Source organism: Dromiciops gliroides, chromosome 5, assembly GCF_019393635.1.
Source record: "Dromiciops gliroides isolate mDroGli1 chromosome 5, mDroGli1.pri, whole genome shotgun sequence".
In the NCBI taxonomy this organism is placed as follows: domain Eukaryota; kingdom Metazoa; phylum Chordata; class Mammalia; order Microbiotheria; family Microbiotheriidae; genus Dromiciops; species Dromiciops gliroides.
Genome location: NC_057865.1, coordinates 41,526,630 through 41,670,808, shown reverse-complemented (window position 1 = coordinate 41,670,808; position 144,179 = coordinate 41,526,630). Strand labels below are relative to the sequence as shown.

General features: G+C 39.7%; 4 protein-coding genes and 1 non-coding gene across 8 annotated transcripts in view; 4 read left to right on the top strand and 1 right to left on the bottom strand.

Annotated features, from left to right (window-relative positions):
• Nucleotides 1-18,114: 18,114 nt before the first annotated feature.
• Nucleotides 18,115-18,223, bottom strand: LOC122730301. The gene has a single exon (XR_006353486.1). It is a non-coding gene; the product is annotated as a U6 spliceosomal RNA (small nuclear RNA).
• A 19,955-nt stretch (nucleotides 18,224-38,178) lies between these two features.
• LOC122729186 (C-C chemokine receptor type 3-like) lies at nucleotides 38,179-39,435 on the top strand. Its single transcript, XM_043967905.1, has one exon. The coding sequence runs from the start codon at nucleotides 38,182-38,184 to the stop codon at nucleotides 39,244-39,246; it is 1,065 nt and encodes a 354-aa protein (XP_043823840.1). The 5' UTR covers nucleotides 38,179-38,181; the 3' UTR covers nucleotides 39,247-39,435.
• A 10,820-nt stretch (nucleotides 39,436-50,255) lies between these two features.
• On the top strand, nucleotides 50,256-104,395 carry LOC122729965 (C-C chemokine receptor type 5-like). 2 transcript variants are annotated; one of them, XM_043969126.1, is made up of 5 exons: nucleotides 50,256-50,366; nucleotides 98,078-98,185; nucleotides 98,885-98,970; nucleotides 100,589-100,714; nucleotides 102,138-104,395. In XM_043969126.1, exon 5 carries the CDS (start codon nucleotides 102,149-102,151, stop codon nucleotides 103,196-103,198), a length of 1,050 nt encoding a protein of 349 aa, XP_043825061.1. In that variant the 5' UTR covers nucleotides 50,256-50,366; nucleotides 98,078-98,185; nucleotides 98,885-98,970; nucleotides 100,589-100,714; nucleotides 102,138-102,148; the 3' UTR covers nucleotides 103,199-104,395. The 2 variants fall into 2 exon arrangements, 1 of the variants encoding a protein (XP_043825061.1); XR_006353368.1 differs by lacking the exons at nucleotides 50,256-50,366; nucleotides 102,138-104,395 and adding an exon at nucleotides 101,858-101,981 and having other exon boundaries at nucleotides 98,102-98,185.
• A 16,026-nt stretch (nucleotides 104,396-120,421) lies between these two features.
• On the top strand, nucleotides 120,422-123,934 carry CCR5 (C-C motif chemokine receptor 5). Its single transcript, XM_043964883.1, has 2 exons — nucleotides 120,422-120,444; nucleotides 122,819-123,934. Exon 2 carries the CDS (start codon nucleotides 122,829-122,831, stop codon nucleotides 123,885-123,887), a length of 1,059 nt encoding a protein of 352 aa, XP_043820818.1. The 5' UTR covers nucleotides 120,422-120,444; nucleotides 122,819-122,828; the 3' UTR covers nucleotides 123,888-123,934.
• Nucleotides 123,935-141,972: 18,038 nt separating this feature from the next.
• Nucleotides 141,973-144,179, top strand: part of CCRL2 (C-C motif chemokine receptor like 2) — a 10,231-nt gene continuing 8,024 nt past the window's right edge. For all 3 annotated transcript variants that reach the window (XM_043968181.1, XM_043968180.1, XM_043968177.1), the window contains exon 1: nucleotides 141,973-142,201. The gene's annotated coding sequence lies outside the window, so the exon portion shown is untranslated. The remainder of the gene's footprint in view (nucleotides 142,202-144,179) is intronic.

Sequence of the window (144,179 nt, the reverse complement as noted above, 5' to 3'; positions counted from 1 at the left end):
CACCACAAAGCTGGGACAAAGTCAAGAACTGGGCTGGGCTCCAAGCAGGACAGCTCTTCCCCTTGATTCCGTCTGTAGTTTCCATAGATCCCAGCAGGTGGCATTAGGTTTGCTTCCCACCATGGCTCCTGTGGGTCTTGGCAGCTCTCTGCAATGGCCATCCAATGTTGCATGCTTCTGACTGCTCTCTGGGGCAGTTTTCTAACCTGTTTATGCAGTGAATATAATTTGATTTCTCTTTGCCAGAGAAAGCCACTTTTCTAGTATCAAATATAACCTTTAAAGCAAGCTCCTTATAATCTGACACCCTTTATTTCCATTCTTTTTACACATTTTTCTTATCTTTGCATTCATGGTCCAGCCATACTGGAGAGGAAATTGTGGCTGATAAAGATTAATCGACTTGCCTAGAGTCATATATCCTTCCTAATTTCAATTATGCCTCTCTATCCACTATGCCATGCTGCTGCAATCAAGACAAGTTTGCCAGCATACATTCTTGCAAATGGCATCTCTCTCTGTCTCTGTTTCTGCTTCTCTCCTCCTCTCCTCCTCCTTCCTCCTTTGTTCTTCCTTCTCTCTCTGTCTCTGTTTCTGCTTCTCTCCTCCTCCTCCTCCCCTCTTCTTCCTCTTCCTCCTCTTCTCCTCTTCTCCTCCTCCCCTCCTCTTCCTTCTCTCTCTGTCTCTGTTTCTAAAATAGGAACATTTGCTGTTGTTCTCTAATTCTGTGGAAACTTTCTTCAAATTGCTTGAGGCAGCTTCCCACCACATCTAAGGCAAAAGGCAATAGGCAGAGGAAGCTAACCATCCTGGGAAGGTGGAAGGAAGAAGCAAAATAAACAATCCCTGCTGTGCTAATTTTGGCTTGGTGAGGCTTTAATATATGCTGCAGACAGGAGCCAAGAGGTGGCTTTTGAGCAACAAAGGTCTTCTGTTGGTGTCTTCACACCTCTACCACAGTCACCACCACCATGACACTCCCCAGACTCATCTGATAATGACTTTCTTATTTACATGTGTCCCTATCCCCCGAAGAAACGTAATCTTCGAGGAAAGCTAGGTGGGACAGTGGTTAAAGCACTGGCCCTGGATTCAGGAGGACCTGAGTTCAGATCCGGCCTCAGACACTTGACACTTAATAGCTGTGTGACCCTGGGCAAGTCATTTAACCCTCATTGCCCCACCAAAAAAGAAAGAAAGAAAGAAAGAAAGAAAGAAAGAAAGAAAGAAAGAAAGAAAGAAAGAAAGAAAGAAAGAAAGAAAGAAAGAAAGAAAGAAAGAAAGAAACCTAATCTGCAGGCTCATCCCTGCTGCTCCACAGTCTGAGGTCCGACTGGCTAAATCCAGAGAATTATGAGGAACCTTGATCTGGCTGATTAGATTAATCAACATTAGAATGATTAGATTCTTCTTCTTCTTCTTCTTCTTCTTCTTCTTCTTCTTCTTCTTCTTCTTCTTCGCCTTCGCCTTCGCCTTAAAGTTGGTCTAACACTGTCTGACTTGGTAATTGATTTTAGGATTCTTGCTTTGTTTCTTGTAAACAAACCCCTACATTGTTGCTTAATTCCAATAGCTGGGTCCTTCATTGTTACCCTCTTTAAAAAAATTTCGGATGTTCTTCTTCACAGTTATTTCCAGATATACCCCTCTTCCCATCTTCTCCACAGTGTATTCACTTTTAAAAAAGAAAAAGAAAGCATTAAGCAAAACCAATCCATACATCAAGCAAGTCTGATAGCATCTTCCAACATTTTGTGCCCTTGGTCTCCCATCTCTCCAATAAAAGGTGGGAGACATATTTCCTCATCTCTTCTTGAAGCTAAGATTGGTCATTATAACTATGGGAGCACTTGGCTTCATTTTTGTGTTCTTTCTATTTATATTATTGTGGTCATTGTGCATATGTTTGATGCTGGTTCCACTCACTTCACTCTGCTTCAGTCCATGCAAGTCTTATCATATTTCAACAAATATATTGTTTCCTATGCCTCAATAATAATCCATTGCATTCATGTGTTACAATCTATCCCTCAATTCTCCAATCAATGACATAGTTTTATTTTTATTCTTTGTTACCACAAAGAATGATATAAATATTTTATGATATATTGAACCTTTCTTTCTACCTTTTATTTCCCTGGCATACAGGCCCAGAAAGGGCATCTCTAGATCTATATTCAACTACAATAGCCAACTCTTAGTAAGCTAGGGTCACTTCCATGACACATGAGGCCTTGGAATAGATCCTTAGAGGAGAAATATTTCTTGTTATATTTTTATGTCTTTAAAATGGCTGCTTAAGGCAGATTTCAGAAAAACCTGGAAAGACTTACATGAACTGATTGATATTGAGTGAGGTGAGCAGAACCAGGAGAACATTGTACACAGTAACAGCAACATTGTGCAATGGTCAACTATGAATGACTTAGTTTCTCTCAGCAATACAATGCCAAAAAATTCATGATGGAAAATGCTATCCACAACCAGAGAGAAAACTATGGAGTCTGAAGGCAGTTCAAAGCATACTATTTTTCCTTTTTTTTTTTTTTTTGGAGGCTTTTCCCTTTTATTCTGTTTCTTCTTTCACAACATGACCAGTGTGGAAATATGTTTATATGATTACATATGTATAACTTATATCAGATTGCTTGCCATTTTGGGGAGAAGGGATGGGAGGGAAGGAGAAAAAAATTAGAATTTGAAATCTTATAAAAATGAATGTTGAAAACTATCTTTACATATCATTGGAAAAAATAAAATACTATTCATGAAATTTAAAAAAGAAAATAATAAACAGGAATTTTTTAAAAAATGGTTACTAATATGCTGTAAAAATTACATAGATTAAGATTAGGAAGAAAAATTCTTTGGAAGTTAGCTATTAAAATAGCAACATGACAAAATTCATCTGGAAAAACAAAAAATCAAGAATATCCAGGGAAATAATGAAAAAAAATTCACAGGAAGGTGGGTTAGCGGTACCAAACCTGGAGCTTTACTATAAAGCGGCAGTCATCAAAACTATCTGGTACTGGCTAAAAAATAGAGTGGTAGATCAATGGAATAGGCTAGGCTCAGGAAATGCAGTAGTAAATGACACTAGTAACGTAGTGTTTGACAAACCCAAAGACTCCAGCTTCTGGGATAGGAACTCAGTATTTGACAAAAACTGCTGGGAAAACTGGAAGATAGTATGGCAGAAATTAGGCTTAGACCAACATCTTACACCTTATACTAAAATAAGGTCAAAATGGATACATGATTTAGACATAAGAGGTGATACCATAGGTAAATTAGGAGAGAAAGGAATAGTGTACCTATCAGATCTTTGGAAAGGAGAACAGTTTTTGACCAAACATGAGATAGAGTATATTATAAAATGCAAAGTGGATGATTTTGATTATATTAAATTAAAAAATTTTTGTACAAACAGAAGCAATGCATCCAAAATTGGAAGGGAGGCAGAAAGCTGGGAAACAATTTTTGAGGCCAGTGCTTCTGATAAAGGCCTCATCTCTAAAATATATAGGGAATTAAATCAAATTTATAAGAATCCAAGTCATTCCCCAATTGAGAAATGGTCAAAGGATATGAACAGGCAGTTTTCTGATGAAGAAACCAAAGCTATCTATTCCCATATGAAAAAATGCTCTAAATCTCTAATGATTAGAGAGATGCAAATTAAAACAACTCTGAGGTACCACCTGACACCTATCAGATTGGCTAAAATGACAAAAAAGGAAGATAATAAATGTTGGAGAAGCTGTGGGAAAATTGGAACACTAATGCATTGTTGGTGGAGCTGTGAACTGATCCAACCATTCTGGAGAGCAATTTGGAATTATGCCCAAAGGGCGATAAAGCTGTGCATACCCTTTGACCCAGCAATCCCACTTTTAGGTCTTTTGCCCAAAGAAATCATGGAAGGGGGAAAGGGACCCACATGTACAAAAATATTTATAGCTGCTCTTTACGTGGTAGCAAGGAATTGGAAGTTGAGAGGGTGCCCATCAATTGGGGAATGGCTGGACAAGTTGTGGTATATGAATACAATGGAATACTATTGTGCTGTAAGAAATGATGAGCAGGAAGAGTTCAGAGAAACCTGGAGGGTCTTATGTGAGCTGATGATGAGTGAGATGAGCAGAACCAGAAGAACATTGTACACAGTATCATCAACATTGAGTGTTGACCTACTGTGATGGACTATATTCTTCTCACCAATGCAATGGTACAGAAGAGTTCCAGGGAACTCATGATAGAAGAGGATCTCCAAATCCAAGAAAAAAAAAAGAAAGAAAGAACTGTGGAGTATAGATGCTGATTGAACCATATTATTTCTTTTGTTTTGGGTGCTGTTGTTTTTTTTTCTATTTTGAGGTTTTGCATCACTGCTCTGATTCTTTCTCTTGTAACAGGATTAATGCAGAAATAGGATTAATGTTATTATGTGTATATATATGTGTGTGTATATATATATATATCTATATGTATATGTATAGAGATATATAGATATAACCTATATCAGATTACCTGCTGTCTAGGGGAGGGGGGAGGGAGGGGAGGGAGGGAGAAAAATCTGAAATTGTAAAGCATGTATAAACAAAAGTTGAGAACTATCTTTACATGTAACGGAAAAAATAAAATATCTCATAAAAAAAAATAGCAACATGTTAACTGCTAAAATAATCAGCTTTGACTTCCTGGGTTGTAATGAGTTTCCTCATGTATATATTTTTGTGAGATTTTTGTGTCCTAAGACATGATGAATTTTTATAAAGGTGCCAGATACAGTGATTAAATATGTATGCTCTTTTCTATTTCCATTCGACAATTGCCAGAGGCCTCTCATATCTAATTTTTCTAAAATTTCATCACAGGAAGGAGAGTTCTACAGATGAAGAATGCTAAATTCACTTGCAGATAAGGTCACTTATCTATTGTTCAGTCATTTTCAGTTGTGTTTGACTCTCCATGACCCCATTTGGGGTTTCATTGGCAAAGATACAGGAATGGTTTGCTATTTCCTTCTGCAGCTCATTTTCCAGATGAGGAAACTGAGGCAAACAGGGTGAAGTGACTTGATCAGGTCACACAGCTAGTAAGTGTCTGAGGCTGGATTTGAACTCAGGTCTTCTAGACTTCAGGTCAGCACTCTATCTAGGGCCCCACCTGACTGCCACTATGTTGCTAGTTTTGCTTAATCGTTTTTCTTTGTTATAAGAGAGCTCTCACAGAGTAGGAGTAATTCGGAAATGTTTGTAATGGAAGAACAAATCCAGCAAATAAAACTTTTAAAAATAAATCTCCAGTTACAATTCATATCTCTTCAAGATAATTGATTGGGCAGCTGCAAAGCATTCACCCCACCCAATAGTCCCTGGACCAGTCACTCTGGCCTGCAGGACAGCTACTTCAGCTACTGCTGGGCTGGCTTCTATGAATCATTCCTTGATGCTACACTCTTCACCAGGCTCGGTTGCTGGCAAATTCTGGTATGGATTCCAGTTCTTGGACTTCTAGTGATTCACTCTTCTGATCTTTCAAAACTTTCAAGGTCACAGCCATCTCCAATATGCCTTACTCACTTAAGAGAAGAAAAGAATACACAGTCAAAATAGCTGCAAATGGTTTCCTGACAATTAGATAAGAGAGGATCTGAGGTCCCTCTCCCTCTTGGGAGCCTACAGCAGTTTATACCCCTCACTCAAAGGTAGCTTAGCAGGAGAGAGGGATTGCTTTGGCTGGCTGGGCCTTTTTGGATACACATCCAGTCTCACTCAGTAGCCAAGGAAGAGGGCTTTTTTTGAACTCATAGTAAATGGAAAATAGAATGCCTTTACATGCTCTGGAGCAGAGAACAGGGCTCTTCATGCATAGAAAGAGATTCATCAAAGATCCACTGTATTTACATCGGGCATTGGCTACTACTACTACTACTACTACTACTACTACTACTACTACTACTACTACTACTACTGTTTTATGCACGCGCACACACACACATACACACACACACCAGCACCTTCTTTGGAATATCAGGGGTGTGACTTGCCCAGGCTCACACAGCTAGTAAGTGTCAAGTGTCTGAGGTCATATTTGAACTCAGGTTCTCCTGAATCCAGGGTCGGTGCTCTATCTACTGTGCCACCTAGCTGCCCCTCCTGTAATATATTCTTAATGAGTTCTTTTACAACACTGTGAGGTTAAGTGCCCAGCGTCATGCAGACCTTATGCATCAGAGGCAGGAGTCAAACCTAGGTCTTCTTCATCTGTAAAATGGGGACAACAGCAGCACCTGTCTCTCAGGGTCTCTGTGAGGGTCAAATGAGATAGTATTTGTAAAGCACTGAAGGCAGTGCCTGGCTTGTAGTAAGCACCATATAAATGTTAGCTTTGGTGTTATCACTATTATTCCTGACTCCAGGGCCAACTCTCCAATCCCTAGGCACACTGCTAGTCTACTCTGTTATACATTGTAGCCATATTGTCATTAAATGCCATTTTCAGTATTTGCTGAACAAAAGTTGGGCTTTAAATTGTAATCTACAGCATCACCATAGCAATGATGGAGGAGCAGAACGCTTTTTTTTTCTCTCTGTGGCTTGGATGCCTTCACCCTTTCTCCTCTCTCTGTCTCTCTGTCTCTGTCTCTGTCAACTTCTTCTGTGTGTGTGTGTGTGTGTGTGTGTCTCCTATTGAAAAGGGCATTTTAAAAATGAAAACAGTCCAAGGCAGGTCCGTTCTCAGAACTTTCTTTGTAGCTTGTCATCTACAGAATGAAGAGCGTGGGTAGCATGGCCTTTGGACTCTAAATCTCCACGAGGTATCAAGCTGCAATATTTTCCCCTCTTTCCCACCTTCTCCTTTGTTTGTCACATGTGCTACCACATCTCAATGACTAGTAAGCCTTATGACTTACAAATGTTCCTAACCTAAAAATGGATTTGTACAATTCACAGGATCTTCTTTATGTTCTGTTTCTTATTTTATATATTTGTATATTTATGCATATATATTATATGTACATTTGTTTTTGTTGTTTAGTCATTTCAGTCATGTCCAACTCTTCATGATCCCATAGACCACACTGTTCGTGGGGTTTTCTTGGCAAAGATACTGAAGTGGTTTGCCATTTCCTTCTCTAATGGATTAAGGGAAACAGAGGTTAAGTGACTTGCCCAAGGGTCACATAGCTAAAGTGTCTGAGGTCAGATTTAAATTCAGGTCTTCCTGACTCCAGGTCCAGCACTCTATTGACCGAGCCTCTTAGTCAAACAAAGTTTCAGTGACTTGTCTAGGGTCACACAGCTAGTAAGTATCTGAGGCAGAATTTGAACTCAGGTCTTCCTGACTCCAGACCCACCACTCTATTCACTGTCAACAGGCAATCACAACTTCACAAAACTTATGTGAAAACTAGGTTAATTACAAGAGAAATGAGCATGCACGTGGAACCCTAAGAGTTTATAATCCATACAGAAGTTTGCATTTTTATAAGGACAAAGGAAGGAGGAGACACCAGAAAGGTCCACTTGAAAAGGAATGGCATGGGAGGGGAAAGGTGTAGTAAAGGTAGGAAAAGGACAAAACCCCTCCCAAAGGGGAGGAACAAGGGAGTGGCAAAATCTGCATTCTTTTCCCTTGGGAACTGCTCAACTATGAAGATTACTTACCTACCTGGGTCCCAGATGCACAGTTTCTCAGCCTAGCATGGACTGACTGGTGCCTGTCTTGATTCCCAAGGATACACAGGGAGTCCAGCTTGGGATGCAAACAACATATTATGTCAGCTGGGGTGGGAATGGGGGGCTTTGTCCTTGACACATTCAGAGCCTCTTGAGTGCTCTGGGTCAAGTTTCTATGGAAAACAAGGCAACTCAAAAAAACAAGTTCAGGGAACCCCTTAACAACAGTCCTTAATACCACTAAGTCACCTAGTTGCCTCTTAGTAAAAACAAACAAACAAATGAACGAATGAATGAACAGATAAATGAATGAATGAATAAATAAATAAATAAAGATGTTAAGTGACTTGTCTAAGGTCACACAAGTGTCTGAGGTCACATTTGAACTCAGGCCTTCCTGACTCCAGGCCTAGCACAATATTCACTGAACCACCTAGTTAGTTGCCTTTTAATCAAACGGAAGATAAGTGATTTGTCCAAGGTCCCACAGCCAGTAAGAGTCTGAGACGAAACTTGAACTCAGGTCTCCCTGAGACTAGGCCCAACACTCTATTCAGTGAGGCACCTACCTGTCAACAACAACAAGCAACAACAAGAATTGCTGGTTTCGAGAGACAGAATTATATAAGGGAGGGAGGGAGGGAAGGAGAGAGAGAGAGAGTCACAGAGTCAGGAAAACCTGGGTTCAAGTCCTACCCTGACACAAACTGACTGTGTTACCCTCAGCAAGTCATTTAATCTCTAGATGCCCCTGGCAGTTCTCTAAAACTATAAGTTGTAGGTCAAGTCAACAGCGACAGTCGAGGGGATTCCTCATTGGGAGTTCAGCTTCTAAAGCCCTTCACAACCTGGCCAATTCCTACCTTTCAAATCTTCTTGCGCTCTGCTCCCTTCTACACCCTCTGAGATCCAGTGACACCAGCCTCTTTGCTATTCCTTGAACAAAACATCTTCAAGCACCAAATATTTTCATTGACTGTGACCTATGCCTGGAATGATCCCCTTTCTCATCTACTTCCTGGCTTTTCCAGCTTCCTTCAAGTCTCAGCTAAAAGCCCACCTTCTGTGGGAAACCTTTCAGGGTCCCCTTAATGCTTGTGCCTTCCCTTTGAGATGACCTCCAAGTTATCCCATATATATCAAACTCCCACAGGCCACATCTTGATTTAGAAAACCACATGTTAACACTATTGTATTATTGTTGTTGTTGTTATTGTTATTATTATTCATTTTGCTAAATTTTTCCAAATTAGATTTTAATCTGGTCCAAGTGCTGCAATGTGGCAACAGGTTTGTATATGACACCTTTGCCCTAGGCCACAACATTGGAGTATTTCTTTTTCTTTTCTTTTTTTTTTTTGCAGGGCAATGGGGGTTAAGTGACTTGCCCAGGGTCACACAGCTAGTAAGTGTCAAGTGTCTGAGGCCAGATTTGAACTCAGGTACTCCTGAATCCAGGGCCGGTGCTTTATCCACTGCGCCACCTAGCCGCCCCTTGGAGTATTTCTTATTGCTGAAATAAATTTCTTTCTAATTTTCTCCTATAACTCCCTGCCTACCTACTCTTTCTGATTTCCATCCACCCTCCCTTATCTCCTCGAGTCTTCTTGCTTAATCAACTAATCAATAAAGCTGCTGATTGGTCAATGAGGACTTTCCAGGGTCCCTGAGTTTTTTTCCTAAAGAGACAACTACTATTGGGTATAATAGAAGAGAACAAACTGGTTGGGCTATTGGTTTATGCTAAAACATACAGTCATACGGACTCCTGGCATAATTTATTCTCAGATAATTGGTTGTCAAGTGACTTCTCAGCCCTTCTAAGAGGCCCTGCGCCCTTATGGCTCCAATATATGCTGCAGAAATGTCATCTATATCTGATCATCTTTAAGGCTGTGGATTAAAAGGATATAACTATGCTGGCACTCAGTTCTAATATGGGGATGGCATTCAGCTTATACTACTTTCCAGGCATTTTCTCTCAACAGACCAGGGAGGAACCACAAATTTTTGAAATAGCAAAGTATTTGGGGGGTGGAGGAAGGCAAAATAAGCAACAGGAGAAAATTAAGCAATTGAATCATTCTCTACAAATGAGTGCTATCTCCCGCCAGTTCACAAAACAATTGGGAAGCAAACAACTTCCTAGAATATTGATGCTCCAAGTAGAAGGGTTTGGGCCTTGGATCATGACTGGGAAACTCCTCCCACTTAAGTCTGAATTCTTAGATGTCCCCCACCCAGGTCTACCTTGTTCCTGGTTTTTGCCACAATGACCTGGAAGGGTGCTATTTCCCCAATATGGTGTCTCAAGTTGATCAACACCATCTCGAGCTCATTCAGGTCTCCTATCAAATTGCCCCATAGCCTCCACCCAGTGGAACACAAAAAGCCACATTGAGATTTCTCGGACTTTCACTTTCTACAAGACATACACCACCCCTTAGTCCTTGCTATGATCTAAGTTAGGGAGAATGAATTCCTTTTGCCTCTTCCCTGCCTCAGACTGCAGTCCACCTGCCCACAGCAGAGTCAGCACCTTCCATTTAATCTTCCCTAGGCTGGGGATAAATACAGATAGCCCCTTTCTTTTGTCCCTGCAATTATCATCATGTCTCTGGCAACCAGTGCTCAGACATTCAAGGCCCCAAAGTTCCAGGGAGCCTCAAAATATACCAGAAACACTGGAAGAGGGAAGAACAGAGTCAGAAGACTTGGCTGTCCTTCCTGCTGATCACCCTTCTGATATTTTACCTCTTTGCCAGTCTTTGCTAAACTCTGTTGGCATAGCTGCCATTGGCTGAAGCCCCCTTCTCTGCTCCTCCCAATTAACTGCCAATTGACTACTGCCCTTTGGTTGCTGAATTTGTGATCATGGGACCTGAGTTGGAATTCTGGTCCTGCCACTTCTGAGACCTTAGACAAGTCATTGAAATTTTGTGGGCCCCTGACACAATTTCCTCATCTGTAAAATAAGGGGGTTGGCTTTACATAACCTCTAAGGTCCTTCCCATTTCTCAATTTTATGATGACTAAGGCAGGTTTTGTCTAAGGCTGGCTTTTACTTTAAATCTGGGTCCTTCCCACAGGGAAAGAATTGTCAAGGACCTTGCATGGACCCAATTCTCTGAATCGAGGGCCAAAGCCCTGATTTTTAGGGGAAAAAAATCTAAATAAATTTTTATTGATTTATGGAATTTTTCTGTTATCAAAACTTATTTCAGTATTTATGCCCTTACCCCTCCCATATTACAAATAATACTTTTAAAGAAAGAGGGAAAAAAAGCAGCAAAATCAATAAAAATCTTGAACTAGTTTGAAAATCCATGTAATATGCCACACCCCGGGACCTCCTACTTCTGCATAGGAGGGAAGTATCACTCAGACTCTGAAAATAGCATTTCTTTTTTATATATAATTCAATTTAATTTTCAGATCTGAATTCTTTCTCTTCCACCTTTCACTACCTGAATTGAGAAAGCAAACTACACAAACATGCATAGTCAAGAAAAACAAATTGCGCAATTAGCCACAAACCAAAAATGCACATGCCTCAATCTGCATTGAGTCCATTGCCTTTCTATCTGGACGTGCCAAGACCTTGATTTTCTATGTGAGCCATGCAGATGCAAGGCACAAAGGTTTTCTTAGGGCCAGATAATCTCAGTTCCTCTTTATACATTTGAGGAACTCATCCCCCTTGACAAGCATCTAGGATGAGGTCTGGCCCCATGTATACAAACAGAAGCTCTAACCACATGTTTGTCTTTGGCTGAAATATTCTTGTATCCAATTCATACTTCTCTTTTTGGACCCTTCTAGTCTCACTACTTTCTTTGCTTTCCCATTGCCCCTCCTGTTTTTGTTTTGCTTTGTTTTCTACCATTCTCCAGGTATGCATGCTTCAATACCTTCTATTACTTAAAAGGAAATGTCTAAACCCTTCATCTGATCATAGTAGTTGTTTTCAACTTCAGACAGGGTGAAAGGGAGAGGGGAATGAAGGGTAATCGGCTGATTTCCAGTAGTACACCAACTTGAATAACCCCCATGGGCTTAATCGACTGAGAAATACTTGCCAAATCAATGAATTCAATTGTACAAAACTCATTTTTGTTTATCTGTCACTAAATTATTGGCCATACTTGATATTCCCTTTTTGAACCCATTGTTTCAATGTCATGTATCACAGGATGGGGAGACTGAGGCCCACCAAAAAGTTGGGGTTCAAACACAGATTCTTTCACTTCAGATCCTGTGCTGTTTCAACTACACCAGAGGCAGAATCTTCCATTTCAAAGGTCCAAGTAGAACTATTCTGTTGTCCCTGATTTCTGTTCTTTTTATGTTCATGAGGTCTTCTTTTCTGACCAGCAGCATGCAAATACACTGAGATACAGACTAGACAGACCCAGCTGTGCCTACCCCTAGAGGGAGACAGGGGAAGATGTAAACAGAAACAGCCAGAATGATGGATGAATCCATGGATGCAACCTCTAACACAAAAAGAATTCTAGGAACCTGTGTGTTTATTTCTACCTGCTTCCCTAATGACTGGCATATTCAATCCCTGACATCAAAGGAATTCTACCAACCTTTATGTTTATCCCTATCTGACTTCCTAATGACTGGTGTATTCAAAGAGATGTAAGTCTTCTTAACTGAGATGGGTGCATTTTCAAGACTTCAGCTCACTTTACCTACCTCAGTATAAAAAGAGCACACAAATACTAAAATCCTAGAGCCATCCAGAATCAGCCTAAGATTAGATAGAGCCAATTTCCTGGGAGCGGTTTATATAGGCAAGTTCATTTCCCCAAACCAGGGGGCTGGGACAGGAGAGAAGAATGAATCAGAGGCATATGATTCTTTGTATCCTTCTCGTATGGGTGTGTATTCTGCATGGTCAATAAGCCCTGTAATAACTTTGTGTGAGCATTACTGTGTCTCTATTCTTTGAGATCTTTTGTCTTATTGGAGGCACACACACTTATGCATGGGTATGTGGGTCAGAATTCAGTAAATGTTTATGGAATATCTATTTGATGCCTAGTACTATCTAGGTACTAGGGAGGTCAGGTATAATGGCCCATGTCTTAAACTGTAATACAGATGATAAGGGTATATCTTAATTGTGTGTATACACACCCCCAAGATATATACATATATACACACACACATATATATGTATGTATGTATGTATAGATGTGTATATGTGTATGTGTGTATGTTAAGGAATCCTAGAACATCATAGTTTAAAAAAAATTTTTTTGATAGCTGTATTTCAATAGAATTGGTTTCCTTTGTAATTCTGTGTTTTATTTTCTACATATAAAAACATTATTCTAAAAAGTTCATTGGTTTCACCACACTGCCAAAGGGACCTATGACAAAAAACATAAGGTTAAGAACTTCCTGTTCTAGTTTTAAGTTGGGGCTCTTAGGAGCCAGTGTGAAGGGTCAAGGAAGTGACAGAATTGAGAATTAAACTACAGGGCAGGCCAAAAGTCATGATGCTTTAATAACTTTTTGAGAATTCTTTTTCTTTATTTTTTGCCGTTTATGAGATTTGATTTTTCATACAATATAAATTCATTTCCTATATGTGCTGTATGTGATGCTATAGTATTGTAACTTAAAAACAAAAAATAAAGGAGTTATTAAATACTGAAACCCCTTCGTGATTTCTGATGTACTTTGTATATTGACACTACTCAGCAGGTGCCCAGGGAAGCTGAATGGCCTCTTCAGTACAGTGCCATCTCAGGGTAACTACAGTCCTGCTCAGATGGGGTTAGTCATCCACCCCTTAGCCACAGAGAGGATAAGAGGCTTCCTCTGTTCCCTCTCTCATAGTCAACAACACCTGGTAAATGGTGGGAAGGGGAAAAAGGAAATAGCATTTATTATGTTTGCACTGTGCTACCCACTGTGCTAAGCTCCTTCTGGAAATATCAGGAGTCAACATCTTCCTCCCTTTTCCCTCTATCTCTTGTTTGAGTATCTGGTGATTTCCTATCCTGAAGTAATTTCCTATCCTGAAATGGGCTTAGAGGTGGGTAGGGCTGATGGGGAGGAAAAGAAGCAAAGGAAAAGGGGAGGTAGCATCCAGATAGAAGAAGAGAACTGTGGAAGTCATGTCCTCCATGGAAGATCAGACAACCCTGGAGACTTATCCTTGACTTGTCCAAAAATCTATGTGTTCTACTCATTTCCCCTCTAACCCATCCCAACTTCCAACCTATAGAGTGCAATATGGCAGAAATAGGACTTGTAGAAGGGGTTGTGAGAGGATCACTCCTAATTAAGTCCATAAGTGATGCTGGGCTTTACAAGCATCTTTGAAATTGGTTGGGCAGCTAGGTGGCACAGGGGATAGAGTGCCAGACCTGGAGTTAGGAAGACCCCTTTTCCCAAGTTCAAATCCAGCCAAAGATACTTACAAGCTGGGCAAACCACTTAACCATGTTAGCCTCAGTTTCCTCATCAATGAAATGAGCTGGAGAAGGAAATGGCAGACCTTGCCAGAATCTTGCCAAGAAACCTCACAAAAAAGAAGTCACAAAGACTTGGACATAACTGAAAAATGACTCAACAACAGCAACAACAACAACAACAGTTGGGGCTAGTTGTTACTCTCTTTTGTCTTCCACCCTTTAAAGCAATTTTTCCCATAATATTATGAACTGACTAATTTGCTAAAGGGGAATCAGTCTAAGTTGTGAGTGTAATATGTAAGTGTACTTGTGTGTGTGTGTGTGTGTGTGTTTGTAGGGAGGGCATGCAGAGTGACTACTTTTTTCCAGTTGTCTTGGAAAGAGAGGATACATACAAAATCCATTATTTCAATGGCTTAGGGAACTTCTGAATTCTCCAGCAACATAAGTTGACATCTTTGCTACTTACAGATTTAGAGAGTGGCCTAGGACACTGAGTTCAGTGACCTTTCCAGTCATCGAATATGTACAGCATATGTCAGTATATGTCAGAGGTAGGCTCTGAACCCAGGTCTTCTTGCTTCAAGGATGGCTCCCTAGCTGCTACACCATGCATAAGAGAAGTAAAAAAAATCCCCCCAAAGTATACTTGGGCCTTTGGGGTCTCTGGCCAAAGGGTCACATGGGTGCTCTTACCACTTGCTTTCCCAAATGGCCATATTCACTCTCTTACTGAGGATCTAAGAGGATCAGAAACAAGACTGTTACAAAGGGGTTAATTCTGCTGTAGGGAGACTAGTGCCATTCGTTCATTAGTTTATCTATTCAACAGGTATTTAAAGGCAAATATTTATCTGTTCAAGGCACTGTACTAGATGCTGTTGGGGGATAAAAAATGAACAAAGTAAGGTCTTTGTCCTTAAGGGGCTTACTGTCTGTAACCACGAATAAGTGACTCAGCCTCACTTATTAAGTTTCACTTTCTTCATCTGTGAAATGGGAATAATAATAATTCTAATACCTATAATTCCTGTCTCATAGAGGAGTTGTAAGGCTCAAATGTGATGCTTTGTAAGTTTTTAGTACAATATAAATGTTGGCTATTGTTATTATGATTATTATCATTGTTATTGTTATAACTGTTATCCAGTAGTGGGAGGTATATGGGGAGTTCAGGAGGACTAGCCCCTCTGGTAAGAGGGCTGTTCATCTACCTTTGGTGTCCACCTGTCACCTTACTCTCACCTGTGCCTCCAAGAAGCTGTATATATTTCCTCTACTTTATGTGTATATACATATGTGTGTGTATATCCTGCCTACCTCATTTTATGAAGATTAATGGAGATTACATAATAAAGTGCTATATAAATACCAGAGTTCTATGTATTTGGGGCCCCAACCTATGCTTTAATTGGAGTGGAAATTCCTCCATGATCTAGCTCAACAATTCCTCTTAGCCTCAAGTTTTAGAGGGTTTTAGAGGGTGTTAGAGGGTTGCCTGAAGCACTGAGAAATTCAGTGATTGATTTGCTCAGGATTGCTCAGCCAGTGTGAGTAAGAAGCAGGACCTGAATCCAGGTCTTTCCGATTTCAGAGATATTTCCCTATCTACCACATCAGGGCTTCTCAAACTTTTTCCATTCATGACCCCTTTTGGCCCTAGAAATTTTTATGAGACCCTGGGCATATGGGTATATAAAATAGGTATACATAACCTTTGACTGTTGCCAAATTTTTTGTGACCCCCACGCTGAGTTATGTGACCCCATATGGGGTTACAACCCACAGTTTAAGAAGCTTTATAATACACCACCTTTGCTCTTGTTTGTGACTTTTATTTGTAATAAAACATGTGGTCAGACGAAAGGCTGTGTTTCTGTTACTCCAGATCCTAAACTGGTCTGGCACAGAACCACTGGCCAGATGACATCTAAGGTTACCTTTCAGTTCTAGGTCAAGGTCACACAGAGTTAGGGGCAGAGCCTGAATTCAGGTTTCTTGGTTCTTAATTCATCGTTCTTTCCACCTCAGAGATCCCTGATGTCTTCAGGCTACATTTATGGAGGATTTAAATATTTGTGTGTGTATGTGTATGTATATGTGTATTTATAAATTTGTCCATTTTATTTTGAGCATTTTTACTCGGTTTTCAACTCACTAAATCAATATGGTAATGGAAAAGAAGTATGGTCCTAATGAATGTTGGTTTAGAAATGGTATGAAGCATCTAAGAGCTTTAGTAGGGGATATAGGAAGCTCACTTCTTGCACCCTGAGAACGTAGATGCGTAGAGCTCATATCTCAGCATAAACAGGAACAGACTTGCATAATGCTATCACCGATGATCTCTGTGCGTACATCTTTTGAGTATTGTAAACAAAGTCTAACATGGTATCACTTTATACCATAAAAAGGGCATTTTGGAAAACTAACCAATGAGGGTAGGGTGGGCTAGTAAGTGTTTAACGACTGACTCTGTGAGGGGAAAAAAAGTATGCCAGACACACTTAGAAGTTTAATCTTCATTATTATCATTTTCTCCATCACTTTCTTAAGTCTAGAAAATCAATAAAATCAATCAAGACTTGATTTGTAGTTAGTTAATTTTCAAGATGTAAATTTCATACTGAAAATTTAACAATCAGCTCTCCTTAGAAGTTGACTTAAAAAAAAAAAAGGAGTTGACTCTAGCACACTCCTGAATGAAGGTAACAAATAACACCTGGCTTCTTCACTAATCACTGCCTGGAAAGTGAGAGAAACTGGTTAAACATCACTGGCACACATCAGAGATATCCTTTCATATATTCAAATATATACACCTACATTTTTGTATATATAAACACATACATATATGTGTGTGAGTCATTATTTCTACTTCCCCCCCATCCCCATCCCAAGCTAATCTAAAATTGCAGGTGATCAGCCAACTATTGAAGACCCAACTCAAAAAACAGAAGCAAGAACTTCTAGACCGAGACTTTGATCACTTTTTTTGGGGGGGGGGGTGAGTGAGGCAATTGGGGTTAAGTGACTTGTCTAGGGTCACACAGCTAGTAAGTGTCAAGTGTCAGAGGCCAGATTTTAACTCAGGTCCTCCTGAATCCAGGACCAGTGCTCTATCCACTTCGCCACCTAGCTGTCCCCAGACCTTGATCACTTTTAGAGAATATTGTTAATAAATCTCATGTGGATACATACATTTTGCATGTGAGCTGGTTCCCTTTTTTCCTTTCCTAGCATGGATGTTGTTTTTAACCACAAAAATCACTTGTTTAAGGAGGCATTTGCTACTAAATGTAGGAAGCAAAATGGGTATGACTTGATTAATTCTCCTTTCCATTCTAAGACAAATCCTAAGGATCAAGAAAATCTCACTTATTCAAGTTCCCTAATCCATGAGATCACATATCCATTGAAAAGATAACAATAAATGTTGCCACAATAGTGATCTTCCTCTGTCCTATTATCTCCATAAACCACAAATGTCTGACTCACTCCCTCTCCTATAGAATAATCCCCTATCTGAGAGATTAGAAGAGATGCCTTCATTACTACATATTTCTGAGGGATACATAAGGACCCCTTCATGGCTTAAGAGTGAAGTCCAGAAACAGATATTTTCACAGCCACTCTGCCCTGAGTACAGGCCTGGTTACTTGCTACCAACACCCCTTGGGGTGATGTTCACTAAAGTTCCTCCCAGTTCAGACCAAACGCATGCTATCAGAGCAGATGGTTTCATTTGCTCAAGAACTTCCCCATGCCCTGCTGGTGATCTTTGTGAAAAGGACGCAATGGGGGAGTGTTGCACATCTGTCCTTTCCTTTCCTGCAGCTGTGTCCTCCGTCTGACCTGTTGTTTCTTTTACTTGGTACCGTCCATTGATTTCTGAATTCTTCATTTTCTCCCCACAGCTCTACTCCCCATGATGATCCATGGTCTTCTCTGGCTCAGAGGTTTCTCTGATTTGTTTTTGTTTTTTTTTTTTAAATATGGAACGCTTCACGAATTTGCGTGTCATCCTTGCGCAGGGGCCATGCTAATCTTCTCTGTATTGTTCCAATTTTTTAGTATATGTGCTGCCAAAGTGAGCACTCTCTGATTTGTTTTAAGGTGAAAGTGGGATGTTCTGGTGTTAAAGGGGCTGTTGGTGGTGGGGTTTTGCCCCCAAAGCTTTTCCTTGACCCAAAGCTTGGGGCCAGGGGGCAAGAAGCAGAACAGTAAAGGGGCCCTGCCTGCCCAGCCCTTGGCCAGAAACTAGTGTGGCAAAGCAGAGAAGCTCTGGCTGTGTTGCTGGAGGACCTGGGTTCTAGTCCTGGGTCTGCTACCTGTGTGACTTTAGGCAAGTTGATAAACCTCTCTGAGTCTCAGTTTCTTCAGCTGTAAACTGAGGAGGTTGGACTTCAATGGCATCCAAGTTTCCCTCCTGCATGGTAGGGGTAGCTAGGTGGCACAGTGGATGAAGCACTGGCTCTGGATTCAGGAGGACCTGAGTTAAAATCTGGCCTCTGACACTTGACACTTACTAGCTGTGTGACCCTAGGCAAGTCACTTAACCCTCATTGCCCCACCATAAATAAATAAATAAATAAATAAATAAATAAATAAATAAATAAATAAATAAATAAATAAATAAATAAATAAATAAATGGACAAACAAACAAACAAATGAATAAATAAATGAGTAGGGAGTTGCCTCCAAACACAGCCATGTCTTCCTCCAGTCATCATTCCTTGATACCTCAGCTTTTGTTCACTTGCAGTCATTTGAAAAAAAAAAAAAGTGTTCATGCCTGTGGTGAAAATGAATTTCAATTGCACTGGACCAACTTTAAATGTCAGGATTAAGGGTATGGTACAGGGTGCCTTTTTAATGATAATTATTTTATCCTTGTGAATTTCATGATACTTGGCTGCTGCTCACTCTCACTCAAACATTTTCAGTGGATCCCCAGTGCCTGCCGAATTACACTTACACTCCTCAATGGAATCCAAGGCTCTTTCTAAGAGGGCAGCAAGCTAACTTCTTAGCCCTATTTCCTTATCATGAACTCACTCAATTAATCCACAAGCAGTTATTATGCTTGTTATTATGTTCCAAGATCCTCAAGAGGAAGAGTGCTGAGCTTTGCATTTGGCATCCCTCAATAGTTTAATGAATCTGTGACTTGTCTCCTCTCCAGGTTCTTATCAAGTCTGATCCTTGTCAACATTCTCCATGAATTCTCTAGGAAAGATCAAACTAAAGTAGGTGTTGGAGGCCTTTCTCTGGGTCTTTCAATAATCTGTGGGTGACGGGGCAGCCAGGTGGTGCAGAGGATATAGCACTGGTCCTGGATTCAGGAAGACCTGAGTTCAAATCCAGCCTCAGACACTTGACACTTACTAGTTGTATGATCTTGGGCAAGTCACTTAATCCTCATTGCCCCAGAAAAAAAATCTGTGGGTGGCACATGGGATTATTGTTATATAACCAGCCCATCTCCCTTTCCAATCTTACATTTCCTGGGTGGTGTCTTTTCTACCATCCCTAGTCAAACGTTTCATACTACTTACACCCACCATGTATCTCTCCTTTACTATTTGGGTCACCCACAACTTTGATTCTTCAGAGATTGTGGTGTACTATGATTCATAGGCATTACCAGAGAAATCACTGGAAGAATTTCAGTGAAAAAAAACCCACTTCCTCAAATTTCTGTATAGGGAAGCATCTGGGGACCAGTAGAAGTATTGAACAATTTCCCAAATGCATTCTACTCCCTTTCTACCTCTTACTGATCATAGGGCTTATCTCATAGTCTATTTCATGTCCCTCATTTAGCTGCATGGTACAGCCTGGGAAATTCTCATCTGGTTAATTCTCCCTTTATTTGTTGTTAGGCTTATTTCTTTGGAGTGGTCAGGAACCTTGTGCAGGAGACCTTGTCATATTTTCTGAGGCTTGATACGATCAATACAATATTGTCTGTGAGTAGGAACAATGGGACAATTTCACCATATGGGAAATCCCTTTCAGTTTGGGCTCTGCTCAGGATATATTTGTTCTGCTTGGCTCCAGAGGAAAGAAAGAAGTGGCAAGGAGACAAATTTAAGTTGCATATCAGAAATACCATTTCTTGCTAGTAAGGGCTATCCAAAAGTGGGGGCAGCTAGATGGTGCAGTGGATAGAATACGGAGACTGGAGTCAAGAAGATCTAAGTTCAAATCTGGCCTCAGAAAGTTACTGACTGCTGACCCTGGGAAAATCACATCACCCTTTTTGCCTCAGTTTCCTCATCTGTAAAATGAACTGGAGAAGGAAATTGCAAACTACTCTAGTATCTTTGCCAAGAACACCCCAGATGGGGTCATGAAGAGTCAGACACAAGTGAAACGACTCAATAACAACAAAAGTAGAATGGGCCACCTCAAGACGTGGTGGATTGCTCTTTCCTCTCCATAAAGGTCTTCAGTCACACTTAAAGAGGGGTGCCTTTTGAGCATGGGTTGGACCAGATGGCCAATGAGGACTCTTCCAATATACATCTGCTGTGACTATGCTTCTGCGATCCTTTACCTAGTCACGTGTAAACAAACACATACCTCCCAACCTGAGAGGGAAGGAAAGGATGTATGGTCATCAATGCTTCATGATAGAAGCAAGGACAAAGGAAAGGGGTAGAGACTCCATCTGTAATTTCATTAGTACAGGAAACTCCCAGATAAGGAAATTTCTTCTACTAATGCAGGTCAGCATCTTCTCTACTATTTACAATCTTAAAGAGTTGCCTAGATCAATGACTTGGCCAAGATCACATAGTTCTACATTGTCAGGACTTAATAGATTTTTATTGAATTGCAGCGATGGAGGAATATGAATATGAACCCTGTCATAGAAGGTTGCTATGCTGGGGTTTTTTGTTTGTTATAAGGAAAACTAAGGGAGAGAGGGGAGGACTATAACAGGGGAAATGGCTGAAGAAAGTATGAATCTAATGGAATATTATTATGCTACGAGAAATGATGGGAAGAACCAGGAAAGCAATTTGTACAATAACATTGTTAAGGAAAAACAAAACTTTGAAAGGCTGACCAATTCAATGACCAATGACAATGATTCAGGATGGAAAAAGAGCCAACGCAAGATTTTGCTTTGCTTGACTGTTTTTGTTATAAGGGTTTTGTTTTTCTTTGCTTTTTTCCCAGAGAGGGAAGAGAAAATAAAAGTTTTTAATTGATTTTTCCCCAAAATCTACTAGCCTGGGTGAAAATACTTTACTAGCACGCTGATACTTAATAACTTAGTTATCAGTGAAGTGTCTGATGTGAGTGCATGATGTCCTGAAGAAGCATAGTCATTGATTAAACTATGGGCTGTAGTTTTTATTTCAGGTCAAATTTTCATTTGCTCTCTAATTTCTTACTGGCCCATGTTCATTTCTTGTGAGTCAATGATTTGGTTCTACAATGACCATAGCTCAAGGGACTCTGGTGAATAAGAAGAGAGGCATCTACCCAAAGAGACTCAAGTGTCTGCACAGGATGAATGTGTCTTCTTAAGGAATGAAAGTCAAGTTTCCAATCTTAGTGAAAAGGGGTAATGTTTAAGTGACTTTCATTATCACCTCACCATACCTCCTAAAGTTAAAAAAAGTGTAGAAAGGTACTTTTTGACTTGAAAAACTGTTAGCTCCCTTATTTTTTTTTTGTTTTTTGTTTTTTGTTTTTGTTTTTTGTTTTTGGCAGGGCAATGGGGGTTAAGTGACTTGCCCAGGGTCACACAGCTAGTAAGTGTCAAGTGTCTGAGGCTGGATTTGAACTCAGGTACTCCTGAATCCAGGGCCAGTGCTTTAACCACTGCGCCATCTAGCTGCCCCTAGCTCCCTTATTAATATCTCCCCTATGGTGACTTTCTAGATTCATAGCACTGACAACTCTGAAACTGTGACCCTTATGACTTCCTGTGAGGGAAATGCTGTCCAATAGGAAGTTGGAGCAAACCGGGGATAACGATGGTAGGAAGATGGACTGCAATGCTGACTGAGAACATGGCCACATGCATCCTTGATGCCTTCCAAGTCGAAAGAACATAAATGACAGGCAGAATGAGAACCAAGAAGCACAAAGAAGGGCTAATAAAACCCACCAGGGATTGATGAGAATCCATCAGACAGTGGAGGGGAGCCACCAATGATGAAGAAGAGGCAGAAAGGTAAAGAACTAGTGTGGAAAAGAGGTCAGAAAAGAAGTCACAGGGCGGCTAGGTGGCACAGTGGATAAAGCACCGGCCCTGGATGCAGGAGTACCTGAGTTCAAATCCAGCCTCAGACACTTGACACTTACTAGCTGTGTGACCCTGGGCAAATCACTTAACCCCCATTGCCCTGCAAAAAAAAAAAAGAAAAAGAAAAGAAGTCACTCCCAGGGAGCAGTGACCAAAGGAAATATCTTCAAAAGAGGCACAAAGAAAGACCTGCCATGAAGAGAACACCTAATCCTCCCCCTTTAATAGGACTGAAATCAGATCAGTACAACATACAAGAAAGGATGGTGGAGGTTCCTAGGAGGAGGTTAACTGGATGGCTACTTGTCTCTTTCACTTTTGCCTCTCTAAGGGCTCACTGGCTAACTCATTGTACCTGCTGGGATCACACTCAGTACTGTAAGTCAGAAGGATTTAACAAGTCCATGGGGAGAAGCAATGAACTACTGGACAAGGACTAGGATTTATGCACTTACTGTGGATTCATTTCTGAGAACTTTCTGGTCCCATGTTGTGTGAATAAACCTATTGCATGCCTTGTGACCCTGAATGTTTATAAGGGGAAGTGATAGCCATCTTTGGAAAAGAAAATATGATGAAGTTCCTGGCTTCCACATATATGAGGCCAAATGTATTATGGAGGAGTCTAGACTACCAACTACCCTTGGGGAAAGTGCCAAAGAAAGATATTCCTAGATGCTACCTGGATGGGGGCAAATGAGTCAGATAAATATAAATTACGTTCCCCTAGAGTCCCTGGGCTTTTCATGTTGGTTAAGGGTCAAGGTTTACATGTAGACATTCAGCAGAGTTAAGCCCAGCTTCCTGATCTCTGAGATAAGGGGTGAGCTACATTGGCATCACCCAAGCATATGTAGGAGCCCTGTACCAAGTCAACATTGTTTCCTTTCATGCCCCACCCTCTAATTGTATCACTGAAGTATGAGGTGTTTACAAGAGCAGTATCAGCTAGTCCTGACTACTTGTCACAATGGTCTTTGATAGGTCATTCTCCAAGAAGCCCCTAACCTAGTCTTAAGTGAGCTATGTTAGGCTTATATTCAGCACATGCAATGATCCCTAGACCAGTGAGGAGAAGTGTACTCCTATGCCTTTGTCCTGAGCAGCCCAAAGGGTCAATGTGTCAACAAGTATAATGTGAGATAAGAAGGAGAAACAATGCCTTTGACCCAAATGGGAGCTCACTGGCCATTCCAAGATCGAGCATGGAAGCCAATAACTCTGCCCCCAACCTGAGTTAAGTGATTTCTTCCGAAGAGAGTTTTTATGAGTATTTCTAAGAAGGAGTGATGAAACAGGAGGATCAGGTGCTAGAGAGTGGTATCCTCCTGTCTTAACTCAAAAGATGATAGCCTGGCAACTAGACAACAACCAATCCTAGCTCAAGCATCCAATCCTAGCTCAAGACCCAAAGCATGTGCTTAGCACCTGGAAGGTAAACAGCAGCCCAGGACTTGGGTCTTGGGAGCTGATTCACGGGTTAAGAATGGACCTTTTGTCCTCTACCTCTGACTAGACCCTGGTGGTTCTAAACCTTTTTTTCTGCATTGTGGACCCCTTTGAAGCAATTTGGAGAAGCCCATGGATCCCTTCTCAGAATAGTATTTTTAGATACATAAAATAAAATACTTAGGATTACAAAGGAAACCAATTCTATTGAAGTACAGTTAGCTGGGGGAAAAATTCAGTTTGTGGACTCCAGGTTAAGAATTCTTGGTCAGGTATCCTTGGTGCTTCTCTTCTAAAATCTCTTCCACACAAGAGAGATGAACATCAATGGGGGCCTACAAAGGCTGCAAAGTGGTGAGAAGGGTGCTGATCTCTTATCTACTTTATCTGGTAGATTGCCCCATCAAGAGAAGAGTGTCCTCAAATATCAGAAAAGAAGAACTGCACCATGGTTCTTGTCTCTCTCAAAGTTTGCAAAATAATCTTAAACGAATCACCTTTAAAACAGGAAGCTAAGTGTTTCCTACTTTGCTAATGCCTCTGAATCAAAAGTTGTCTTCTCTTCACTAGTGACCAGGTCCAAGATATCATTGGGACGCATAAAGGACTTTCTCACAGTGTCAGGTATTGGCTCTTCTCATTCTTTTCATCTTGTTTTGGGCCAGGACAAAATCAACAGGGGACATTTATGTGGGAGTGTCCTTTCTAGGTTATTGTGCATCCTTAGTGTAGGGAATGGGAAGGGACTGGCAGAGACAGTATCTCAGGTGGTTGGGGATGGGGGGTAGGAAAATGTCTATGGATTATGATAAAGAGGCCTTGGTGCCTAGGAATCTCTGGGTCAGGGAATATGTAGCTAGAAATACCCTTCCCCCTATCTCTTACTTCTTTTGCCATTAATTTTACTCATTCTTCCAATTCCACCCATCAAATTATCAAAAGAGTTAATATTTGTAAAGCACTAGCTGCCTATCGCCTGTAGGGTTCTAAAGATAACCACATATATTCCTCAGCAGGAGAGTCTTTAATGAATTCCTTGATGACCAATTCAATTAATTTTTCTCTTTTATTCCCCAATGGATTGTCTAAAATGATTGGTTGTTTTGACTGCAACTGAGGCATCTGGAAATGTATTGGGGAGTTCTTTGAAATAAGCTTCAGGTAAAAATGGTGAGAATAGATCGTTGTTTTTGTAGCTTACAGGCTCTAAAGCATTCTACAACTCAATGTTGACTATGATGTTATTTCCTGCACCTAGTGCCTAGACTGACTTTTTATACATCTACCAGGGGATGGAGTCTTTTTTTTTAAAGTGAGGCAATTGGGGTTAAGTGACTTGCCCAGGGTCACACAGCTAGTAAATGTTAAGTGTCTGAGGCCATATTTGAACTCAGATCCTCCTGACTCTAAGGCCAGTGCTCTATCCACTGTGCCACCTAGCTGCCCCGAGTCCTTTTTTAAGAGACAGAAAAAATGAGTTCTTAGAGATCTCACTTAGAATTCATGATTTAACATTCCCTACCCCAGGAATGCTCAGGCCATGGTACAGAACAGCAGATGGGGAGCATGCACAATTGACAGGAAACTGTAATTCCACTAATTTGGAAATCCAGGAACATCACCTCCCTCAGTAGGGAATGATCTAGAATGACAGGACCTGAGTTTGGCTGCTGGCCCCTGAATGATCCTGAGACCTGTGGGACTTTGGGTAAAGTAACTTCATCTGTAAAATGAGGGGGCCAGTGTAGATGACCACTAGTTCCCTGTCTAGCTTGAAATCTATAATCCTTTGGCTCAGATAGAATGAATGTGATTCCACAAATGATCCTCTTGGGTTGTACTGTGCCACAATGGATTTGTTTCATCTCAGAAGTCATTGCTACTATAACAACAGCTACCCCTTTGTTGCTAAAAATCATCCTCTCTCTAACATCTGCCACTGAAGAACTGAAAATTGATTTTCATTGGCAACACCTGCAGTTGGATCCATATCCAATCTTTGAATTTCCTGTCATAAGTGTTTTAAAATATCAACAACTTTTTAGCAGGTAGATGAAACTGGCTAATTCAAAGTGGATCATGTGCTAAGCTGTTGCTCAGGGTAGGACAAACTATAAGAAAATAAGGTAAAGTCTCTTATTTCACTATGTAGTATTAATGCTTGAGAACAGTGGAAACCCAATAAAGACTACCCAAAGTCACCCTAAGGACCAAATGCTAGCTGATGCTGACAACTAGCAAAAAAAAAAAAAAAGTTAATGCAGCCATTGATTAGAATTGTAGAGCTATAAGGGTCATCCATTCTAACCTTCCATCCCATGCAGGAATCTCCTCTGAAGGCAGATATTCATTGAGCCTCTGTTCCAAAGCTTTGAGAGAGAGAGAGAGAGAGAGAGAGAGAGAGAGAGAGAGAGAGAGAGAGAGAGAGAGCGCGAGCACATTATTTTACAAAACAGCCCTTTCTATCATTGATCAACTTGGAATGTTAGAAAGTTTTTCCTTACATAAAGCCCAAATTTGCATTCCAATAATACATTTCCTGGCCTCTGGAGCCAGCATTCTTAACCTGAGTTCCATGAACTTAAAAAATATATATATTTTAATAACTATATTCCAATATAATTTGTTTCCTTTGTAATCCTATATATTTTATATTTCTTTTAAAATGGTATTCTGAGAAGGGGATACTGGGTTTCACTAGATTGCCAAAGGAATCCATGACACCAGAAAAAGGTATTTGTAAGTCTATTTTCTTTAGCACATATCCCTTGGAACTTTAAAAACTATCATTTTGGCCCCAGTCACCTTTCCAGGTTGAACATCTCTAGTTCAGAACATTCATCATCCTTCTCTGAACATGCCGCAGTTTGTCCATGTCTCTTTTAAAATGTGGCAATCAATCAATAAACCCTTATCGATCACCTTTTATATACCAGGCACTGTGGTAAATGCCCTCAAAGAACTTACAGTCTAACAGGGGCATCCTCAAGCAAACTCAATATTCCAGCTGTGTTAAACCCAATAGAAGGTAAGTGGAAGTGGGGAGGAAATGGGGAGAATTATCACCTCACAGCTCTGTACATTTTTCTTTTCAGTTCTGCCACAAGCTAGTCTCATGAACTGAGGCAAGAAATCACCTAACCTCTCTGAATCTCAAGAACCCAATCTATAAAATGTGGGTGACAAGAACACTTGCCCTTACTGAACTCATTGGGTTATTGTGAGAATCAAATGAGAGCAAGGTTGAGTCAGAGCTTTGTACACTCTAAAGTCTTATACCATACAACGAACATTTATTAAGCACCTACTATGCAATATTTTATGTTAATTCTCATTCATTTCATCTTGTTGGCTTCAGCTCATGGTTGCTGTACATTAAAAATAGTTTTGAATCTGGATTCTGTCATCTAGCATGGGAACTGGCCCTCTGATCTCTTTGGTCACCTGGAAGGCCTGAGAAGGATGCCTTCTTAGCCACTCAAAAACATATTCATGAGAAGTTGACTTAGTTTCATTGTTGTTGAGTCATTTCAGTTGTGTACAACTTATGACCCCATTTGGGGGCTTCTTGGCCAAATTACTGGAGTAGCTTGCCATTTCCTTTTCCAGATCATCTCACAAATGAGGAAACTGAGACAAACAGGTTTAAGTCACACAGCTAGTTAGTATCTAAGGCCTGATTTGAACTCAGGTCCTCCTAACTCAAGTCTCGGCTCTCTATCCACTGTGCTATTTAGCTGCCACACATACCAAAAATAGGTGTGTGAGGAACTAGCTCATACTGCCTTCCAGGGCTAATTGTTAAATTTTCAGCGTGATCATTTACACTTCAGAAAATGCTACAAATCAGGACTTGAGTTATTGTTTTATTAATTGTCTAGACTTAAGTGATGGAGAAAATGTTAATAATGCAAATTAAAAGTGTGTCATGGATGCATTTTCTTTAAAGAGCCTCTTATTAAATATTTACGAGCATACCCCCATGCTTATCTATTAGAAAAGAGACAAGTTCTGGGAGCATTGGCAAACCACTAAAGACTTCCCTCCAGGTTGATAGTGTTTGGAAGCAGATTAACTGTGGGCAGGAGGACATGAGCTGTTTCCAGTGATGACCCAGATCTATTTGAGAGCATCATGAAGCTCAGATCTACTGTGACACAGTCACATAGGGTCACACAGGTAATATGCAGGAAAACCACATTTTGAACCCACGTCCTCTAATTCTAAATTTAGGGTTTGTTTGGTTTTTTACCATATATAATCCTAGTAGTCTCTGCATGGAAAAAAATGAGAATACAAAGAGAGACTGAAGGTATGCCAGAGCTCAGGGGGTGACACTGACATGCATCTAGAAATCACTAATACTCACCTCTCTCCTTTTCTCCTAGAACAGGATAGCCTGTCATTGAATTTTTTGTAAAATCAGTTTTAGAATCTTACTATCTGAGCAGGAATTCTTAATTTCATTTATTTATTTGGTTGGTTGGTTTTGTCTTATGGTACCCTTTGGCCTCTTCATAGTAGAAGTAAATGGATGGATGGATGGATGGATAGTTTTATATCTAGCTATCAAAACAAGGTCATGGACCCCAGAATTAAGAGCTCCTGTTACTGCATCTTCTGAAAGAAGCCTTTCCTAGTCCTCCATAATTGTAGGGCCTTTTCTCTGAGATTATCTCCAATTTACCCTCCATATATCTTGTTCGTGAGCTCCTTGAGGGCAGGGACTATCTTTTGCCTTTTCCTGTATCCCTGGTGTTTAGCACAATGCCTGGCACATAGTAGGAGCTTAATAAATACTAGTTAACCTTTTTTTAGTCTTTAAACATAGGTTCATACCAACATGATTCAGGTAATTTAACGTTTTTTGCTATCCCCAAGTTTGAGGCAAGCATGTGGCTATGTTTAGAATTCTCATTCTTGGCTATTACAAATTCTAGGGCATGTCTCCTTTCTTGCAACACTCATGAAGTCCCTACCCTGTGCAGAGTAGAGAGAGATGCAGACCAAAGCCCTCTGTGGGAACAGCACAAGAGGAATTTGGGGCAACCCACTGGGCCCCATCTGTTTTTTTTTTTTCTTGGTTGGCCAGAACTAAGTTGTGACAGTCAAAGCCATGAGCACTAAAGCTATTGCCCACCCAGAGAAAAGGTCGAGGGGCATGGCCAGCACACTTCCTCTGATTTAAGTAGATATGACTCTCAGACATCCCCCTGGTAGCTTCCTGACCCACCCCTTTTAGTTCCGTAAAAGAGGGACTCTGCCCATATTTATACAGCATATAGAGAAGCACTGATTGCTCCGCTCTAACCCCACCTCTCTGACCCCACGATGGACTAAGCTTTTGGTGTTGAATGATACATCTTCCTACTTGAAGTACTAGTCTATCTGCCATGCGGGCCCACACAGGTGCAAACAGATCCTGTGTTTCAGCTTGGCCTGAGGGGGCAGTACTATAGGGATTGGTCTAATCAAATCATTTATGTTTATGATTTTTTTAAAAAAAGAAAGATGATCTTTTACTTACTTAGGTAAGCATCTATACCTTCATCATAGGTGTCAGTAAACTGAGAGGTCATACTGTATGTGGGATGAAGTGTTGGACTTGAAGACATGAGTTTGAAACATGACTCAGACCCTTCCTAGCTGTGTGGCCCAGCAAGTAATTTAATCCCTTTTGTGCCCCAGTTTCTTTATTTGTGATATTGGAAGGTTGGATTCTGATCCCATCCAGCAATAATATGTCTATGAGCCTATCATTTTATCTGTGAAATGCAAGATGTGTCAACTTCAAATATATTTCTGAATTTTCAAATACGTTACAAATATATAATAAATATATTAGTAAATACAATTTACTAATAGCCACTTGCATGAAGCAGAAATCATGGACGATGTTAGTTAAATTATTAAATAACAATAAAAATGTAAACAAGACCCTGATTAATCACTCACGTCATCATTCTTCCCTAAGATGAATAGAATTTCCATCAATTGTTAGCCTCCTAAGGGCAGACTCATTTTTTTTCTAAAGTTAGTACATCACAATATCCTTGTAAACAGTAGGTCCTTAATAAATGCTTGTTGGATTGAATTGACTAAAGACTTATAAGATGTTCAACTTAAACCCCTAGTTAGACATATAAAGCAACTCAGGACCAAAGAGGGTCAGTGACTTGCCCAGAGTCACATAAGTTAGTGGCACTCTGGTCTCCAGCCTCCATGCTTAGTGTTCTGTTCAATGTGCAACATTGTGGCTTATTGGTTGGTGCTCGGTCCTCACTACAATATGTATATGTCTATTGGCTCAACCAACAATCATACCATTTGCATTTAGTTGAGAGTAGAGAAATTCATCACACTTAATCTATTTCTCTGCCCTCTACACAAAGCTTAGGAGTACAATCAATCAATAGCATCTTGTTTTAGCCACCTGGCAAGAGCTCATGAATATTTTAACCCCCAAGAGAACCATTGAGAGAAGGATGAGTAATACAGATTGTTGAAAATTACTCAAGGTGCCACTTGAATGTTTTGCCCACTTCCTAACCTGGTTATATATGGGAACCTTCTTATATATGGGAAGCCACAAGTTTCAAGTATGTTGTTATTAGAAATCATGATTCATTGGTAAAATGTAAATCCCCAAGGGATAATGCTGGAGGTGTAGAAGATACTTCCTGTAACATAAAAAGGGTCACAAGACTGTGGATTTTTCGAGCTTAGAAGTCAAGAAGTCAACTAAACAAGCATTTGCAAAGGGATTACTATGTGCTAGGCATTGTGTTAAGCTCTGGGGATACAAAGAAAGGTACAATCAGTCCCTGACCTCAAGAAGCTCCCAGTCTAATGAGGAAGACAACATTCAAACAGCTATTTATACTATATATACAGGATAAACTGAATACCACTTAGGAGGGATGTCAGACATATTAAAGAGGACCAAGAAAGGCTTCTTGCCTTCAGCTGGAAGGGATTTTAGACACCACCTAGAACAGCCTTCTTATTTAACAGATGAGGAAATGAAGAATACAGTAACTCATCTAAGGTCATTGAGGTAGTAGATGCCAGATTCTAGACAAGGTCCTCTGACTTCTCTGGTCCTAATGTTCTTACCATTTGCCCATGCTACTTCTCTGCCTCAAGAGTAAGTCAGAGCTTATAGGGGTGTAATTGTTGTATAGGCTTCCCCAAGAGACAGGATGGAGGAGTGGGTAGAGTGGAGTTCAAATCCTGCCTCTGACCCTTACCTGCAATGAGACCCTGGGAAAATAAGCCTAAGACTCAGTTTCTTTATCTATAAAATGGAGAAAATATCTGTTGTTTTTTTAGTCATTTTCAGTCATGTCCAACTCTTCATGACCCCATTTAGGGTTTGTTTTTTTGACAGAGATACTAGAGTGGTTTGCCATTTCCTTCTCCAGCTCTTCTTACAGATAAGGAACTGAGGCAAACTGGGCTGACTTTCCCAGGGTCACACAGCTAGTAAGTGTCTGAGGCTGGATTTGAACTTAGGTTTTCGATACTCTATCTACTCTGCTGCCTACCTTACAGGGCTATTGTGAGGCTCAAATTAAGGAATGTGTATAAAGCACCTTGAGACCTTATATACATAAATGACAGTTATTATTATTACAGCATGAAACTTAACTCCACAATGAATAATACGGTGCTGAAATCCTAGTAGGTATTTTCTGTAATATAGAGAAGACTCACAAGATCATAGATTTAAATCCCATCTCTGACAGATTTTTTGTCTGTTTGTGGCTCAGCACTCTTCCCCAGTATCAACAAGTACCTTACTATTAAGTGCCTTTGTATTGGACCCTTCCAAGCACATTGGCTACAATGATCAGAAACAGCCAGATTTCCACAAACAAAGATAGGAAAACAAAGAATAGCTTCCCAAGTGGTTTGAAATGACTGCTAAATTCACTCGATCCTCCAGGAATCAGAACATCAGTACCCATAGCCTCAGCTGAGGACCTTGCTCAGGTCACAGCCCCTTTTGGTGCCCAATGGAGTGCCCCAGACTCCCCGTGTGCTGTTCCCACACAGTGCCTTGGTCTCCATCTTTCTCTACTCTGCACAAGGTACGGACTTCATGAGTGTTGTTGGAGTGAATTAAATTGAGCTTCTATGATCTCTGGCCCAGCTTCTGTCCTTTCTGGCAATTGCTGAGCTCTCTGGTAATCCCCTCTCTCATCTAAGGGAAATCCCCTGCTCTGTGGGTTTTCTTTCCCTTCTAAATCCTTCTTCTGGGCCTTGTTGGGTTTTTGAGTTCTCTTTGACACTCTGCTTTGAAAACTGGAGTTGCCTTTCTTGAAGACAGCATAGGATACTGGCTCCATACGGAGCCCAAAGAGCTGGAATCGAGTCTTAGCCAGACATGGGCTTTGCAGAGGGCACATCTGGGAGGAGAAGGAAAAGGACTAAAGCTAAAGGAAGATAAAGAATTGAAATGGAGGAGAAGTTGTAAGACTAAAGCAGAAACAAAAGGAGAAGAACACGAAGAGAAGGAAGTTCGTAAGTCAAGGGAAAGGAAACTGGGCATGGCTCTCAAGGTGCTAAGAAGCTGAGAAGACAACAGAGGTAAGGAGAGTGACGCCTTCAGAGTTAAACACCCCACCCAAATTGTTTCCCACAGGAGGGAAGCTACTAGCAAAAAAAAAAAAAAAAAAAAAAGCCTGAAGATCTCACTTCTAGAAAAAATGGAGATCAGGGAGACATTTGCAGGGACCTGCATAGAGTGCCATATTTGACCTTGGCTGTGACCAAGTAACTGCTCTTTGTGCTCACTGTGCAGGCTGGCTTGCTCCATAGAATAGCAGATAAGGAGGCTCAAAGACCATGTCTCCACTCTCTGGGTTACTGGGGAGAATAAGGTGTCCTTTTTAAACAAAAGGAAGGGCCCCAACTTTAAAAAAGGCTCTAAAGAGACATGTTAGAATCCTGACCTCTGGACATTGGAGAGGCAAAGAACATAGCACAGAGGAATGGAAGAAGAAGAAGGACCCCATGGTTCTAAGCAATAGACTTGAGGCTTTTCTAGTAGAGGAGACAGATGGACCCTCTGAAGAGAAAACAGCTGATTGTCCTCTAAGGAATGATGATGTGAATGCCACGGTAGTGTAATCTATGAGATCATTCAGAAAGGGGTCCAAGGAAGGAAATGAGTGGCTGGCTTTGGTTTCAAATCTCACCTCAGACACTTAGCAGCTGTATGGCCCTGAGCAAGTAACTTAATTTCTCAGGACTTCAATTTCCTCATTTGTAAAAAGGGTTGGCCTTTCTGTCCCCCAGTTCTAAAACTATGATCCTAGAATTTACCTCTGTATTCCTATAGGTCTGTGTTTTCTCCAGGGTATGAGTACAGAACATGAAGGAGAACTTCCCAAGCCTTGTCAAATCTGACAACTACTACCTGTGGGAGCACAGGTGATACTTCCCAAAGGATTCCAGAAAGTGTTGCAAAGAATTGTGCCTTGGGCAAGAAATACAACCATAGCAACTTGGGTGGTGCACAAAACATTGATGCCTATTAAAAGGCATCAAAAGGAATCTCAGATTTAGGAAGTGAGAAGCTGGTTGAGAAGATGATGTCTGAGAACCAAAATGGGATTTCTATATCAAGGCTTAAAATAGAGGCATGACGGATTCTTGGCCAGGGATTGGGTGCATCCCAACACTAGACAATCACTGCCTTCTCCAAGCTTACCAACAATCTCATAATTGCTAAACTTAATGTTCTTTTTCTCAGTCTTTATCCTGACCTGAATATACCTTCAGAAGAATGTTTTCAGTAAGTTTTTTGTTGTTGTTGTTGTTATTGTTTAGTCATTTCAGTTGTGTCTGACTCTCTGTGACCCCATTTTGGGGTTTTCTTGGAAAAAATACGGAGTGGTTTGCCATTTCTTCCTCCAGCTCATTTTTACAGATGAGAAAACTGAGGCAAACGGGATTAAGTGATTTGCCTGGAGTCACACAGCTAGGAAGTATCTGAGGTCAAATTCGAAATCAAGTCCACAGCTGGTGTTCTATCCACTGTGCCACCTAGCTTCCCCAAACTTCCCAATGTCTTTTTTTTTTTTTTTTAGTGAGGCAGTTGGGGCCAAGTGACCTGTCCAGGGTCACACAGCTAGCAAGTGTTAAGTGTCTGAGGCCAGATCTGAACTCAGGTACTCCCGACTCCAGGACCGGTGCTCCATCTACTGCGCCACCCAGCTGCCCCCCCACAATGTCTTTTGAAAGTACCATCATCCTTTCACTCACCAGGTTCACAATTTTAATGTCATTCTTAACTCTTCACTTTCCCTCAACACCAATATCTAATGAATTGCCAAGGCTTGTCCATTCTACCTATACAACAGGGGTTCTTACCTCCAAGAACTCATTTAAAAAATTTTGTTGATAACTGTATTTCATATAATTGATTTGTGTTGTAATCCTATGTGTCCTACTGATACATTTAAAACCATATTCTGAGGTGTTCTTAGGTTTTGTCAGACTGTCAGCCGGTCCCACAACACAAAAAAAAGAACCCTGTTTAAGAATCATGTTCTAAGAAGAAACAGTGCTCGAGCAGGTGAGGTTCAAGGCCCTTGTAAACTTAAGTGACTTGTGCAAGCTTCAGGCTAGCCATACTTGATTAGACACTTGGGTAAGGGAACACAGCATGTAAATATATTCTACTTTGGAACACAGAATTAGTTCAAAGACTTTAATCTCATCAGAGTGGGCTCATGGAGGGAATAAGGTTTACACCCAATTGGGAGGAGTAATCTATTTAACCCTACAGGAAAGTAGGAGGGGAAGAGGATAAGGAAGGAAGGGTGAAAAAAAAGAGTGCAGAGTCGGGGAAGGGAAAGTCAGAATTAAAACACTTTTGAGGAGGAATAGGTAAAAAGAAGATAGAAAATAGAGTAAACATCATGGGAAGGGAATAGGATGGAGGGAAATAGTTATGATGATTGATTATAATGGCAAAACATATGGTACCTACTTTGCTGGGCTATTATGAAGAAAATTCTCTGTCAAGTTTAAGGTACTATATACAGGTTATGATGAACAGGATACTATCAGAAAAACCTGGAAAGAACTACATGAACTGAAGCAGAGTAAAACGTACTGTATACAAAATAACAGCAATAGTGTAAGATGATCTACTAGGAAGCATATGGTTATTTTCAGCAATGCAATGATCCAATATAACCCTTAGTATCTGAAAACAGATGGAAATACATTTTTTTACTCTTTGACAATTCCTTAATCTGAAGTTTTGGGTTTTTTTTTTTACTGTTTTCTCTCACAACCTAGCTAATGTGGGAATGTTTTCCATGACTATTCACGTATAACTTATTTTGGATTGCTTGAGTTCTTGTGGGTGTGTGTGTGGGGGGTGGGAATGGAGGGAGGAAGAGAAGCTGGAACACAAAGTTTTAAAAAATTGATGTTAAAATTTGTTTTTACATATATTTTGGAAAATAAAATTCTATTCAATACAAAACAAACAAACAAAAAAAGAAATATATTCTACTACTTCAGGGAATGGGGCAGTTCGGGTTCTTACAAACCTACTGATTTAAATGGGGGCATACTGACTATTTATAGGGGCAGCTAGTTGGTAGAGTCAATAGAGCACTGCTCTTGGAATGCAGAGAGACATTTTCATGAGTTCAAATCTGGTCACAGACACTTCCTAGCTGTACCACCCTGGGCAAGTTCACCTCAGTTTCCTCATCTGTCAAATGAGCTGGAGAAGGAAATGACAAACCACTTCAATATCTTTGACAAGAAACCCCCAAATGGGGTCAAAGCAAGTCAGACATAACTCAACAAAAACAACAACAACAACAAATCTACCGAAAGTATCCTTCAGCAATGGTGGAAATCATCCCCTACTCCTTTCCTCTACTATATCCAACCACTTTGTATAGCACCAGTATTCAGGCTTAGTCTAGACCACCTAACTTCAGAAGCATCATAGATGCAGAGCTAGAAGAGAACTCAGAGGCCACCTGATTCAACATTCTATAAGCCGAGAAGGCTGGGAGGACCAAGGCAGTTAAGTTATTTACCCAAGGTCAGATATGTAGTAAACACCAAAGTTGGGTTTGAATCCAGGTCCTCTGACTCCAGAACCATTGTTTTTCACCATATCATCCTGTAGAAAACAAATTCAGGGGCTGTGGCAATTCTGTACCAAAAGGCATCCTCATCGAAAATGTATTGAGATGGTTCCTGGAGGAAGGAAGCAGGTGATCTTATTCTATATAATCACTAACCTATTCACCATGGTATTATGCCCTCTGGAGGTACTGCACTTCACCCTAGCTTGTTGGTGACTGCCTGAAGTTGCCCTACAGGGATCACAACTTCAAAAAAGTAGCCAAGCCCCTAGCAGAGGTAGACCAGAAGCCCAGTTGGAGTAGTTCCTCTAGAAAGATGTCACGGGTCTATTTTCTGTTGCAGTCTGGATGAGTTCCCTGTAGCCCTCTCCTAAGATTGAAATGGAGAGCCAAGGCAATGGCAACTCATATATCTGAATCTCTTTTCTTTTAATTTTAAAGTGTGACTTCCTTTTCAGGTTTATCAGATCAAATTTCAACTTGTGGTTTGAAGTTCTGAAGGGTGTGCTCTCCCTGTTGGTTTTTGTATTTCTTTTATAATTAACTTGATTTTTCAAAGAGGCCTAATGGCACCTCTTCTGGCAACTAACCAGGGGGAATCACCAAACTTTTGATTGAAGACTTCCCATAACTGGGATCCTGCCACATCCCAAGGCAGCTCGTATGACTTTTGTACAGCTCTCATTGCTTGGAAGTTTTTCTTGAAATCAAGCCTAAATCTACCTCTTTACAGGCTTTCCCCCAGGTTTTCTATGAGATCACCATTGAGTTTTGATCAGTGTAGTTTGGCTATTAACCCTCCTTTCTGTTTCTTACCTCTCCACCCCCTTTCAGGTATTTTCAAAATCATTATTCCGATAGATCTGTACTTCCCCAGCTTCCAACTCTCATTGCTGTCTGTGCTGAATTTCAGCATCTCTAGTCGCACCCTCCCTCCCCTCACAGAACCATTGAGCCTTCTTTGAGATCTACAGGAATGTTTTACTTTTAAGAAGTATAAAGCCTATTTGCCAATGGTGCTTCTATTGGGATATAAAATAGTGCCAGAAATCCATTTTATTCAAACTACTACTCATTTAAACAAAGAAATCTCTCTCTCCCCCACCCTCTCCTTCGCTCTCGCTCTTGCTCTCCCTCCATCCCTTCCCCTCCCTCCCTCTCTCTCTCTCTCTCCCTCCATCCCCCTTTCCCTCACACCCTTTCTCTACTACTCTTCTCTCTCTCTCTCTCTCTCTCTCTCTCTCTCTCTCTCTCTCTCTCCCCCCTCTCTCTCTTTCTCCCCCCTCTCTCTCCCCCCTCTCTCTTTCTCCCCGCCCCCCTCACTCACTCTCTCTTTCTCCCCCCCTCTCTCCCTCTCTCTCTCTCTCCCCCTCTCTCTCTCCTCTTCCTCTCTCCCTCCCTCCCTCTCTCTCTCTCCCTCTCTCTCCTCTTCCTCTCTTCCTCTCTCTCTCCCTCTCTCTCTCTCTTTCTCCCCCTCTCTCTCTTTCTCCCCTCCTCTCTTTCTCCCTCTCTCTCTCACCCCCTCTCTCCCTCTCTCTCTCTCTCTCTCTCCCTCTCTCCTCTTCCTCTCTCTCTCCCTCTCTCTCTTTCTCCCCCCTCTCTCTCTTTCTCCCCCCCTCTCTTTTTCTCCCCGCCCCCCTCACTCACTCTCTCTTTCTCCCCCCCCTCTCTCCCTCTCTCTCTCCCCCTCTCTCTCTCCTCTTCCTCTCTCCCTCTCTCTCTCCCTCTCTCTCTCTTTCTCCCCCTCTCTCTCTTTCTCCCCTCCTCTCTTTCTCCCTCTCTCTCTCTCCCCCTCTCTCCCTCTCTCTCTCCCTCTCCTCTTCCTCTCTCTCTCCCTCTCTCTCTTTCTCCCCCCTCTCTCTCTTTCTCCCCCCCTCTCTCCCCCCCTTTCTCCCCGCCCCCCTCACTCTCTCTTTCTCCCCCCCCTCTCTCTCCCTCTCTCTCTCTCTCCCCCTCTCTCTCTCCTCTTCCTCTCTCCCTCCCTCCCTCTCTCTCCCTCCCTCTCTCTCCTCTTCCTCTCTTCCTCTCTCTCTCCCTCTCTCTCTCTCTTTCTCCCCCTCTCTCTCTTTCTCCCCCTCTCTCTCTCCCTCTCTCTCTCTCCCCCCTCTCTCTTTCTCCCCGCCCCCCTCTCTCTCTCACTCATTCTCTCTTTCTCCCCCCCCCTCTCTCCCCCTCCCTCCCTGCCTCTCTCTCCCCAGAGCACAGCAACATGACAACATCCTTCATGGACACCAGTGAAGAAGCAACCACATTTGACTACGATTCTGCGATGCCGTGCCAAAAGACAAACATCAAGGCCCTAGGAGCCAAGTTCCTGCCTCCTCTGTACTCCTTTGTGCTCATTGTGGGCCTATTGGGCAACGTCATGGTGGTGCTGATACTTACCAAGTACAAGAGATTCAAGAGTATGACCAGCATCTACCTCCTCAACTTGGCCATTTCAGATCTGCTTTTCCTGTTCACGCTACCCTTCTGGATTCATTATGCTAGGCAAAACGACTGGGTTTTTGGGCACACCATGTGTAAGATCCTCTCTGGCCTTTATTACCTGGGCTTATACAGTGAAATTTTTTTCATCGTCTTGTTGACCATTGACAGGTACCTAGCTGTGGTCTATGCCGTGTTTGCTCTGAAAGCCAGGACAGTCACCTTTGGCATCTTTACCAGCATTATCACATGGTGCTTGTCGGCCTTGGCAGCTCTTCCTGAATTCATCTTTCATGAATCCCAGGAGGACTTGGAGAATCATATATGCGGCCCCCATTATCCTGAGAACAATGAAGACAAATGGAAACGTTTCCAGGCTCTGAGAATGAACATCTTGGGACTTGCTATTCCATTGGCCATCATGATCATTTGCTACACAGGAATCATCAAAAAACTGCTCAGATGTCGGAATGAAAAGAAGTATAAGGCAGTCAGGCTCATCTTTGTCATCATGATTGTTTTCTTTCTTTTCTGGACGCCTTATAACCTCACTCTTCTTCTCTCTGCTTTTCAAGCCTCTTTTTTTAAGGGAGACTGCGAGAGGAGCAAACAACTGGATGTGGCAATGCAAGTGACAGAAGTGATTGCCTTCACTCATTGTTGTGTCAACCCTGTGATTTATGCCTTTGTTGGGGAACGATTTCGGAAGTACCTCTGTCACTTTATCCGCAGACACATTGTTGTACATCTATGCAACTACATTCCATTCCTGCCAGGTGAGAAACTGGAGAGAGTCAGCTCTATTTCTCCATCCACAGGAGAGCAGGAGCTCTCTGCTGCATTTTAGGTCAGGCTTATATAAACCTTCTCCAAAAGAGAAACGTGGTGGAAACCACAGCTATCTTGGACACTTTGCTGTCCAGACCAAACTTCCAGACTCCAGGCAAGAAATCTTGACATCTGGGGCAGCTAGGTGGTGCAGTGGGTAAAGCATCAGCCCTGGATTCAGGAGGACCTGAGTTCAAATCTGGTTCAGACACTTGACACTTACTAGCTGTGTGACCCTGGGCAAGTCACTTAACCCTCACTGCCCTGAAAAAAGAAAGAAAGAAAGAAAGAAAGAAAGAAAGAAAGAAAGAAAGAAAGAAAGAAAGAAAGAAAGAAAGAAAGAAAGAAAGAAAGAAAGAAAGGGGGCAGCTAGGTGGCGCAGTGGATAGAGCACCAGCCCTGGAGTCAGGAGTACCTGAGTTCAAATCTGGCCTCAGACACTTAACACTTATTAGCTGTGTGACCCTGGGCAAGTCACTTAACCCCAATTGCCTCACTAAAAAAAAAAATAAAAAAAGAAAGAAAGAAAGAAATCTTGACATCTTGGTTCTGGGTCCAGGTCAAATACACAAGTAGAAGTTGGAACTCTCAAACAAGAAATGTGCTTACCAATGATCCACTAATCAAAAACTAATCCTGGAAAGCAAATGAAAACAAGTTTTTGGATTTTTTAAATACCATTTTCCTATAAATCACCCCTCCACTTCAGAATGGTCCCCCTCTTTGGACAAAGAAAAAGAATTAAGCATATTAGCTGGTAATGACCACATCTGGTAGGGTGTACAATATTTAGTCCTAGGATTCTTCCATCTTTGTGTTATAAAGGGAAAGGTAGGTTTCATCATATGTTCTACAGGACCTTTTTCAATTTTCAATTATTCAAGGCTCGACTTCATTTTAGGAATATTTTTTCATTTACGTTGTTGTAGACACTGTGGATCCTTTACTCTTGGTTCTGCTAATTTTACTCTGTACTCATTTGTAAAAGTCTTTCCATATTTCTCTGAATTCCTCATCTGTCCTTAAATACACCATTATATTCCTAAATTGAAGTTTTTCCAGTTATTCCTCAATCAATGAATACCCCCCTACTTTGCAGAAAGTAGACTTTAAATCAATTTTTACATAGTATTGTGAAATTTAATGTAGTTTGTTGCTTAATAATTGTCAATCGTAATTTTGTAAACATGCAAAAAGAAAGAACTCTATTTTTCAATATTGTTTTTTTCAATAAAAAATTTTCAATATACTACATTCACAATACATTTAGGTTAAATGAAATTAATCTATGCTGGTTCCTCAATTATTTTATTTCAAACATGCATCTCTCTTCCTCTGAAGAACCAATGTTTAATATTTTGCCTTTCCTGTTATTGAGCTATATAACAACCTACCATAACCATTGTGGTATTAATAGCATTCTTAACAGTTAACTGATCTGATGCATATATAGGCAAGGATAATTCGTGGAGGACTTGATTTCCCACAATATCAGGGGGTGAGAGAGCCTTGTTCCTTATGAGAAAATTCATAGTATTATATCTCCCAGAAAGCTCTATGTCACTCCATGCTAAGAGACAATGCTATCTATCCTTGTGTATAGTTTTCTGGTAAATGTGGTCCTGAGACTTTCCCCCTAAATGGCAAAGGCCACAAATGTTACTTGAGTGTTTGTGGAAAACAAAGCACCCCCTTGGACCATCCATCCTACACACACAATGAATGACAAGTCATTCTCCTGGTTGAAGTTACAGGAAATGAATAGCAAATTGGTGGTCTTGGCATGAGAAATCCTTTTCTTGGACCTATACACCTTATACATAGACCCTAGGCCTAACCTCAACACAGGATAGGCTAAAGCCAGATTGTGTCTCAGTTGGGCTAAGATCCTAATTATAAAAGGGGACCAGATAGGTATGGATAAAGGTCATTAGACTTATAGACATTCTCAATATTTCTGGCCGAAACATTCAGAGAAACATGCGGGTATCTTTGAAACTAAAAGCCATTTGCATTTCCCAAGAGAAAGTCAACAAAATCTTCTCATCCTGCTTTATATTAAAGAGAAGAACAGAAAAGTTTGGGTTGTGACTCTACGAGGCCAAACAGTAAATTTGGGGTCAGGGGAAAAACAAGATCAATCTTACCAGTTTCAAGATTGATTTGACCTGACAATTAAGTCCGGATTGTTGAAATGGCCATATGTTTCAACAATTCTAAGCTTTTTGTGATTTCCAAGATTTGCTCTGTCTATGTAGTGTTCTAGAAAAAATGCCTGGAGCTCACAAAAAGGAAAGACCCGAGAACAGGACAGCCGAAGAGGCTATGCCATTGAGAAACTCAAGGGAGACTTTAAGGAAGAAGAAATTGAGGAGGTCACTATTTTCTGCCATGATACAAGGCTAAGATTCTGAAGCTTTCATACCCGGGTTCTTTTACAGTTGAAGAACTTGGGTTGTTATTTACAAAACATCAGGGAATAGACTCTCTTGAATAAAAACTCCTGAGAAATAAGATAGCAATAGATAGATTCAGAGCCATACCTTGTACCATATGCCACAACTAACTCTAACTGGATTGTTATTAAAAAAAAAAAACACCACACACTGAAAGACAAAGGAATAACATTTTCATTAACCTTGGAGAGAAGCAGCATTTTTATTTGTGATACTTCTGAACTGTGTATGACTTTTTGTATGTATACCATGAGATTCCTGGGGCCCTGCAGCAACAATAGTCCAGGTAACTCAAGTGCTATGTTCTGTAAGCTTTCCAAAATGCAGGCCAAGTAACATCATGAATAGAATGTTGGATTTGTAGTCAAGAAGACAAGAATTCAAATCCTATCTCAGACATTTTATTGGCTATGTGATCCTGGGTAAGTAATTTGACCTCTTTGTGCCTCAGTTTCCTCATTTGTAAAGTAAGGATAACAATAACACCTACCTCACAAGGTTGTCGTGAGGGTCAAGTGAAATAATATAAAGTATTTTGTAAATCATAAAATGCTATATAAATACTATCTATCATTAACAATTATTATTATGAAATACTGATCAAATATTAAAAATAAGAAATCTAAGACAAATAGATAAAATCAATAGGTTTGATTAAGTAAAGATAAAAGGATTTTTTACAATAAAAACAATATTTCTAAAATTAAAAAAAAAGATACATGTTGGGTGAAATAGTTGAAGTAAATAGATCAGATAAAAATCTGACATCTAGAATTTACAAAGAATTGAGAAATACCTATAAGATTAACAATACTTGTCAGTATAACAATGGTCAAAGAAAACTTACAAAAACTATAAATGATTGCATAAGATAGTCACATTTCCTAATTTCAGAGATCAATTATACAATCTTTAAGCTACTTCATTGGCAAAAATAGCCAAACTGATGATAAAATCTAATAGTGGGGAAACAAACACTCTGATACATTATTAGTGGGACTGCAAGCTGGGGCAAACAATTTAAGAGCATGGCAATATATAAAGAGATGCATAAAACGGATCATGTGTCTTGATCTAGCAATTGAATTGCTAGGACTTTATCCTAAAGACATGATAAAAAGGAAAATCAGACCAGTCTGAACAAAAATATCTGTAATTGCTTTATTTCTACTAGTAAAAAAATAAACTACAGGGGGCAGTTAGGTGGCACAGTGGATAAAGCACCAGCCCTGGATTCAGGAGGACCTGAGTTCAAATCCAGCCTCAGACACTTGACACTTACTAGCTGTATGACCCTGGGCAAGTCACTTAATTCTCACTGCTTCACGAAAAAATAAATAAATAAACCGCAAATAAGTCATATACCTAATAACTTGAGAATATCTGAATAAACCATGGTATATCATATTAATATATGTGATATTATGATGCTATAAGAACAAATATGACCCAGCAATACCTTCCTTCATTTAATTCTATTGTTAAGTGCTAAAGATTTAATGTATGATTTTACCACTTATTTGATTATTCATTTTTGTTAAAAATTATTAAATTATAGGGGAAAGGAGGGGAAATAACTTAGGTTATAGGTATAATAAGGATAATCTGCACCTGTCATCTATAAGCAAATACAAATATTAGAGCATAAGACAGCCACATCACACAATTGTGCTTAGCATGTTCATTTCTACAACTAAGAATGGCTCCTGTAGATGGGAAAGCCGACTGAATCCTATGGCTAGGAGACTTGAAATCCACATCAGCTGTGAGAAGGAAATTTACCCTCTTATTACCAGGGATATTTCAGGTATTTTTTCTATACTACCTTGGACCTAAGTTATTGGGATCAACAAACATTATTTAAAAACTGTTTATTTTTGTTGGGAAGAAAACAAATTACCCCATTCTCCCCTAGGCCTCTTGGGCTTGTTTTCCTAGTCTTCCAATCAAGTCTGCTATAAAAATGGGCATTTCACTATAATTTGTTTCCCACATAATCTGGAAAGGAAACGACCATCTTTCAAATCTATGACAAGCATTTAATAAGAACCTACTAAGACAGGGTCACCATGCCTCTTGCTGCTCGGTTGTCTTGTGTTTGAGGGGATAATTTTAGAAGCTGAAAAGCTGATTAGTCTCTTCTGCTATTTTCCAATATTTAAATCACTTTTAAAATAGAGTTACATGGTGTCACCACCAAACCACTAACAAATGAGAGAAGAGCCTTCCCCTCACCCCTATCTGTACTCCCCTGGGCACTGAAAAGCATGGAGCAGACCAAGATGTAGGAGTCCTACCCCTTTCCCCCTACTCAGATTCCATCAAGAAGATTAAGCCATGGGAGCTTTTACCCCTACCCTACCTTACCCATCCCTAAATCTCACCAGAATCTCCCTTTCCAACCTCCAACCTTCCTGTCCCTGCCACTTTTTCCTTTCCTCTTCCCCTTGGATGCCAACTCCGATCCTTATCCTTGGGAAGGGAGCCTAGAGCACTTGCTCTATCATGACACTTGGACCCATTTCCCCTTCCCCAACAAGTCATGGGTCTGGGTCCCTCTATCTCCCTAATTTTAGGGGGGACATTGCTGCTTATACAACTTTGATGAACAGCGAGTCGCCACCTACAATCCTTCCTGGAAGATAGCAGACCACTAGACCTTACCATCTGCCCTGACACTGAACCCTCAGGACAAGAGGTGTGAACCACGGCACCCTCAGGCATCTTCATGCAGCCACATTACTCCCAAGTGCATCTGAACCAGATTAAAATGTAATTGGCATATATTTAGCAAAGTTTAAAAAAATACAATATAATACAACAAGTACAGCGTTAATTTTTGGTTTTCTAAGTCAACATGCAGGAACAAGGATCTCTTTCTACTTGAGTTTGACACCACTGCTCTGACCACTGGGACACCAAGACTTACTGTCTACACTGTCGCTCAGCCCTAAACACCTTTTGGTCTTTTCTGCAGTCCTGCAGCTGAACCCTCCTAAATGAGCTGCCCTTCCCAACCAGAATATGAGCTCCCTCAGAGCAAAGCTTATCTCACTTTTGCATTTGGATCCCTGATGCATAGCACAGTACTTAGCATATAATAAGAAGCTTTTTACTTCATTCTTTCACCCATCCATCCAATGAGTTTATTGAAGGGCATAGTACACCCGTCTGGGTCCCAAGATGATGGAGAAAGTTGTTAGCATGAACCGCTTTCAGGAAGGAATCTTCATGTCTCTTAAATCTAAGGCAAATGATAAAGGCTGGAGAGGACTTTTCAACAGCAAGATAGCTTTGTCAGAGTATTTTTTGAGCTAAGGTTTAAATAGGGGCGGGGCGGGGGGGGGGAGTCTCACTTCTTTTGTCGCTTAGCAAATTCTTGCTTTCCTTGATCTGGCCTTGAAGATTTGGGGAGCTCTGAGTAGCCAATATATACATGGCTGAGCTCATAGTCTTTTCTGAATATATAATTAGTGGCTGTTAGTTAGATAGGAGGCCTGTGTTAGGCAGTTTCTCTTAATTAGGCTAAGATGGCACACATGCAAAAATTTTTAGGCATGAATGTTATCTGAGGGTGGGAAGATGCTGTCCCAGAATGACCTAGAAGAGGACACTTCTTGAAACAGCTATCTTAGGCGGTAGGTGTGTAAGGGGTGGGGAAGGGAGGGCGTGCAAAGCCCAGTTTGACTTCCTGAAAGTTTCAAAAAGGAAAAGAACTGTTGAGCCTTTAATATGCCAGCTAAGAGGTTACGACCTATTTCAAAGAAAACTCTTAATTAATATGTAAGAATAAAGGATTTCAATCTTTCTCCCATCCTATAAGGGTGTTTTGTTCCTGAAAAAAACCCTCATAGGGTAAATTTTCATAAGTCAGTCATGTAATTACTATTAATTTCTGTAGAAATTTTTCATGCATTCTTGAGTCCCCTCCAAATTTATGCTCATTTTTGCTAAAAACAAACAAACAAAACCCACTACCAAAAACTATTTAAATGAACACCAATAAACATGGGACTCAGGCCTTTGAATTTACCCTGCCTCCTCATTCCACTTGGAATGAGTTGGTTTCTATCTCCATTCAACTTTACCTTGATTTTTTCTTTCTTGGGGTCTGTCTCAATTAGATTCTCCTCACCCATTGGGAGTCTGGATCTTGAAGCAATCCACCAAAATCCCAGTACCTTGAGGGGTTCCCTTTGCTGGGATCCAGAAGTCAGCCTCCAAGTTGACCCTCTGAACTAAATGGAGGGGTTGTTGTTGTTGAGTTATTTCAGTCCTGTCTAACTATTTGTGACCTGGCACAGACACTCGAGTGGAGCAAGTAGTTAAAGCCCTGTTCCCAGGGCTGTTGTTGAAATCCCAGAATAAACTCCTCCAGACTTAATGCTTATGCTTCTCCTGATCTTCTGCCTGACCCTGGAAGGTCACAGGGAAGAGTGGGGAGAAAAGGGACAGAGCACATCACAGCTCGGATTCCTCAATCCTCAAACAATGATAAAGCTTTGTTTGTGTGTTGTTATGAGAAGAAACCCAAGTCATATGGCCAACTATACAACTGCAAAAACTATGTGATGGAGCAATGTTGTGGCACTTCACTCCTCAGGAGGCACACAAAATCCAAATTGGTCCTTATAAATTCAAAGAAATGCCTTGCAAGCCAAGGCAGGGGCATTACATGAAGCTCCTTATAAAGGTGAATTCTTGCAACCCAAACGGGCATATCTTGGGGCATGACTATAATTAGCTTCATAGAAGTGGTTTTTCCACTTAATAAGGGACTTTCCGGGGGCAGCTACGTGGTGCAGTGGATAAAGCACTGAACTGTGCTCTATTTTGCTCACTCTGTGGGGATCGTACTTGTCATTTCATCGATGTGGGGAGCTCTGAGTGAGGAACTCCCTCTGCCAATGCACACAAGTTCCTCTTCTGTAAGTTATAGTCTCAGAAATCAAGTGGCTTGCCCAGGTTCACACAACTAGCACATGTCAGAGGCTATACTTAAAGCCAGGCCTTCCTGACTCTGAGGCCAGCACTCTCACCATTATACTGTGCAGCTCCTTAACATGTCGAATCTACCCTTACTCTTTCTTCTCCTTATATCTTAGCCCATCCCTCAGAGACCCCTACCTGTACCAATTCTGTTCTTCCTTTACACATAGTCCCTTTAGAAAGACTTTGTTATTGTTGTTGTTGTTTGTCCTTCATTCTCAAACAGGACCATGACATTGGGGTGATGTCATAACTTGCACTGAATTGGATTTAAGTGAGGGAGGGCTGTGCAAAGTCACCAAACTCACTCTCTTCTCCAGAGCCATCTGGGTCCAAAGGCAAGATATACATAAGAACAACTGGAGATGGCCCTGGATATTTTGAGGCAATCAGGGTTAAGTGACTTGCCCAGGGTCACAGCCTAGTAAATGTCTGAGGTGAGATTTGAACTCAGGTCCTCCCAACTTCAAGGCCAGTGCTCTATCCACTGTACCACCTAAGTGCCCTCAGAGATACTTCAAAATGCTGCTGAATGAGGTCTCCAATCAATCCATCTATCAACACATCTTTAGGGTAAACTTCTGATGAGCAAGGCTGAGGAAAATGCAGAGAAGTATCATATACAATCTGTGGTCTCAAGTAGCTTACCATCTGTTAAGAAGTTCAAATTTCATTCATTAGGCTAATGGTTTTAGAAGAAAGGATCACAATGAAAGTGGCATTTTCATATTTATCTGACTACTAAGTAGTAAGATGCAATTTAATCACTACTCTATCAATAATTGTGCAGCCGAGATTATAAATCTTTCTGTGGGGCATGGAGAGTGTCAAGAATAATGTACAACTCCTGCCTGTTCTCTCTTTCTTGCTGGTTCAGGAAATAGCCTCAAGCTATTTGAATAACTCTTCCTAGGTACCCAGAGGTAAGTGGAAGGGATGGAAAGATGACTAGGAAAAGAATGTATTGCTCTTCCTGAGTTTCTAGACTTTCTAGTGAAAATAAGTGTCAACTCCTTTCCCCAGGTGCTTGAGTAAATAAGATACAAATTCTATATAATAAGCTACCATGAGCTTACATGGAGTTAAGGAAAAGGGCCCACTTGTAAGGTGGAAGATCATGTGAAACTTGTGGTATATAAGAGATTAATAAAGAAAAAGTAGGTATTCAGTTCTGAAGGAGTTTGGGGGAATTGGGGACCTCTGCACACATCTGTCCCCAGATTGCTCTTCCTATGTGGGTTCGTTGATATAGATCTGGTCCCATAGGAAAGGGGAAAAGTACCATCTGCTGGAGGCTAAGGAGCATGGCAGGAGGAACTTCAAAACAGTGGAGGACTGGGAAGGAGGGATAGAATATAATGAATGAGGACTGGGTACTGAGAACTGATAAAAAAACAAAAACGGAGGGTAGCAAAGGCGATACCCTTATTGAAGAGCAATCCCCAATTACTGCCTCCTAGAACCAAGAGCAGTGAGGTTGCACAGTGAATGAGCACCTAGCTCCTGGAGTCAGGAAGACCATCTGGATGCATATACTTACTAGCTATGTGACCCTGGGCATGTCACTTAACCTTGTTGGCCTCAGTTTCCTTATCTGTAAAATGAGCAGAAGAAGGAGATGGCAAACCATTCCAATAAGTTTGCCAAGAAAATCCCAAATCGGGTCGTGGAGAATTGGATATAACTGAACACAGTCCTGGTGGATGGGGCAGAGTGGATGGTTGGTTACTCATGATTACTGGTACCTCTCTATAAATCTTGTTCACCGACTTGTAAAACAAATCTGTTTTGAGTTCTGTGCGGCTGTGAGTTTATAAGGGTAGATGGAGACTGGTGATTCCTCCCTGGGTAGGGTTCCTGATATTGAAATTCTCAGGTAGTCTTGGTGAGGGCAACAATCCAGAGAAGTGAGAACTCTCCCCAGATATACTAAGTATTCCCAATGCCTTTGTATCACCAAGGAACCCAGGAAACAAGGTTAAAGTAATAATAGGCAACTCAAACTAATGGCTCATTAATTAATCTACAATGAATTGTAACTTGTCCTGAAGTCAGGAAAAGCACCTTGAATTGAAATCCTGCCTCAGATGCTTACTGTGTGATCCTGGTTAGGTCACTTTACCTATGCCTCAGCACCTGCTTCAGGGGGTTGCTGTGAGGATCAAATAAGATATCTGTAAAGTGTTTAGCACAGTGTCTAGCATATAGTGATCTCTATATAAACGTTTATCCCCTTCTCCCCACCCCTGTTTCCACTGAAGGAACACATGACCTTAATGGAACAATTGATTAGCCATGAGAATAAATAAAAATCCAATTTAATTATTTTTATATAAAGAAAACCAGAAGAGCTTCATGAATGTGGTTTTCATGTTTGTTGTTTCATAGGTACTATCTGTAAAAAAAAAAAATCACCTGATTTTCAGGAAACAGATAAAGGTCTAAGGGCTGCCCTCTATCAATTTAGCAATGAAAAGGACTGAGTTCTGAAACAAACAGCCAGCTCCTCAGCCTCTTGCATTCGGGGCTGTGTCCCTGACAACAGGTGATTTTGAGAGACAGACGGAACGCACTATAAAAGCTGGGTTGTGGAACTCTTAGCTGAAGAAGAACGTAGAACAACCAAAGAAATGGAAGCCTAACCAGATCCAGATAATGTCTAACACGCTGACAGTGGGCCCCCACACCAAGAAAGGAGATAGAAATGTCAAAGAAGAGGAGGCGGATTGCACCAGACTTGTGCAATCTCTGTTGTGACATTTCATATTAAAATATCCAAGCTGATGGTCTTACTGGCACTAGGTCTGAGTCAAGAGGGGTTGTGGTAGATCTGGCCCTGGGGGCGGGGACCATGTGCAGCTGCCCTCAGAGGCCAAAGCTTGGAAAGCCATGCTGTGTCAGACAACTTGTCCACTTCCCCACACTTCTCATAGCTTGCTTCCTTATCCACTTTTTTTAAATTGTTTTTTTGCAGGGCAATGAGGGTTAAGTGACTTGCCCAGGGTCACACAACTAGTAAGTGTCAAGTGCCTGAAGCCAGATTTGAACTGAGGTATTCCTGAATCCAGGGATGAAGCTTTATCCACTGCACCACCTAGCTGCCCCTTCCTTATCCACTTCTAACCTCTTGGCCTGAATTTCAGCTCCTGAAATGAATGTCCTACTTCTAGGACATTCCTTTAAATTCTGGTCCTAAGAAACCCTGCCTCTGACCTAGATAGACCTCTTAGTTTATGCTGAATTGGACGAAAATTCAGGCCCTAGCTTACTTCCCCCAGAGAGGATCGTCCCTCCCCTGACTTCGTGCTTGCCCCAGTGACCAGAACATATGGAATGAGATGGTATTTTCTGACTTCATAAGCAGGAAGAGATGATGCCTGTATCACAACACCTAGAAGGGGGTCTCCGAGATCACAGGGATGCAGCAGCAAACAGCATAGATCTCTGGGAAATTGTCAGGACTGAAAGGCATATTGGTTATTCCATGGAAAGCCATCTGCTAATCAGAAAATCTTTTTTTTTTAAGAGCTCATGCTCCAATCTGCAGTTTTGGACATTCGACTATTCCCTTGTATTGGATGCTCTCCTGTTCATTGGCTTTAAAGAACCTATACTCTCGTGGTTTTCCTCCCACCTCTCCCATCACTCTTCTGTCTCATCTGCTGCTTCTTCATTCACATCACCACGCCTGGAAGTGAGTACACCCCTAGAACATGTTCCTGACTCTCTTCTCTTTTTTTTCTCTTACTCTCTCCCTTGCCAATCGCATGGTTTCCTGTGGTTTTAACTACCACTTGTATGTAGGCAACTCTCAAAACTACAGGGCTGGCCTCTTCTGATTTCCAGACCCACACCTTCAACTGCTTAGATAGTTACAGAGATAGATACATCTCTGCCAGGATACCTTACCACTTCTAACTAAGAATATCCAAGGCAGAGTTCATTATCTTTCCCAGAAAAACCCCTCCTCCTCCTGACTTCTCTCTTTATCTATAGTGCCACCATTCACCTAGTATCCCATGTTCATAACCGGAGAGTTGACTTTAACCCTCCTCTTCCCTTATAACTCACATCTAGTCACTTATCAATTTGGGGTAACAGCCCAACTCCACAGCATACTCACCTATTCCAATTGTCCCTCCCAGAACCACAAGCTGATCCAAGTCATCCTCTAGCACTGACAGAAGTGCCTGCTATTTGCCAAATAGGGGAAGGGAATATTTGAAGAGGAGGTGGAGTTTCTGGAGTACAAATGAAGGGGTCTTTATAGATCCACACAAGGTGGAGGTACACTGGATCCCTTCTAGAAATGATCTATAGTGATTTTTCTACTTCATAAGGCAATCTTGCCCATTTATTTAGAAGCTCTCCATCTCGATGCTCTCTTTGTATTTGCATACCCAGTACCTACCATAGTGGCTGGCACATAGTAGGCACTCAGCTAAATGTTTTTTGATTGGTTTATTGATGGAAGTAGGAAATCAATTGTAGGGCTTCAAGATAGGGTTTGGTGTCTCTGGGTGAATTTGCCAATGTAATAACTACTATACATAATGTGCATACAAATGGAGGAGTGTATAAACAAATGAGTGTCTGTGTTCGGATGCCTCTACTTTTACTTTGTTATTAAATCTTTGAAAAGCAAAATTCCAGGGCAATTAGTGATTTGTCCTAATTTGGTCTTATATACTTAGCTGCATTGCCCAATTTCTGTCTTTGTTGATTTAACTTTCACGTATAGAATGAATCGTAGAAGGAAAATATCAGATGGCAGTAAGATTAGCATGAGGCTATTTTAATAGGCCACACACAAAATGATAAGAGCATGAACTTAAGTATCACCATTTTAAGTATTTTGCTCCAAAGTGAATGGACAACCCCTTATGATTTTCAAGTAGCATTATATGACCATATCTAAGTATGGGAACTGCATCTATGCTTCTATTGTTGGAGGGAACTCTTTTTTTTGTTTGTTTTTTGGGGTGTTTTTGCTGGGCAATGGGGGTTAAGTGACTTGCCCATCGTCACACAGCTAGTAAGTGTCAAGTGTCTGAGGCCAGATTTGAACTCAGGTCCTCCTGAATCCAGGGCTGGTGCTTTATCCACTGTGCCATCTAGCTGCCCCCGTGGAGGGAACTCTTAAGTAGGGAAACTGTCTCTACGAGTTCAGGTACCACAACTTAGAGATGTCTTACAAATGCTGCAAACGTTTCTGGAATTTGTAGTCTTAGAGAGTGGAGTAGAACAGTGAGAGGTTAAATGATATTGCACTTAGTCATGTCAGAGGCATTAGGTGAATCCAGGTCTTCTTGGGTCCAAGGATAAGAAAGAAAGAGAGAGAAAGAGACAGACAGAGAGAAAGACAGAGAAAGAGAGACTGAGAAAGACAGAGAGAGAAGTTGTTGTTGTTGTTGTTTGTCCTTCATTCTCAAACAGGACCATGACATCAGGTGATATCATGACTCACTTGGATTTAAGTGAGGCAGGGCTGTGCAAGGTCACCAACCTGACTCTCTCCTCCAGAGCCATCTGGGTCCAGTGACAAGATATATATCAGGCTAACTAGAGATGGCCCCAGATGTTTTGAGACAATCAGAGTTAAGTGACTTGCCCAGGGTCACACAGCTAGTAAGTGTCTGAGGTGAGATTTGAAGTCAGGTCCTCCTCACACCAGTTCTCTATCCACTGCACCACCTAGCTGCCCTAACATAGAGACACACACAGAATAGGAGATAGATAGATGATAGATAGATAGATAGATAGATAGATAGATAGATAGATAGATAGATAGATAGATAGATAGATAGATAGATAGATATGTAGGTAGGGAGAGAGAGAGAGATTTGTGGGAAATTAGTCTGGAAATAGTAGGATGGATGAAATGGAGAGAGTACATGGAGAAAGTAGAAAGGCCTGTTAGAAAGCTATTGTATTCATTCAAAAGGGTAAAAATGGTGAGTTGTATAAGGGCAGTAACAATGTAGCATGGGCTTGACAGGACTTGGCAACTGACTGGAAGTTAGGGAGACAAAAATGTCACAGAGAATACCAAGGTCATGAACATAAGAGATGGGATACTAGAAAAAAGTCATCTGAATTTGATAAGTAGAAGTTCATCAGTAACATCAAGAGAGCACTTTCAGTAAATTGGTGGGTAGAGAGCAAGAGATTCCTAAACTGAGGTCCACAGACTCTAGAGGGATCTGAGACCCTTCCTCTATCTGTGGCATCATACTGCCTTTCAAATAGAGTAAAATACTCTCATTTATGTAACCTTTGAAGGTTTTCCAAAGACTTTCCTCATATTAGTCCTGAGAGGTAAATCAGGTAAATAATGCTCTCTGTTACTATGGCATTCCCCAATTGAGAAATGGCCAAAGGATATGAACAGGCAGTTTTCTGATGAAGAAATCAAAGCTATCTATTGCCATGTGAAAAAATGCTCTAAATCATTATTAATTAGAGAAATGCAAATTAACACAACTCTGAGGTACCACCTCACACCGATAAGATTGGCTAATATGACAAAAAAAGGAAAATAATAAATGTTGGAGAAGCTGTGGAAAAATTGGAACAATAATGCATTGTTGGTGGAGCTATGAACTGATCCAACCATTCTGGAAAGCAATTTGGAACTATACCCAAAGGGCCATGGGACTGTTTATACCCTTTGACCCAGTGGTACCACTGCTAGGTCTGTATCCCAAGAGATCATAGAGGAGGGAAAAGGACCCACATGTACAAAAATATTTATAGCAGCTCTCTTTGTGGTAGCAAAGAATTGGAAATTGAAGGAGTGACCATCAATTGGGGAATGGCTAAACAACTTGTGGTATATGAATGTAATGGAATTTTATTGTGCTGTAAGAAACAATGAGCAGGAGGAGTTCAGAGAAACCTGGAAGGACTTACATGAACTGATGCTAACTGAGAGGAGTAGAACCAGGGGAACATTGTACACAGTAACAGCAACATTGTGTGATGAACAATGGTGATAGACTTGGCTCTTCTCAGCAGTGCAATGATCCAGAACAATTTCAAAGAACTCATGATAGAAAATGTTCTCAACATCCAGAAAAAAGAACTGTGGATTCTGAATGCAGATTGAACCATACTGTTTCTATTTTGGGGCTGTTTTTTTCCTTCTTTTTTGAGGTTTTTCCCTTGTGCTCTGATTCTTCTTTCACAACATGACTAATGCAGAAATATGTTTAATGTGATTGTACATATATAACCTATATAAGACAGCTTTCCATCTTGGGGATGAGGGAGAGAAGGGAGGGTGGGAGAAAAATTTGGAACTAAGAATCCTATGAAAACAAATGTTGAAAATTATCCTTACATGTAACTAGAAAATAATAAAATACTTTTATTAAAAAATAATTCTCTTTATTTTACAAATAAGAAACTTAGGCTTTGAACAGTCATAATCACAAAGCTAGTAAATGTCTGAGATGAAATATACAGCCAGGTCCTCTGTTCCAGGTCCAACCCTCTATCTACCTCTATAAATACACACAATTTATGCTAGATTCAACAATAATGACAGAATATGTCAGTACCCACATGAATCAGCTTTTAGGCATCTGTCAAAACCCTGGGTTGATTAAGGATTGTATTCCTTCTCCTGGGTGAAAAGCATAGGTCCCAATCTATTTTATCTCCATGCGAGAAAATAATTATTAATAATGGATTAATAATGGAAACTTAGTTTAGTTGCTCTCTTTCCCCCTCACCCCAGAAAGTTCAGTGCCTGGGATGAGCCCAGAGGAACAAAGGGAATGCAGACTGATTCTTTTGTTTGGCTAGGGAAAGAAGCACACCTAGACTTCAGAATTTGTCCTCTTTGTATACTCTCTAGACCACCCTCAAGTCATGTCAATCAGTGGAACCAAATGATGCTATAACCAATTAGCTTAGATCAATGTATGGTGACCCGCCTCTACCAAAAGAGGATAAAAAGCGTTGACCACAAGAACTTCTCTCTCTCTCTCTCTCTCTCTCTCTCTCTCTCTCTCTGTCCTCACCTTCTGGGCTCAAAATGCTGTCTCTTAGGGTTATATAATTATTTTAGGCCTGTAGGCTAGTGGTGAAGCTAGGGAGACATGTGGTCAATACTTTGCTAATATGTAATATTAATTAATAATAAATACTAACAAAACAGGTGCAATAGCCATTAATATATAAATAAAAATAATTTTAGAAAGTACAGCTTAGCAACAATAATTTAGAAAACACAATTTGGCAACCACCATGTGTATTTTGAGTCCAGAAACTTCTGATCTTGATCTCCAAATCATCTGGGTGAGAAATTCTGTGTTTGTCTACCTCCATTTTGTTATATGACTGTCTCTTAAGTTTTCATATGCCTCTTTATGCCTGTTTCTGTCTAAGTGTTTGGGGAATTTCACTCTCAAACTGTCTGATTTAACTTTCTAAGTGCAGATAGGGAGATAAGGAAAAAGAAAAAAAAAGAAAAAAGCCTTTTGACCAGCTATACCTGGATACCAAGAAACAGTCCCCCTTCCCCTTATTTTTTTTTTTGAACAGGGTTTAAGACGCTGAGCTCTTAGAATCTGAAGGTCACACCTTGATGAGATAAGGAAATGAGAACTAAACCACTTCAGTGTTGATCATTAGTTGAAAAGGATAATTTTTCACACAAAGCTAGATCAACAATGAGATTAAAGTTTTGTTTTCACAAGAATTCCCACACCCCAATATTATTTATGGTTGTTGGTGATCTTGGCCCTTTTGGGGGGGGGGCGAAGAAGAAATCTAGTTGTAAATGTTTTCAAGAGCTGACCAAGGGATTCCTAACCCATTTGGGAATTTAGTTATAGGCTCATTAGAGCTTCAGCTGGTGCTGAAAAGCCACTAGAACAATCTGATCATTTTACAGATGAGGAAACTGAGGCACAGGGAGGCTAAATGAGTTACTCAAGTTCTCACACGTAATAAGCACTCATGTATTCTATCTCAAGGGACAACACAAACTTTTCCATACAAAAAATAATTTAGGTTAATTTTTATTTACAGAAATAAATACATGCCATGCAACATTTGGGTGGCTGTCAGGAATTCTAGGGTGTAGGTAAGAGAGTATATGAAATCAAACAATAATAATACTATTATTATTAATCAAATAATAAATAGTAGTAACTCAAAAAACGTGGGGATCCTCAGTCATTTTGCAAAGTTGTGTTGTGGGTAGATAGTTGAAGAGCCTGATAGAGTTTGGAATTTGGTGTTGTGGTGTTGCTCAAACTTGGTTAAGTGTATCTTTCTATGTCACAGGTCTGAACAATGTCAATAATAACTGGCATTTATATAACACTTTATATATGTACAGAACACATCTCTATTGGTTCCTTTATGCAGTCATTCAGTATAGAAAGAGGGAATCATGAAGAGTTGACAAACTCAAGTGAGGGTAAGTATGTCAGGACTTACTCTAGTACTGGGCAATTTCTTGATGTCCTACTTCATAAATTTGTAATATATTCTTAGTTCTGGGGCATGTGGTGGATGGTGCTCACAAGAAATAGAAACTCCTTGATGTGTTAGAGGACCTTAATATTCAGGAGAATAATAAGACCCTACAGTTTGCTAATTAGTCAGAGCTCTAGTGAGGCATCTAGGTGATGCTGTAGTGCACAGAGTACTGAACCTGGAGTCAGGAAGACTCCAGGAGTCCAAATCCAGCCTCAGACATTGACTAGCTGTGTGACTGTGGACAAGTCACTTAATCTGTCTGCCTCAGTTTCTTCATCTGTAAAATGGTGATAATAATAGCATCTACCTCTGAAAGTTATTGCGAAGAATAAATGAGATAATAATAGAGTACTAAGAACAGTACCTGACACATAGTAAGAGCTATATAAGATTAGCTATTATTGTTGTTGTTGTCGTCATTGTCATCATCGTTATTAAGTGATGAGTTTGGCATCACAAAAACCTGAATTTAAATTCAGTATCAGATACTGTCTAGTTGTATGACCCTGGACAGATTACTTAACCTTTGTCTCTCAGTTTCCTGATGAGAATAGCACCCACCTTATAGGGCTGTAAGGATCAACAGTGCCTGGCACTTTTATTTCTCAAATATATAAAAAACTGGGCCAAATTTATAAAAATAAGAGCCATTCCCCAGTGAATAAATGGTCAAAGGGTAAGAACAGGAAGTTTTCAGAAGAAGTCACATAAAAATGCTCAAAATCATTATTGATTAGAGAATTGAAAATTAAAACAACTCTGAGGTACTGCCTCATACCAATCAGATTAGCTAACATAATTTTAAAAAAGGAAAGAAAGAAAATGATGAATGCCAGTAAAGACGTAGAAAAATAAGGATGCTAATGCACTGCTGGTGGAGTTGTGAACTGGTCTGACCATTCTGGAGAAGCATTTGGAACCATGCCCAAAGGGCAGGGTCACACAGTTGCTAAAGTGTCTGAGATCAGATTTGGACTCAGGTCTTCCTGACTCCAGGACCAACACTCTATCTAATGCACCACCTAGCTGCCTATAACATAGAAACTCTAATAAGCATATAAAAGGAATAGGCTTTAAATTGTAAGTTGTGGCAAATTTTTTATCTTATATCCCCATCCTATGCTCTTCCTCGTGTTTTTTTTTTTTAAGTGAGGCAATTGGGGTTAAGTGACTTGTCCAGGGTCACACAGTAAGGGTCAAATGTCTGAGGCCAGATTTGAAATCAGGTCCTCCTGACTCCAGGGCCAGTGCTCTATCCACTGCGCCACCTAGCTGCCCCTCTTCCTCCTGTTTTTGATAGGGTAATAGGAAGAAAGTTGTTAATTAGGAAATTCTCCCATTAAGGAAGTAAATCCCAGGAGGGTTCCAACTAATCCCAAACATATCACTACAATATACCTGCTACCCCTATGCTTTCAGATTTCAGCAGTGACTGGCCGGCCTCTGGTCCACTGACAGTCACTGCCTTGGATCTTCCCTACTCTCTTTAGATGCAGTGTCTTCTGCCCCTAGCTACTCGTTGAGTGATAACAATCTGTCAACCCTCTGTTCCCTAGTTGGTCAGGCAAAATGGTGCCCAATTCAGCATGATCACAGTGGTTTCTATGGAGAACAGTGGTATCAAACTCAAATAGAAACAGGGACCACTAAACCATATATAAGGATCCTCTCAGGCAGTACATTGACTTAGAAAGCCACACATTAACATTATGCTCTTTTGTATTTTTATTTATTTTCTTAAGTATTTCCCAATTATATTTTAATCTGAAGGCTGATCTCAGGAATGTTCAACACTTCTGACTTAGAAAAACCACACATTTATAGATTTCTTTTTTAAAATAAATGTTTGCTGTTGTTCAGTTCTTTTTGTGACCCTATTTGGAGTTCTCTTGGCAAAAATACCAGAGTGGTTTGCCATTTTCTTCTTCAGCTCATTTTACAGATGAGGAAACTGAGGCAAACAGGGTGAAGTGACTTGCCCAGGGTCACATAGCTAGAAAGTATTTAATGCATCAACACATTAAAATCAGATAGAGGGGGCAGCTAGGTGGCGAAGTAGATAGAACACTGGCTCTGGATTCAAGAGTACCTGAGTTCAAATCTGGCCTCAGACCCTTGATAATTACTAGCTGTGTGATCCTGTGCAAGTCACTTAACCCTCATTGCCCCGCCAAAAAAAAATCAGATAGAAAGTACATTTGCTTACATTGTGAATACTGTGGACCACATGCTAGATTGTGTATATGTGTGTGTGTGTGTGTATTTGTATGAGTGTATGTATGTATGCCATGTTTGATACCTCTGATATAGAAGACCTTCACTCTTTGGAGACACCAAGAACTGCAATCAATTAGAGCTGAGGGTGCACACACTCTCCAGCCTTTGGTACCCAAGAATAAGCACAAGCAATAGCTGTAAACTTCAGTAGTCCTGACAACTCATTGGCCCCTGGAAAGGGCATTACAGATGATTGGGCCTATGAGTGGCTACTGCATTTGCAGCTTAGGATAGACAATCAGTCAAAAGAAGAAAGGAAGGAAGGAAGGGATGAAGGAAGGGAGGGAGGAAAAGAAAGAGGGAGAGAGAAGGAATAAGAGAGAGAGAGAGAGAGAGAGAGAGAGAGAGAGAGAGAGAGAGAGAGAGAGAGAGAGAGAGAACAAATGAATTCAGGTCCAGATAGGCAATGAAGTTTGCCAATACTCCAGAGTTAAGGTTACATCAGGCTAAAATGGGAACTGGCAATCAGAATGGGAGTAAAATTTCAGAAACCATACTGAAGAAAACCTACAATGAGGGAATTAGCAAAAACAAAGACTGTTACTTTCAGTTCATTAGGGGCAAAAAAGACACAGGAACTGAAACTGCAAAGAACTGCCAGGGCATAGAGGACTGATTTGAGGGCTCCTCATCCCTCTCTGCTTTCCTTTCTCACCCCTTCAGGGCCCTTCTGCCTCATTTCTAACCTAGAATCCCAACTGCTATAGAATAAATGCTCACTGTTTTGGTCCAAGCCAAGAGGGTACAAAGCAATCAAATTGTGTGGTTTTTCTTGTTTCAGTTCCTTGTTTCATCCTAAGCCAACATGGAAAATAGACCCCAGATGTGGTGCCAAGCAACATGATGCAATGGAGAAAGCACCAGGTTTCAAGCCAGAAGACCTGCCTTGGAATCTTGGTTCTCTACTGCTTTCTCCCTGTGTGACCTTGGAGGAGAACTCATCATACCCCTCTGGGTTTCAGTTTGCTCATCTATAAAATGAGGAGACGGGGCCTAGATGACCTCAAAGAGCTTTTTCTAGTTGATTAGTAAATATTTTTGGAGCACGTAAGTGCCCAGGACTGTGCTTTGGGCTCTATGAATTAGAAGGGAAATATAAGACCCAATTACTGCCTTCAAGGAACTGGAAGAGGAGCATAGAGTAAAAGAGTGGACTTGGAATGAAGAAGACTTGCATTCAAATCTGACCTCTGAAATTACGAGCCATGGGACCAGGGGCAAGTCATCCCTTCTATGAAACTCACTTTCTTCACCTCTAAAAAGGCAATCGAAAACACCTGTAGCCCCTACCTCACCTCACAGGGTTGTTATATAGACAGCACAAAGCATGTGTGTGTACTTGTTGGTATCCTAGGTGATACTGAGGTGCTATATTAGCCACTCACACCAACTTGTGTCCTGCCTTCCTTAAACCCACAGGAAGACAGGGTGTCACTTAAAAAAAATTTGTTTATTCACTTTAAACTTAAATACAAAACAACAAAAGGAAAAAAAAAGACATTTCCATGTACACAGAAGAACATAAGAGAGAATTCAATATAAAACATTAAATTTCTATTTGAAACTGTTTACATTTTTTGGAAAACCTACGTAAGAAATACTAAACATTGTCTTCAAAGCTACCTAGCTTCTCTATGCTTCCTTCTAAGTTTTCTTTTGTCCTCTGCTGTGCTTATTTTATTTTTTTCTCCCTCCCCACCACACCCTAGAGAAAGTTACAATTAAACACACACAATTAAACACACACACGTAAACTTCATTTATATGTATATATACATATCTATATACATGTGTATGTATGTAGGTGTGTATATATACATATAAAAGACCATATATCCACATTTCTATTTTGTCGGTTCTTTCTCTGGAGGTAAATAGCATCTTCCTTCACAGGCCCAGGTCTTTCCATGCATTTCTAAAATCAACCAGCTCATTATTTCTTTTATTACCGTAGTATTATTCCATCACAATTATATATGATAACTTGTTTGGCCATTCCCTAATTAAAGAACAGCTATCATTTTAGCCAATCTGATATGTATAAAATTATATCTCAAAGTTGTTTTAATTTGCATTTCTCTAATCAATAATGATTTAGAGGGTTGTTGGTTTTTTTTTCCTTTGACTATATGTAGCTTTGATTTCTTTTTGACCATGTAGCAACTGCGGCATGACTTGTATTCTTATAAATCTGACAAAGTTCTTTATATAGTTGAGAAATGAGACCTTTATTCGAGAGATTGTCTATGAAAATTTTTTTCCTCAATTTTCTGCTTCCCTTCTAATCTTGGCTACATTGTTTTTATTTGTACAAGAACCTTTTAATTTAATGTAATCAAAATTAGCCATTTTATACCTTGCAATCTCTTGTTTCTTCATATATTATTCCCCTCCTTATGAGTCTGATAAGTAATATGTTCCATGTTCTTCTGATTTTCTTGTGATATCTCCCTTTATATTTAGGTCATATATCCATTTTGACCTTATCTTGGTATATGGTTTAATTCTTTTTTTTTTTTTTTTTGCGGGGCAATGAGGGTTAAGTGACTTGCCCAGGGTCACACAGCTAGTAAGTGTCAAGTGTCTGAGGCCGGATTTGAACTCAGGTACTCCTGAATCCAGGGCCGGTGCTTTATCCATTGCGCCACCTATCCACCCCCACATGGTTTAATTCTATACCCAATTTCTACCAGACTGCTTCCAAGTTTTCCCAACAATTTTGACCAAATAATGAATTCTTTATATTTGTCAAACACAAGGTTACAATAGTCCTTGACCACTGTGTGTGTAGTATGTCTACTCTATTCCACTGATATAACTTTGTATTTCTTAGCCAGTACCATATAGTTTTCCTATTTATTGCTTTATAATATAGTTTAAGGTCTTAACTGCTGAATCTCCATCCTTTACATTTTTTTTCATTAGTTTCTTTGAAATTTTTGCCCTTTTGTTCTTCCAAATGAATTCTGTCATCATTCTTTCTAGGTAAAATAACTTTTTAGTAATTTAAATTGGGATAGCATTAAATAAATAGATTAGTTAGGTAAAATTATCATTTTTATTATATTGGCTTCATCTACCCATGAACAATTATTTCTCCGATTACTTAAGTCTGACTTTATTTGTATAAAGTGTTTTATATTTACATTCATGAAGTTAGAGTGTTACTTTATAATGTCAACAACCAAATAATGTTTAGAATTTTCCTACTGGGTGGCACTATATTTGTCCCACCAGCATTGTGGTCTCATTAAGGTGTCTTTGATGAATACACAAGAGTCTAGCGGGTCTCATATATAAAAGCTCAGTTTGGCCAGGGGAATGACCTCAAAAAAGCAAGAGAAGGAACCCTCATTTATTAGGTACTGAATTACAACATTGAGATGATATAAAATTATGTGGCACAGTGAATAGAGTGCTGGGCCTGGAGTTAGGAAGACCCGAGTTCAAATCCAACCTCAGACTAGCTGTGTGACCCTGGGCAAGTCATTTCACCCTGTTTGCCTCAGTTTCCTCATCTGTAAAGTGAGGTGGAGAAGGAAATGGCAAACCACTCCAGTATCTCTGGCAAGAAAACACAGTTCAGGAAGAGTTAGACACAGCTAAAAGGACTGAACAACAAGAAGTAGTAGGCCAGGTCTAAAATAGGCTAGTCTGATACCTCAGGTTTGAGACTGAAATGGAATGAGACATTTGTATAACATCTTGTAGTTAACAGAGGGGTGTTGACATCACCATAGCAAAGGTATTTAAAACAGGGAAAGAATATATCATTCATTCAGTTAAGTTTAATTGTCCTGTGCTGGTGTTGGTCAGGCTGGTGGTCTGCTGGCTCCTGAAGGGGGAGCTAAGTGAGGACCCTGCCCATAGCTTTTGCATCAAGAAGTCATGCCGACAGGCCATACCTTTAATCCCCTGAGCCAATCAAGTTGTGATAATAATTTCAATACCTTGTAGGATAAAACTAGCCTAGCCTGCAGAGGGCAGGACCTTGGGCTAGTGTTCCCACCACACTTAGAATGATAAAAACATACAAGAATATACAACTCTAGAAGCCCCATCCCCTCACTTGAAAGTTTCCTGGCTCATCACAGAGACAAGCAGCTTTTCTTGATCTTTTTTTGCTTCTTACGTCACCATGTATCCCTCCCCCTCTCCCTCCCTGAAAGTCATCCTATGTGACAAATAGTATTTTTTTTAGAGAGAAAAAAGTCAATACAAGTGATTGATACATTGAAAAAGTATGAAAGCACATGCAATATGTAAGACCTGTTGACCTCCTGCCTCCAGAAAGGGGTACATAGGGAGCAGAAACAACGAAATAATATTTTTAAAGTGCTTAGCAGGGCAGGTAGGTGGTGCAGTGGATAGAGCACCGGCCCTGGAGTCAGGAGGACCTGATTTCAAATCTGGCCTCAGACATTTGACCCTTACTGTGTGACCCTGGACAAGTCACTTAACCCCAATTGCCTCTCAAAAAAAAAAAAGGGAAAGAAAAGTGCTTAGCACAGTGCCCAGTTTTTATCAGTTCCCCAGCATTGTAGGCAACGCAAAGGAAGCATCTCTTTCACCTGTGTGTCAGTAGTGCTATATAAATGCTTATTCCCTCCCTCACCCCACCCTGTTATGAAATATCGTAGAGGGGACTCTTGTTTAGCTGTTGAAACGTCTCCTACCTTTGAAATTCTGTGATTCGGTGAAGAGGCTTTGGGGGCCAAGAATGACAAACAGACTCAAGTTGCTCCTTTCTTTGATTTAGCCTACGGATTATGGTATGTGAAGGAAAGTGACATGCTATGCCTCATAAGATAACAATATTATGTTTATGGGTTAGAAAGGAAACTGAATGAAAATGGAGCCACAGGAGATAATGGAGAGCTACCGTGACCCAGTCTTCAATCAGAGTGGTGATTTAATCTTAGCTGATGTTATTGATAACTAGCTAGAAGCAAAGCAGAGGAAATCAGACGCGAAAGTAATGGAGATCGAGGCAGAAGTTCCAGGTACAGGGAAGGAGATCTCAAAGTGGGAGCAGAATAGACCTTAACACCTTGGTGATAGAATTTTAGTGGCAAATTAAGGCATCTCGGGCTCCAAAAGATCTCCCCTCTCGGCCTGCACTAATAAGGGACTTATGTCTTCAAATAGTTTTCTAAGAAAGTAAAAATAGAAGGATGGAGATTCAGTAAATCGAATTATTCCCGTTCCATTTAGACTAACAATAATACACTTTGATTTAACCAAGTGAGAACATTTCTCAATTAAATGAACCACAGGCTTAGACTAAACATGAAAAAGGTTTGACCAGTTGAGACGTCCGCGAAAGCCACTGGATAATCTGGAGTGACATTGCCCTTTGCACAGGAAATGTGTTCAGATTGATGGAGTAAACTTGGTCCCATATTAGGAGCCATTTTTAAAACGGCAAGGGCAGCCATAGTACACAGAGCGCTGGGCCTGGAGTCACGAAGACTCATCTTCATGAGTGCAAATCTGGCCTCAGATACTTCCTAGCTGTGTGACCCTGAGCAAGTCACTTAGCCCTGTTGGCCTGAATTTCCTCATCCATCAAATGGGCTGGAGAAGGAAATGACAAAACCACTCTAGTATCTTTGCCAGGAAAACCCCAAATGGGGTGATGAAGAGTCAGATGTGACTGAAACAACCGAACAACAACAAAAATAGCAAACAAGTTCAGAACATTTGGATGAGCTTTTTTGTTTGTTTGTTTGTTTTGTTGTGGTGGTGGTGGGCTTGGGGGGGGGCAATAAGGGTTAAGTGACTTGCCCAGGGTCCCACAGCTAGTAAGTGTCAAGTGTCTGAGGCTGGATTTGAACTCAGGTCCTCCTGAATCCAGGGCCAGTGCTTTATCCACTGCGCCACCTAGCTGCCCCATGGATCTGAACTTTTGGTAACTTAGTGGCAGAAACTTTCAGCCAACCTCCTGGGAAGGAATCTCTTTGGGAGCTGGGGATTGGGTGGGGGAGGGGAGAGTGCCTTGGACTCCTCCTGCGTTTGATTAGAGGAGAGCCTTGGGAAAGTCAAGGGTCTGCACTCTTTCACCAGTTCCCCAGCAGTGTAGGCAATGCAAAGGAAGCCTCCTCTTTCACCTGCGCATCGATAGAACAACAGCAGGTGATGCAAAGTTTACACTGGGGGCAGAGGACAAACTAGACACACCAAGGGACAGCACCTTCTGGACTCTACAAGGAGTCCAAGAAAAAACTTAGAAGGAACCTCTCCACAGCCACAACAAAGTGATTTCTAGGAGCAGTGAGTTAGCCCGTTGGCATATATGCCCTAGAAGCATGAACCCATTTTACCCTGGGCTCTATGTATTAGTGAGAGAACATGTCACAGACTTTTGGGAGGATGTTTTTGCATCATCCCTTCTTACTATACCACTTTATAGCAAGTATCCTTAAAGGCTAATTAAGTCTGATGAACTAATTAATCATAACTGATATTGATGGGGAAGGGAAGCACACTGTGGGGAGTTTATAAGTTAAAGCATTAGATAGGTGCCCCTAGCTCTCCAGTCTGTTCTTAGACTCTGGGAAGACAAAGTAGCCACCTACTGTGGACCCAGCCTGAAAAATACTAATAGGGATTTGGGAGTGTGAGCTCTTGTCCGGGGTTTCTTAAACTTTTCCCCTTTTCACCTGAGAAATTTTTATGTGACCCCGGGTATATGGGTATATAAATAGATATACATAACCTTTGACCAAGTTTTTCATGACCCCCCATATTCAGTTTAAGAATTTTCATAATTTTACAGTTTAATAAGCTTTGCTCTAGACCATGCACTACACAAATCCTTGGAAGGAACTGATGCTATTAATGGAGATGCCCTCAGCCTAGCATCAGAACTCCAACTGCACTTTTGGCTCTGTAAACACTTTCTTTATCTTGCTACAAACAGCTTTCCCACACGTACAGGCCCAGTCCTAGAACCACTTTCTTTCTGGGTAGAAGGAATAAAACCGGAAGGAAGTTTTCAAGTTCAACTTAGTGGGACTTAATTTTTGCCTGCAGGCACCTTTGAAACCTGGCTCTGCACTCCGTTGCTAGGATTCTCATTTCCTTTTTTTTTTTTTTTTTTTTTTTTTTTTGCGGGGCAATGGGGGTTAAGTGACTTGCCCAGGGTCACACAGCTAGTAAGTGTCAAGTGTCTGAGGCTGGATTTGAACTCAGGTACTCCTGAATCCAGGGCCGGTGCTTTATCCACTGTGCCACCTAGCTGCCCCCCTCATTTCCTTTTGATGAGGTTAAACCAAGGCTGTGATTTCTTAGAGGTAGGGACTCCCAGTGAGGAAGCCCCCTCTATCAATGCAGATCAACAATTACTCTTTAACTTATATTAACAGAAAGACACCTGGAGACAGAGAGGTCAAGTGACTTGCCCAGGGTCACATAGCCAGTAGGTACCAAGGACAGGATCTGAATCCATGTCTTCCTCACTCAGAAATCCACTTCTCAGCCACCATGCAACCCTTCTTTTTCTTCCTTTCTCTCTCCTTCCTTTACTTTGTCCCTCCCTTCCTCCTTTCCTTTCTTTTTCTTCCTTCTTTTCTCTCTCTCTCTCTCTCTCTCTCTCTCTCTTTCTTTCTGCTGCATTTCCTCTTTGAACCCCATGTGTAAAATGAAAGGCCTGGACTACATAACCTCCAAGGTCCCTTCCGCCTCTGAATCCATAATCCTCAATACTGGCCATATTTTTTTCCCTCTGCACGGGTCCTGTTGTCATCTTGAATTTTCTCCAAGGAGATCCTGGACTCCACCAAAACAGAGGACAAATAATTAGAATTCTGAGGAAGACTTTCCAAGTGGTTAAATCAAAACCATCTAAATGGTCAGAGGGAAGTCAAGGAACAGTCATCTCTTCCCCCAAAAGGGGAACAGAAAAAGAGTATTCACTGATCGTGAAAAGGAGAAGTCAGTTCTTACCATGGACTAAACAAAGATTTCAAAAATATTCTACTCACTTTGAAAAAAGCTACACATGTATTTGCATTAAGACATTGATAGGATATGAGAAGCAGACATGAGTTGGAGGTGCTATGCACATGTATATTCTTCAGTAACAAATAAAATCGCATGGGACCCTGGGAAAGCCAAGTGAAGTTCATGGAAGAGAAGCCATGCTCTGTTTTCTAAGAAGTCTGGAGGAAAAATAGAAATCAGAGGTCTAACACACTCTAGGAGTCTTCAGAAATCATTATGCTTTAAATCTGACCCAATTCAGCTTGGGATAGACCACAACACTGCAGCACATAATTAGCATTTTTGCAAACTCTCAAAGCTAAATAGTTTTTTTTTTCCACCTGGAACACTTTGAGAAGTGAAAGGACCCTGGAGATCTCTTAGCACTCCAGAGCCTGCTTGCTACCAAAAAAAAAAAAAAAGCTCCTCATTGTAATGACCCCAGAATGACTGCATTTCATGTGTCTATGACACTAATGAGGGAAGGCAGACACAAATACACATGCATATGTGTATGTATGTATATATGGACACACAGATAGATGTTGTCATATTGTAAATATTTATACTCTAGGAGATGACCCTTGTGAATCAGAAATATTTTCTCTTTCAGCAAATCTTATGGGCTATTCTAGAAAATATCCCCTCTTTCCACAATGTCCCATCCCCACTGCAATGCCTAGGGTTCTCCCATACTATTTCATATTTATTTTGGAAAGCTTTTGCACTTGCTTGTCAGAAGGTATGTCATTTCCTCCAGTAGAATGTAAGCTTTATGAGGGCAGGAACTGTTTTGTTTTGTCTGTGCATCCCAGTACCTAGTATAATGACTGGCACATAAGTGCTCAAAAAATGTTGAAGGGAGAGAGGGAGGAAGAGAAAGAGGAAGGGAGGGAGGGGGGAAGGGAAGGGAAGGGAAGAGAAGAGGAAAGGGAAGGGAAGGGGAAGGAAGAGGAAAGGAAAGAGGATAGGGAAGGGAAGGGAAGAAAAAAGGGAAGGGAAGAGGAAAGGGAAGGGAAGAAGAAAGGGAATGGAAGAGAAGGGAAGAAGAAAGGGAAGGGGAGAGAAAAGGAAAGGGAAGGAAGGGGAAGGGAAGAGAAAAGGAAAGGGAAGGAAGAGGGAAAGGAAGGGAAGAGGAAAGGGAAGAGGAAAGGGAAAAGGGAAGGGAAGAGGGAAGGGAAGGGAAGGGAGGAGGAACCCAATCACTAAAGAGATGATTCAGATTATAGAAATAACCCTAAAAAGAACCCCAGAGGTCTCTCAAATCCAATCCTTTCATTTTACAGATAAAGAAATGGAGGTCCAATGACTTGAACAAGTTGGTGTAGCTAGTAAGCTTTAGAGGTGATATCTGAACCTGGACCTTCTGAATTCAGAGCCTTTCACCATAGCAATCCTTGGACCACTAGTTAGACATGTCTCTCAAAAGAGTTAAGCCAAAATCAAAACTTCACTGAGAGAATAAGATTCTGAATACTTTATCAAAGTTCAAGTAAAGGATAAAGGTGTGAGAAATAATTATTCATAATCAATATCTTGGGGGACCCAGAGCTTTCCCCTTCTTTCTTTGTCCTTTCTCCCTCTCCCACTCAAGGTCTAAGTTCTCCTTCAAAGTAAGATTCATCTGGGTCAAACCAGACCCAAATTTACAAAGGAGTCTTGGGAGGAGACAGATCCTTCTGTCTAGATAGCTAAAGGAATTATTGATGAGATTAAATCACACCTAAATGGAAAGGATTTTGCCAGATCAGCTTGAGTGGGAGGGTCTACATTTTTGTGTGATGTCATCTTCCCCAGGAATTGAGTGACTTTAGTCACATATCCCCAGATTTCATTTTAATATAACCCACCTCCAATCATGTCAACCAATTAGATTAGATTGTTGTTAGCCAATTGGATTTGGTCACTATGTGATAGACCTCCTATGAACTGTGACCCCATGGCTATGAGAAGTCTTTGGTCTGAGAGACCTCCTTTTATTAATAACCCACAAGCCTATTAATAAAATAATTAAATTACCCAGAAACTATGTATTTTTAATCAAAGGATTCAATCATCCTTGAGTAGAATCTGACTGGTAATTAGTGATGGTATCGATCTTATTTCTAGCTACCTAGTTGTCATTTATTTCCAAGAAATTAGCATCAATTAGGGTCTTATTATTAGGGAAGACGTGGACAGGGCCACCAATGGAGGGGCAACACATTCATCAGGTGCCACCTGGAAGAAGGGAGAGGTGGCTTCTAGTTTTGTCCTTATACTGTTCCTACCAGTCAGGCCTTCCCTGGGCTAGAGCTGTCATTTCTGCCCAAGGCTGCAATATCAGACTCTGTTTTGCTGGATGTTCCTTGGTTGCATGTATAGTTTCTGCTAGGCACGAATCTGCATTTCTTCTGCCAAACACTGTTTTGTTGGACACTAGTCTTTGCTGCCAGGCAGGCACATATTCTCTGCCAGATATGACTCAGCTGGTGTCTCCACCATTTACTTACTGTCATCAGATGATGCTTGTTGGACCTTGCTCTGAGGCTTCTAGCAGAAATCTTGGTTTATCTTTTTCTCAAGAACAGGATGGGTAAAGCCATGTTCTTTTAGCCAAAAGTTAACAGACAGTCAACAAGCATTTGCTTACCATTGGATAGAGCACCGGCCCTGGATTCAGGAGGACCTAAGTTCAAACCCAGCCTCAGACACTTGACACTTACTAGCTGTGTGATCTTGGGCAAGTCACTTAACCCTCAGAGGAGGAGGAGGAGGAGGAGGAGGAGGAGGAGAAGGAGGAGGAGGCCATTTGTGAAGAGTCATGCTATGGGCCACAAGTGAGAGGAAAATGAAGCAGAGCCGGCCTGGACCTGTCCCCAAAATGGAGGTCCCAGAAAGAACTCACCAATGGAATAAGGGAAACATAGCAGAAGCATGTTCTAGGATAAGAAGGCAACTGAACCCTGGTGGTGAAGTCCAGGGGGATCAGAAGCACAAAGCGGAGGAGAAAGGTTAAAGCATAAAGGAAAACAACAGCAACAATAGAAAGCCATGCATAACAACCTCTGCAAGGGGCTGGCTGGCTGTAAACCACCCTGGGATGGGTCATTCTTCCCAGTGGGGGAGAGAGGAAGTTAACTGCCAGATTAGCCCTCACAGAAGAGGGCCCAGGTTTAACTGTACAGGCTATGACGGGAGTTCGGGAACTCTTGAGAAGAGAAGAAGGGAGAGGTGGCAATTATCCCCTGGAAGCAGAATAACAGAAGCTGTGGCCTTTATCTGCCACATCTGCCATCCCGTTATTTAAGGATGTGAGAGATGGCCTCTATCTCAATGGACAAGCTGGGAGGCAAATGGCTATGTACAGAACCAAGCAACAACATACACACTGATTACAGAAGGTAAATTAAAAGATTACTGAGAGTACGTTGGTCTCCAAGTCATGGCAAAAACATTGAAGAGACAGATAATGAAATTTACCTTCTCTCTCATAGCAGAGAGCTGGGAGACACCTAGAACAGAATGTTATAAATATGCACACATCTAATATATTTGTTAATCATTTATATATTAATTACTCATTAATTAATGTTAATGTTATATATTAATATAATTGATTATATGTAATATTATGTCTATTACTAGAGGTGGTCACTATTTTTCTTTATCACAAGGGTGGGATTAGTCTAGGGAGGATGTGAAATGATAGTGATATAAAGACAAGACATCAATGAAACATCCTTTTTTCATATAAATATTTTATTATTTTCCAGTTACATTTAGAGATAGTTTTCAACATTTGTTTTTATAATATTTCTAATTTCAAAATTTTCTCCCTCCCTCCCCTCCTTCGCCCCTTGCCAAGACAGCAAGTAATCTGATATAGGTTATATATGAACAATCACAATAAACATATTTCTGCATTAGACATGTTATGAGAGAAGAATCAGAGCAAAAAGGGAAAACCTCAAAAAAGAAAAACAACAACAACAAAACCAATATGGTTTGATCTGCGTCCAGATTCAACAGGTTTTTTTCTGGATTTGGAGAGCATTTTCCATCATGAGTCCTTTGGAACTATCTTGGACTATATTGCTGAGAAGAATCAAGTCTACCACAATTGATCAACACACAATGTTGTTGATACTGTGTACAATGTTCTCCTGGTTCTGCTCATCTCATTCATCATCAGACCATGCAAGTCCTTCCAGGTTTCTCTGAAACCTGCCTGCTCATCGTTTCTTACAGCACAATAGTATTCCATTACATTCAAGTACCACAACTTGTTCAGCCATTCCCCAATTGATGGGCAACCCCTCAATGTCCAATTCCTTGCCACCACAAAAAGAGCAGCTATAAATATTTTTGTACATGTGGGTCCTTTTTCCTTTGAAACATCCTTTTTAATAAATAAATTGAAATAAATGAAATATGGAAGAAGACGAAGAAGGAAGAAGAGAAATCATTATATACATTGAGGGATTCTCATTCCTCCACCATACCTACAGAATAGGCAAATTGCACTGAGAAGCAATGGAATGGAACTATACACTAAAAAATACTACCACATAGCTACTGATTACTGGAAAACAATAGCTGGTAAGCAGCTGGAATGCAGTCATCAGAGAAAGGCTGGCTGGTTTTAAGTAAAAATGGTGGCAGGTCAGGCATGCGATTAACGCGCAGAGAATGGGGAGGTGGCCTGTCCAGGGCACTGCAAACAGTGGCTATTGTCTTGACTTACAGGATAGGTTTTGCAAAGAGCTAAGGTCCACTGGTCATCTGGGGTCTCTTTAGCCACACTGGCTATTAAAGTTGATAGAGTCATTTTTAACATGAGTGCCAATGTAACCCTCAGGTTTTTATTTTCTTCTATCTTCATAAAAATAAACAAGGAAGTAATAATCCACAATGCCAGGGATAAGAAACCAGTGTCTATGAAATGCTAAAAACATTAAGCCTACACAATGAAAGAGAGGGAATGAATGATGACTTTTGTGAGCTCCAAAAGCAATATTTACAGAATCACAGTGTAACTGGATATTCAGATTTACCTCCTACAGGAAAAAAAAAAAGTTTTAAAACCTGACTACAAAGTCTAAGAATTGTAGTTCCAGAGTGATCTCTTCTTGCAAAAGGTGAAAGATGAGACTGTCACATCTTCTGAGCCAGGCAAAAACTTTCTGCCACCTCAGGAATGTTTGAACTAGTCTGTGGGTGAGGAGAGAAGAGAGGGCAAAATGGTTGGGAGAGAAGGGGTAGGCAGTGCAGATGAAGCCACAGTACAATGGCATTCCAAAAATATAGAGAGGGGGCGGCTAGGTGGCGAAGTGGATAAAGCACCGGCCCTGGATTCAGGAGTACCTGAGTTCAAATCCGGCCTCAGACACTGGATGCTTACTAGCTGTGTGACCCTGGGCAAGTCACTTAACCCCCATTCCCCAACCAAAAAAAAAAATATAGAGAAACCTCTATGTGTTTTTTGGTTCAGGTTCTGAGACTAGAGACTGCTGACTGTAACTGTCCCTTTTTTAAAAAGAAGCTTGACTCCTCTAGCTCCTTCCCTATAGTCTTTTGCTGTCAGGTTCTTTTATGTGGTTTTCCCTAATTCTTTTAAGTTGTTTCTATTTCCTGATTTTTGTTTCATATAAAAACTCCTATCAATGACAACTGCTTTATGGTACCGTCTGTATACCTTGTAGCAATAACAGTAGCAAAGTATGGCTGTGAGAGTTGGAAAGCTGAATGCTGCAGAATTGACACTTTGGAAGAACAAAAGGTGAAGAACTTCAAAGAAACCATGAAAAAAAGATGTAAAGGAAATGGTTTCAGTGGTATCAGACCTTAAACTATATTATAAGGCGAGACCATTGTTGAAGTGTAAAATGGGTAATTTCAATTATTTTAAATTAAAACTTTTGTATAAATAAAACCTGTGTAGCCAAAAATAGGAAGAATGCAGAAAATTGGGGAAAATCTTTCATAGATATTCTCTCAGGATGTGATTAGGTTGGACTATTGCTGTGGTATAAGAGATGATGAGCAGGTTGACTTGGAAAGGCAGGGAAAGACTTTGACTTGTGAAGGAAGATGCTATCCATCTTCTGAGAAACAGATGGTGAGTGAAAATAAGCATAGTATATAGTCTTACATATATGTGTATGACCGTCTATGTGTGTGTGTGTATCCAAACTTAATTGCAGTCTTTTTTGGCGGGGAGGGGATAATAAAGTAAAAAGTACACAGCAGAGAACAAAAAAACAAACAATAAGGAACTGGGCATATTTGAAAACAATGTATAATATTTGTTATATAGGTTTTCTTGAAATGGACATTTATTGTTTTCTATTGAATCTTTCCCTATGTTCTGCTGTGTACAAGGCAATTTTTTCTTCTCATTTTGTATTAAAGTTTAAAATTTTTAAAACTTATCAAAAAAAAAAAAGAAATCAATTCAGGCTGTTCACTGGAAGGTCAAATATTGAAGCTTAAGCTTAAATACTTTGACCGCATAATGAGGACTCATTGGAAAAGACACTGATGTTGGGAAAGACTGAAAGAAAAAGGGAAAGGGGGCATCAGAGGATGAAATGAATGGATAATATTATGAAAACAATGAACATGAACTCAGAGAGACTTCGGGAGATAGTAGAGGACAGAAGGGTCTGGAACACTATGGTATGTTGGGTCACAAAGAGTCAGACATGACTGAATGACTGAACAACAACTGTATCAGTTGCTTTGTATCTATTTGTTTGCATGTTTTCTCTTCCATTAGATTGTGAGCTTCTGGGGGTCAAGAAATGTCTTTTGCCTCTTTTTGTATCCCCAGTGCTTAACACAGTGCCTGGCACATAGTAGGCACTTAATAAAAGTTGATTGATTGATACTATTATTGCCTGCAGGGGAGAGTGTAATGGAAGATGCCAGTGAATATCTAGACATACACAGAACTTAGGGAAAGAACTTAAATCTCATTCTAAAATGCTTGGGCTTTTATCCTGACTTGGGGGCTCTGAGCTGAAAATGAAATAGAATTTTGCTTGAAGAAAGCCCTCCCATCCCCCTGCCTCCATGTCCAAGTCATCTCTCTTCTAAGATAAACAACCTCAGTTCTTTCAACAGTACCTTATATGATGTGGACTCAAGATTGTTCATCATCCTCGTCAGCCTCTTCAGTTTAACAATCTTCTTAAACTGGAGCACCCAGAACTGAAAACAAGATTGGATCTGGTCTGACCAGAGCATCATATGGAGGGACTATCAATCTTCTTGGAAATAATGTCTCTTGAGACATACCAAGATTAAGTTAGCTTTTTAGCTGTCACATCACACTACTGACTCAAATTGAACCTGCATGCACTCTGCCAAAAATCCAATAGATCTTTTTCAGGCAAACTGCTGTCCAGCCACACTTACTCCATTGTGTATTTGGAAAGCTGATTTTTTAAAACTAAGGGTAATTCTTCACCTTTGTCTCTACTGGTTTTCACCTTTTCAGCCCAACGCTCCAGCCTGTCCAGGTATTTTTAGGACCCTGACTCTTCCATCCAGTGGCTCTTCCAGATCTGAGCCATTCATAAATTGGGTAAGTATGCTATTCGAGTGCTTAATAAAAATGTAAATAACACAGAGCCAAATGAAGATCCCTGGAGCACTGTACTCAAGACCTCTGGACAAGCTGATGGAGAAACATTAATAACTATTCTTTGAGTACAGCCATTTGACTGGTTCTAAATCTATCTAATTATATTATTGCCTAGTCTACATGTTTTCTCCAAGTTGACCCTACCAAAGTATTTTGATAAAGTCAAGCTAAACTACATCTATAGCATTACCCTGATCTACTCCATATTTAGCTACTCTGAAAAAAAGAAAATAAGATTAATATGTATGATCTGCGGTTAATCAAGCCATACTGACTTTTTGTAATCACTGATTATTTTTCTAGATGTTCACTAGTCACCTCATGGATAAATTGTTAAGTAATCAATACAATTGTTTAATGTATTGATGTTTATTTAACTGACCAGTGTTTAATTTATTTCATTTACTAATGTATAATTAATACACATAATTTTCCTAGAAATTGAAATTAGCCTCCCTTACAAATAGTTTGCAAACTCTGTTCTCTGATCTTCTTTGAAAAAGATGACAAGGTTTACCCTTTTTTAGTTCTGCAGGACCTCTCCAACTCTTCACAATATTTCATATAGCACTTCCAGTGGCTCAGGAATCACAGCCTCCATTTCTTTCAGCACATAATGTTATCTTTCATTTGGTTCAGGTGATTTTAATTCATTGAATGTAACCAGCTGATTTCTTGCTATCTCCTTAATTAGCTTAGTTATTAACCCCCTAATTACTTCTGTCTGTTATTTAAGTAGGGAAAATAAAAGTAAAATAAATTGATCTAATCTACTTTTACTCCGTTGTCAGTTATTATTTCATCCACTCCATCCACTTTATTTTTGTTTGAGGGTTTTTTTGTTTGTTTTTTGGTTTTTTGTGAGGCAATTGGGGCTAAGTGACTTGCCCAGGGTCACACAGCTAGTAAGTGTCAAGTGTCTGAAGCCGGATTTGAACTCAGGTACTCCTGAATCCAGGGCCGATGCTCTATCCACTGTGCCACCTAGCTGCCCCCACTCCATCCACTTTAAATAACTTTTTCTTTCCCTCAATAAAGCCTAAAAGCAACTCCTTTCTGTTGACCTTAGTTTCTCTTTTCAGCCTCATATCACCTAGCATTGTAACATTGCTGACACTATTTCCACAGGACTGTGCAATGCTTTCATATCCATCCTCAGTTATTTTGCTTACATCTTCCATAAAGAAGTTTTTAAATCTAAGTTAGGTTGAAATTTCCTTATATAGCTACATCATTCTCTTCAGAAAACTTCCATTTTTCCTGCTAACTGAAATGGCTTCCCTTTATGCCTTTAAAATTTCACTCTCAAGTTCCCATCCCTCATAAGTTGCCTACCCTATGCAGAATTTTAGTCCATATGATCCTGCTTATCCTATCTACCCTTTCTCTGGACCTTTTGAAGTGTGATTTCCCAAAATCCAGGGTGCTTTGTCAGACTATGTCCAATTTTTCTTTCCTTCATTACCAATGCTAGGAGGAAGTAATCACTTCCCCCACAATGCTCCTATCATTTCCACTCCAACAACTAGTTCTTCCCTGCAAATACAGTATGGTGCTTCTTCTTATTGACTCTTCCAACCTTTTTAAAAGATAAAATTTTCATTAAGACAAATGACGAATGCATTAGCTGCTCTACTTTTGGAAGAAAGCATGCTAGACCAGATACCTGGATGAACAAAGTCCCTCAGCGCTATTATCCACTCCCATCTGCAAACTTCCCCTGACTTGACCTGCTTACACAAAAAAAGTCACATCACTCCTTCCTTCATCATCTCCACAATAATACCCTCTTCCCATTTTGTGTAGCATGTTAACCAGTGGTTTCTTCCATTAAATCAGTCATGGTTTAGTTGGGGGTTCAAAAGCATTCAAAATTGCATCCCTCGGAGGGGGGTGGGGTGGAGAGAAGGTAGTTGATAAGAAGTTCATGAAATGAGAGCCAAAGTCCTTTGTAGTTCTTCCTAATAACTGCCTAGAGAATTGCTGTGGCAAACTTGTTTGTGCGAGTCTCCCCAATTCCCTGCCACCTTCTCACCACTTTAGAACCTTGGTAACCTCACTCAACTTCCTTTGCTGGTGTTAACTTGTCTTACCTCTCATCCTTTTCTTGTCATATTAAGTTCTTAGTCTTTTTCTCAGCTCCAGCCTTTCTCCTTTTTCTCCTCACACCCTTCTACCTGTCCACTCCATGAAGCCTTCCTTATCTTACCCAGTTCTCACTGAGCCTTGTTCCCTCTGAACTGCTTCCAGCATCTTTCTAGCCTGGACCACACAATTTAACCCTTCCTTGGACTTTGTTATAATGTTCACCACCTGGGAGTTGTCCCATCAATGTTCACAGGACAGTGATAGAATATTTCCAAGGATCTATTTAGAATTTGAAGGTGATATAAAAATGTTCAGGTAATTTATTGATAGGTACCACTGACAATCATACTTTATCAACGTGCAGAGATATTTAAATAAGCAGCTTACTATGTGCTTGGAGCAAGGTCTCATGGTACACAAAAACCAATGGAGCCCAAGTTGCATTTTCAAAAATTTTAGTCTTTAGCTGAATCAACAGGAAGAATACAGTTGCAATTTTACAGAGGGCAAAGAGGAAGATAAAAATTTACACATCAAAGAATTTATAGCAGAAGAGATGTAATTAATGTCTCAGGTTAAGTGAATAGGGGTAATGAAATTGAAGACGACTAGGTGGTACAGTGGATAGAGCACTGGTTCTGGAGTCAAAAAGACTTAAATTCAAATGTGACCTTAGACACTTACTGGCTGTGTGATCCTGGGCAAGTCATTTTACCCTATTTGCCTTAGTTTCCTCACCTGTAAAAATGAGCTAGAGAAGGAAATGGCAAACCACTCTAGTATCTTTGCCAAGAAAAAGCCCCAAAATGGGGTCACAAAGAGTCAGACACAACTGAATAGCAATAAAGGTAGGCCAGAAATTGTTAAGTTTGATGTTTCAGCTAAATTCTGCAGACCCTTGCCCATGAAGTGTCTGTCTTAATAAACTGATGGCAATACTAAAATTCTCTTACTACAAAGGTCCATTAGAGATCCTCTAGCCCAAATGTCTCATTTTACAAATAAGGAAACTGAGATGACCTTAGGCAAGTTCCTTCTCCTCTCTGGGCCTCAGTTTCCCCATGTACAAAAATTTAAGGTGAACCTAGATGATCTTTCTAGTTCTAAATTCTAAGGTCCATGAAAGATTATTCTACTTCCTCTCCTAGAATAGGCTCAGGGGAAGTGAGGCAGGAATCTGCTGAGCCAGCTCATACTTGGCACTTACGCCCTTTACAGGATTTGAATCAGCTGTTTCTATTCTAGTCAGAATACCAGGTAAAAAGGGTGTTCAAAGGAACACAAACCCAGCTGCCTGCCTTGCACAATTCTTTGCACACAAAAGGTGCCTAATGAATGCTTGTTAAATTGAATTGAATTAAGCAGAATCATGGAGGATTAGACTTTTAGTGAAGACCACAGGAAGATGGTCTCAGTGCTGGGTCTTATAGCCCAGCATCTTTTTCATGGACCAATTCCTTTCTAGTTTTAACCCAGCTCAGGTCTTTATTAGTCTATACTTGGACCACTGTACCCCCTGCCCCTAGGACTCCTCCCTCTCTCTGAATGGAAAAGGTAGAGGGTAGACATAGTGGAGCTCTTTCCAGATTCCTTATTTAAGGAGGAGGCCCAGGACAGCCACCTCATTTCTCACCTGGCTATCCTCCTTACCTGAGATACTCCCCTCACAAACACAAGATCCTTACTTTTCTCATTATCCAAATCCTATCCAATCATCAATGTCCAAATCAATGAAGTCTTTTCTAATCATCCCATCTGAAAGGAATCTCTCCCTTTATTTTGAACTAAAAACTAAAGAAAAAAACAAATATTTAAAGACATCAAGAATGAAACCAAAAATTATTTAAATGATGATTGATACATGAAATTCCAAACTTCTGAAATTTATCATTTGTTTCTTTTAGATTCCTTTGTATTCTTTGGGTTTCTTTAAACATGTCCTGTGCCCAGTAGGCATAGAAGCTGAAAAATTTGAGGGCTAATTTCCATGTTGGTTACCACTGCTCATTGTCATCGAATATAGAAGGGCTATAGACACAGATTCATACAATTTAAGACTGGAAGTGTCCTTGGAGATTATCTACTCCTTTCTGCCACTCACTTTAACATGTGATAGGGAAGGGATGAAGAAGTAGGTGGAGCAATTTTTGAAGCTCCTGCTTCATTAAAATACTTTAAAGTTCTCTTAGTTGCGCAATTTAACTGAATCACAAAGTGTTAGGGTTTTGGGGTTTTTTAAGGATCTTAGAAGGTCAAATATTTAAGTTGTAAGGGAACTTAGAATGTAGAACGTTAGTACTTGGAGGAACCTTCAAAAATAGAATGTTCCATCTGGAAGGGACCTTAGAAAATAGCCTATCAGACCTAGAAGGAATCTAAGAACAAAGGATATTAAAACAAAAAAGGATCTTAAAATATAGAATATTAGAATTAGGAGATATGTTAGAAAATAGAATATTAGAACTGGAAGGGGCTTTAGAAAATATAACATTTGAGGAGCAACTAGGTGGTGCAGTAGATAGAGCACTGGCCCTAGAGTCAAGAGGACATGAGTTCAAATCCAGCCTCAGACACTTGACACTTGCTAGCTGTGTGACCCTGAGCAAGTCACTTAACCCCAACTGCCTTGCAAAAAGAAAAAGAAAATATAACATTTATGCTACAAAGGATCTTAGAGAAATTAGAATTAGAAGAAGCCTTAGAATGGAGAGTGTGAGAATGGTTCTTTAGAACATAGAATGTGAGAACTAGAAGGGACCTTGGAATGTAGAAAGTTAGATTGGAAGTACCCTTAGAACACAGAATGTTGGAAGCTGGAAAGGATCTTAGCATATAGAATTTGGAAGTGGAAGAGACTTAGGACATAAAATGTGAAAGCTAGAAGGGACATCATTACATAGAATGTTAGAGCTTGGAATGGCTCCATTGGTCTAAACCTATGACTTCATCTATACAGGAATTCCCCATGAGGATATTTCTTCTACCAATGAGATGGGCAACTATCTCATCTATAACTTATAATTTTAAAGGGTAATCTGGGAGGCACTTAGAAAAAAAGTGACTTGTTCTTGGTAAAAAAAAAAATAGTATGTGTTAAAATCAGGACATGAACTCATATCTTACTGATTCTAAAGTTGGACTTCTAGACAGCACACAATACCACCCTTCAGAAAGATTCTTGAGGGGGGCAGCTAGGTGGTGCAGTGAATAGAGCACCGGCCCTGGATTCAGGAGGACCTGAGTTCAAATCTGGCCTCAGACACTTACTAGCTGTGTGACCCTGGGCAAGTCACTTAAACCTCATTGCCCTGAAAAAAAAAAAGACCCTTAGACTATTTACTATGAAAGCTGGAAGCTACATTAGAAGATAGAGTAGAAATTAATTAATCAATCAAATTTTTATTAAATGTCTGCCATGTGCCAGTCACTGGGCTAAGTACTAAAAGGGATCTTTGAAGCCAACCAGTCCAATGCCTACATTTGACAGATGAGGAAACAGAGAGGGGGAAGTGATTTGCCCAATGCAACCCAGGGAGTTGGTAGCAGGATTGGGATGAGAACCCAGTCTTCTGACTACTCATTTCATATAATTGATATCAGTGAAGAAACAAATGAGAAGAAAAGAAAAACAATATATCATGAATGCATATGGAATCCCTGGGATGGCCATTTTTACACATATAATGTTGAGCAGGTGAAATACATTTCTTTTAGTTGTTATTAAATGTATGGCAAAAAAGAAACTACCAAGACTTGTGGAAAGATGTAGAGATGATAGAATAATTTGGATCAAAATTATATTCACACGGAAGACACCTTTAAGAAAACCACAGGCTCAGCTGTAGGTTTAACCAAAAAACCAATACAGAAAGCCAGAAACCACGAAGGAGTTCTGGAAGATTAAAAAAGTTGACATTTATAAGGTTTTTTTAAAAATGCTTTAGGTCCATAATCTTATTTTTAACCAGCATGACAACTTTGTGAAGCAGTTAACTACCGTTATAATACCCTGTTTATAAAGGAAGAAACTGAAGTTCAGATAATGGTAATGATTTGCCCATAAACACAGAGGTGGAACAGGTCAGAAGTGAAATTTGAATCTGGATCTCTTCAAGGAAGGGCAGAATGCTATGGTAGAAAGAAGAGCAGCTTTTGAGTCAGCAGATCTGCTTCTGAACCCCACCTTTGACACTCACTACCTAATGCAACCTTGGGCAAATCACGGATCTCCAAGGGCCTCAGTTTCCTCATTGGTAAAATGAAGGGGTTAGTTGGGATCGATTGCTTCTGTGATTCCATCCTGGTCTAAACTCTCTGAAGGTTCATGGTTTCCCCCACTATCGCATGGGACATCACAGAATTTTATACTGAGACTATCATTGGTAGGGGGTAGAGTTAGTTATTGGTGCTCTTTTATGGAAGATGAAGTACGTGTCTAAAAAGGGAGATAGGAAGTGAAATATTTCAAGGAAGGCTCTGTTCAGAAATAAGAAGTGACCAAAAGAGGAAGGTAAAATTCTGCTGAGAGAAAAGAGGAAGGGATGTGGTACCTTTTTTACAAAGTTTCAGAAGCTATATCTTTTACCACTAAATATCTTCTATGGTCTGTGCTACATGCAGGATTTTTATATTGGGGAGGGGGATCAGAAATTGGTCTGGTGCACAAAGAAATGTAAATGACTGACAACTGGAGGGAACTGACTTCTGCAACCTGGGAGTACTGGACAGGGCAAATGTCCCTACCTAGTTTGGGGCCTGATGGTGTTCAACTCAAAAACAGGGCTCAAGAGCAGTCATTGTCCCACATGCTAGGAATCTTTTCTTTCCAGTTTGGTGTATCTGGGCTACTTGAATTGAGAAATTTAGGAGATATGTGAATTCCGGAATATTAGAGTGAGATCTCCCAACCCAAATATGTGCAGGTGCCTGTACTCTGTTGGACACCATAGAAGATATCAAACGCATCTATGTACACACATTCCTTATACAGGTCTGACCATGTTCCTCCCAGCTCATCGAGTGTCAGTAGTTTCCTGGAAGCTACACTAAATTACCTGGATTCAAATCCCAACTTAAATTTGTGGGTAATCTTAGGCAATTTGGTTAAATTCTATGACCTTATTCTTTCTCATCTGTAAAATAAAGGGTAGGACTTGATGACCCTGTGAAGTTCCTTCTTGTCCCAGGATCCTTTGCTTTTACAATCTCTCCCAGGATGACTCTACATTAACCTTCCTGTCATTTCATATTATTCCCCCTTGTGTTTGTTATACGCCAATGAAACAAACTATCTAGCAGTTCCCCAGCCTTGGCATTCCACCTTTGTCTCTATGCCTTTACTCAGCCAGCTCCTTCTTTCCATTCCACTTCTGGAATGTGTTCTCTTCTCACATCTGCCTCTTAGAATCCTTCTCTTCCCCCAAAGTCCATTTGAGGCCTCGCCTATATCTTTGGGAGACCCTTCCTGATGCTCCAGTTTTCCCAGTTCCTAAAGCATTGTTCCCATGAAGTTCATGTTCAAAGGTGGCATTGCCACCAGACTCTGCTGGGCTGGATGTCTGTGCCTCTGCCCCCAAGGGCTTTGATAATGAGATGACTCCCATACCCAGCTTGGATTTCTGGCCTACTGGATCCCCATAGCTCTTGCTCCTGGCCCAGATTGGCACCTAGAGTGGAAAAGAGTGAATAAAAAGTCTAAGGACCCATACCCATTTCTTGGGGCCCAAGTAGGTGCCATATTCATTCCTCTTACGCCATGGTTCTCCTGCAAGAATCCATTAGTCAAAGAGCCACCTTGCTCCCTCAGATTCAGACATAGCAAAACTATAGCCAGTGTTGACTCAGGCTCTTTGAAAACCCAAGAACAGTTCTGGCCATGTAGCCAATAGAAAAAGCCTCCTCCAAACCTTATGGTAGGTCAGTCAACTGGAACCAATAATGGAATGGTCATATGTGCTCTAGTCCTCATGATTTGCTCAGAAGCAGCTCCCCTCGTGTCTTCCATGTGGGTAATGCCATCCTAGCAAACTGATGGAATCTGGACTTGTACCGGTCCTCCTTTATAGAAGAGAAACATTCCATAGCTTCTAGGATCTATTCCAGCTTTAAACCTATGATGCTGTGTGCATGTTGAAATCATAGAAGATTCATTGATAAAAAGAAAGAATAGAAACTTTGCTCAGGGCTAAACTGCTCACGTTTAGAGAGCACTCTCTGGTTTTCAAAGCACTTTCTGTGCCTTAGCTCATTCTACCCTCACAACAATTCTAGGAGGTTGGTGCCATTATTGTCTCCATTTTCTGAGTGTCAGAGAAGTTAAATGACTTTTTACCACAACAGATAGAGTATTCCTGTCCCATTTCTCACTCTTATTCCTATTGCAATCATTCCTATTCTCAGCCCATTCTCATGGATTCTCATTCTTCTCATAATGTAGAAAATATATAAAAAAAAGGGAGACAGTCTTTAATAGTTTGCCAGTGTCATGGAGGAGGGCTTGAAAATGTTGGAAGAGGGTAAGGATCTTAGGGTGCCCCCACTCAAGGATGACAGTTCCTTAATTTCTTCAAGTCCTAGAATGCTCCAGAGCCCCCTCTCTGAGAATCATAGCCACACAAAAGAGGTAGGCCTAACAATCTATGAAGAAAAGACCAAGTAGATGAAAAAATGTATATTGCCCAGATGACCCTTTGTAGTCAGGGTGGTAGTCCATTGGATTAACAATGAATGGGGGGTGGGGGAGCAGCTAGGTAGTAGAGTGGATAAAGAACCAGCCCTGGATTCAGGAGGACTTGAGTTCAAATCTGGCCTCAAACACTTAACACTTACTAGTTTACAAAGTGACCCTGGGCAAGTCATTTAACCCTCATTGCCCTGCAAAAAGAAGAAGAAGAAGAATTAATGAATGAATGAATGGGGGGAAGAGAGGTGACTGGACCACATTAGAAAATTGCTGATTGCTCTCAATGATCCCAAGCTGCAGGCATTCCAAAGACCCATCTTTTTAATGTAGTCAGTGTGATTGGGGGAAAAAATGGCCCATAGCATCATTTTCCCTAATGGTTCCAATAGTTTCCATCATTTTCCATGATGGGCCAATGAGCATTCCTCATCTACTAATGGAGCCTGAGCTGATCTTTGGAAAGAGATAAGGATTCTGAGAGGCCTAGATGAGGAGGGAGTGCACCACCCTAGCTCAGGCCCTCATCACCTCTATCCTGGACTACAGGAATAGTGTCCTTATTGACCTCCCTGTCTTGAGTGTCTCTTCACTGCAAACTATCCTTTATACAGCTTTCAGAGTGGTTTTCCTAAAGCACAGGTCTGAATTATGCCACTCTTCTACCAGGAGCCTCATTTTTACCTCCACGATGAAATACATTCCTCTGCTTAGCCTGGTCCCAACCTACTTTGCCAACCTTCTTACATAGTCCCCAAACTGGCCTTCTCATCATGACCTACATACATAGAATTCTCTTTCTTGTCTCTGTGTCTTTTCATTGTCTATACCTGGAATGCATACCCTTGTTACCTCCACCTCTTAGGATCCCTCCCTAATCTCCTTCAAGATTCTTCTCAAAAACTACCTTCCACAAAAGATCTTTCCTAATCTTCTAATTCCTAATGCTACCCCTCCACTAAAAGCTTGTGCATTGTGTACATATACCTGTATATGTATCTTTTGTCTCTCCGAATAGAATGTAAGTTCCTAGATAGTGGGGCCCGATCCATTTCACCTTAGTTTCTGTATTCCCGGTCCCTGGCATGTAACAGGCCCTAAGTAAATCATTATGGATTGGTTGATTGATGAGAGATAGCTTGTGAGAACGCATGGAGGTGAAATAGGGTACGTCTACTTCTGTTTTCCTAGAAATAAAGTATGATGACAATGATGGCAGTGATGATGGTGAATGACAATAATAATTGATAGCATTTATAGAGCAATTTAAGCTTCACAAAGTTCTTTACCTATGTTGTCTCATTTTATCCTCAAAGCAACCCTGTGAGATAGGTGGCATTATGAGGCCCATTTTGCAGTTGAGAAAACTGAGGCAGATGGATATTAAGTGACTTGCCCAGGGTCACACAACTATTAAGTATCTGAATCCAAATTCGAACTCAGGTTTTCCTGACTCTAGGCCATTGTATCACCTATCTGCCTAGGTGATAAAAGCCTGGACCAGGGTGGTGGTTGGGTGACTAGAGAGAATGAGATAGATGTGAGAAATGTTGTGAAGGTAAGGGAATATAGGGAATGAGGGAAAAGATAAGAGTTGAAGATGGTCCTAAGGTTTTAACCCCAGTGACTAGGACTCAACGGAAACAGGGAAGTCTAGAGGAGAGGTGGGTTTCTTGGGGAAGATGATGACTTCTGTTTTGGATATGTGGAACTTGAAATGTCTGCAGACATCTAGGCGGAGACATTCAGTGGAATAGTCTGTGGAACTGATGTTGAGAAGAAAGCTCAGGGCTGAATGTGTAGATTTGAGTTTCTGCAGAGACCATGAAAAGATTCAGTCTTAGGAACACAGACATAGTGCTGGAAGGGTCCTGCCTAGTTTTACCCCCTCCCTGCAGAGATAAGGAAATGAACTTGTATGAGAAAGAAAGAGAGAGAGAAAAAGATTGCTGTCATGTAGATATTGCTTTAAGCTCATTCTTCATTAAATTCAATTGAACTCCTGTGAAGATGTGGTCAACCCTCTCCACCAAGTGCCAACCAACTGCCACACACAAGGCAGGTGTGCCAGCCTACCTGAAGCAGCAGGGCACCCTGAGGGAGAGGCAGGGGACAGTGTTTTCCAGACAAGTCAAACCACCCTCATCTTGACCACTATCTCTCCTTAGACCCTTTTGGATACAGTCCAGGACCCTGAACCCAAGAGCCTTTGGAATAGTAATGCTTCCATCCCAGTGCCCTCAGCCACCATCTTGGGAAGCCAAGCCTGTGGAGATTCAGCCTGGCCACTGCTCCTGCAGGTGTTAACAGCTACAGCTACCAAAGACCCAAGAAAGAAAATTCTTACCAGCAGAATCCTTGGTATTACCAAATGGCTCAACCTCAGAAACAGATACAATTTTATAAGGGGAAATAATATTAAAGAAGAGATATTCTAAGGATCATGAAACTTTTCCATTTGACTTGCTGCTTGGAACCTTCCAAATGTGTTCTTCTATTTGTATTACCAGGACTTAGCATAGTGTTTTGCATGTAATAAGTGCTTAATAAATGCTTCATTCATTCTTATCCAGCTATGATTTCAGGTTTCTGATTCATATATAAGAAACCAATATGGTTTTATTAATTAAAATACTACTAAATAAGGTGCATTGTCAACTGCTTTGTTGTTTCAATCAAGGTACCCTAGGCTTTTCCATTTAATTTATTCCTCTTCAGTTTATTTTTGCTTACTGTGTCTTGCCTTTAGAAGACCAAGGTATTCGTAACTATTACCTTCATATGTTGGTTGGACATGACTTCCAGATTCAAACCTGAAACCTTTAGTCTCTATCCTTCCTTGGCATACATTAAGAATTTCAGAACTAGTGAGTCCGAGTTTTTTATTTTGATCTAACTGGAGAAAGATTTCACAAGATAAAGAAGCTGTTTAAGATATTTAATAGAATAATATAACCATACAATTCATATACATCAACATTAATAAGTTTGAGCTCAACTGATGAGTGAATGAAAAGCATTTATTAAGTGCTTACAATATGCAAAGGACTATGCTAAACTCTGGAGACACAATCAGAAAAACTTAATAGTCCTTGGTCTTAAGAAATTCACATTCTGGGGCAGCTAGGTGGTGCAGTGGATAGAGCACTGGCCCTGGAGTCAGGAGGACCTGAGTTCACTTAACACTTACACTTATACTTACACTTACCACTTACACTTCAGACACTTAACACTTACAAGCTGTGTGGCCCTAGGCAAGTCACTTAACCCCAATTGCACACACACACACACACAAAATTAAAAAAAAAAAAGAAATTCACATTCTAATGGGGGGAGGGGGAAACAAGACAGTCCCTAATTTCAAGAAACACCTTCTAATTGTGGGAGATGACTCATAGAGGAAGTTTCAGCTGCAATTTAGATATTAGGGCCCATGGGTACCTCGATTGGCAGTTGGTGATGCAGCCTGTTTAGGGACATTTCAGGGAATAAAATCATATTGGTTCCTGATATATTAAGTATTTGACAGTGCCAAGGATTTTGGTGGTGAGAATTTTTTTCTGGGATTTCAGTAACTGTTGCTTCAGAGGAGGTGAGGGCTAACAGCACATCAGAAGAAGTCAGCAGGTTGCATTGCCACAAAGGTTATTTCCCTGTGCTGTGGCTGCAGGGGCTAGCTAGTAGGGAAGCAGGGCTTGTGGCGTGGGGACTGCAGCTGTCCCCAGGACTCGTGGCTTTACCTGACCATCAGTGGCAGTTGGCTAGCCACTAGTGGGGACAGTGGTGGAGGTTACAGGGCTCCTTTGGCACAAGACTGACACTTTGCAACTCCATGAAGGGTTTTCTTGGCAAAGATACTGGACTGGTTTGCCATTTCCTTCTCTGGCTCATTTTACAAATGAGGAAACTGAGGCAAACAGGGTGAAGTGACTTGCCCAGGGCCACACAGCTAAGAAGTGTCTGAGGCCAGATTTGAACTCAAGAAGATGAGTCTTTCTGACTCCAGGTCCAGTGCTCTATCTGCACCATCTTGCTGCCCTATCATTTAGCTACAAGCTAAAAGGAAGACCAGTGGTTGGGGATGGGGTTGGGGGCAGAACAAAGAGTAGTAGTCTTATTTGCAGGGCTCTTGGACTCCAGCGCTGTCTCTATCAGGTTGCAAGGTGAAGTGATGATGAAGCTGTTTTGACCCACGTGGCATGAACTGACTTGCCTCTCTCCCTCAGTTTCCTGAGCTACTTCAACTATGATTATTAACATCATGGCAGAAGCTACCTGAGAGAGTTCTCTAAGATGACTGCAAAGCCTAGAAAATTAGGATCACAGAATCACAGCTGAAAAGGACCTCAGATGCTATCTAACCCAACTCCCCCATTTTAAAGATGAATAATCTGAGGCCTAACAAAATTGAATGACTTACCCAGAATCACACAGGGAGTAAGCATCAGAGGTAAAATTCGAACCCAGATACTTTGGCTCCAAAGCCAATGATTTTTTTTTCTGTTGTACTACACCATCTAGTTGGTACCCTCACTAGAAACTTAAACACTATATTGTCCAATTAAAAGGAACAAAAAAAAAAACAACCATGCAGAACAGAATCTGGAAAACAGAAGTCTATTAGAAAAAAATTTCCTTAATCAGCATGTGAGAGCAAGAGTCAAAAGGTCACAGTAGCAATACAAGGAGTAAAAGCAGTTCAAAGTAAGGTAATCAATTTACTTTACTGTAGACACTTGAGAAACAAAGAAATTAGAGGAAAGAAGGAATCCTTAAAGGAGGATGTGGAAAAGTTGTGGTCATCTAAAGGTTGCAAGGCCAACACAATATAAATCCAAGATGGTTCAAACAAGAAATAGAAATTTAGATTGTTAATATGATAAATGACGGAACAATTTATATCAAGGAAGGTGAGAGAACTCTAGCTTCCTTAGAAGACTGGAAAGAAGTGCAGATGGACAAACACTATAATTATTGGTGCAAATACTTTGACAAAATGCATGAATTATAAACAAAGCCTTTTACTAGCTTCCTCTCAGAAAAAAAAATGCCCAATCCCATCTTTCTTAACAGGAGGCATCAGATAGTGACTAATGAAAGATAAGGAACACCACTGATCATGCTGTAGCCAATATGGTGGATTAGAGGCAGAAACCCAGTTGAACTCTCCTATCATTCCCCAACAACTTTAAAATAATGCCTTGAATCAAATTTTGGAGCACCAGAGCCAACAATAAGTCAGAATGAGACATTTTTTTCCAGCCCAAGACAACTAAGGAGGTCAACAGGACAGGTCTGTGTCTTCTTTCACAAAATGAGTATAATGGAAATATGTTATACATGATTGCACATATATAACCTATATCATATTGCTTACTGTCTTAGGGAGGGAGGAAGCAGGGGAGGGAAAAATTTTAAAATCAAAAATTTTTTTAATGAATGTTAAAAATTGTCTTTATATATTATTGTGAAAAAAATACTATTAAAAAAAACCGAATTGGCCTAGTGGTAAGAGACACAAAAATTCCCTGAAGAAAAAAACTCCTTAAAAAGCAGAATAAGCCAAATGGAAAAAGAGGTACAAAAGCTCACTGAAGAAAATAATTCCTCAAAAATTAAAATTGGGTTAATAGAAGTTAATGACTGCATGAGAAGAAAATGTGAAATATCTCATCAGAAAAACAACTGACTTGGGGGCAGCTAGATGGCGCAGTGGATAGAGCACCGGCCCTGGAGTCAGGAGTACCTGAGTTCAAATCCGGCCTCAGACACTTAATACTTAACTAGCTGTGTGACCCTGGGCAAGTCACTTAACCCCAATTTCCTCACTAAAAAAAAAAAAGAAAAAAGAAAAACAACTGACTTGGATAATAGATTAAAGAGATATAATTTAAGAATTATTGGATTAGTTGATGTTTTTTATTAAATAATATTGTCTTTCCCAGTTACATGTAAAGAAAATTTTTAACATTCATTTTTTAAAATTTAGAGTTCCAATTCTCTCCTTCCATTTCCCTTCCCCTGAGACAATAAGCAGTTTGATATAGGTTATACATGTGCAATCATGCAAAACATATTTCCACATTAATTATATTGTAAAAGAAGACACAAACAAAAAAAAACCCACAAAAATAAAGTGAACAGCAGTATGCTTAGATTTGCATTCAGGCTGCATCGGTTCTTTCTCTGGGGGTGGATAGCATTTTTTATCATGACTCCTTTGGAATTGTCTTGGATCATTGCATTGCTGAAAATAGCTAAGTTATTTACAGTACATCATCACACAATATTGTTGTTATTGTGTACAATGTTCTACTGGTTCTGTTCAATTCAGTTTGTGTAAATCTTTCTAGGTTTTTCTGAAATACGCCTGCTCATCATTTCTTATAGTACAATAGTATTCCATCAAAATCATATACAACACTTGTTCAATCATTCCCCAATTGATGGGTATCCCCTCAGTTTCCAATTCTTTGACATCACAAAAAGAGCTGCTATAAATATTTTATACAAATATGTCCTTTTCCCTTTAAAAAATCTCAGGGATACAGACCTAGTAGTGGCACTGCTGGGTCAGAAGGTATGCAGAGTTTTTTAGCCCTTTGGGCATAGTTCCAAATTATCCTCCTCAATGGTTAAATCAGTTCACAACCCCACCAGCAGCGTATGTGTCCCAGTTTTCCCACATCCCCTCCAACATTTATCATTTTCCTTTTCTGTCATATTAGCCAATCTGATTGGTATGATGTGGTACCACAGAGATCTTTTAATTTGCACATCTCTAATCAATAACGATTTAGAGCATTTTTTCATATAACTATAGATAGCTTTGATTACTTCATCTAAAAACTCCCTATTGATATCTTTTGACCATTTATAAATTGATCAACGACTTATATTCTATTAAATTTTACTCATTCATCTACATATTTGAGAATTGAGGCCTTTATCAGAGACAGTTGTTTCCCAGCTTTCTGCTTTTTTTGCAATCTTGGTTGTCTTGGTTTTGTTTGTGCTAAATAATTTTAATTGAATATAATCAAAATTATCCATTTTGTATCTCATAGTGCTTTCTATCTCTTATTTGGTTATAAATTATTCCCTTCTCCATAGACCTGACAGGAAAATTATTCCCTGCACTCCTAATTTGTTTATGGTATCACATGATTTATCATGTGCCCATTTTGCCCTTATCTTGATATACAGTGTAAGATGTTAGTCTATACCTAGTTTTGGCTATACTTTCTAAGAATTATTGGACTAGTTGAAAGACATGATCAAAAAAGACATCATATTTCAAGAAATTACCAAGGAAAACTGACCTGATATTTTAGATCTAGAGTGCAAAATAAAAATTGATATAATCCACCAATCACCGCCTGAAAGAGATCTATCCCAAAGTAAAAACTCCCAGGAATACTAGAGCCACATTCCAGAGCTCCCAGGTCCAGAAGAAAGTATTGCAAGCAGTCAGAAATAAATAATTCAAATATCATGGAGCTAAAGTCAAGATCACACAAGATTTATCAGCTTCTGCATTAAAGGATCAGAGGAGATGGAATATGATATTCTGGAAGGCAACGAGCTATCATTATAACCAAGAATAATGTACCCAGCAAAACTGAGTATAATCCTTCCAGGGAAAATGGATATTTAATGAAATAGAGAACTTCCAAGCATTACTGATGAAAAGACCAGAGCTGAATAGAAAATTAATATTCAAACACAAGACTCAAGAGAAGCCTAAAAAGATAAACATGAAAGAGTAATCATAAAAGACTCAATAAAGTTAAACTGTTTAGATTCTTATATGAAAAGGTGATACATGTAACTCCTAAGGACTTTGTCATTATAAGGGCAGTTAAAAAGTCTACAAAGACAGAAGGTATGAGTGTGAGTTATGTTGGGATGATCTCAAAAAAAAAGTGAAGGAGTGAGAAAAAGGGATGCACTGGGAGAAGGGGAAAGGGAGAGGTAGAATGGGAAAATTTTTCTCACATAAAAGAGGTATTCAAGGAAGAACTTTAATAGCAATTGGGGTGGGGATGGCAGGCAATGCTCAAACCTCACTGTCATCAGAATTGGCTCAAGAAAAAAGAATATATGTATATATGCTCAATGGGGTAAAGAAATATATCTTACCCTACAGGATAATAGGAGGGGAAGAGGATAAGATATGGGGGAGGATGGGCAAAAGGAAGTGTAGATTAAAGGAAGCAGTGATCAGAAGCAAAACAGACTTTTGATGAGGGACATGATAAAAAGAGAGGAAGAGAAGAATAAACAAAAAAAAAGGGAGGGAGAGAAATACACAGTAATCACAACTGTGAATTGAATGGGATGATCTCCCCTATAAAATGGAAGTAGATAAACAAAATAGATTAGAAACCAGAATCCAACAATATGTTGTTTACAATAGACACAGTAGATACAGGACACAGAGTTAAAATAAAGACCTGTTGCAGAATCTATTATGCTTCAGCTAAAGTAAAAAGAGACAGGAGTAGCAAGTATCATCTCAAAGACAAAGCAAAAACAGACCAAACTAAAAAACCTAAATAAAAGAGATAAAGAAGGAAACTATATTTTTAAAAGGTATCAAAGGGAGCAGCTAGGTGGCTCAGTGGATAAAGCACCGGCCCTGGATTCAGGAGTACCTGAGTTCATATCCAGTCTCAGACACTTGACACTTACAAGCTGTGTGACCCTGGGCAAGTCACTTAATCCCCATTGCCCCACCAAAAGAAAGTTTAAAAAAATAAAAGGTATCAAAGACAATGAAGTAATATGAAAAATTTTATAGCAAGTTTCTCTAATAATGGGCCTCATTTCTTAAATATATAGAGAGCTGTATCAAACTTATAAAAAAGAGCCATTCCCCAATTGATACAAGATCAAATGATATGAACAGGATAGCTTTCAGAAGAAGGAATCAAAGATATCTATATTCATCTTGGAAAATGCTCTAAATCACTATTGATTAGAAAAATGCAAGTTAAAACAATTCTGAGGTTCCACATCATATCTATCAGAACTGACTAATGTTGGAGTGGATGAGAGAAAAAGAGATACATTTGATGCACACTTGGAACAGTTGTAAACTGGTCCAACCAGTCTGGAGAACAATTTAGAACTATGTCCAAAGGGCATACTCTTTGACCCAGCAATACCATGAATAGGTATAAACCCTAAAGAGATAAAAGAAAAAGGACCTATATGTACAAAAATATTTATAGCAGCTCTTTTCGTGGTGGCAAAGAATTGGAAATTGGGGGAATGCTCATCAGTTGTGGAATGGCTTAACAAGTCGTGGCATATGATTGTGATGAAATACTATTGTGCTTATAAGAAATGATGAGGGGGTGGTTTCAGAAAAACACAGGAAACCTATATGAACTAATGCAAAGTGAAGTGAGAACTGGGAGATCATTTGTGCATAGGAATAGTTGTTTGTTTTGGATTTTTGGTTTTTTGGGTTTTTGGGGGGAAGAGCAGGGCAATGAGGGTTAAGTGACTTGCCCAGGGTCACATAGCTAGTAAGTGTCAAGTGTCTGAGGCCAGATTTGAATTCAGGTCCTCCTGAATCCAGGACTGGTGCTTTATCCACTGTGCCACCTAGCTTCCCTTGTGCATAGTAATAGTGATGTAATGATGATCAACCATGAAAGACTTGGCTACTGTGATTAATATAATGATCCAAAACAATTTCAAAGGGGTCATGATGCTATCCACCTCCAGAGAGAACTGATGAACTCTGAATGCAAACTGAAGTATAATTTTCTCAGTTTCTTTTTCTTTTTTTCCAATATTGCTAATGTGGAAACATGCTTTGCATGATCTCACATGTGTAATTGATATCATTTTGCTTACCTTCTTATTGAGCCAGGGAGGATTAGGAGGGAGGGAGAGAATTTGGAACTCAAAACTTTAAAAGAAAACAATTATTTATTTTTAAAATAAATAATAGATTTCACAAATAAAGAAATGAACTAAAAAAAAAAAAAGAAAAAGAAAAAGATGCACCAGTGATCCTGCCAAATACAGGTCGATTGTGAACATAACTCTGCTTCTGCTCAACCCTGGGAGATGGTTTTTGCAGATTTGTGTTGCATCTATGTAAGGAGATACAACTTTTGATTATGGGAAAGAAGGCTGAGTATCTGCATAAGGGACTTTATGGCTCAGTTTTCTCAAAGAGAGACATATAGTTTCAGAGACTCTTTGGAAAAGCTACAGGTGGAGAGAGAAGCTCTAGACATCTAGGGAAAATCCAGGGTCCGATATGTTGCTATTTTCAAGCTTGTCTCCCTAGCAACTTCTAAAATGGACTTTTTTTGTGTGCAACTAGTATCTCTCTTTTGGTTTGAGCTCAGATATTATCTTACTCCCAGCTGAAGAGCTCATTCTCTCTTTTGTATTTCTTTTGTTTATTCTAACCTTCGTATTTTCTATTTGCTGTTTTTCTTGGATAAGCGGGTTTACTAGCTGTTCTCCATTTGTGATGGTCTTTGACATCAGAGGTATCTACAATAATCCTGAATCCAACTAGATTAAAATGTGATTGGGAAAATTTTTAACAAAATAAATAAAAACACAAAAACCATAATGTTAATATGTAGTTTTCTAAGTCAATATACAGCCCACAAATCCTTATGTATGGTTTAGTGACCCCAGTTTCCATTTGAGTTTGATACTGTTTTACATAACCAAAGTTTGGTGGGAAGGTGCTAAGTCTAAAAGCAAGACAAAGGCTACCTTACTTATTCCCTAATGGTGGCCAGCAAGGTGGCTTTCCTTCTGAACTCCTAATCATTTTATCCTTAAACCAAACACATCTCAGGAATAGGCCACATAGCTATTATTCTAGCACAATACCCCTCTCAGAGACTTGGAAAAAGATCACCCAGCCCAGATATTCCTGGCCCTACTTCCTACTCCCTACCACACCACACCACACCACCTACTGTGGGTGTGGTTCTTGGCTCATATCCTCCCCATTGAGGTGGGCTGGGCCTAGACACCCACAAGCAGTATCTACATATTTACACCATACATGAAAGCATACATCTCACATGGGCATACCTATGTTACATATATTTGTGTACTTTATATAAAGCATTAATAGCTTATATCAAAAAAACAACAAAAAATCTACAAACATTTTCAAGAAAACAATCTACTGGTTGAAGAGCAGAAAAGGTATGCCAAAAAGTCTCAGAGGTGTTAAAAACAATTTATTATTGGTTCACTTATCGGACCCAGAATCACTTATTTCTTTTTTTTTGTATTAAATAAATATTTATTGAATGAACAATTGGCTAAATCACTCTATATCTTTTTATTTATTTATAAACATTTTTATTTAAAGTTTTGATTTCCAAATTCTATCCCTCCCTTCCTCCCCTCCCCCTCCCCCAGGTGGTAATCAGATATATATTATACATGTACAATTACGTAAAACATTTCCATATTAGTCATTTTGTATAAGAAGACTAGCATAAAAGAAAAAAAAAGAAAGAGAAAAATAGCATGTTTCAGTCTGTATTCAATATCAGTTCTTTCTCAGGAGGTGGATAGTATGTTTCTTCATTAATCTTTTAAAATTGTCTTGGTCATTGTATTGCCATCATTCCCAGTTCTTCATCAAACAATATTGATATTACTGTGTACAACATTCTCCTGGTTCTGTTCCCTTTCCAGGCCTTTATGAAATTGTCCTGCTTGTCATTTCTTGTAGCACAATAATATCCTATTACAATTCTATACCACAGCTTGTTTCGCCATTCCCCAACTAATGGGCATTCCTTTGATTTCCAATTCTTAGTCACCACAAAAAGAGCTGCTATGAATATTTTTGGACAAATGGGTCCTTTCCCCTTTTGTTGGATGTCTTTGGGATATAAACCTAGCAGAGAATCGCTTATTTCTAAACCCTATTGAACAATATGAAAAGATGGAGATAGTAACATTGATAACAAAACAAACCTTTTACCCACAATCACCCAGATATAACTCCAATTTATAAAAATTTATAACATTTAAACAAGTATTTGTAATCTCTAAGTAGCACCGATTTACAAGCTTTTGAAATACAAGGAGCTATTGTAGAAGAAATTAACACCATGTAGAAACATGAAGAAGTGCCCATAATCTCATCTCTGCTACTGGAGGTGTCCCAAAGGAGTTTTCAAGGAGCCTAGATAAGAGAAGTTTACTTTACAACACTTTTAATTAATTTGGGGGGGGGGTAAGAAAGCAGGCATTTTATCCACCAGTGCAATAATCCATAGAGCATTAAACACAAGAGAATAATAGCAGGATAGCGACCTGTCCCTGGACCATTTCTACCAGAACTCCATTCAGTGGATGAAGAGAACAAGATAAAAATAATCATAACTGCAACAAAATTTGGAAAAAGAAACAGAAGAAAAAGAGATCAGAAGCAAGTGGGATATTTTTGTTATTAGAACTTAGGACTGTAAGAAACCTCAGAGGTAATGTAATTTTACAGATATGGAAACCAACCCTCAGAGAGAGCAAGAGAAACTCTCCTAAGATAACATCACTAGTATGTAGCAAAAGCAGAATTCAAATCAGGGTCCTCTGACTTTCTTTTTTTTCTTTCATTTTTAATTTTTTAATTATAAAAGTATTTTATTATTTTCCAGTTACATGTAGAGATAGTTTTCAACATTTGTTTTTATAAGATTTCTAGTTTCAAATTTTTCTCCCTCCTTCCCCTCTGTCCCCCCCTCCCCAAGACAGCAAGTAATCTGATATAGGTTATATATGTATGATAACATTAAACATATTTCTGCATTAGTAGTGTTATAAGAGAAGAATCAGAGAAAAAAGGAAAAACCTCAAAAAAGAAAAACAACAGCACCAAAAACAAAAGAAATAGTATGGTTCAATCTGCATCCATATTCCACAGTTCTTTTTTTTTTTCTTCTGGATTTGGAGAGCCTTTTCCATCATGAGTCCTTTGGAACTATCTTGTACCATTGTATTGCTGAGAAAAACCAAGTCTATCACAGTTGATCAACACATAATGTTGATGATACTGTGTACAATGTTCTCCTGGTTCTGCTCATCTCACTCATCATCAGTTCATGCAAGTCTCTGACTTTCAGTGAAGTGCTCTCTCCATTAAACTGCACTATTATTTGGTGAAAATGTAGACTATTCAATGAACAAACTATAAATATAAATCAGAGAGGCAGCAGATGTAGTGAATAAAGTGCCGGCCTGGAAGTCAGGAAAGTCTAGGTTATAATTACAGCTCTGACAAATTCTAGCTGGGTGACCCTGGACAAGTCATTTAACTTTTATCTGCTTCAGATAATTCCTTAGGCCCTTTTTTTAAGTCAACAGATGAGCTGCTCTAGGCTGGCAGAGAGAGTAAAAAGTTACCCAGTTTGATCCTTCTTATATTAACTAAAATTTACAGTTTTACCTTGGATTTTATTTCAAAATTGTACTTTATTTGAATGTCGCTGTTGATGGTTACTCAATGTGGTACTTTGAAAATCCACAAAAACAAACAAAGAAAAATTGGTTTCTTTTCCTTCCCACTGTTAGGTTTTTACCCTTATTGGCTGATAGATATCAGCTCCCTATCTTTGGACAAAATATGTAACTCTTTTTTTTTCTAAAACCAGAGATAAAATTATTTATCTCCTTTCAGTTTCCTTGTTTGTACTTGACTTGAGCACTGAGGGGGGACTTTGAGAGCCGTTTTCTGTAAATTTTCCTTTCGTGGAGTTATTTGCTAAACCTGAGCCACCTTGACTGAAGAAATCTGCTCCAATACAGATAAAATGTGGTTTTTGGTAGTGGTGGGGTTGAGGCATGCATTTGTATGTGCATGTGTGTGTATGTGTCCGTTGGGGAGAACTGAAGTGTGTGTGTGTGTGTGTGTGTGTGTGTGTGTGTGTGTGGCCATGACAAAGCAACTAGAGCCCCAGAGGAGCTAAGTCCAACCTTCTTGATACAGTCAGTGGTTGATCTTCTTTTTTATGGTTGGGCACAGGAGTTGCACCTTTCATAGGAATGATGAAGGTCCAGTGGGTCCTATACTCCCCATCTTGCACTTTATTTTCAACAAAGAAAGAATTTCTAAAACCCTAGAACTTATGCTGAATTTTGTTAACTAGGTCAAAGGAAGCACATGAACCAAAAAAACCCACAAGTGCCCCCCTCCCAAGCCATACTAAAAAGTAAGGATTTAGTCTATTTGGTTTTTAGGTGTCAAGAGTATCTTAGCTGAAAGTAAACATATCTTTACTTTTCTAAGGAAACCAGTGAAAAGCATCAGCAAGTACACAAAAAGTGCCATTTTTAAAAAATAAGGCAGTTTGGGGTTCAAATCTGGCTGCCAAAATTGCAGTGAGACCATGGGCAAGTCACTGAAATGAAGGGATTTTGGACCAGGCTGTTTATAAGGCCCCTTCCAGCTCTAACACCATGATCCTGTGCATGGGGAGTGGCTGACTTACAGGAGCTAAGACCACTAGGCTACTTGGAGACCAAAAGTACAACACTCCTTTCTTCCCATCGAGGACTCTAATTCTCTCTTACCATGACACAATTTGCTGTACTATGTTTCTTGGCAAAGAACAGGGTCCAGCTCAGTAAAGAGTCAGTATCTAGAATAACAGGACTAATTTTAGCTTTGGAGTTTTTAGCTCTGCCACTGAGAGTCTGAAGTCTCCCTCTTTTTGTTTTTTGGTTTCTCCAGTCAGTCACTATAAAACATATATTAAGTGCCTACTATGCGCTAGGCCATCTGTAAAATAAGGCTGTTTGTGGTGACCTACATACAAAGCTTGTGTCTTGATTCTCCCTCTGGAATTCATTAGCTAAGCACTCTTTGTTTTTTAGGTTTGTTTGGAGACTGGGTCTTAATAGCAATTGAACTTTGACTGTGGATCACTAGGAATCATTGGTCTCATTCATTTCCACCCACTGGACAGAGGAGATATACTTTACAATATTTATGGAGGCTTCCAGATTTGGAAAATAATGAGAATTGTAGGACCCTGAGCCACATACCAGGGTGTGCCTAATTCAAATCCAGGATTGTGAAACAAGGTTTCCACAGACATACTCCATTTGAGTGCTACAACGGAGAGAAGAAGTACTACGGCACTTCAGTTTGGGGATTTGTGACAGTAGAGGGGGTGAGGTTTGGTCAATTCTATACTATGTATACGTGTTCAGTATATCCCCGCCCTCTTTTTTTTTTTTTCAGGAAATGTTATTTCCTACTTTTGCACACCAAGCTTTATCTACTGATTTTCACAGCAGGATCTATGAGAAGGTTAAAACTTTTGTTCTTTCTGAAGAAAACTATCCATTGGTGAGTTGTGGGGGTTTTTTCTCATTACCTTATTTGCTACCATATAAAAGGAAATCAGAGGGGAGGTTATTATAAGCATCCTGTGGTAAATGCATCATGAGTTTACATTTGGTGGCATTTAATTCTGAAAATCATCAGCAAGATGAGAGCAAAGTGCTTTTCCCTGGACTATTAGTTATTTATTGCTGGATCATTTTGAGAGGTACAGTTGCAAATGGATCATGGGATTTTGAGCTGGAAGCCATTTGGGAGACAATCTAACCCAATACCTTCATTTTCCAGATGAAGAAACTGAGACCCAGAGAGTGACATGACAAAGTCAAAGTCACACAGCTGACAGAGGCAGGAGTCAAAGTCAGGTCCCTTTGACTATAAACCCAGACATCGAGAAAGGGGGGAAATGGAAATTTCCCCCTCAGGGATTAGGTGAGACAGAAGAGATTTTTGCTGAAAAAAAAATATATATATATAAAGGGAACTGAAATCTAACCCCAAACGAGATAAAATTAGCTTTCCTCCCTCTTATCCTTGCTCCATCTTCACACCATCCAGGTTGTTTCTCCTTCCCCTCAGGGAAGGATGGGATGGGTTACAGTCATTCGCTAAAAATGTCCACTGTGGAAGGAAATGTCTTCCTGCTATGATTGTAAGGATATAATAGGACAGGCACCTGACTTGTTATATCTCTTCTCCTGTCAGGAATCCTTACCTAGGTGTGGATTGGACTAGTAGCTTCTGAAAGCCTGTGATTCCGTGATTCATCTTGTGAGAGACACTGTTGCCAGGTAAGAGCTTTTTCATGTAAAGTAATATTTAAACCTCACATGGCATTCCTATGTATCTGTTTAGTCCAGTGAAAGCTGCGTCAAGATCCCCCTTTTGTGCAAGGACTTAACTTCTTGCATGATTCCCAGTCAGGGGTTCATAACCTGGTATTGGGTCCCTAGGTAGGTTTCAGGCAGTCCATGAATTTAGATGGAAAAAAAAAACAAACAATTTTGATCACTGTATTTCTATATAATTGGTTGCATTTAATGCACTTAAAAACATTCTGAGAAGGGGTCCAAAGGGTTCTCCTGACTGCCCAAAGGATCTGTGCTACAAAAAAATTATAAGAATCCTTGCTTTCCATCAGGGTAGAGATGGGGTCTGGAGCTAGGATTTCAGTGGTCTTGGGAACTACTGAATGAGGAAATTCCTTCTATCAAAGAAGAGCTCACTTTCTGTTTGAGTGACTTGCCCAGGGCCACACAGTCAGTATGTGTCAGAGAAAGGATTTGAACTTGGCTCCAAGGCTGAACCTCTGTCTACCTCACATTGCCTCTCTGCATGCTACGGCTAATATAAAAAAATAGCTTGTGACTGGACTATGAGGGAGTCACAGTTCTCCCTCTGATTCAGGTAATTGTTTCTACTGTTTAGGCTAAAGAAACTGTGTCATGTTAAAAAAAAAAGTCCATTCACTTCTCTCACACCTCAGTTTCCCTATCTGTAAAATGAGCCAGGTTGAACTCTAAGATCCTTCCTATTTCTAAATCTATGATGTGCTGATCCTTTGACCTGAAAGCTTTGAGATGTTAAAAATAATTTGTAGAAAGTCCAGGTTAGAGCTTGCCTAGCTGGGGGACTGTGGGCTTCTTCTTGTTGTTGTTCAGTTGTTTCAGTTGTATTCAACTCTCTGTGACCCCATTTAGGGTTTTCTTGGTAAAGATAAGGGAGGGACTACTATTTCCTTCTGCAGTTCATTTTACAGATGAGGAAATTGAGGCAAACAGGATGAAGTGACTTGCCCAGAGTCACACCACTAGTAAGTGTCTAAGGCCAGATTTCAACTCAGGAAGATGAGTCCAGGTCCAGCATTCTATCCACTGTGCCACCTAGCTGCTCTGTGAACTAGTTAAGGACATTTACACCATACCTGGTAACCTACAAGCTTTATAAGAGCCATAGCTTGACCTGAGTTAGAGTTTTTCCTCCGACACATACAGTGTCAGACATACTGAGACTGTGTGACCCTGGCTAAGTCATTTAAGCTCTCAAGGTTCTAGAAAGTGAACTCTGCATCGATAGAAGGAATTTTCTCATTCAGAAGTTCTCCAGGCCAATGAAATAATAGCTATAGGTACTATCTCTATGAGTAGTGTAAGATCCAGTATGCCTTAGTAGAAAAAGAGTTGGCTTTGGAGTCTGGAAGACCTGGGTTCAAGCCCTGCCTTTAATGCATACTAGCTATGTGATCCTCGCAAGTCACTTAACTTCTCAGTACCCCTCCAAAACTTTTAAGCTAAAGATGAGATGTTGATCTGTGTCAACGGAAGGCGTTCTCTCGTTGGGAGATCTCTTCCCTGATGAAATCATAAGTTGGACTCTCTACTTACCTCTGCCATCCTATACCCTTAACAGGTTCTGCTCTTTCCATTACATGTGATTCTAAAGGGAAAGTGACATTCTCCACCCACATCCAGAGATAAACAACACTCCACCCTACTTGTGATCTCAGTGGTCTTTTTGGAGTACCGCCAAGCCAAGGTAGAATGGAATAAAAAGGGGAAGGGCAAAGAAGGTGTCTCCGTGTTAATCCCCCTGAGATGTTTTCTAGGGCATCCTCAGCCTTTGTTCACTCCTGACCCTTTGGCTACAATGTAGTCCACAGACTTGATTATCTGATGCAGCCAGTATGTGTGCATAGACATCCATGTATAAAGGTTACAGACCAAAACCCATAGGGAAGAACAATTAGCAAATCCATGTATTTTGCATCTGCTTGCCCTTCTATTCACAGAACTGAATATTTAATGTCCGGTTTTCTACCTTCCGCAGAGGGAGAGTTAGGAAAGACTTTGGATATCATCTAGCCTAACGCCCTTATTTTACAAGTGACTCAACTCCTCCTGGGACCAAACATTTACTATGTTAACCTGGGCAAGTCACTTAACCCTATCTGCCTCAGTTTCCTGATCTGTAAAATGAGCTAGAGAAGGAAATGTCAAACCACTGCAGTATCTCTGCCAAGAAAACCCCAAAGGAGGTCGTGAAGAGTCGGACAAGACTGAAATGACTTAACAACAACAAACTTTGTCCCAGAGATGTCCAGTGGTTTGCTTTAGATGACACAGTTTGCAGGTGGCAGATCTAGGACTTGAAGGCACATCCGCTTATTCTCCAAGACAACACTCTTGGTATTATGCTGTGGAGATAAAAGAACTTGATGAAACTGATGACCATGGGTGACATTTAATATTTATGAAGTCTGCACCTGGTCGCAAGAGGAATAGAGTGGAAAGATATTAACGGATCACTACATATTCATGATTGCTTCTTGGGGGCGGGGGGAGATACCTAAAAGAGCATGTTCTAATGATCACTAAAGGCATGTGTGGATAACACCATGCTGAACTTGGAGTTAGGAAGCCTGAGTTTCAATCTGTCAGACTAACTTGCCACATCTGTGAAATGGGGTCTAGCAAGAGTACCTACCTTACAGGATTGTTGTGATGACCAAATCTGATACTTCATAAGCCTTAAAGCAACTCTATTAATGCTAGACAGTGGATCAGAAGCATCATCCTCATAAATAAAGAACATCATTGGTGCTATCATAAATATGTCCTGATACATGTACAGTAGCTATCATCTAATAAACTTAATAAATACTTGTTGGTTTATCGATAGACTGATTTTATGAATGTCATGGACTACTTGAGAGGCAGCTCGCTCTAGTGGAAAGAGCAATAAATTTGAAGTCAGCAGAGCTGGGTTCAAATGACGCCTAAGTCACTACCTACTTAACATTGAGTAAGTAACAATCTTTCTGATCACAGATTGCTCATCTATAAAACAGGTAGGGTCAGACTTGGTGGCCTCCAAGGTGCCTGCTAGCCATAAATTTATGATCTTGTGCTTCCTGGAGATACTATACTGAAGGAATGCCACACTTTTTTTTCATTCACAGGGCATACCACGATGGACGAATCAACAACCTCATCATTCTACTATGATTTTAAAGCTCCCTGTCAAAGCTATGATGTGAAGTACACAGCATCATGGCTCCTCCCCCCGCTCTACTCCTTGGTGTTCATTTTTGGCTTTGTGGGCAATGCTCTAGTTTTTCTCATCTTGATAAGATGTAAAAAGCTGAAAAGCATGACTGACATCTATCTGCTCAATCTGGCCATCTCTGATTTGCTTTTCATTGTCACCCTGCCATTTTGGGCTCACTATGCTGCAGACCAGTGGATCTTTGGAGACGTCCTGTGTAAGTTGCTGACTGGATTCTACCACATGGGTTTCTTTGGAGGAGTCTTCTTCATCATCCTCCTGACCATCGATCGCTACCTGGCCATTGTCCATGCTGTGTTTGCTCTGAAAGCTAGGACAGTCACCTTTGGCATTTTGACAAGCGTCATCACCTGGCTGGTGGCTGGCTTTGCCTCTCTCCCAGCAATCATCTTCACCAAATCTCAAAAGGAAAGCATCCAACACACCTGCAGCCCTCATTTCCCATCAGATCAGTCCACAATCTGGAAAGACTTCCAAACTTTAAAGATGAATCTGTTGGGGCTAGTGTTACCCCTCCTTGTTATGATCATCTGTTACTCAGGAATCATAAAAACACTGCTGAGGTGTAGGAATGAGAAGAAGAAACACAAGGCAGTGAGGTTAATCTTTGTGATTATGATCATTTATTTTCTCTTCTGGGCCCCCTATAACATTGTGCTTCTCTTAAACACATTCCAAGCTTCCTTTGGTCTGGACAACTGTGAGAGCTCTAAGAACTTGGGCCGAGCCATGCAAATAACAGAGACACTTGGAATGACACACTGCTGCATCAACCCAGTGATTTATGCCTTTGTTGGGGAAAAGTTTAGGAGATACCTCTCTACTTTCTTCCGCAAATACATTGTCCGACGTTTCTGCAAGCAGTGCCCCATTTTCCATGGAGAGACACTTGACCGAGTGAGCTCAACATATACCCCATCTACTGGGGAGCAGGAGGTCTCTGCTGGTTTGTAAAAAAGATTCTTTTCTTTATATTAAAAATGGCCTTTGTGGGGGAGGGGTCCTACAAATCTTAAAAGGGCCTGAAAATCTTAGAGATCTAAGATCCCTAAAAAGCAAAGAAACACAAGAATATTCAGACTCCAGGTACAGAAGGGAACTTGAGTCCCACTTCTCAATAAATACATCATCCCACAGCACCAGAAGATTCCTTGAATATCAAGTGCCTTCTCTTAAGTAAAAATAGAATAGCCTGGATCCTTGTGTGTCTCTCCTATTTAGTCTAATCAACCCTCAGCCTTACTTCCATATACATACATACATAAATGGAGGTGTAGATGTCTGTGTATATATATACATATACATATACATATGTATATATGTGTGTGTGTGTGTATATGTGTGAATGGACAGATAGAGAGATAGAGCAGCTGAGTTACACATTGTCTATCTTATCATGCCATCAGAAAGGTGCTAGATCATCAGGGTTGAGGCAAATAGAACAATGAACACCATACATTCAAGTTTATGGATTCTTTTATATCATGAATAATGTTATAAGATATAAATATATATGTATACATACATATCTATATAAAACATGTTCCAAAGATTTCTGCTATGGCTTTTTGCTTAAAATGAAATATAAGACTGAGACAAAAACTTGTCAGAATGTTATCACTTTATGAAATAGGAAATATATATATATATATAAAGTCAATCAGTAAGCATTTATTATGCACCTTCTATATACATGCTGATATACAAATGAAATCATCCTTGTCTTCTTGGTCTCAAGGAATTTCCATTCTATTATTTTTTTAAGCAAGATAAGGAGATTGAGGACCCTGAGGTCCAGAGAGGGGGAAGGGGCATGCTCCTAAACCCTAAAGATTGAAGATTCTTAGAATAAGTTGGATAATTCAACTTTACGAATTCAATGTATTGCCCTATACATATTATTTGAGTATTTGTTAATCATTCCATCAGATCATTCTGTATAATAATTTAGATAATGTCCTGGTTATGGAGCCTCCAGCTTTGTCTTGGAGTGAATTTATTAAGTTTAAGGCTTTTGTCTAAAGCATCCTCAGGAGGTAACTTAGAAACTTGGTCAGACCAGATGGCCAAAGGTGACATTATTGTTAGTGCCACTCAAAAGATAGACTTTAGTTTGCTTTCTAGAACTTCATTTTTTATCTAGATGTGACTTTATTTGGAAAATAAAATCTTCCTAACAACTCTGTCTGTCTTTCTAAAGGGGTACACCTGGCCTCAGGTCGGTCTTGGCAACACAAGACTCTAAGGATGTATTTACACAGGGTGGCCCAAAAGTCTTAGTGCAGCTGTACATTGCTTTAAAAGTAATTTTACATAACCTATAGAGAAGAGTCTTACTATCCAGAGGTCAGTAAAACCAACACCTTCATCTTATAGAGGAGGGAACTGAGGCCCAGAGAAATGAAGTGACTGGACCAAGGTCATAGGAATAACAACAATAGTTGATGTTCATTATAGCATTTCAGTTTTCTGGGTTTTTTGGGTTTTGGGGGGGTGGGAAGGACAATGAGGGTTAAATGACTTGCCCAGGGTCACACAGCTAGTAAGTGTCAAGTGTCTGAGTCTGGATTTGAACTCAGGTCCTCCTGAATCCAGGGCTGGTGCTTTATCTACTGCGCCACCTAGCTGCCCCCATATTTTAGGTTTTTTCAAAGCACTCTACATTAAAGCCTTATAAAAACTCATGCGGGGCAGCTAGGTGGCGTAGTGGATAGAGCACCGGCCCTGGAGTCAGAAGTACCTGAGTTCAAATTCGGCCTCAGACACTTAGCACTTACTAGCTGTGTGACCCTGGGCAAATCACTTAACCCCAATTGCCTCACTAAAAAAAATTTAAAAAAAATTAAAAAATAGAAAAAACTCATGAGATAGGTGCTACAAGAATTATGCCCATTTTCCAGATAAGAAAACTGAAGCTCATTGGGGTCCAGTGCTTTCCCTATGGTCACACAGTTCCCTAGAGTAGCAGAGAGTAGCAGATTCAAGTCCAAATTCTGTTATTATCTCATCTGATCCTGTCAATAACCCTGTGAGATAGGTAGTCTGAGAATTGTCCACATTTTACAGAAGAGGAAAAGTGAGGTGTAGTGAGGGTGGGGACTTACCCAAGGTAACTTCTCTGGTAGGTAGAACTAGAGCCAGTCCTGGACCCTGCTTCTTATTTGATTTTCTTTTCTACTATAACAGGATGACTTCCTATGTTGGCATCCTGTGAAAAGATTGTCTCCTACAAGTTAATTATCTGGGAGGCAATTTAAAGCCAGAATCCATGCCAGAAGCACATAAGTGGAAGGATAGGAAATAAGAAGTACACGAGATAATCTAAATAATTGTGTGTTTGGTATTTAATATTGTCCTAGAAATGTTAGCTTTAGCAATCAGAGAAGAGAAAGGAATTAAAGGAATTAGAATAGGCAAGGAGGAAACAAAACTATCACTCTTTGCATATGATATGATGGTATACCTAAAGAATCCTAGAGAATCAACTCAAAAATTACTTGAAACAATTAACAGCTTTAGCAAAGTAGCAGTATATAAAATAAATCCACAGAAATCATCAGCATTTCTATACATGACCAGCAAAGTCCAGCAGCAAGAGATAGAAAGAGAAATTCCACTTAAAGTAACGGTAGATAATATAAAATACTTGGGAGTCTACTTGCCAAGACAAAGCCAGGAACTCTATGAACACAACTACCAAACACTCTTCACACAAATCAAATCAGATCTAAATAACTGGAAAGATATCAATTGCTCATGGATAGGCAGAGCTAATATAGTAAAAATGACAATACTGCCTAAATTGATTTACTTATTCAGTGCCATACCAATCAGACTACCTAAAAATTATTTTATACAGCTAGAAAAAATAATAACAAAATTCATCTGGAAAAACAAAAAATCAAGAATATCCAGGGAAATAATGAAAAAAAATTCACAGGAAGGTGGGTTAGCGGTACCAAACCTGGAGCTCTACTATAAAGTGGCAGTCATCAAAACTATCTGGTACTGGCTAAAAAATAGAGTGGTAGATCAATGGAATAGGCTAGGCTCAGGAAATGCAGTAGTAAATGACACTAGTAATGTAGTGTTTGATAAACCCAAAGACTCCAGCTTCTGGGATAGGAACTCAGTATTTGACAAAAACTGCTGGGAAAACTGGAAGATAGTATGGCAGAAATTAGGCATAGACCAACATCTGACACCTTATACTAAAATAAGGTCAAAATGGATACACGATTTAGACATAAGAGGTGATACTATAGGTAAATTAGGAGAGAAAGGAATAGTCTACCTATCAGATCTTTGGAAAGGAAAACAGTTTATGACCAAACAAGAGATAGAGTATATTATAAAATGCAAAATGGATGATTTTGATTATATTAAATTAAAAAATTTTTGTACAAACAGAAGCAATGCATTCAAAATTAGAAGGGAGGCAGAAAGCTGGGAAACAATTTTTGTGGCCAGTACTTCTGATAAAGGCCTCATCTCTAAAATATATAGGGAACTAAATCAAGTTTATAAGAATCCAAGTCATTCCCCAATTGAGAAATGGTCAAAGGATATGAACAGGCAGTTTTCTGATGAAGAAACCAAAGTTATCTATTCCCATATGAAAAAATGCTCTAAATCTCTAATGAGATTTAGAGAGATGCAAATTAAAACAACTCTGAGGTACCACCTGACACCTATCAGATTGTCTAAAATGACAAAAAAGGAAAATAATAAATGTTTGAGAAGCTGTGGGAAAATTGGAACACTAATTCATTGTTGGTGGAGCTGTGAACTGATCCAACCATTCTGGAGAGCAATTTGGAATTATGCCCAAAGGGCGATAAAGCTGTGCATACCCTTTGACCCAGTAATACCACTTTTAGGTCTTTTTCCCAAAGAAATCATGGAAAGGGGAAAGGGACCCACATGTACAAAAATATTTATAGCTGCTCTTTACATGGTAGCAAGGAATTGGAAGTTGAGGGGGTACCCATCAATTGGGGAATGGCTGGACAAGTTGTGGTATATGAATACAATGGAATACTATTGTGCTGTAAGAAATGATGAGCAGGAGTTCAGAGAAACCTGGAGGGTCTTATGTGAGCTGATGATGAGTGAGATGAGCAGAACCAGAAGAACATTGTACACAGTATCATCAACATTGAGTGTTGATCTACTGTGATGGACTATATTCTTCTCACCAATGCAATGGTACAGAAGAGTTCCAGGGAACTCGTGATAGAAGAAGATCTCCAAATCCAAGAAAAAAAAAAAAGAACTGTGGAGTATAGATGCTGAATGAACCATACTATTTCTTTTGTTTTTGGTGCTGTTGTTTTTTTTTTCTATTTTGAGGTTTTTCATCATTGCTCTGATTTTTTCTCTTATAACAGGACTAAGGCAGAAATAGGATTAATGTTATTATGTATATATATATATATATATATATGTGTGTGTGTGTGTGTGTGTGTGTATCTATATCTATAACTTATATCGGATTACCTGCTGTCTAGGGGAGGGGGGAGGGAGGGGAGGGAGGGAGAAAAATCTGAAATTGTAAAGCTTGTATAAACAAAAATTGAGAACTATATTTACATGTAATGGAAAAAATAAAATACCTTATATGTAAAAAATAATAATAATAATAATTGTGTGTTTGGAAGGGAAAATTTAATGAAGGAACCTGGCCAATGAACACTGTTTTTTTCACCCTTACAGATTAATTATTACTAAAGGCAAAGAATTTCAATTTCTTCTACTTTGTCAAAATCATAACAGCTATAATTTATAGAACTCTTTAAGGTTTATGAAGTACTTTACAAATATGTCATTTGATCCTCACCACTATTATTATCCCCATTTTATAGATGAGGAAACTGAAGCAGACAGTGGTTAAGTGACCTGCCCAGAGTCACAAGGCTCCTAAGTATTTAAACTATATTTGAACTCCAGTCTTCCTCACTCCCCGCCCAGTTCTCTGTGCATTATGGTGGCCTCTCAATGCCTATCTCACCAGAAGGTTGAGAATTAGACAAGTCCTTTGTAAACCTATATTAAAGAATATTATGAGTAGATTATGAAAATGAAAGGCATGCAAAGACAACTTTAAACACAACACTGAAAGGCATGTTTTCTTCTAAGAGATATTTTGTCAAATAGGCACTTTGCCAGGAGACAAGTAAAAACAAAGCTACTTAAATGAACTGAAATTACTATGCCCAGCTCATATAAAATGAACTGAATAAGGAGTTTTCCAATATTGTCTGAAAGTGGACTTTGTGGACAAACATCACTCAGAAATAATGGGAGAGATGGAGAAGAGATGATGAAATTTACTTCCCTCCCTTTGGGAGACCAGTGAGGATCTCTACAGAATACACTGGGTTGCTTGATGCATTAGTTTCATTTAATTTGGGGGTTTTTTTGGTCTTTGTTATAAAAGAGTGGTGGGGAGGGATATATATAGGGAAATAATTGTAATGTAAAAACAAAGGGAAATCAACAAAACTTTACTTTAAAAGACAGGAGAGGATGGAATGAGAACTAAGTTGAGCAAAGATATGTATGGCTCATAAGACACCTAGTGAAAAAAAATCTAGTTAAATATTCAAGCTGTCTTTTACAGTTCTTTCTAACCCCCTCCTTACCCTTCTTTCTCTTTGCCTTGCTGAGAATCTTTTCTGATTCAGTCTCTGGGCTAGGGCACAAAATTCAATTTGAAAACTACAAAAGGTGGAACTCTAAGTATGTAAACACAGGGCTAAGAAAATTTTTTCTAACAATAAAAGCCAGCATACTTCAGGAGAAAGAACTCTGAATTTAGAATTAAAGACCCTCAATTCATCTTGACTCCAGAAAACTGATGACAAGATATATTTCCCTTCTCTTGGTAGAGAGGTTATGGGTATAAAATGTGGCATACATTGTGAGAGGAAGCTTCTGAGTCAGTTGGTTTTCCCTCACTATTTTTTTTCTTTTTTGTTGATGTTGCAATAGATGTTTCTACTGGTTGGGGTGAGAAGACAGTAGGGGAGTGGGGAAGGAGGCAGTTATTAGGAAATGACTAAAGTGTTTTTTAAAAGCATCATGTATATGTGTGTGTGTTTGTGCATATATGGAGAAACAGACATAAACCCATATAAATATAGATATACATAAATAATAAAGAAGATCTTCATTCTAGTATTGGACTGAGGAAACTTCCCTATGACCTTGGGCATATTACATCACTTTCATCATTGTCCAAGCTCAGTTTCTCATCTTAAAGATGAGAATGAAAATACTTAAACTATATAGTTCAAAGAACAACATGAGGAAATTACTTAAACTCTTTTCCTTGAAGAACAATGTGAGAATCACATGAGATAATGTATGGAAAAGCACTTTATAAAACTTTAAAGTGCTTTATAAATGGAAGCTCATATCATGATTATTCAAAGCTCATTAAAATACTTGCTACTTCCACATAGAACAACATTGCCCTGAGTTATAGAAACAGTTTTCCCTTGTAAAAGTATCTTCTACTGTCATAGAACTGCACTTTCCCAGAATATATAGCCCAAACTTTCCCCCCCAGACAAAGTGATGTCCCTGATTGACATAGTTGCCTTACTCTAGAATCACATACTATGTATCATGAATCAGAATTGTGTATCATAGGTTGGATGTTGGCAAGACCCAGACTGAAGCTTCCACTTGGGGTTTCTGCCCTAATTGCACAAGATTCGGTGATATTGAAGAGAGAAGTACTAAACAAAGCTTGGCACTCTCCTAACAAAACAATTTCTCTGTTTTGATCATGATCAAAAATAAATTTTGCTTGAAAATATTTGAAATGCTCAAGTGTGTTATTATGTTGTGTGAAATAGACTCACTCTCCTTTTATTTTGCTATTTGGTTAACTGAACAAATGAATGAATGAATGTAGACTACTGTGCTAAGACCCAGGGATATAAACATGAAAGCAAAGACAAACTCCTGTCTTCACATACCCTAAAAAGGGATGGGGCGGGAGCAGGGGTAGATAGCAGTTATAAGAAAGTGGTAAACAAGGAGAGATATTTTGGCTTGAAAAGTTACAGGTGTGATGAGTAGGGCCACAGGGAATAGATTAACACACCCTTTCAAATCACAATGAGCAAACGAATGAATGAATAAACATTTATTAAGAATGTTCTAGGTGCAAAGAGCTGTGCTCAGTTCTGAGGATACAGATAGAAAAGTTGGACAGTCTACCCTCTGGAAGCTCCCGTTCTAATGAGGGAGACAACACATACGGAGGGTCTCAGCTGCTAGTCAGATAGAAAGATCCTATGATCTTCAGGGGGGCACAGCAGAGCAGATGGTCATGCCTCCTCTTTAATGTTGTTTCCACTGATCAAATATGTTTTTTCAGTTGAAACATTCGGCAGTTCTTGGTGAGAAGAACTTTCTTTCCTAGGTCTTCAGTAGCTGTGGCTGTCAAACCCAGTGGTCAAGGTGGTGGTGGTGGTTTGTGCTGCTTTCTGCCTGTCCCACAGGCTGCCTGGAAGTGGCAATATTGATTTGATTATGGTTTCAGAACTAGAAAGATGGGGGAGAGGACTCGGGGGATCTGTAGATGTTGGAAGCACAAAAACACCAGGCAAGGAGAAGTCTGGGGAATAAAGGAAAGTGTGTCTAGAGCTGAGATGGATGGGACCCTACTGGAGAGACACTCGACCATCAGGACCTTGGGGACCCAGCATGAGCATTTAGAGATGAACAGTTCAGTCCTCCAGAACCTGGTCTCTGGTGTAGGTGGTAAGCATCTATTCAGCACCTATTATCTACTAAGAATTGTGCTATGTACTGGAGATAAAAAAAAAAAAGGCCCTAGAGTTTCTCCAGCCTACTAATACCACCTATTAATCAAAGGAAGGAGTAATTGAAGAATAAGGATCTAATCCTTTCCAAACGATATTTGCTTCCAGGTGGAAGTGAATTAAAATCTTTCCTGTTACAATGCAAATTGGGGATGGTTTCCATTTCTCTGAGCTCAGTCTGAACATGCTTTTTGGTGGTGCTGCCAGAGAGAGTTGGTTATTTGGTTACCATGGAAGCCCCTGGAAGTGAGAGCTGTTTTAATTTGTGCTCCTATATGGATGCCCAGAACTTATCACAGGGCCTGGCACATAGAGAGTCTTGTAGAGATGCTTATTGCCTCACCCTCCTCGTGGCAAACTAAGCTAGAAATCTGAAGCAATTTTTGCTATCAATCCTTGTTGATAGGATGGAAATCTGTGCTGAGCTGTCATGTGTTATCTCTGTGCCTTTAAATGAGTGTGCAAATATCACATTTCCATGCCTTAAGAAAGACCTCAGCGACCTGTGGTTTTTGTTGGGATGGGCACCTCTCGACCTACATATATCAAAACTGCTCTATGACTTAATAAACAACAGCTAAATTTACATAGCACTTTGAGGTTTGCAAAGTGTTTTATAAATATCATCTCATTTTTATCCTCACAACAGTTCTGGGAGGTGACAAGTCAACAAATGACGTGCTATTATTATCTCCATTTTATGGAGACCCCCCAGAAGACCCCAGACCCCACTTTGAAAAAGGATTGGGACTTGAACCCAGGTCTTCCTCATCCAAGAACAACTCTATCCACTCTGCCACGACTGTTTCACTAATAATTATTTAATTATATCAAGAAGAGAGTAACTACATGGGAAATCTTAGATGATCATAGAGTCCTGAAATTAGTTGGTAAGGAATTCATAAAGTAGGCAATTCAACTTGTCCCTGAGCAGCAAATTCTCCAGCAACCTCCTATTGCCAGGTTATACATCACAGAAAAAAGCAGAAAGGAGGCTTTTCAAGAAAAATATGTTATTGACAAAGATCTAAGAAATAATTTCACATTGTTTCAATGAAAAGTACTAGATTTCATGCTATTTGCTCAATGTCTAAAGTAAAACTATAGATATATGAGAGAAAGAGAGAGAGAGAGAGAGAGAGAGAGAGAGAGAGAGAGAGAGAGAGAGAGAGAGATGGATGGAGCATATATTAAATGTTTAATTTGTGCTAAGTGCTAAAAATACAAATACAAGCAAAAAATATCATTAAGAAGCTTATATTCTAATCAGGAAAGATAACACATACAGGGAAGCTGGAAAGTAGGGGCTAGGGTACCCATGTGGAGGTAAGGGATCAGGAAAAGAAAAAAAAACAACAAGAAGTCTAGTGACTAAGTCCCGGCATGAGTGAGGTGAAGCTTGGCTTGGGCTTTTCTTGAAATGATGGCCTCAGGGAGGGAGATCTCAATCAGGAGAGCAGGGACTCTGTTCAGAGGTTTCTCAAAAACAGTAAAGCAATAGGCAAAAAGAAGGAAAAGCCTGGAGACTGGGTCCAGGTGTGGCTAAAGTGAAACATGGTTGATTTCCTTCCTAAAATGGCAGTCCCTGGGAGACCGTCATTAATCAATAGAGTTGATGTCACCAAAGAATTTACAATCTAGTCCAACTCTGACTCAATATTACTCCCTTCTTGAAAATAACCCTGTCAAGTGGAATTTGCAAAAATTCTTCTACTGAAAAGGAGTTCACAACTTCATGAGGTGGCTCTTTCTAGTATCAGGCAGTTCTAATTGTTAGAAAGTGCTTCCTTATATTGAACTAAAAATATTCTTCCTAGTAGTCTTAGTTCTGCCTTCTGGAGCTGTTAAAATAAATTTAATCCCTCTTTCACATGGTATTTGATGAAAGCCATAATTTTCCTTTTAAGGTTTCCCTTTTCTAAGTAAAACATTCCTGATTCCTTCAGTTTTCCTAATCTAATGTTTCCAAACCTTTCAGCCTAATAACTGTCCTCTGGACATGCCCCAGTTTGTCAATGTCCCTCCAAAAATGTGCCTTCCACAACTAACCACAACACTCTAGATGTGGTCTGAGCATTATGGAATGTCATGGGACAATGACTTGTCCTGATGGGATCATATATCCGTTAATGCAGGCTAAGACATACCCCAAAAAGAGAAAAAGACCTATTTGTAAAAAAGAAAATTATTTATAGAATCTCTTTTTGTGGTGGCTAAGAATTGGAAATAAGAGGAATATCCATCATTTGGGGAATAGCTAAATAAGCTGTGGTATATGATAGTGATGGAATACTATTGTGCTATAAGAAATGACAAGCAGGATGATTTCAGAAAGGACTGGAAAGACTTGTATGAATAGATGTATAATGAAGTGAACCAAGAGAACATTGTTCACAGAGACAGAAATTTTGTTTGACTGAGAACTGTGAATGACTTAACTATTCTCAGCAGTACCATGATCCAAGACAATCCCAAAGGACTAATGATGAAACATACCATCCACCTCCAGAGAAAGAACTAATATTGATTGAACACAGACTACAATGTGCTATTTTTGACTTTATTTCTTACATTTTTTTCCTTTTCTTCAAGTTTTCTTGTACAAAATGACTAACATGGTAATGTTTTACATAACTAATGCAAAATGAAATGAGTAGAACCAGGTTAACATAGTACCCAGTAACAGCAAGGGATCACTTAGTTGACTCAAAAAAATAATCAGGAATTACATATGTGATTTCTGACAAAATGCAAATGATACAAGCTACAGAGTCACCATAACTATGCAATTATCAAAAATTCACACATTACATGCCTTCTCTAATGCCGATGATTTTTAGATTTACTTATCCAGCCCTAAAGTCTCTCCTGACTAGTAGTCTCACATCTCCGAATGCCTATTCAACATCTCTAACTGGATGTCCCATAGACATCTTAAATGCACGTCCAAAATGGAATTCTCCCTCTCTCCCCTGACACTGACACCATCTTGGTACAAGACCACATCATATCACATCTGGACTACTGCAATAGTTTCTTAATTGTCAGGTCTCTCCCCATTGTAGTCCATATTCCATTCAGTTGTCAAATTCATCTTATTCAAGCACAGGTCTGACCAGGTCACACGTAGCTCTTCCCTAGGATCAAATTTTAAATTCTCTATTTGGCTTATAAAGCCCTTCACAGCCAGGCCCCTTCTTACCTTCCCTGTCTTAATACTCAATTGCCTTCTCATATCCTGTAATACAGTGACACTGGTTTCCTTGCTCTTCCCCAAACAAAATACTATGTCTCCTGATTCTGGGCATTTCCACTTACTGTCCCCTATGCCTGGAATTCTCTTGTTCTTTATACTGGCCTTCTGGCTTCCCTGCCCTCCTTCATGTCCCAAACTCTACCTTCCACAGGAAGTCTTTCCCAGTCTCACTTCATGCTAGCACCTTCCTTCTATTGATTGTCTCCAATTTATCCTGTATACATCTTATTTGTACATAATTGTTTGTATGTTGTCTCCCCCATTAGATTGTAAACTCCTTGAGAGTGAGGACTGTTGGTTTTTTTTTTACCTTCTTTGTGTTCCCAGCAATTAACACAGTACCCAGCACATAGACAATGCTTGAAAAATGCTATCTGACTGAATGATTATAGCAACAAGGCAAAAAAAGAGAAACTAACAGGAAAAGCACTGGTCAAGAAGAGATTAAATGATTTTCTGTTCAAATGATATGATGTTGTTTTGCTTAGAAAATTTAAGAAAATTGGGGCAGCTAGGTGGTGTAGTGGATAAAGCACAGGCCTTGGATTCAGGAGGACCTGAGTTCAAATCCAGCCTCAGACACTTGACACTTACTAGCTATGTGACCCTGGGTAAGTCACTTAACCCCAATTGCCTCACCAAAAAAAGAAAGAAAGAAAGAAAGAAAGAAAGAAAGAAAGAAAGAAAGAAAGAAAGAAAGAAAGAAAGAAAGAAAGAAAGAAAGAAAGAAAGAAATCAAAAATAATAAGAAAATTTAAGAAAATCAAGGGAAAAACTAAGTCTTTAACAAAGTAACAGGATAAAAAATAAACCCCCCAAATCTTCAGCATTATTTCCATATTATTTTTTGCAAGGAAATGGGACAGAAAGAGAAATGCTATTTAAAATCACAACAAAATTAATCAAATATTGAGATAGATGACCATTCTTCCCAAGTTAATCAACAAATTTAACACTATGCCAATAAAAATGCCAATGGAATACTTTCTGAAATTAGACAAAATTAAAGCAAAATTCGTATGTGAAAAATTATAGGTCAAGAACGTTAAGATAGATAACGAAAAGAGTAAGAAAGGAGAATGACACTTTTTTAGTATCAAATTAATTCTATAAACCAATGCTTTTCAAAACAACTTTGTACCTTATTTTTTTTTAAAGGGAGATCAATTGAATGTTAGATAAGCAAGAAATAGAACCAAATGCACATGGTAATCTAATGTTTGATAAACCCAAGAACACAGATTACTAGGAGAGACACTCATTATTCAGCAAAAACTGCTGAAGAACTGGAGAATAGTTTGGCAGTAAGTGGAAATATACTGATATCTATTGGGATATATAGCCATAAATCCCCAAGAGGTCCATGATCTAAGTTTACAGTATTACAACAGAGAGGGAAGGAAAGTTAGGTGAGGGGGTGGGGGAAGAACAGAGAAGAATGTTTTGCAATTGGGTCAGACACTCCTGGTGAAGATGCTCCCCCTACTGGCGCAAATTGGAAACTTCTGCCACTTAGAAAGACGCCAGGGGTATACTCCTAGGTTTCATGACTTGACCAGTCATTTAACAGATAGTATGTATCAAAGGTGGGACTTGAACCCAGATCCTTATCTATAATATAAGGGAAATAATAAACCCTTTGGTTTGGAAATGATTTCATGAATGTAGGTACTCTCTCAGCCCACACAAATTACAACTTACAATTTAGTAGATAAGCCTTCAAAAGTTGTAATAGATTTGCCCATGATCACACAGCTAGTCAGTGTCAAAATAAAGATTTGAACCCAAATATTCCTAACTCCAAGTCTAGCAATCTATATACTATCCCAAATTGCCTCTCAATGGGAATAAAAGACAAAATAGATTTATTTTCAATTACCTATACATTTTAAAAGTCTTTTCACATTTAGAGGTAATGCAATTATCATAAGAAGAAAGAAACATAAGGAAACCTGCTTGCATGAAATTTCTCTGATGGAAGTCATCAATATGGGTGGGGATTGTGGGAAGATAGGCACTTTGGTGCATTGTTGGTATCTGAATCAGTACTACCATTTTGAAAAGTACCAGCAAAGAATTAGAAACAAAATAAGTGTCCATCAATTTGAGAATGGCAAAATAAATTGTAATATATATGAATGTAATGGAATATCACTATGCTGTACGAAAAGATAAATATGAGGCTTAGCACACTGCCTGCCACATAGTAGACACTTAATAAGTGTTTATTGACTGACCAGTGAATAGAGAGAAACATGGAAATATCCATATGAATTGATGAAGAGTAAAGCAGAACCAAGAAAATAATATATCCTATAACTACAACACTACAAATGGAAATACCACCACAAAAATCAAAAGTGGATATTACAAAATTACAAAGAATAAGCATGGCTCAAAAAAAGAAATATGAGAAGACATCCCCTCCCCACCTCTTTGCAATGTACCATATTTATGAAGCTTTCATACTTTTTCAATGTATTGATTAATTTTGATGATTTTTTCCTAATTTTCTCTTTTTATGCTGGGTGGTCTTTAAAAATATTATTTGTTATATAGGATGACTCTTGAGAGAAGAAAGGGAAAGTATATTGGGTAAAATTTTGATGAATTTTAAAAGGACATCAATAAAAGCTTATTTAAAAATGATTTTAATTGCTCAAAATCACTAAGAAAAGTAAAAAATAGGATAACAAAATAGCATAGGGGAACCACCTGTCACCCATCAAGCTAGCAAATAGTAAAAAGTGATGAAATTCACTGTTGGTAAGAATTCTGGGAAACAAGAACACCAGCTCACTGCTTTCGTGTATCTGAAGCAATTCAACCATTTTGGAAAATAGTATGGAATTATGTAATAAAGGAATAAAAAACATCAAATAATACAACTAAACATAAAATTACACATGTACATGTAGTAATTCAGGGTGAAAACAAGTAGAATCAAAACGACAATATACACACAGATTTCAACCATGTAAAAAAAGATAACATCAAACGGCAAGAGAAGTCATGGTAAATACAATGGGCAATGTTGATGTTACCCAGTTAAAGCTCAACTATCTGGTCTTTATTTTATAAATAAAAAAAATAACAAGAGGGTAAGTTTGCATGAACAATCATCCTCAACCAATTTTTATGTAGTTTTTGTCGTTGCTTATGGATTTGAGATGTGGAATTTTTGTTACTTGTTTTGTTTATATTTTTCCTTTTCTGATTAATTTGTTTTAGAGGGCTTTTTGTTGGTTCTGTAGTTATTTTTATTTTGTTGGTAGGTTCTCTATTTGTTTCTTATTTGTATATTTTAATGTGTATATCTATCAATGGAAATTAAGTTTTATAGACAGAAATGTTTTTAAATTAGAAACAAATTTGGGGGCAGCTAGGTGGCACAGTGGATAGAGCACCAGCCCTGGATTCAGGAGGACCTGAGTTCAAATCCGGCCTCAGATACTTAACACTTACTAGCTGTGTGACCCTAGGCAAGTCACTTAACCCCAATTGCCTCACCAAAAAAAAAAATTGCTATGTATGGCTCCTTCCAAGTCATTTATAAACACATTGAAAAGAACAAGTCAGTCCTTTGCACGGTATGGAATCAAATACAGTGACACACTGGACCAAATTCATCCAGTATCGTCCAAGTTATTTCACATAAGTGACTTTTTGAAATAGAGAGGTTTATCAGTGTAAGCTTAAAACTTTAATTATTTTTGTTGAAAATCCTCAGAAATTCATTATATTATTCCCTGACTTCCTAAACAGAGCATACAAATAAGTAAACAAACAACCAAATAAAATGTTCTTGATGGTGCTCAGTCATAATTATGGATATTGGTTTTTTGGTTTTTTTTTTTTGCAGCATCACAATGCTTTCAGCAGCCCTTGTGGTATATAAAGCTATCTGTCCTTACCCTAAGTGGCCCCTTGCTACTTAACTTTTTAAATTCTTTTCTTTTTTGGTTAAATTTTCACCTGTCACTTGGGTAAAATAGGAAGATCAAAGTAGAGATAGGTCCCCAGCTCAGGATGGATGGGATAATAATTAGAAATAATAGAAGGCAGAGATGCATAACTATTATTTTCCCTCTATTTTTTCTGCCAAGGAGGATGATCTTTGGACCAGAAAGGACAGAAGGAAAATAGCTAATTAATAAGACATGAAAACCTGAGGTAAGAAGTCAGAAAATAAAAGGCCATCTAATTTTCTTTGTTGAGTTTTTAAAAATCAGACCCACACATACTACCCAACAACATATTGCAATAAGTGGCAGGTGTGATTGATCGAACTTTTGTCAGGGATCTTTGAAAGATTACGAAGAAAGGGACAAGAGTTATATACCTGAAGAAAGTTGTGTTGTTCCATTTAAAAACAATTGTATGGGAAGGAAAGGGTAACTATTATCATCCTCATTTTACAAATAAAGAAAATTATTCCTCAAAAACATCAGCTAGATGTTCTATGTGCTGTCTACTTCTCCATGTTGCCTCTCTAGAAGGCAGTGAAATCTTTTAAAGTGAAATGTTCTCATACCGTTCCTCACTCCACTTGCTCACAGACGAGATTCTGAAATTCAGTCTCGGGGACAGAGCCAAGATGGCAGAGGAAAGGTAGTAACCTCTCGAAGCTCCCCACACGATCCCCCCGGAAAGCTCCAAATAATGCTGTGAGACAATTCCTGGAGCAGCAGAGCCCACGAAAGGACAGAGTGAGGTCATTTTCTAGCCAAAGACAGCTTAGAAGGTCAGCAAGAAAGGTCTGTTGTACCGGGGTGGGAGTGGAGCCCATACCCAGGCCTCACCAAGCAGGCCACACCAGAGAAAGAGACATCGAGAGCCTCTGAATTGGATGTGGCTGCGGCTACTTCTGAAGCTCAGCTTACAGTCTAGTGCGTGGGCTGAGCAGCAGCTGGCCAGGGGAAGACTACTGGGGTTGCTGCTGGTGCTGAGGTGGAACTCAGTTGTCTTGCTCGTGCTGGAAACCAGGAAGCAGTCTTGAGTGGTGGTCCCAGGTGAGGGAGGGGCACGGGCTCTCAGGAGCTAGCAACCATAGTGAGACAGAATTCTGTTTTTGAGTTAAAGAGCAAGCAAACCTGGGACTATTTACAGACCAGAGCACAGGCCAGGGAAGTGAAAAACCTGCCTCTCCTTAAATCAATCCATTTGGGACCCCCTGAAGCTTGGGACGGTGCATTCTGGAGGCAGGGCCCCACTTTAAGAAGGAGTTAAAAGTCAAGATATAGGCTAGCAAAATGATCAGACAGAAAAAGATGAAAAGCATAGAAAGTTTATTTGGTAACAAAGATCAAAATACATTCTCACAAGAAGATAACAAAGTCAAAGCCCCTACATCCAAAGCTTCCAAGAAAAATATGAATTAGTCTCACTCAGGCCATGGAAGTGCTCAAAAAGGACTTTGAAGATAAAGTAAGAGAGGGGGAGGGAAAAAATGGAAAGAGAAATGAGAGTGATACAGGAAAGTCATGAAATTCAGTCTCCTGGGAAATTTTTGCTGTGACAAGATCATGGGTGTACACAAAACCCAGTTCGACCATAGTCAGAAAAGAGTTAAAGGTTCACTCTGCACACTGATCTTACACAACTAGTGAAAAAGTAAAAAATATACAATCAAAAAACAAATTAATCACCTGGACTACACCTTGGTTAAAAAAAAAAAAAGCAAACAAATCTCAAACTACAAAACAGAAATCCCAACTGATTTGGTGACCAAGTGGCCTGAATCAACTGTTTGTTCTGCCATCTTGTGGAAGACAAATCTTGACAAAGTTAGGACCACAGAGATACTTGACTTCCTTTTGTGTTTGTAAGAATGAATCTACAACCATTAGTGTTTGGACAAAGGAACAATATAATAAAACTGGATGTTTCACAAGTTGGCTCATATGCGCACATCCACTAGATGCTCTATTTATAAAAAAGAAGAACTATTTTTTTGCCATCTATCTAGACCATTAAAAAAAAATAACACCTCCCTCTTGCAGGAAGCAGTATTTCCTACTTGTGATTATACTGTCTCTACATAATTTATTTTCACAGTTCACTTGGCCAGAAGAACTGAAGTTCCCTCACAGGAAACTCTACGGGTAAGTCAGCTGTTCCACTTAATTACCAATGCTGATCAGATGAACCAAGTGAACCAGGGGGAATATTAGAGAATAACTCACAGGGGGAGAAATGTGTTTGACAATTTGCCAAAATTATGGCAAAATTATCTCTTTTTAAAAGAAAAAATAATTATCATCAAGGTAGGGAAAATAGAGAATTTGGGATCCATTCCAGTCTGTGATCACATTAGAGTCTGAGGGAAATTGTGGTGAATGACAATGCTGTAGAACTCTATGCTGACTGGGATAAACAGAATTATTCAGATGACAAATTTCAAATGTAATCTCTGGTCAGAGAGGAGACTTGGCTGAAGCCTGGTTAGGAGATTCTCTTCTATGAGGGAGAATTTAAACTGACCTCCTCAGTTCTTGCAGATTGTCTCAGTAACTGGGTCCTGTTTCTCCAAAGGAAGGGAAACCATAACAGATGTCAAAACTGAGAGCAAGTTGCCCACGAGCTTTAGTCTTATTGTTCTAGCCTTTGTCAAATGTAGGATTGGGTCAACTGTGAGTGGGAGGTGGTGTGGTCCACTAGAAAGAGCACTGGCTCTGGAACCAGGAGACCTGGATTCGAATCCTGCTTTGGATGCTTACTGCTGAGTTGGCTTTGGGCAAGTCATTTAGTCCTTCTAGGCCTTGGTTTCCTCACCTGTAGGATGAGGGGGTTGGACAAAATTACCTCTGGGGTCCCTTCCAGCTCTTTATCTGTGACTGTAGGAGCCTATGTCAATAGAAAGAGCAGTGGATCTTTTTTTTTTTTTGCAAGGCAATCAGGGGTAAATGACTTGCCCAGAGTCACACAGCTTATAAGTATCAAGTGTCTGAGGCCAGATTTGAACTCAGGTCCTCCTGACTCTGGGGTCAGTCTCTATCTACTGCACCACCTGGCTGCCCCAATGGCTCTTAAAAGATCTGGATTTAAATTTTACTTCAGTCACTTATTATTTGTGTTACCTTGGACAAGTCATTTAATTTTCTGAGACTCAGTCTCCTTACATATAAAATGAAGGGTGTTGATGAGACGGAGCTAATGTCCTTTCCAGCTCTAGAATCTCCAATGATCAAAATTCCACTTCTGACACTGGACAACATTGATAAAATCATTTCTTCTCCATGGCCATTGGTTTTCTCTCTTCTCTAGGAGGGGGAAGGTGAACTCTATGACTTCTCAAGTCCCTTCTAGGTCTGTGATTCTGTCCCTGGTTCTGAATGGCACCAGTTCCTTTCAGTGGCTTCATCTGGATAAAGAGAGGGGTCTCCACTCCTCGAGAAGGACTGGAGAGAGTCTAAGAACATGCTACTCCCTAGATTATGTTTAGGCTGAGGTTGGGCTTCTGGCTAAGAGGATGTGAAACAGCTATTGGAAATCTAAGAAGTGTGCTGAGTATGTATGCCCTGGAGTATCCTTTCCACTTCAGATGCATGAGTAAGGATCCCTAATTATGACTGAACAAAGAGGGAAAGAATGAGAGACCATTAAAATTGATAAGTTTGAGAGAACTTTAGTCATTCCCTTGGAGAAAACCATGGTTTGGGCATGTGGGTATCATATCCTAGATGATCTAAACTAACTGTATTAATTAAGAAAACTCACTGGAATACTGTGCATCTCTCCCCTTGGTTTCAATTGCAGAGACCCCAAGCTAACCTAATTTCAGTCTCCAGTCCTGCTATTAACAATGTGCTACTGCAATGAATGCTCTTCTAAGGTGACATATGCAGGGGAAGTAGGGGCCCTCTCTCAACCTGAAACTATTGAAGTTTCACTCCCGATCACTGTGGAAACCCAGTGGGTTTTTATTGGTGGAACATTGTGATCATCCGCTTTCCCAACAGAGCATAATTCTTCTTTGCTTTGTGAAAATGACAGGCAAACATTGACCAAATCCTGAAATATCAGAAGCTGGAAGAGAGTCTAGGAGTCAATTAATCAAACCTCTTCATTTTGAAGATTAGGAAAGTGAGGCCTAGAAAAGTGAAACTACTTAGCTGTGGCCTTCATGAATAGCAAGTGGGGGGGATATGAGTCTTCTGGGTCTATTTCCCTGTAAACACTCAATTATCTGCCATTCATTTATTCACTCATTCACTTAGCAAATAGTTATTAAGCACTTACTATGTGCTAAACAATATGGAGCTGGGGTTACATCAAGGACCTGACATTCTATCTGGGGGAAGCAATAGATGCAATAGATACCTACGTGTAAAACACAGACAAAGAACAGTTCAGGGAGGAACATGTATCTGTGTATATAACTTAACAGTAATTCTAGTAACCAGGGTAGTTTGTATTTAAGGGATGGCATTAAGTAAACTCTGTTTTTAAAAAGAGCATCTCTTTCTTTATTCATAGGACAAGTAAGATGGACAATGAGTCAACCACACCATTCTATTACCCAGATTATGACTTTGAAGAGCCCTGCCAAAAACCTGATGTGAAGTACACAGCATCACGGCTCCTCCCCCCGCTCTACTCCTTGGTGTTCATTTCTGGCTTTGTGGGCAATGCTCTAGTTTTTCTGGTTTTGATAAGATGTAAAAAGCTGAAAAGCATGACTGACATCTATCTGCTCAATCTGGCCATCTCTGATTTGCTTTTCATTGTCACTCTGCCATTTTGGGCTCACTATGCTGCAGACCAGTGGGTCTTTGGAGACAGCTTGTGTAAGATGCTGACTGGATTCTACCACATGGGTTTCTTTGGAGGAGTCTTCTTCATCATCTTCCTGACCATCGATCGCTACCTGGCCATTGTCCATGCTGTGTTTGCTCTGAAAGCTAGGACAGTCACCTTTGGCATTTTGACAAGTGTCACCATTTGGGTGGTGGTTGGCTTTGCCTCTCTCCCAGCAATCATCTTCACCAAATCTCAAAAGGAAAACATCCAATATACCTGCAGCCCTCATTTCCCATTACATCAATTTGCTTTCTGGAAGAACTTCCAAACTTTAAAGATGAATCTGTTGGGGCTAGTGTTACCCCTCTTTGTTATGATCTTCTGTTACTCGGGAATCATAAAAACACTGCTTAGGTGTAGGAATGAGAAGAAGAAACACAAGGCAGTGAGGTTAATCTTTGTGATTATGATCATTTATTTTCTCTTCTGGGCCCCCTATAACATTGTGCTTCTCTTACACACATTCCAAGCTTCCTTTGGTCTGGACAACTGTGAGAGTTCAAAGAGACTTGACCGAGCCATGCAAATAACAGAGACACTTGGAATGACACACTGCTGCATCAACCCAGTGATTTATGCCTTTGTTGGGGAAAAGTTTAGGAGATACCTCTCTACTTTCTTCCGCAAATACATTGTCCGACGTTTCTGCAAGCACTGCCCCATTTTCCATGGGGAGACATTTGACCGAGTGAGCTCAATGTATACTCGATCTACTGGGGAGCAGGACATTTCTACTGGTCTGTAAAGTGGATTTATTACTATGTGTATGAGTTATTTCTTAAGTTAATGGATTACTGGCACAAAGGTTTTGAAATAAGTCTTTATTTAAATATATATATATATATATATATATATATATATATATATATATGTCCTCATGATCAGATTCATTTAAAAAGAGTTTACAGCCATAGTCATTGAAAGGATCCATTTGCTCATTCTTTCTACAGTCTTATTATTAAACCAAATATTTCCAAATCTATAAAATCAAATTTCTAACAAATCTGAACGAAAATTGTTGGTGGGAGTATAATCTCTGAGTTTTGTGTTGCGTCACCCAAAAATCAAACTATCAAAAATATTGACTCTCTTCTTTCTTCAGCCCCATAAAGGATATAAAGAATGATGAGACGTAGTTCTTATTCTCAAGGGTTTTACTATCCAGTTGAGAAAATAAGACATAAAATAAAAAAAAATAATAGCAACAAATATCTCTTCTGCGTAACTGTATGAGAGAAAGAACTGATTGCCCAAAGAAGGATCTAAACTGGGGGTTCCAGACTTTTTTTGTATATCATCAATCCCTTTGGCAGTATCTTCTGAAGTCCATAGTTTTCATAATAGTTTTTAAATGCATAAAATAAAATGTTTATGATTACTAAGGAAATCAATTATACTGAAATGTTATCAAAATATTTTTTAAAAACAAGTTCATGGATCCCTTGGGGATTGACAGACCCCAGGTTAAGAACTTTAATCCAGGCCTTGAATACTAGAAAGACTAGGATTGGAGAGCTAATTGGAGGGATCAGGGAAGGGTTCAAGAGAAAAGATTCAAGTTTACCTTGAAACAAAATTAGATAGGTGGAGAGAGAGACTTTTTTTTTTTGCAGGGCAATGAGGGTTAAGTGACTTGCCCAGGGTCACACAGCTAGTTAAGTGTCAAGTGTCTGAGGCTGGATTTGAATTCAGGTCCTCCTGAATCCAGGGTCAGTGCTTTATCCACTACGCCACCTAGCTGTCCAGAGAGAGATGTTTTTAAAATGAAAAAGCATATGAACAAAAAGGGTAAAGGTATGAAAGAGATGTGTCTGGAGAGCAGCAAGGACAGTTTGGCTGAAGGGTAAAAAAATAAAGCCCTACTAAGTGATCACCCTCCCCATAATGCCTGTAGGTTCTGATCTCACCTGTTTGTTTCTGTGTCTCCATTATGCCAGCTCCATGCATCTCAGTTCTCTCATACCTTTTCTTGCTTCTCTAAAACCAGTGCTCACCAAACCATTTCTTTTGCTTCCCATTTCTACTTACCTCCTGGCATAACCAAGAGGGTGCTCCACTGTTCCGTTGTGGAGGGAGGCCACAAAGATCATAGAAATAAACCCCAAGACATTCTGAAGTGCAATACCTCAGTATGGACAGAAGAAACAAAGCTCAAAGAAGAGTCAAGAGAAAAATGAAGGCATGAACTTCAGAGCACCAGAGGCCAGAGCAGGAAAGAATCCTGGAAACCAATCAACACAACAGGGAAAGACTGTGGGCCAAACTGATTAAGTAACTTGCCCTAAATCATGGGGCTGTTAAGAGACAAAGCTAGGATTCAGAGGTAGGCCTTTTGTTCCTTAATCTACAACTCATTCTACTATTGCAGACTGGGATAAAAAGGAACAAAGAATGAATTGTCACCATATTATCTCATCAAATGAAACTTGTAGGGTTTTCTGTGGTCATTTAAAGTGAAACATCAATCTCAACAGATTTAGGAGACCTGTGGGACCTGGACTTGTCTTATGACAACTTTTTTTTTTCCATTGGGGGCTGCCAATAGGAGGACTGAGGATTCAGAGTTTAGGTTACTGTGTCTATAATCAGAACAAAGTGAGGCTGATGCCAGGAAGAAAGGTTCAAGTTAATAACAGAGTAAGTACTGAGAACTGAAGACAGAGAAAGAAAAAGGGAGGAGAAAGAAGGAAAGAAGGAAAGGAAAGAAAGAAGGAAAGGAAGGAAGGAAAGGAAGGAAAGGAAGGAAAGGAAGGAAAGGAAGGAAAGGAAGGAAAGGAAGGAAAGGAAGGAAGGAAGGAAGGAAGGAAGGAAGGAAGGAAGGAAGGAAGGAAGGAAGGAAGGAAGGAAGGAAGGAAGGAAGAAAGAAAGAAAGAAAGAAAGAAAGAAAGAAAGAAAGAAAGAAAGAAAGAAAGAAAGAAAGAAAGAAAGAAAGAAAGAAAGAAAGAAAGAGAAATGGAAAGAAGGGAAGATGAGGTTATGGAAATACAGAGCAGATATTAAAGGAAAGAGGAAAAGAGAAAAGTTTGTGAAATAATTTTAGAATGTATTTGGTCGGAGCAGCTAGGTGGCGCAGTGGATAGAGCACTGGCCCTGGATTCAGGAGGACCTGAGTTCAAATCTGGCCTCAGACACTTAATAATTACTAGCTTCGTGACCCTGGGCAAGTCACTTAACCCCAATTGCCTCATCCAAAAAAAAAAGAATGTATTTGGTCTCAAGATTCTTCTTTCTGGTTTTCCTTGTGCTTATGATTTGATTTCTTTCAAGACCAGATGAACTAATGTTCAGATATTTAAAATAAACATTGCATCCTCAACTGTGGTTTGAAAATTGATTTGTTCCATAATTGCATTATAAAGATGCAATTAGGGGCAGCTAGGTGGCGCAGTGGATAGAGCACTGGCCCTGGATTCAGGAGTACCTGAGTTCAAATCCAGCCTCAGACACTTAACACTTACTAGCTGTGTGACCCTGGGCAAGTCACTTAACCCCAATTGCCTCACTAAAAAAAACAAAACAAAACAAAACAAAATAAAGATGCAATTGTCTTTTCAAAAATATTCTTAGGTGGAAATAAATACAATCGATAGAAAAAATGGTGAGCAAGGCTTTTATTTTCCTAAGATGTCAAATAAGTGAGAGGGAGCCCAGGCCCACACATTGGAATGATAAAGTCCACACTCCACTTCTCCAGAAGTGCAGTTGACCAGCCTAATATTGGCATGCTTCTATTGATAGATGTTCCAAGAAAAACCCCGAGAGTAGTTGTCATGCTTTCCCTGCCCGTCAAGGTTCCCTTTGTCTGTGTCCCCAGTGCTCTGCTGGGTACATTTGACTGGTTTTCCTACTTGCTGCTAGGACCTGGTATTAACATAATCTATGAGGGCAGCTAGGTGGCACAGTGGATAAAGCACCAGACCTGGATTCAGGAGGACCCGAGTTCAAATCAGTTCTGATGAGAGTGAGGTTTCAACATTGCCCTTCTCCCCACTCCCCCCTCCACTATAAAAGTTCTTCCTTTGCACCTCTTTTTTGCAAGAAAACTGTTTCCATTCTACCTTTTCCCTCCCCCTTCTCCCAGTGCATTGCTCTTTTTCCCACATTCCTTTTGTGAAGATCATCCCATTATAACTGACTCATGCCCATTTGCTCTAAGTAGACTCCTTTTAACTGCCCTAATAATGTCAAAGTTCTTAGGAGTTATAAATATCACCTTCTCATACAGGAATGTAAAGTTTTAATTTATTGAGTCTTTTATGATTACTCTTTCATGTTTACCTGTTTATGCTCCTCTTGAGTCTTGTGTTTGAGTGTCAAATTTTTATTCAGCTCTGGTCCTTTCATCAGATAAGTTTGAAAGATCTCTATTTCATTAAGTATCATTTTCTCTTTTTCCTAAAGGATTATACTCAGTTTTGCTGGGTAAGTGATTCTTGGCTGTACTCCTAGCTCATTTGCCTTCCAGAATATCTTACTCCAAACCTTCCGCTCCTTTAATGTCAAAACTGCTCAATCTTGTGTGATCCTTACTGTGGCTCCATGATATTTGAATGGTTTCTTTCTGGTTGCTTGAAGTATCTTCTCCTTGTCCTGGGAGTTCTGGAATGTGGCTATAATATTCCTGGGAGTTTTCATTTGGAGATCTTTCAGGAGGAGACTAGTGGATTTATTCAATTTTTATTTTACCCTCTGGATCTAAGATACAGGGCAATTTTCCTTGATAATTTCTTGAAATATTATTTCTAAGGTATTTTTATCATGGATTTAAGATAGTCAATTATGATGGGATGAGGTTCTTTAAAAGTCTTTTTCCTTCCTACTTTACTTGCACCATGACTTTCACGGCCTAATATTTCTATCTTCTAGGGTTTTTTCTTGTTAAGTTTTCATAAATATTGATGGACAAAAAGCATACTTCGAGTGACTGGCAAATTTGCTTACAATCAATTCAATTATTTAAAAACAAAGAAACCCATTATGTTTTCCTTCTAGGTCATGCTGCCATCCTGTGGCCACCTCATATATCTGTGACGAACTTTTTTAAAAAAGCATTCCTCTAAGCTTGACTCTCAGTTTCTTTTTCTTATGTTGATTTCTGGGAAATACAACCAACTCATATTCTGAGTGAAAGAAGTGAAATGTTTGACTCTGCATGGGCTTCATTTTGGGCCAAGGACAAGGCTCAATTGTTTGGAAAGATTGATGTCAAAAGATAATATAGGGGCAGCTAGGAGGCACAGTGGATAAAGTACTGGCCCTGGATTCAGGAGGACCTGAGTTCAAATATGGCCTCAGACACTTAACACTTACTAGCTGTGTGACCCTGGGCAAGTCACTTAACCCACATTGCCCCGCAAAAAACAAAGATATTATAAATAATATTATAATAGTCTCTGAAAAACAGTTTTGAGAATGACCAAGAGAAAAAGAGCTTTAATCTATCATCAGATTCACGGGCCTATCACAGGATTGTAGATTTGGAGCTGAAAACAACCTCAAAGTTCACTGAGTCTAAACTCTTCATTTTGCAGATGAAGCCCCAAGAGGTTCAGTGATTTGCACACGATCATACAAATAGTAAGTAGGAAAGCCAGGATTTAAATCCATAGCCTTTCATTCCAAAGTTGGAGTCCTTTCCTCTCTGTACCACATTGCATCAAGTTCCTTGAATCACATTTTTTCAAAATGGTGTCTGGAATAGCAATAGTTTCAGGAATTGTGATCCCTTGTAAGAGATCTAAATGCTAGCTATGGATGGCCCTTTGATGAAACAGAGGGCTTGCAAGCATTCCCAATGAAAAGACTAGAGCTGTGTAGAAACTTTGGAGTTCAAACACAGGAGTTAGGAGAAACATGAAAAGGCAAACATGAATAAAAAATCATAAGGAAATAAACAAGGATATATCGCTTACCTCCAAATATGGGAAGATGATCCATGTGTCCCCTCTGAACACTAACACTATCATCATAGCTGTTAGAGGTAATCTAATTAGACAAGGTCTAGGAGGGGCTCTGTTAAATCTTGATAAACTTAAGAAAAGAACAGAAAGCGAGAGGAAGAAGAACAAATACACTGGGGGTAGGGAGGAAGATAAATGAAGGTTGGGAAAAATGATCTCAGATAACCAGGGTGTATGTGTGTGTGTGTATGTACATACATGCACATGTATGTATATGTGTGTGTACATTCATATATACATACACATACACACATATATACATGTATTCATTTATACAAATAAGGAGCAGGAAGGAGAGGAGGGAGGGGAGGGAGTGGAAGGGAAGGGAAGGGCAGCTGACACTTGAATCTCACTCTTATTTGAACTGTTTGAAGGAACACACACACAGAGTTGGGTAACAAATACATTTTACTTAACAGGGAAATAAGGAAATGGAAGAAGGGAGATTAAGGGAGGCATTAATCCTAAACAAAACAAACTCTAAATAAGAATATAAAAAAATTTGTAGCTCTTTTGGAAGTGGCAAAGAATGAGACTCTAAGTGAGTGCCCATAAATTGGGGAATAGCTGAACAAGTTGTATAAATGTGATGGAGTACTATTGTTCTATTAGAAATGATTAAGGTGATAGTTTCAAAGAAACCTGGGAAGACTTGCATGAACTAATGAAGAAAGAAATGAACAGAACCGGGGGAACATTTTATGCAAAGACAAGACAAAGAGACTTTGAAAGACTTAAGGATTCTTGTTACTTCAATGCCAACCAGGATTTCAGAGGACTAACATTGAAATATGCTACCCACCTCCTGACAGAGAAGTGATAGATTCAGAATATGAAAGATTTTTTTCATTTGTAATCCTATGTATTTTTTGCATTTAAAAATATTATTCCAAGAAGGGGTCCATAAGCTTCATCAGATTGTCAAAGAGATTCGTGATACAAAACATAGTTAAGAAACTTTGCCTTCAAGCCCCAGTCAAATAACTTCTCAGGAAAACTTCTCTGATCCCACTTCTTTTTTTCCAAGTACATGTAAAGATATTTTTTGAGTCCCAAATTTTTCTCCTACCCTCCCTTCCCTCCCCACTCCTGATGCCAGCAAGCAACCTGATAATAGGTTATATATTACGATCATGATAAACATATTTCCACATTAGTCATGTTGTAAGAGAAGTATCAGAACAAAAGGGGGAAAAATGCAAGAAAGAATAAACAACAACAAAAGTGAAAATAGTATGTTTCAATCTGCATTCAGACTCCATAGTTCTTTTTCTTAATGTGGAAAGCATTTTCCATCATGAGTCTTTTGGCATTGTCTTAGATCATTGTATTGCTAAGAAGAGTTAAGTCTATCAGAGTTGATCATTACACAGTGTTGCTGATACTTTGTACAATGTTCTCTTAGTTCTGCTCATTTCACTCAGCATCAATTCATGTCTTTCCAGGTTTTTCTGAAATCCATCAGCTTATTTCTTACACCACAATAGTATTCAATTACACTCATACACCACAACTTTTTAGCCATTCCCCAGTTGATGGGCATCCCCTCAATTTCCAATTCTTTGCCACCACAAAAATAGCTACTATAAATATTTTTGTACATGTACATTTTGTACATGTCCTTTTCCCTTTTTATGATCTCTTTGGGATATAGACCTAGTAGTGGTATTGCTGGGTCAAAGGGTATGCAGTTGTTTTATAGTCTTTTGGCCATGGTTCCAAATTGCTCTCCAACATGGTTGAGTCAGTTCACAGGTCCACCAACAGTGCATTAGTGTTCAAATTTTCCCACATCTCCAACATTTATCATTTTCCTTTTTTGTCATATTAGCCAATTGGATAAGTGTGAGGTGGTACCTCAGAGTAGTTTTAATTTGAAATTCTCTAATCAGTAGTGATTGAGAACATTTTTTCATATGGCTGTAGATAGCTTTAATTTAGAAAAAATTTTTAACATAGCCAATGTAGAAATTTATTTTATTTTACTAAATATGTTTGTAATTGAAATTTTGTTTTTCTTTTGTTGTCAGCTGGGGTGGGGCTGAGCAGGAAAGAAAGAAGTTGGATTTTTTGCTGATTGAAATATATATGTAAATACACATACATATATAAGTAAAAGGGGTATCCCCTGACTCCTGGCCTTGAAAAACCTTTTTTCCCTTTGTTAATAAAGTTCTTCCTAAAAAGAGAGAGAGAGAGAGAGAAATAATGAAACAAAAAAATAAAATAAAGTTCTTCCTAAGAATAGTTCTTTGTTAAACTTGATTGATCAATACCTTTATTATTTTTTAAATTACATACATATATGTATATGTATGTGCATACAGATGTATGTCATGTGTGTTCATAGATAAAATAACGTATAGACATGCTTATGTGTGTGTGCATGCACGGTGTATGCATATATGCATACATACATACAAGAACTACATGAACCAAGGGAAAAAGGTTTTACCCTTGGGGGGGGTCACATATGCTCTCTACCTGTATACCTTATTACCTTTGACCTTCATGACTGAGCTCCCTCTATTCAGTTGCCCTCAATTTGGGGGAGAAGGGGATATTTTATAACTAATGTTTTATCTGTTATACCTTTTCTAAAAAACTAAAATAAAGTGGTGTCTAACTCACTTTGCTGGCAGAGTCATAAAATCTTTCATGGACAAATTGACCACTGATTTCATTGTATCAGAGATGTCATGGCAGATCCATACCTATTCTCCAATTTATGGTCTTAGAGAGTTGCCTGGGGGCACTTGCAGGTTAAGAAGGTCACCTACTCAACATAGATCAGAAGCAGAACTGGAAGCTGGGTCTTCCTGATGTCTCTAGTTCCTCAACTGTAAAAAAATGGGGATAATAGCACCTACCTGATAGGGTTTTATGAGGATAAAATGAGATAACATTGGCAAAGTGCAATATAAATAGTAAATATTAATTTGCATTTCTCTAATCAATAGTAATCTAGAGCATTTTTTCATATGATTATAGATAGCTTTGATTTCTTTGTCTGAAAACTGCCTGTTCATATGCTCTGGCCATTTATCAATTGGGAAATAACTTGTATTTTTATAAATCTGACTCAGTTCTCTATATATTTGAGAAATGAAGCCTTGAATGTGGGAAAACTGAGACACTAATCCACGGTTGGTGGAGTTGTGAACTGATCCAACCATTCTGGAGAGCAATTTGGAACTATGTCCAAAGGGATATAGAATTGCTCATACCCTTTGATCCAGCAATACCACTGTTAAAATTATATCCCAAAGACATACCCCAAAAAGAGAAAAAGACCTATTTGTACAAAAATGTTCTCACAGCTGTTTTTGTGGTGACTAAGAATTGGAAATCAAAGGGATGACCATCAATGAGGGAATGGCTAAACAAGGGGTATACGATGGTGATGGAATATTATCGTGCTATAAGAAATGACAAGCAGGGTGATTTCAGAAAGGTCTGGAAAGACTTGTACATACTGATGTGTAGTAAAATGAGCAGAACCAGGAGAATATTGTGTACAGTGACAGCAATGTTGTTTGATGAAGAACTGTGAATGACAACTATTCTTAGCAATACAATGATCCAAGACAATCTCAAAGGACTGATAATGAAGCATACTATCCACCTCCAAAGAAAAAACTGATATTTACTGAACATATACTGAAACATGATATTTTTCACTTTATTTCTTTCATTTTTTTCCTTTATTCAAGTTTTCTTGTACAAAATTACTAATATGGTAATGTTTTACATAATTGCACATGTATAACCTATATTTGATTGTTTACTGCCTCAGTGAGGGGGGAAGGAATAAAATTTGGAACTCAAAACTTTAAATAAAAATGTTTATTATTAAAAGAAACAAATAGGGGGCAGCTAGGTAGTGCAGTGGATAAAGCACCAGCTCTGGATTCAGGAGGACCTGGGTTCAAATCTGGCCTCAGACACTTGACACTTACTAGCTGTGTGACCCTGGGCAAGTCACTTAACCCTCATTGCTCCCCCCCAAAAAAAACAAACCAAAAAACAAACCAAAAGAAACAAATAAATAGCAACTATTGTTAATGAAATGGCTAATTTTTTAATACTCATTCATTTTGTCTATGTGGAATACAATAGAAAAACATTTAAGTGACTTACATGTGCTAAACATAGGGAATCTACATAGAAAGACAGAGTCCTTGCTCTCAAAGAGATCATATTCTATAGGAAAAGAACAACTATAAGGAAGCTCAGCTGCAGGGCAGAATGAAAGGTCCAGTGGTCCCTAGAGAGCCGTTTCAAGGCTAATGGAAAGGCCGAAAGGCCTTTGAGTTGCACTGAAAGGAAAGATCATGGTGGGAGCAGGACTGGCTGGGGAGATTTGGGGAAGAAGCGGGGATGGTATACCTAAGGAGTTCATGCATGTAACCCAGGAGCCTAATTGTGGAACAATGACTTAGAGGTTAGGATAGGTTATTTATTAAAACAGAGTTGAGTGACAGCTGAGAAAAGCCCTGTGGAAGTAGGGTTAAAATATAGAATAATGTTATTCCTTTGTAATTTGACAATCCTCCTCTGTTCTTAGTTCTTCTATTATATTTTTCTCAATTTGTTATGTAAGGGCATGTTCCCAGACTCTGTCAGTTTTGTAGGTAATAAGGGGCAAAGGAAGATATAGTGGGAGGCTTTGAGTAGCTGATTTACAAAACCAAGGAAGTGGCAGAGACAATCAACCTGCCCCCATCATAGAGACTGCCCCAGGACCTTACTTCCTAAACATTTGCATCAGACCAACAGGAGAAACTTAGAGTTAAATAACTGGGGAACCTTGAACCCCAACAATGATAGATGATTATTGAGAAAATCATGTTTCAATATGTATTCAGATACCATCAGTTCTTTCCCTGGAGATGGACTGCATTTTTCATAAGTCCTTCAGAGTTGTCTTGGATCATTGTATTGCTGAAAATAGCTAAGTCATTCACAGCTTTTATATATATATCTTACAATATAGCTGTTACTTTGTATACAGTACATTTCACTTTGCATCAGCCCATGTAAGTCTTTCCAGGTTTTTCCAAGAGCATCATGCTCATCATTTCTTATAGCACAATAGTGTTCCACCATAATCTCAACCCGCAATTTGTTCAGTCATTCCCAAATTGAAGGCATCTCCTCAATTTCAAATTCAAATTTTTGGTTTTTATCTCTTTTTGGATAATGACCTAGTAATGGTATTACTAGGTCAAAGAGTATGCATGGTTTTATAGCCCTTTGGCCATAGTTCCAAATTGCTCTACATAATATCTGAATCAGTTTATAACTCCACCAATAGTCCATTAATGTCTCATTTTCCCCATATCTCCTACATTTGTCATTTTCCTCTGCTGTCCTATTATCCAATCAAATAGGTATAAGGTAGTACCCCAGAATTGTTTTGACTTGCATCTTTCTAACCAATAATGAGTTAGAACATTTTTTTCATATGACTATAGATAGTTTTGATTATTTCATCTGAAAACTCTTTATATCTTTTGACCATTTATCAGTTAGGGAATGGCTCTTATTTTAATAAATTTGACTCAGTTCTGTATGTGTTTAAGAAATGAGGTCTTTGTCAAACAAACTTGGTTCAACTTTTTTTTCACAGTTACAATTGCTAACTATATTTTCTTCCATCCTATTCCCTCCCCATTGTGATTACTCTATTCTCTATCTCTTTTCACCCTGTCCCTCCTCAAGTGTTTTGCTTCTGACTGTCCCCTCCCCCAATCTTCCCTCCCTTCTATCACTCCCCATCTCATTCCCCTCCTACTTTCCTAAAGAGTAAGATAGATTACTATACCCAATTGAGTGTGTATGTTATTCCCTTTTTGAGCCAATTTTGATGAGTAAGGCTCACTCATTCCCCTGCATCTCTCCCATCTTCTCCATGCTATAAACTTTTTCTTGCTTCTTTTATATGAGATATTTTACCCCATTCCACCTCTCCCCTTCCCTTTCTCCCAGTGCATTTCTCTCACCCCTTAATTTTATTTTTTTTTAAATATTGTGGCAGCTAGGTGGCACAAGGGCAGCTAGGTTGTGCGGTGGATAAAGCACCAGCTCTGGATTCAGGAGGACCTGAGTTCAAATTTGGCCTCAGACACTTTATCCACCTAGCTGCCCAAGGTGGTATGATTTAAGGAGAGATGTTTACTACTTTCCTGGCCTGTGCTCTGGTCTGCAAGCAACCACAGACCTGCTTTTCTGCCCTGGAACTATGAACAGAGTCCTGCTCCACAGTGGCTGCAAGCTCTGGTGTGCTTGTGCTCCTCCCCTGCCTGGGACCTCCACCCAAGACTGTGACCTGGATCCCAGTATGGGCAAAACAACAGAGTCTTGCCTCAGTGCCAGCAAAGAGATCCCTGTAATCTCCTTCTGGCCAATTGTTTGACCCCCTTACCTTCTGTGGGCTGAGTTCCAGAAGCAGTTGCTGCCACTGCTGATTCAGAAGTTCCCCAGGCCTGATCCTGGTTTGCTGGGCCTGGGGCTAGGTCTGCGCTGGGTTTGGGTGTGTGCTGGCACAACCTGTGTTAGGCTGAGCTCCACTCTCACCCGTGTCCTGCTGACCTTCTAAGTTGTCTTTGGCTGGAAAATGATTTCACCCTGGTTTTTTTTTTTTTATGGGTTCTGTTGCTCCAGGGATTGTCTTATGGCATTATTTGAATGTATCTGGAGAGGTCTTGGGGAGAGCTCAGGCAAGTCACTGTCTTTCTTCCACCATCTTGGCTCTGTCCCCTCTCTGCCTATCTTTTCATGGAATCCTTTAAAATCTGCTCTCCCCAAATCCTAACTGTATGTGGAACGATTCCCCATCTTTCATGCAGTTCTCTATCATAAACTGAAACACTGAGTGTTCATTTTCCCCACAATAGCATTTTTGTTATTTTCTCAAGCAACCTGTTCCTTCTTGGTGGTTAGAATGAGGCCCAGGATGGTTTGTCCCTCTTAGTGGGTTCCTCCACATTTTGAAAGATGAAATCATCAGTGAGGCCAGAAAAGAAATGAGTAGCTATTCTGCTTTCAGCAGAAAGTGTTCCAGCAGATGTTTGGATTATGGCTGTCCTTGATGCTTCTAAGCTCAGCCAGGTTTACTGACACTTTGCCTTTATATTTGGAGTTTAGTTGTTGTTTGTTTTTAGCGGATGCAGAATCATGTATTAGGTATGCTAAGGGCTAATGGCAGTAATAGAGAGAAAAAGGAAATAAAAAACACGTTAGGGAAGGAGCTGTAATTCCCAATCTTTTAGGAACATCTCTTCATACCAGAGCATCTGTTTCACCCATAAAAATGCAAACTATTCAACCACAGGGCAAGGAAGTCCTCAAGTACCAACTTGTAACATTTTCTGGCTCTTTTTTACTTTTAGAAGTATTGAGTTCCTGGGGCAGCTAGGTGGCACGGTGGATAAAGCACCGGACCTGGATTCAGGAGGACCTGAGTTCAAATATGGCCTCAGACACTTTACACTTAGTAGCTGTATAACCCTGGGTAAGTCACTTAACTCTCATTGCCCCACAAAAATAAATAAATGAATGACTGGATGAATTAATTAATGATAAATAAACAAGTAAATAAATGGAAAACTAACTAAATAAATCAATGAAAAGAAGTATAAGTTCCAAATAAAATTATTTTAATCTCCAAAAATGACTCACCAATTAAGGCCAGGGGAAAGGGAAGAGAAATGGGGCTGGATCATGTAGCCGCACATTTCTTTTGAAGATAAAAAAGTTCATCATTTTGGTTGAGATTTTTATAGCTTCTCTCTGATCATATCCACAAGATGAAACTATAAATTTTTTAATCCTTTTCACATGAGAAAACCTCAAAGAAAAGTTAAGCTACTTTGGCCATTAAAACAGATCGAGATTTCAGAGAAAGTTTCTTAAGGAATAAGCGCCAGTCCGTAATTTAGTAGCTTCTTTCTGACTCGACTCTTGATTGATCATGTTTTCTAGGACTGACATCACACACAAATACTACAATGTCACTCTGGGTATTAGCCTGAAATCCAAACCTTCTGGCAGTATTTTCATGGGCGTGTTATATCAGAAAGATCACTGGATTTGAAGCCCTGTAATCAGATCCTGACTCTGGCAATTATTAGATGTGTGACCACAAGCAAATTACTTAGCCTTTCTAAGCCTCAGTTTCCTTTCCTGTAAATTATGTTAATAATGCTCATACCATATGCAAAAATATATTTAGAGCAGCTCTTTTCATGGTGGCAAAGAATTAGACCATTGAGGAGATGCCCATCAATTGGGGAATGGCCAAACAATTTGTGGTGTATGATTGTGATGGAATACTATTGTGCTATAATAGAAATAATGAACAGGATACATCCAGAAAAACCTGGAAAGCTGATGCAAAGTAAAGTGAGCAGAAACAGGAGAATACTGCATTATGGCAATAATACTGTACAATAACCAATTGTAAACAACTTAGCTATTCTCAGCAATACAGTGATCTAAGACAATTCCGAAGGACTCATGATGAAAAATCCTATCTACTTCCAGAGACAGATATGATAGAGTCTGAATGCAGACGGAAACATGCTTTTTTAAAACTTTCTTTTTCTTTTCTTGTTTTAATCTGTTTTCTTTTTCAACATGACTGATATGGAAATATGTTTTGCATGACTGTACATGTATAACCTATATCAAATTGCTTGCCTTCTCAATGAAGGACATGGGGAAGGAGGGATAGAGGGAATTTAGAACTCAAAATTTTAGAAAACAAATGTTTAAAATGTTTTACATGAGGAGGCAGCTAGGTGCCACAGTGGATAAAGCACTGGCCCTGGATTCAGGAGGACCTCAGACACTTGTCACTTACTAGCTGTGTGACCCTGGGCAAGTCACTTAACCCTCATTGCCCTGCAAAAAAACCCCACAAACAAACAAAACGAAAACCAAGAACAAACAAAATGTTTTACATGTAATAAAAAAATAAAATATTTTTTAAAAAAATTATTCTAATACTACCTGCTGAGGAAAGGCAGTGAGCTCCCGAACTCATGACATGATCGCTCTAAAAAATACCCAAATAACGCCATAGGAAAATGCCCAGAGCAGCAAAACTCACAGAAGAATGTGCTGAAATCATCTTCTAACCAAGAACAGCTTGGAAGGTCAGAAGGAGGGAGCTGCTGTGCTGATACAGGAGTCGGGTCCAACCCCACAGTCACCCTGACACAGATCCAGTCCCAGGAAGGCCTCACCAGAGAAGGAGACCCCCAGAGCCTCTGAATCAGCTGAAGCACCAGTATCGTCTGGAACTAAGCTCACAGTCTGGTGAGTGGGCTAAGCCCTGGGCAGGGGGGAGACTACAGGAGTCTATGCTGGTGCCAAGGCAGAACTTGGATTTTACACCCCTGCTGAGAACCAGGAGGTATGCTCAAGTAGCAGGGGCCCAGGTCGGGGAGGGGAACAGGCTCGTCAGAGCTGACAACCACAACACACAAAGCTAGTTGATTGGCAAGTTGGTCTGGGGTCATCTAGGACCAGGAAACAGGCCAGGTGAATGAAGAACCTGATTCTCCTTAAATCATACCACCTGGGACTTCTTAAGCTAGGGATACTGCAGCCTGGAAACAGTGCCCCACTTTAAGGAGCTAAAAGTCTAGTAAAAGAAAGGCAAGATGAGCTGACAGAGAAAGGTGAGGACCATAGAAAGTTTCTTCAGTAACAAGAAAGACCAAGGGCACCCTCAGAGGAAGATGTCAACATCAGGGCCCCTATATCTAAAGCTTCCAAGAAAAATATGAATTGGTCTCAGGCCATAGAGGTGCTCAAAAAAGGACTTTGAAGATAAAGTTAGAGAGGTAGAGGAAAAAATAGAAAGAGAAATGAGGGTGATGCAGGAAAGACATGAGAAAAAAGTCAACAGCTTGAAAAGTCAAATGGAAAAGGAGGTACAAAAGCTCTCTGATGAAAATAATTGCCTAAGAATTAGGATTGAACAAATGGAAGCAAGTGACTTTATGAGAAACCAAGACACAATAAAGCAAATCCAAATGAATAAAAAAATAGAGGGCAATGTGAAATATCTTCTGGGAAAAACTGCTGACCTGGAAAATAGGTCCAGGAGAGATAATTTGAAAATTATTGGTCTACCTGAAAACCATGATCAAGGAAAGAGCTTAGACACCATCTTCCAAGATATTCTTAGGGAAAATTGCCCTGAAATTCTAGAAGAAGCAGCTAAAATAGAAATTGAAAGAATCCACCAATCACCTCCAGAAAGAGATCCCAAAAAGAAAACTCCTAGGAATATTATATCCAAATTCTAGAGCCCTCAGGTCAAGGAGAAAATATTGCAAGCTGCCAAAAAGAAAGAAGTACTGTGGAGCCCCAGTCGGGATAGCACAAGATCTAGCAGCTTCTACATTAAAGGACTGGAGGGCATGGAATATGATATTCCAAAGGGCAAAGGAAATGGGATTACAACCAAGAATCACCTACCCAGCAAAACTCAGCATCATCTTTCAGTGGAAAAAATGGGACTTTAATGAAAAAGAAGACTTTCAGATATTTGTGATGGAAAGACCTGAACTGAATGGCAAATTTGACTTTCAAATACAAGACCCTAGAGAACCATAAAAAAATTGGAGCTGGGGGACATAATTGGGGTCGTACAGTGGGTGACTGTCTTGTGTCTGAGGATGGGTTTTGGCTGGGATCCTCCTGGGTCCAGGGGTGATGATTTGTCCACTGTGTCACTTAGCTAGATGATAACATCTTTAGGGTTAAATGGAGGGGTGAAGGGAATTCACTGGGGGAGGGGGAAGGGCAGAAGTGAAATCCTACATGAAAGTAACAGGAAAAGGCTTATGGAGTTGGGGAAGAGATGGGAGAGGAGCAGGGCAGTAAATGAATTTTACACTCATCAGAAAAGGCTCAAAGATCTTAAACTCATCAGAGCTGCCTCAAAGAGGGACTAACAGACACACCCAACTGGGTGGAGTAATCTATTTAATCTGGGCAGTAAATGAGCCTAACAGTCATCAAAATTGGCTCAAAGACCTCAATCTCATAAGAATTGGCTCAAGGAGGGAATAATGTACACACTCAATTGGGTGGAGTAATCTCTATAACCCTGCAGGAAAATAGGAGGGGAAGGGGATAAAGAGAGAGGGGCAAAAGAAGGAAGGGCAGAGTGGGGGAGGGGACAGACAGAAGCAAATCCCTTTTGAAGAGTGATAGGATGAAAGAAGATGGATAATAGAATAAATATTATGGGGAAGGGAATAGGATGGAAGGGAAACAGTTAACAATAGTAATCATGAAAAAGAGAAAAGGGGGAAAATTGTACAAAAATTATTTATAGCAACTCTTGGTGGAGGCTAAGAATTGGGAATCGAGGGAATGTCCATCAATTGAAGAATGATAGAAAAGGCTGTGTTATATGGTTGTAGTGGAATGGTCTTGTACTACAGGAAATGACAAATAGGATGATCCCCAAAAAACCTTGAAAGACTAATGAACATCTATGTATAGTGAAGTGAGCAGAGCTGGGAGGACAGAGGGCAGAGTGATAGCAGTATTGTTCATGGAGCAATTGTGAATGACTTAACTACTCTCAGCAGTGCGATGATCCAAGACAATCCCAAGGAACTAATGAGGAAGCTTACTATGCACCCCTATAGCCTATAGAAAGAACTGATAAAAAGAGCACTTGTGGATTGTACATATATAACCTGATTTCGATCTTGTGGAGGGGGGAGGAAAGGGAGGGAGGGAGAAAAATTTGGAACTCTAAATCTTATGAAAATAAATGTTGAAAACTACCCTTACATGTAAACGGAAAATAAAATAAATGTTTGTTCCTAAACAAACTAATACTACCTGCTTCATCAATAGTTGTAAGGAAATGCTATATAATAGCAAAAATCTTTTCCAGTACATATTTGCTTAATAAATGCTTGTTGATGATTACTCTCTTACTCACTGGCTACGACTTCATAGAATCACAGAATCACAGATTCTTAACATTATTAGAGACCCCAGAGGTTATCTAGTTCAACCTGCCTCCCAATGCAGGAATCCACCTTATAGTATTTCTGACATGTGGTCATCCAGTCATTGCTTAAATATTGTCAATGATAGGGAACTCACTACTTCACAAGGCAGCCCACTCAATCTTTGGACATACAGCTCACTTCACAAGGTATCCCATTTCATTTTTGACAGCTCTCATGGTTGGAAAGTTCTTTCTTTTATTGAAGTCTGCATCCTTATATCTTCTTCCCATTTTTCCTAGTTCTTTCTCCCACAGCAAAGAAATCTACTCTTTCCTATTCTAGCTCTTCAAATATTTGAAGACAGCTATTATGCCCCTGTTAATTTCTTTTCTAAACTACAGACCACAGTCCCTTTGAGTGTACCTCATAAGATGCTTTTCATGTCCTCCCAACCTTCCATGCCTGACTCTGGATGTTATTCCAATTTGCCAATATTTCTCTTAAAATGTTGTGCCCAAAATTGGGGAATGGGATACTGTGAAAAACTGAGGTGATATCAAAACAAGAGACATCACCTCAATTTGTTTTTTTAAAATACAGTATTCTGAATTGTATGAAATATTCCAGATCCTGCCTGATGAGTACAGAATGCAGTGAGACTATTTCTTCCATCCTGCAGACACCCTCCCTCTATTCAAACAGGAAGCTAGCAATTGTATCAGCTGACATCAGCTTTGGGAATAATTTTTGTGACTGCCTTTTTCAACAGCCTGCTTTGGACTGATTTCAGTTTCGCTCTTAGTTTCCATTTCCCCCATTGAGAAAACAGACACACATGCCACGTAGCTGCCAAGAAGACCACGTGAGTGTTGGGCTACTGACAAGGGAATGCCCGGAGAGCAGGAGCCACTGAGCCTGGGGCGGGATTTCATCAAAATTCTGATATGCACAAGTGGAATTTCCTAGTATACAGTATAAAAAGGAAGGGTCATGGGATGATGAGTAGTTGCCTTTGCTGGTGGAGTTCGGATTGGCTAAGACCTCATCGCCTCTGGGAAGCAATGGTTCGGCAATGAAGAAAGGAACTCACTGACCTAAGGCAGCAGGTGGGGAAAGGGGCTAATGGAGGGAGGTGGAAGGTATTGTGAAGCTTCTGTCCCCACCACTCAGAATATCTTGGGAAATGAGGCTGTGCTTGATACAGAGTACAATGTTAATTTACCAGAAGGAAAAGATCCATAAATTTAGGTACCACCTTGGCTGCACATCTGACTTGGTATTTGAATAGTTTTGGTATCTCTTGTTTTTATATACCCTTTATTTTATAGTGGGAAAAGTGCTGCTTCTGGAGTTAGAGGACCTAGGTCCTGACTCTGACACTGACTACCTTTATAACCTGGGTTGAGTCACTCAATTTCCTTATTTCTCAGTTTCCTCATCTGTAAAATAAGGGGGTTGTAGTAGCCAAGCTCTGAGGTTCCCTCCAGTTCTAAACCTCTGGTGCTATTTCTAACATATCCTTCCTGCTTCCTTTGCTCAGAAAGCTATCCCTTGTAACAGAGAATAAAAAAGAAAGAGGGGGTGGGGAAGCAATTCAAGAAAACCACCTCCGACTGCTTCTGATAGCAGACCCATTGTTCCACACTCATAGCCCCTATTTCTACAAAAAGAGAGGGTGGTGTCTTTTCTCATGTTTCTTTCTGGGACAAGCTTGGTCACTATAATTTCACAGCACTGTTACCTTCTTTTCTTATTCCTTTTAAATTTTTTTACACTGTATTCTTTGTTTTCTCTAGTCATCATGTCAACAATTATTTATTAAGCTTCTACTCTGTGCCAGTCACTGTGCTAAGAACTGGGAATATAAAAGTCTTAAATAACCCCTGCCCTCAAGAAAATGACAATCTAATAATGGGGAAGGACAACATGCAAACGTTAGGGACAATCAAGATATATATAAGATAAAACGGAGAGTTGCTATAAATATTTTATATCTGGGTACCTTTCCTCTTTCTTCGGTCTCTGCTGTATGGACCCCTCCCTACCACCTTCCCATCCAGTGGTATCACTGGGTTTTGGAGTATAGATTCAAATTCCTTTCTAAAATGACTGGACCACCAATAGCCATTAATGCACCTGTTTTCCCATTGCCCCCCCCCACCCCGAGCATTTGTCTTTTTCTTTCTTTGTCAGTTTTGCCAAAATGATGGGTGTAAGGTGGGGCCTCAGAGTTGTTTTACTTTGCATTCCTCTAATTATTAGTGATTTGAGGCACTTTTCCATAAAGCTATTGATAGCTTGGATTTCTTCTTCTGAAAAAATGGTTGTACATATCCTTTGACCATCAGTTTTCATTAGCCTTCTATATACTTAGAAATGAGAACTTTATGAGAGAAACTTGCCACAAAGACTTTTTTCCCCAATTACCTGCTTCTCTTATAATTTTAGGTGCACTGGATTTCAAACATAAGATTTTATATTTGATCCTAGATGTAATAGGGAGCCACTGGAATTTACTGAGTAGAGAGCTGACATGATTGGGCCTGCACTTGAAGTTCACTTTGATAGATGAATAGAAGATGGTGTGAAGTAGGGAAAGACTTGATGCAAAGCTATTGCAATAGTCTAGTCATGAAGTGATAAAGGCTTGTACACAGATGGTAGCAGTGTCAAAGGAAAGAATGGGAAGTATAGGAGACATGTTGTATACACAGAATCGGCAGGTCTTGGTAACAGATTAGATATGGGGAAGACAGGGGAGAGAAAATGAGGAGTCAAGGATGACACCCTAGGTTGCAAGCCTGGGTAACTGGGAGGATAATGTAACTTGTTTTGTTTTTGTTTTGTTTTTTGGAGATAATGTAACTTGTGACAATAATAGGAAAGTCAGGAAGAGGGGAGGGTTTGGGGGGAAAGATAATAAGTTCTAGTTTTGGACATGATGAGCTTAATATGTCTACAGGATATATAGTTAGATGTCTAATAGGCAGCTGGAGATGGGAAACAAAGGATACATAGAGAACTATGGGATGGATAAATAGTTCTGAAACAAGTCATTTGACTTACTTCACTTTGCATCAGTTC

Bases quoted from the DNA above. Each gene is read 5' to 3' on its own strand.
- LOC122729965 (XM_043969126.1), top strand. From the start codon at position 102,149: ATGGACGAATCAACAACCTCATCATTCTACTATGATTTTAAAGCTCCC.
- LOC122729186 (XM_043967905.1), top strand. From the start codon at position 38,182: ATGACAACATCCTTCATGGACACCAGTGAAGAAGCAACCACATTTGAC.
- CCR5 (XM_043964883.1), top strand. From the start codon at position 122,829: ATGGACAATGAGTCAACCACACCATTCTATTACCCAGATTATGACTTT.